This window comes from Zea mays, chromosome 6 (assembly GCF_902167145.1).
Source record: "Zea mays cultivar B73 chromosome 6, Zm-B73-REFERENCE-NAM-5.0, whole genome shotgun sequence".
In the NCBI taxonomy this organism is placed as follows: Eukaryota; Viridiplantae; Streptophyta; class Magnoliopsida; order Poales; family Poaceae; genus Zea; species Zea mays.
In genome coordinates, this window is record NC_050101.1 from 141,064,771 (window position 1) to 141,208,949 (window position 144,179).

Genomic DNA, 144,179 nt, shown 5'->3' on the forward strand with positions numbered 1-144,179 from the left:
AGCCTCAACACTCTAGAATGTTTCTTAGCTCACACACAACTCAAATGACCGATTCAGGTGGTATATATATATATATATATATATATATATATATATATATATATATATTAAGAGCCCTGGGCTTCCAATAACTAGAGAAAGTCTAAGTCGGACGGTGCAATCCGGTCGAGCCGGACCACATCCGGACGTCTATAAAACAGGACCCGGAGTGCTAGGGTTTAGTTTTTTACACTCCACCCCGATTCATTAGCGACGACGCGTGTGACGACGGCGGTTGCCCCAGAGCGTGCGCGGCGGCGAACCCCCAGTCGGTGGCCGTAACTCTATGACCTCGACGTGCGGTGGCGGAGGTTCCTCGATCCGGAGTAGTGGCGGCGGCTCCCCGATCCAGAGAACGAGCGACAGCGGGGCCCTTGTGCGGGCAAGCGGCGGCGTCTTCGAGGCCCCGAGGAGGCGGCACTTCCAAGGCCGGCGAGCAAGTGACGCCCGTCGACGTGCGAGTAGCGACGGCGATGTATGAGGGGCGATGTTCGAGCGAGCGGCGTCACGGAAGGCGCGAGATGCACGCAGCGATGATCGCGCGTGACATCCTCCGATCCGGCGCAGTTTTCTTTTCGATTATTGTGTTTTATGCCTACCACATGTATTATTTAAGCTAAAAACTGTACGATTTTATGCTTCAACACGGAGTTCGTATATCAGTTTACCGCATGCACATTGAAAAGGCAATTCCTTGATTTATGTTGTTCGTAATTTGCGCGCATGCAATGGAAACTCCCAAAAATTTGCCATAATTTTTGGATCTGTATAAAAATAGAAACCGCATGAATGCGGTTGCCATATTTTTTTGGATGTGTCATAAAAATAGGATCGTAATAACAACCTACTAGAGCTATCAACCTTTCACATTGACTCGGTATTTACGCTTGTAATTAAGGGATTTTATGCTCAAAACTTAAGGTTTTTACGCTCCACCCGGAGATGTGTCCACCAGTGAACAACATGCCAAATTTTTTACGCAGTGTAAGGAATTGCATAAATACCTACACCGTGTAGTATAATTTGTTTTAGTATATATTATAAACTAGTTCTAATGCGTTTAGCTCCATGGTTGTTGCAGAGATCCTATATTTATGAAGGAAATAAAACATTAAATACGATTTTTTGTTTTTATGCATGCAATTCATTTCCTTTCATTGCATATTCTTTCCATCGTAAATTCGTGTGCATGTAGCTGCTAACAAATTTTTACGCAGTATACCGAATTGCATAATTATCTACACAGTGTAACATATTTAGTATCAGTATATATCATAAAATGGTCATTATGAGTCTAGCTGCATGGTTGTTGCAGCGATCCTAAATTTATGGAGGAAATAAAGCATTTAAAATAGAAACCGCCACACATATCTGTCGGGGACCATAATTAGGGTACCCTCAAGGCTCCTAATTCTCAGCTGGTAACCCCCATCAGCACGAAGCTACAAAGGCCTGATGGGTGCGATTAAGTCAGGGATCGGTCCATTCAAGGGACTCGATCACGCCTCACCCGAGCCTAGCCTCGGACAAGGGCAGCCGACCCCGTAGGATTTCCGTCTCGCCCGAGGCCCCCCTTCAGCGGCGAACATATTTCCGGCTCGCCCGAGGTCCTGTCTTCGCTAAGAAGCAACCCTGACCAAATCGCTGCACCAACCGACCAAGTCGCAGGAGCATTTAATGCAAAGGTGGCCTGACACCTTTATCCTGACGCGCGCCCCCTAGCCGGCAGAGCCGAAGTGACCGCCGTCACTTCGTCGCTCCACTGACCGGCCTGACAGAAGGACAGCGCCGCCTGCGCCACTCCGACTGCGGTGCCACTAGACAGAATGAGACTGACATGCAGTCAGGCCCGGCCAAAGGCACCATAGGAAGCTCCGCTCCGCCCGACCCAGGGCTCGGACTCGGGCTAAGTCCCGGAAGACGGCAAACTCCGCCCGACCCAGGGCTCGGACTCGGGCTAAGTCCCGGAAGACGGCAAACTCCGCCCGACCCAGGGCTCGGACTCGGGCTAAGTCCCGGAAGACGGCGAACTCCGCCCGACCCAGGGCTCGGACTCTGGCTAAGACCCGGAAGACGACAAACTCCGCTCGACCTAGGGCTCGGACTCAGGCTAAGTCCCGGAAGACGGCGAACTCCGCCCGACCCAGGGCTCGGGCTCGGGCTAAGTCCCGGAAGACGACGACCTCCGCCTCGCTCGACCCAGGGCTCGGACTTGGGCTCGGCCCCAGAAGACGACGAACTCCGCTTCGCCCGACCCTAGGGTTCGGACTCCGCCCCGGCACCAGCCGGCGATCTCCGCCTCGCCCGAACCTGGGGCTCGGACCCGACCTCGGCCACGGAAGACAGACTCGACCTCGGCTTCGGAGGAGCTTCCACATCGCCCAACCTAGGGTGTAGACCAGCCACGTCAACAGGAGGCGCCATCATCACCCTACCCCGAGCTGACTCGGGCCGCAGGGAACAAGACCGGCGTCCCATCTGGCTCGCCCCGCCAGATAGGCAATGATGGCGCCCTGCATACTCTGTGACGACGGCGGCTCTCAGCCCCCTTACGGAAGCAAGAGGACGTCAGCAAGGATTCAACCGCTCCGACAGCTGTCTCTCCGCCAGGCTCCATCGCTCCTCCGACGGCCACGACATCACACCAGCTGGGTGCCAAAATCTCTCCGGCTGCCACAACGGCATGTACTTAGGGCGCTAGCTCTCCTCCGCTAGACACGTAGCACTCTGCTACACCCCCCATTGTACACCTGGATCCTCTCCTTACGCCTATAAAAGGAAGGACCAGGGCCCTCTTAGAGAGGGTTGGCCGCGCGGGGACGAGGACGAGAACAGGCGCTCGCTGGAGGCCGCTCGCTCCCTCTCCCGCGTGGACGCTTGTAACCCCCTACTGCAAGCGCACCCGACCTGGGCGCGGGACGAACACGAAGGTCGCGGGATTCCCACCTCTCTCACGGCGGTCTCCGGCCGCCTCGCTCTCCCCCCTTCGCGCTCGCCCTCGCGCTCGACCCATCTGGGCTGGGGCACGCGGCGACATTCACTCGTCGGCTTAGGGACCCCCCGGTCTCGGAACGCCGACAGTTGGCGCGCCAGGTAGGGGCCTGCTGCGTGTTGACGAACAGCTTCCCGTCAAGCTCCAGATGGGCAGTCTCCAGCAACCTCTCCAACCCGGGACGGTGCTCCGTTCCGGGAGTCTTGAGTTCATGTCCCTCAACAGCAGCTACGACATGATACTCCTTCCACCGCCGTGCGACAACGACAGTGGCGGCCGACAACCCGCCCGCCGGCGGCGGAATCGGCGACGTCTTCCCCGCATGGTGGAAGAACAACCTTCGAGCTCACCCCGTCCTCTCCCTCGCCGACGAAGGAGGAGGCGGGGCAACCAAGGCCAAGCAGGAGACAGCGCCTCGTCGGCTGTCGAGCGAGTCGGCGGCCCCAGCGCCCCAACGGGGGGCGCACCGAGCGTCGACCTCGCGTTTGAGACGAAGGCGAGCGCCGTCTCCCCGCAACACGCCAATCCAGAGCAAGCGGACGATGCCAGCACGCTCACGAAAAGCTTGCTGGACGTCACCCTCGTACCTGAGACGACGGCGCAGTCAGTCCCCGACGTGACCTCATCGCCGCCCGTCGACCAAAAGGTACCGACCGATTCCCATCCCAAGTCTTTCGGATCCAGCCTCAACTCGCCTAGCGACTTCGCTTTGGCGGGCGCTCTCGTAGAGGCAAGTCCAAACCCTCTGGGGTTTCGTATGCGGTCACCTTGGGACCGGCTGACGGACGTCTCGACCTACGGGCCCTCTGGGTCCGAGGAAGACGACGAGCCCAGTATCTGTTGGGATTTCTCTGGACTTGGCAACCCCAGTGCTATACGGGACTTCATGACCGCATGCGACTACTGCCTTTCCGACTGTTCCGACGGTAGCCGTAGCCTCGGCGACAAGGACTGCGGCCCAAGTCGTGAATGCTTCCACGTCGATCTAGGGGGTCCCCCCGAAGGCAACCATCTCGGCATGCCGGAGGACGGTGACCTCCCTAGACCGGTGCCTCGCGTTGACATCCCACGGGAGCTAGCTGTGGTCCCCGTTCAGGCGGGGGGCCATGACCCACAGCTCGAGCAAATCCGCGGGGTGCAGGCCAGGCTCGACGAGGGAGCAGAAGCGCTTGAGCCGATCCGTCGGGACGTCGGGCAGGCATGGGCGGGCCAACCTCCGGTCGGAGAAATACGTCATCTACCCCAGGGCTTCCAGCACCGGATCACCGACGACGTCAGGGTCAGGCCACCACCCGCATCCAGTGGGGTCGGCCAGAACCTGGCAGCAGCAGCAATGCTTCTTCGCGTGATGCCGGAGCCATCAACCACCGAGGGGCGGCGAATCCAGGGAGAGCTCAAGAATCTCCTGGAAGGCACCGCGGTCCGACGGGCCGAGAGCTCTGCCTCCCGAAGGCAGGGGTACCCCTCGGAACCTCATGCCGCGACTTTCCGATTCATGCGGGAAGCCTCGGTCTACACCGGGCGCACGCGCAACACCGCGCCTGCGGCCCTGGGTCGCCTCGGCAACGAGCACCATCACCGTGACCGTCGGGCCCACCTCGATGAAAGGGTGCGCCGAGGCTACCACCCCAGGCGTGGGGGACGCTACGACAGCGGGGAGGATCGGAGTCCCTCGCCCAAACCACCCGGTCTGCAAGCCTTCAGCCGAGCCATCCGACGGGCGCCGTTCCCGACCCGGTTCCGACCCCCGACTACTATCACAAAGTACTCGGGGGAAACGAGACCGGAACTGTGGCTCGCGGACTACCGTCTGGCCTGCCAACTAGGTGGAACGGACGATGACAACCTCATCATCCGCAACCTCCCCCTGTTCCTCTCCGACTCCGCTCGCGCCTGGTTGGAGCACCTGCCTCCGGGGCAGATCTCCAACTGGGACGACCTAGTCCAAGCTTTCGCCGGCAATTTCCAGGGCACGTATGTGCGCCCTGGGAATTCCTGGACCTTCGAAGCTGCCGACAGCAGCCGGGAGAATCTCTCCGGGACTACATCTGGCGATTCTCGAAGCAGCGCACCGAGCTGCCCAACGTCACCGACTCGGATGTCATCGGCGCGTTCCTCGCCGGCACCACCTGCCGCGACCTGGTGAGCAAGCTGGGTCGCAAAACCCCCACCAGGGCGAGCGAGCTGATGGACATCGCCACCAAGTTCGCCTCCAGCCAAGAGGCGGTCGAGGCTATCTTCCGAAAGGACAAGCAGCCCCAGGGTCGCCCATCGGAAGATACTCCCGAGGCGTCAACTCAGCGCGGCGCCAAGAAGAAGGGCAAGAAGAAGTCGCAAGCGAAACGCGACGCCGCCGACGCGGACCTTGTCGCCGCCGCCGAGTGCAAGAACCCTCGGAAGCCCCCCGGAGGTGCCAACCTCTTCGACAAGATGCTCAAGGAGTCGTGCCCCTATCACCAGGGGACCGTCAAGCACACCCTTGAGGAGTGCCTCACGCTTCGGCGCCACTTCCACAGGGCCGGGCCACCCGCGGAGGGTGGCAAGGCCCACGACGACGACAAGAAGGAAGATCACCAGGCAGGAGAGTTCCCCGAGGTCCGCAACTGCTTCATGATCTACGGTGGGCAGGCGGCGAATGCCTCGGCTCGGCACCGCAAGCAAGAGCGCCGGGAGGTCTATTCGGTGAAGGTGGCGGCGCCAGTCTACCTAGACTGGTCCGACAAGCCCATCACCTTTGACCAAGCCGACCACCCCGACCATGTGCCGAGCCCGGGGAAATACCCGCTCATCGTCGACCCCATCATCGGCGACGTCAGGCTCACCAAGGTCCTCATGGACGGAGGCAGCAACCTCAACATCATCTACGCCGAGACCCTCGGGCTCCTGCGTGTTGATCTGTCCTCTGTCCGGGCAGGCGCTGCGCCCTTCCATGGGATCATTCCCGAGAAGCGCGTCCAGCCCCTCGGACAGCTCGACCTTCCCGTCTGCTTCGGAACACCCTCCAACTTCCGAAGGGAGACCCTGACGTTCGAGGTGGTCGGGTTCCGAGGAACCTACCACGTGGTGCTGGGGAGGCCATGCTACGCGAAGTTCATGGCCGTCCCCAACTACACCTACCTGAAGCTCAAGATGTCGGGCCCCAACGGGGTCATCACCATCGGCCCCACGTACAAGCACGCGTTCGAATGCGACGTGGAGTGCGTGGAATATGCCGAGGCCCTCGCCGAGTCCGAGGCCCTCATCGCCGACCTGGAGAGCCTCTCTAAGGAGGTGCCAGACGTGAAGCGTCACACCGGCAACTTTGAACCAGCGGAGACGGTTAAGTCCGTCCCCCTCGACCCCAGCGGCGACGCCTCCAAGCAGATCCGGATCGGCTCCGGGCTCGATCCCAAATAGGAAGCAGTGCTCGTCGACTTTCTCCGCGCGAACGCCGACGTCTTCGCGTGGAGTCCCTCGGACATGCCCGGCATACCGAGGGATGTCGCCGAGCACTCGCTGGACATCCGAGCCAGAGCCCGACCCGTCAAGCAGCCACTGCGCCGATTCGACGAGGAGAAGCGCAGAGCCATAGGCGAGGAGATCCACAAGCTAATGGCGGCAGGGTTCATCAAAGAGGTATTCCATCACGAATGGCTTGCCAATCCTGTGCTTGTGAGAAAGAAAGGGGGGAAATGGCGGATGTGTGTAAACTACACTGGTCTCAACAAAGCATGTTCGAAGGTTCCCTACCCTCTGCCTCGCATCGACCAAATCATGGATTCCACTGCTGGGTGCGAAACCCTGTCTTTCCTCGATGCCTACTCAGGGTATCATCAAATCAGGATGAAAGAGTCCGACCAGCTCGCGACTTCTTTCATCACACCCTTCGGCATGTACTGCTATGTCACAATGTCGTTCGGCTTGAGGAATGCGGGCGCGACGTACCAGCGGTGCATGAACCATGTGTTCGGCGAACACATTGGCCGCACGGTCGAGGCCTACGTTGATGACATCGTAGTCAAGACGAGGAAACCTCCGACCTCCTTTCCGACCTTGAAGCGACATTCCGATGTATCAAGGCGAAAGGCGTCAAGCTCAATCCCGAAAAGTGTGTTTTCGGAGTACCCCGAGGCATGCTCTTGGGGTTCATCGTCTCCGAGCGGGGCATCGAAGCCAACCCGGAGAAGATCGCAGCTATCACCAGCATGGGGCCCATCAAGGACTTGAAAGGCGTACAGAGGGTCATGGGATGCCTCGCGGCTCTGAGCCGCTTCATCTCACGCCTCGGCGAAAGAGGTCTACCTCTGTACCGCCTCTTAAGGAAGGTCGAGTGCTTCACTTGGACCCCTGAGGCCGAGGAAGCCCTCGGGAACCTGAAGGCGCTCCTCACAAAGGCGCCTATCTTAGTGCCCCCAGCTGCCGGAGAAGCCCTCCTGGTCTACGTCGCCGCGACCACTCAGGTGGTTAGCGCCGCGATTGTGGTCGAGAGGCAAGAAGAGGGGCATGCGTTGCCCGTTCAGAGGCCATTCTACTTCGTCAGCGAGGTACTGTCCGAAACCAAGATCCGCTACCCACAAGTTCAGAAGCTGCTGTACGCGGTGATCCTAACGCGGCGGAAGCTGCGACACTACTTCGAGTCTCATCCGGTGACTGTGGTGTCATCCTTCCCCCTGGGGGAGATCATCCAGTGCCGAGAGGCCTCGAGTAGGATTGCAAAGTGGGCGGTGGAAATCATGGGCGAGACAATCTCGTTCGCTCCTCAGAAGGCCATCAAGTCCCAGGTCTTGGCGGACTTCGTAGCTGAATGGGTCGACACCCAGCTACCGACGGCTCCGATCCAACCAGAGCTCTGGACCATGTTCTTCGATGGGTCGCTGATGAAGACAGGAGCCGGCGCAGGCCTACTCTTCATCTCGCCCCTCGGGAAGCACCTACGCTACGTGCTACGCCTCCATTTCCCGGCATCCAACAATGTGGCTGAGTACGAAGCTCTGGTAAACGGGTTGCGGATCGCCATCGAGCTAGGGGTCCGACGCCTCGATGCTCGCGGTGACTCACAGCTCGTCATCGACCAAGTCATGAAGAACTCCCACTGCCGCGACCCAAAGATGGAGGCCTACTGCGATGAGGTTCGGCGCCTGGAAGACAAGTTCTACGGGCTCGAGCTCAACCACATCGCTCGGCGCTACAACGAGACTGCGGACGAGCTGGCTAAAATAGCCTCGGGGCGAACGACGGTTCCCTCGGACGTCTTCTCCCGGGATCTGCATCAACCCTCCGTCAAGGTCGACGACACGACCGAGCCCGAGGCACCCTCGGCCCAGCCCGAGGTACCCTCGGATCATTCCGAGGCACCCTCGGCTCGGCCTGAGGTATCCTCGGTTCAACCCGAGGTACCCTCGGCCCCCGAGGGCGAGACGCTGCACGTCGAGGGGGAGCAAAGTGGGGTCACGCCTGATCAAAACTGGCAGACCCCGTACCTGCAATACCTCCACTGACGAGAGCTACCCTGCGACCGAGCCGAGGCTCGGCGAGTGGCGCGGCGCGCCAAGTCGTTCGTCTTGCTGGGAGATGAGAAGGAGCTCTACCACCGGAGCCCCTCTGGCATCCTCCAGCGATGCATCTCCATCGCTGAAGGTCAGGAACTCCTGCGAGAGATACACTCGGGGGCTTGCGGCCATCACGCAGCGCCTCGAGCCCTTGTCAGGAATGCTTTTCGGCAAGGCTTCTACTGGCTGACGGCGGTGACCGACGCCACTAGAATTGTCCGCACCTGCGAAGGGTGTCAGTTCTACGCAAGGCAGACCCACCTGCCCGCTCAGGCTCTACAGACGATACCCATCACCTGGCCTTTTGCTGTGTGGGGTCTGGACCTCGTCGGCCCCTTGCAGAAGGCACCCGGGGGCTACACGCACCTGTTGGTCGCCATCGACAAATTCTCCAAAAGGATCGAGGTCCGACCCCTAAACAGCATCAGGTCCGAGCAGGCGGTGGCGTTCTTCACCAACATCATCCATCGCTTCGGGGTCCCGAACTCCATCATCACCGACAACGGCACCCAGTTCACTGGCAGAAAGTTCCTGGACTTCTGCGAGGATCATCACATCCGGGTGGACTGGGCCGCCGTGGCTCACCCCATGTCAAATGGGCAAGTAGAGCGTGCCAACGGCATGATTCTACAAGGGCTCAAGCCTCGGATCTACAACGACCTCAACAAGTTCGGCAAGCGATGGATGAAGGAACTCCCCTCGGTGGTCTGGAGTCTGAGGACAACGCCAAGCCGAGCCACGGGCTTCACGTTGTTCTTCCTAGTCTATGGGGCTGAGGCTGTCTTGCCCACAGACCTGGAACACGGCTCCCCGAGGGCGAGGGCCTACACCGACCAAAGCAACCAAGCTAGCCGAGAAGACTCGCTGGACCAGCTGGAGGAGGCTCGGGACAAGGCCTTACTACACTCGGCGCGATACCAGCAGTCCCTGCGACGCTACCACGCCCGAGGGGTCCGGTCCCGAGACCTCCAGGTGGGCGACCTGGTGCTTCGGCTGCGACAAGACGCCCGAGGGCGGCACAAGCTCACGCCTCCCTGGGAGGGGTCGTTCGTCATCGCCAAAGTTCTAAAGCCCGGAACGTACAAGCTGGCCAACAGTCAAGGCGAGGTCTACGGCTACGCTTGGAACATCCAACAGCTACGTCGCTTCTACCCTTAAGATGTTTTCAAGTTGTTCATATACTTCACGCCCAGCAAAAGTTTAGTCGTCAAGGAAGGGTCGGCCTCGCCTCGGCAAAGCCCGACCCTCCCTCGGGGGCTAAAAGGGGGGGGGAACCCCCTCTGTGTCGAAATTTTCCTCGAAAAAAGATCTTTTCTGCCAGAAGGTCTTTCGGGCTGTTTGACTACTTCGAAAGTGGATCCTGAAAACAACCAGGTTTTCTTTTCAAGCCGACTCTGCCTCTGTTCATGTTGACGCCGCTACCCCTGGCCTCGGCTCATCGAAGAGCGGCCGAGGGGTTCCTTTAATTAAGCTAGAGAAGCCTCGGACAACAAGGCTGACCGAGCCGAGGGACTCCTACGCCTCCGGGATACGGATACCTCACTCGTCACCTTTGCACGGGGCGACTCACGCTTGGTGAAGCGGTTTAGACAACCAACAGGCGAGTCTTAGTGCTCGGAAATGAGGAAAAAATACGGCTCCGTGCCGAAAATACATGCATGTTCAGGCCCCGACAGCCACAATGAACAAAAACGCTGGCATTCAAAGTGCCATTACAAACGGAACTCTGGTTCCGTCCCCGCGGGTACGAACACCCTCGGGCCTACGGGGCGACGAACACCAGGGGACCCGCCAGCGACCTCTGCAGCAGCAGCCATGGTCCCAGGACGGACGCGGCCGCCGGAGGGCTCTCGTTCGCGTTCCCGCTCAAGGGACGCGAACCAGCTATTAAAGCCAAAGAGCGGGCCGCTCCCAAGCGCGCCGGCAGGTCCTCGCTGTCGTCCTTGCCTCGAATGCAAGGAAGAGGGCGGAATGTTGCATCCTAGCTGGGCAGCAACAGTACGCCTTCCCCGGCATGGCTGGAGGACGTCTCCTCCGCAGAACTGGAGGGTGTTTGCCACCACCAGAAGCTGGGAGAAGAGGTGGCCTGCCGGCCCGCGCGGGAGGTAGAGCCCCGGCTCGCCTCGCTCCCCGCCCCAGCGAGGATGACGAACACCCTCGAGGCTGAGGGCGGGTCCAAGATCGCAGCCCGGCTTGCCTCTCCCCGTCCAGGGGCTGGAGGTCACCGTCTTGGGTGACCACCAGCGGAGAGGTGCAACCGGGCTGTGTGATGAAAATCCTTGAAGCCGAACGATGGCTGAAAGGTGCCAACTCCCACGGAGTTGTGTTCCCCCAACGACGAGGCGGAAAGACGGCGGATCTCCCCCATCCGGGGGCTTGGAAGGTGGAAAGACACGATGCATAAGGGAGCGTGAAGACATGGTCGCCTTCCAAGGGGGTCACCCTCCTTTTAAAGGCGGTTCTCCCTACTTGCGTCCCCAGCCGTCATGGGCTGAGTCTTCTCCAACACACTCCAAGGTCCTCCCCTACGGCGCGGGGGCTGGGTCCAACGCGTCATGCAAGCCGGCTCAGAGCAGAAGAGGCCAAACCGCCGTGCGCGGTGCGTACAACCGCCCAGCGGTTACAAGCGACTCTCCGCTTTTGCCCAGACCAACGGGCGAAAGGGCGGGCAGCCGTGCAGGCGGCATGCAACCACGCCAAGTGGGCGCACTTCTCCGACTCCCAACACGCCCGGCATGGAGGCCCAGGCCCACGCGTCATGCAACCGGTGCGCCGGTTGCTACGTGTGAGTAACTGCACCGCCACCTGCGCCACCACCGCGCCTCCTCGACTGCGGAACCAATACCGCGACTCGAGGCCACCCAGCGTACGACCCAGCGGCTCCAGCCTGGCGCGACGGTCAATACGGCCAAAGACGGGCCAGCAGTAATGGCGGTGGTAGGCGGGCAGGTGCAGCGGTCACGTCGTCAGCCAAGCTTACGTCCCATCCGGGGGCAGCGAGAGAACCCTCTCTCACGGCGTGAAGACAACGCGCCCGTGACCCGTTCCTCGAACGGCTCACGCACGCGCAACGGCTACCCTGCGAACTACTCGCCCCGTCGCATCAACTCCGCGGCGGGACACGCGGCGCCTCTAGCAGGAGAAGCGAGCGACGCTTCGCCTTCGCCGTAATGACCGCGTCAAAAAAAGGTACGCCGCATCGTTCGATTTCGTATCCTTTTCCGTTTTTCCTCTTTCTCTCTCTTGCAACAGGGACCGGGAAAGGGGGATACCCCGAAAAGGATCCTTCCCCGAGAAGGAACCAGGCTCCGAGCCCCCCTACTGATCAGAGGTTCGAAGGCTGGCCCCCAGAAGGGTTCGACAGCCGCCTCAGATCGCGTGGGCCCTACACCCACTACTGGTCAGAGGTTCGAAGGCCGGCCCCTCGAAAGGGTTCCACGGCCGCCTCAGGCTACTCGGGCTCCGCGCCCATTACTGATCAGGGGTTCGAAGGCTGGCCCCCGAAGGGTTCACAGCCGCCTCAGACGCCGAGCGAGGGATGACCATGGGTACGTTCGATACATAACCAAGGCTCGGGCTGCGCTCCCGAGGTACCCTAGGACATTTCCGAGACCAGCGAGAACGATCTTGTAACAGAATCCCATCAGAGGGAGGCATCGAGCCCTCGGACCCCGTCACCAGGGGACCGGGTCTGGCAGATCACCCGCGGGTACTTTTGGGCGTGCCTCTGGGCCCCTAGCCGACCTCTAACGAACGGGGCACGGACGTCCACTCGGATTACTCGCTTGCAGCTCATCGGAGACACCATGTTCGGCGCCCATCGAGGGCAACAAGGCGCTTTCCCCCCCCCCCCCCTCCTCCTTGCGGAAAGGCGACGTAGGGGCGTATGTAAAAAAGTTGAGTCTGTCCCTGATCGCCCTCTCGCCCTGAGCAGAGGCTCGGGGGCTGCTCTCGCAAACCCGGCTCCGGCCGAACCGTTGACAGCGTCAACATACCAGCCCGAGAACTTGGGACCCGACCGTACACCTGGGCTACGGCCAGCTCGCATGAGGGAACGACCAGACCAGCCGAAGCACTACGCAAGGCATTAAGACCTCGAAGGAGTGAAACCACTCCTCCGAGGCCTCGGGGGCTACACCCGGCGGGTGCGCTCGCGCGCACCCACCGGAACAAAACGCAACCGAGGAAGGCTGGTCCCCTTGCAAAAAAGTGCGACGAAAGCCTCCAAGCGAGTGCAAACACTCCCTTCGAGGCTCGGGGGCTACTGTCGGGGACTATAATTAGGGGTACCCTCAAGGCTCCTAATTCTCAGCTGGTAACCCCCATCAGCACGAAGCTGCAAAGGCCTGATGGGTGCGATTAAGTCAGGGATCGGTCCATTCAAGGGACTCGATCATGCCTCACCCGAGCCTAGCCTCGGACAAGGGCAGCTGACCCCGGAGGATTTCCGTCTCGCCCGAGGCCCCCCTTCAGCGGCGAACATATTTCCGGCTCGCCCGAGGTCCTATCTTCGCTAAGAAGCAACCCTGACCAAATCGCTGCACCAACCGACCAAGTCGCAGGAGCATTTAATGCAAAGGTGGCCTGACACCTTTATCCTGACGCGCGCCCCCCAGCTGGCAGAGCCGAAGTGACCGCCGTCACTTCGTCGCTCCACTGACCGGCCTGACAGAAGGACAGCGCCGCCTGCGCCACTCAGACTGTGGTGCCACTTGACAGAATGAGACTGACAGGCAGTCAGGCCCGGCCAAAGGCACCATAGGAAGCTCCGCTCCGCCCGACCCAGGGCTCGGACTCGGGCTAAGTCCCGGAAGACGGCGAACTCCGCCCGACCCAGGGCTCGGACTCGGGCTAAGTCCCGGAAGACGGCGAACTCCGCCCGACCCAGGGCTCAGACTCGGGCTTAGTCCCGGAAGACGGCGAACTCCGCCCGACCCAGGGCTCGGACTCGGGCAAAGACCCGGAAGACGGCGAACTCCGCCCGACCCAAGGCTCGGACTCGGGCTAAGTCCCGGAAGACGACGAACTCCGCCCGACCCAGGGCTCGGGCTCGGGCTAAGTCCCGGAAGACGACGACCTCCGCCTCGCCCGACCCAGGGCTCGGACTTGGGCTCGGCCCCAGAAGACGACGAACTCCGCTTCGCCCGACCCCAGGGTTCGGACTCCGCCCCGGCACCAGCCGGCGATCTCCGCCTCGCCCGAACCTGGGGCTCGGACCCGACCTCGGCCACGGAAGACAGACTCGACCTCGGCTTCGGAGGAGCTTCCACATCGCCCAACCTAGGGCGTAGACCAGCCACGTCAACAGGAGGCGCCATCATCACCCTACCCCGAGCTGACTCGGGCCGCAGGGAACAAGACCGGCGTCCCATCTGGCTCGCCTCGCCAGATAGGCAATGATGGCGCCCTGCATACTCTGTGACGACGGCGGCTCTCAGCCCCCTTACGGAAGCAAGAGGACGTCAGCAAGGATTCAACCGCTCCGACAGCTGTCTCTCCGCCAGGCTCCATCGCTCCTCCGACGGCCACGACATCACACCAGCTGGGTGCCAAAATCTCTCCGGCTGCCACAACGGCATGTACTTAGGGCGCTAGCTCTCCTCCGCTAGACATGTAGCACTCTGCTACACCCCCCATTGTACACCTGGATCCTCTCCTTACGCCTATAAAAGGAAGGACCATGGCCCTCTTAGAGAGGGTTGGCCGCGCGGGGACAAGGACAAGAACAGGCGCTCGCTGGAGGCCGCTCGCTCCCTCTCCCGCGTGGACGCTTGTAACCCCCTACTGCAAGCGCACCCGACCTGGGCGCGGGACGAACACGAAGGCCGCGGGATTCCCACCTCTCTCACGCCGGTCTCCGGCCGCCTCGCTCTCCCCCCTTCGTGCTCGCCCTCGCGCTCGACCCATCTGGGCTGGGGCACGCGGCGACATTCACTCGTCGGCTCAGGGACCCCCCGGTCTCGGAACGCCGACAATATCTTTCCTAAATTTACGCGCATGCAAGGGAACGTGTTTGACTCATGCATGTATTTTGCCATAATTTTTAGATCTGTATAAAAATAGAAACCGCATTCATGCAGCCGCCATGTTTTCTAGATCTGCCATAAAAATAGGATCATAATAACAACCTACTAGAGCTATCAACCTCTCACATTGGCTCGGTATTTACGCTTATAATTGAGGGATTTTATGCTCAAAACTTAAACTTTTTACGCTCCAACCTGGAGATGTGTTCACCAGTGAACAACATGCCAGATTTTTTACGCAGTGTACCGAATTACATAAATAACTACACCGTGTAGTATAATTTATATCAGTATATATCATAAACTAGTTCTAATGTGTTTAGTTACATGGCTGTTGGATGGATCATATATTTATGAAGGAAATAAAACATTAAATACGATTTTTTGTTTCTATGCGTGCAATTCATTTCCTTTCATTGCACATTCTTTCAATTATAAATTCGTGCGCATGCAGTTGGTAACAGATTTTTATGCAGTATACCGAATTGCATAATTATCTACACAGTGTAACATATTTAGTATCAGTATATGTCATAAAATGGTCCTTACGAGTCTAGCTGCATGGCTGTTACAGCGATCCTAAATTTATGGAGGAAATAAAGCATTTAAAAATAGAAACCGTCACGCATATCTTTACTAAATTTACGCGCATGCAAGGGAACGTGTTTGACTCATGCATGCATTCCTTTTTTGCGAGCATGGGGCAGATGGCGCACCCAACAGCCTGGTTGAGTCGGCGCGTTGGGTTGAACCACGTTGCAGGGTAGTCGGCCTAGACTTCCTTTAACTATTGGAAGCCCAGGACTCCCGTTATACCTGCCCTATATATATATATATATATATATATATATATATATATATATATATATATATATATATATATATATATATATATATATATATATATATATATATATATATATATATATATATATATATATATATATCAAGTCCAAAACTAAGAGTTGAAAGCAAAGCAGAAATTCTTCATACTAACTAGACATTTCGATGCACCCACTAGCTACGTCCTATGTGTGTCCACATCAGCTAGCAATTGGAACTAGTTGTTGCCGACCATTTGAGTACGAGTATCTGGTGCGATCATTGGTATTACTCCAAACATGTCTGGTGCATTATAGTTTGCCTCGGGTTGCTTTGCAACATCTCTACGCACCCTATATGATGGGGTATTCGGTGCATCACCAGACATGTCTGGTGCTTTATAAATGTCCCTAGCTACTTTGTAGACCTCTTTAATGTCCTGTTTGTATACGCCAACTAGACTTTAATCTCTATCACACCGAATGTTTGGATGCTAGATAAAGTATTAAATGCACTCTAATTATAAAATTAATTACATAGATGAGAATGAAATTATAAGACGAAAATATTAAGCCTAATTAGCCCATGGTTCGCCTAAGTGATGCTACAGTAAACATTTGCTATTCATAGATTAGTTAAGATTAATAAATCTATTTTCATTTATTCTTCATCTGTATAATTAATTTAATAATTAGACTATATTTAATACTCATAATTGGTAATTAAACATCTGATGTGACACGTTCTAAATTTTAGTCGGGAAAACCAAACACCCTTTGTGTCGTATCTGGTGCTCGATCCAACGAGACGTCCGATGCACACTTGCATGCTCGGTGTACTCTGATCTTCACCCCCCCCCCCCTTTCACTATAGGGATTACATGTATTCGATCCTGCACCGGATACGTTCATTGCTGTTGAGCATATTGTTTTTTTGTTTCCTCATGTCTCTTCATTTGTGGTTCTTCTGTCTTGTGTCTTAGACCCTTGCATGATGTTTGTAAACCTTCAGTGATTCCTCTAATGTTTTTCATGAAACAGGAAGGGAACTAGCCCCTACTAAAAATATATTAAAGCCGAAAGAGTTTCAACTATTACAAAAGCCTATTACATATAATTATGGTAAATGACTTCTCCATTGCTCAACAGCTGTGAAACATTTCTTCTGCTGCATTCTATGTAAGAGGAAATCAAATAGCTCCTTGAAATCCATGTAATAGGTTTGAATGGATGGGTCTGAGCAACTAAATAGTCATTCATTCATTTGCTTCCAAATTGCTAGGACATAAGAATGATAATATCCATGGCAAAGGACACCTCTATTTTGGCTTTGATATTGCAACTACTACCATATTAGTATTTATAAACCCGAACATGGTAACTTTGATGCCTGATGTGCCTAAGGCCGACTCAACCCCAACCAACTGAAGTCGTAGCTTGTCACCAAAAGACTTTAGATGACCTAGAGATTAATGTTGTCTAGGATGTTCAGGGATAACACATTGAGAAATCATGTCCTAGCCTTGAGCCAGTAGTCGGCGTGATACCTATAGGTGGGGACCAATCTCAAGGCGCCTTGATGATAGAACAACCAGTGTTTAACCGCTTGGCTCTCCTGCAACAAGTGTTAGACAATGTGGGAAGAGATCCAGGCCCAAGTTGTTTCAGTCAATGCAGGTGCCTCTAATGTCGCTTCAATTGTTGTATGTTCCTATGCTGTCAATCTAAGTTTACCCAGCATATTTGAGAAACCTTCTAGCTTGCTACTCTAGGGTGCAGATCTCCAAATGGTCCTGACTCCTTCTAATTTTAGTCCACTCTCTGTTTTTGAAGATGCTCATCCATTGCCACTTATGCCTTGAACGACAGGTTCTAAATTTTGCAATTTACTATACAAGACTTGTTGAAGCAGGGTTCCTGTTGGGTGCCTTCTCCTACTGAAACTCCTCAAAATAGTAATACATCAATGGTTTTCAAGTATGTTTCAGGTCATTCAAAGCAGTGATGAAGCTAGCCTTCATTCGACAGCCTTTGGTTAAACAATGTACACACGAAGGTTAAGCTAGGAAGTTTTGACCCATGGTCTGAGCATGCAACGGCAAGAAACGAAGGAGAAAGCTTGGAGACTTGGTAAGCACATGTGTATAGGAAAAGACGTTAGTGCCCCTAGAGGATCATGTAGTCCCCATGTATAGGGTCTGAGGACATGTTTGTAATTTTATACGAAGTTATACTCTGGCTCACCACTATAAATAGAGGTACAATGCCATGTAGACGGGCACCTTTTTTGGAGGAGAAATCTAACTTTCCTATAGTTGCTTGAGCTTCTGAAGGTACACTTGTAATCATTTGTAATCAAGAGAAAATGATAAATGAAATATAGCAGTCATGATCCCCTTTGAGTATTTTCTATTTCATTACTCGAAGGTCTATAATTATGGTAACCTTCTTCCTTTGGTATATCCATTAGATAGACCAAGGGAATGAAGGTCTGTTGTTTCTAATTGTGTTGTCCTGTGTTTGGCCTATTTTTGGAATCAAGGCATGTGATCAACATTGCCTAGGTCCGTGAGAAGATTGCACCATTACTTGTGTTTGATGTGGCTACCCTTCATTAGCGGCTGACTGAGTTAGAGAAGACTCGCGCTACAGAAGCTAGCAATAAATGGAGAATTAACTTGTCTTGGATCTTCCTTTGTTTGATTCTAATGGTAATGATTTTAGAGCTACTTTTGAGAGAATTTCTAAGCTGGAAAACACTATCTCGTGATGCCAAAGTGAATACCATAGTGCAATATTTGAGCGCGACAAGGCCTAGGATGATGTTGTCAGTCTGCAGAAGAGACTCGATCTTGAGAAGAACCATAAGGTAACTCGACGACAAACACAACTTGCATATTCTCTACTCACAGATGCCTATAAGTTGCACCGGTCTATAGGACAAAGCACTGTGGCACACAGAATGATGCTCCCAGTTGTCAGATGGAATCTAGAGGCTGAAGAAATCTTGTGAGGACTTGGATAAGTCATTTTGTGATGTAGTCAGTACTCTAAGACTCTTTAGAGTAGGCATAAGCTGACTATGGAGGATCTTTAGAAGAAGACTACCGAGTTGACCAGTATTGAAAAAAAGAGGAAGCTTGAGCAGTTGCTAAACTCCACAAAAGAAACTCTCAAGGAGTCACATCAAGTGTCAAAGGAACAACTGGAAGAGCAAGAACTCGGGAAGCGTAACTGTGAGGTTGCTAAGAGGAATTGTGAAAAAAATAAGAGCTCTTATGAGCAAGCGAGGGACGACATGATGAAGTCCTTGGTTGTTGGGGCCCTCTTTAGCCGAAGGTCCTTAAAACATTAACTAATCAGTTACTTTTCATCCTTTTTAAGTGTAGCAGGACAGACATCAAAGGACACCTTCATTCAGGAATGATGTACAACCATCATATCTCCAGAGATGAAGTTAAGAGCTCTGGATTATTGACACATACACATCGTGTAACACCCTCATCCACTCTCGGATTGGTAGTACTTATTCATGGTAGTCCTCTAGAACCATAGACCATCCCCACAGACCAACACGAGTCTTTTGTGCGCACTTTGTCCTCACTCATGCGCACCTAAGAAATTCCCGGTCGGTCACCCATCCCAAATTGCTACAAGCCAAGAACGCCTAACTTGGAGGTTTTTTCGAGATAGACTTCCGAAAAAGAAGGTGCACCTTGTTGGTATGAGTACTCTATTAATTCTATTAAGCCTTGGGCCAGAATATCACCATCCATTAGGGCTAGGATATCATAATCCACCCCCTTAGAAGACTGATGTCCTCGTCGGTCAACCCCAATCCAGGAACCTCCCCTCTTGGCCACGTCTATATGTCTAGTGTTGTCATATGCCATGCCATGTGACCACTCTGGGCCCACATGAACCATGCGCCATATACCTAAACCCCTAGCCCACACACGCCCGTGAAACCGTGAGGGTAGGCTCTGATACCATCTGTAACACCCCGTCCACTCTTGGACTGGTAGTACTTACTCATGGCAGCCCTCTAGAACCATAGACCATCGCCACAGAACAACACGAGTCTTTTGTGCGCACTTTCTCCTCACTCATGCACAACCGAGAAAACTTCCCGGTCGGTCACCCATCCCAAATTGCTACAAGCCAATCACACTTAATTTGGAGGTTTTTGTGAGATAGACTTCCGAAAAAGAAGATGCACCTTGTTGGTATGAGTATTCTAGCAATTCTATTAAGACTTGGGCCAGGATATCACACATGTTGAAGAAGCTGGCTAGAGTAAGATGAGGTTATCATGACTTATACAATAAGGATACAAGAAGAAAAGACAACATTACCCTTAGCTTACTCATTAGACAAATGTATAGGCTCAAGGGCATACTTGTAATTCTACCAAAGTTGTACCTCGCGATTATAAATAAAGGAATAGTGCCATGCATTGGACACATTTTTTGGCTAGAGAAAGTAGATTTGCTCTGCCTATGAAGTTGTATTTCCTTTACCTTAATCTTGTAGTTCTAAGGAATTGAAGGTATACATGTAATCTTTTGTTAAGTAATAATAAGAGAGGAAACAATATCTTATGGGTTGAATTATGTGCTTTATCTTCTTTATTATGCATAAATTTGTCCTTAATGTACTTTACTTTCTCTATTTATTTCTTATATATTCATCCTTTAATCAATCCCTTTTCTAAGAGGGGCAAACTAAAGGATAAAGATGAAGCTCGATTTAATTGTGTTGCCTTGTTTTTTGATATTGAAAGTGCATTCATCCCTTTTGTGAGTTTTGGTGATTTGGATAACAACACATTTAAAGGTCTAACAAGTTTGCTAAGTGTTGAACAGGAAATTCAGTATGATGAACATACTTGAATAGTGTATAATGATCAGTGAACAAGGTTCAACACAAGGTGAAATAACCAGTGAGACAATGCAAATGGATATAATATGGTCTCTATATTGGTTTGAATATATGGACAAGTCCTGAGAAATCACTATGCATAAATATGATCATAATAGAGGTTGAAGTGATTAAGAGGATTGGTCAAGCCAAAGTGAATAAGATATGAGGAATCGTGAATTGGCTTGACCATATTACTATTAGTCCATATATGAATATATGAGAATCAAACTAAAGCTTGATTAATCTTAATAGTTATATCTAGAAGACATTCAAGCAAGGTTCACAATATTGAAGAAATGATTCTCTTAATGGATGCTCAATAGGATGTGACTCAAGAATGGCTTGATAGGGTGAAGATAGCAAGGAAAGGGCTTTGAGGAACTAAGCGAAGGTGAAGGCCAAGCGACGGCTTGTAGACCAAGGTACCATGGCTAAGGTGAAGAAGAGAGTACTTGCACTAAGTCGATGAACTAATCAGCTATGAAGAGTTACAACATGTTGATGCATCAGTAAGGTGACTTGAAGCCATGATTTGAACTCATATAAGGTGATATGGTACAAGTCACAGGGTTTGATTTGAGTTTGCTTCAAAAGGTGAGACAAAGATGTTTGTGATCCTTATGAAGCAATGCCATGGAGAAATCACACATGAGACACCAATGACTCAAGGAGTTTACTTCATTTTATTTTATTTAACTTGAGTATAGGAATCGTCGTACTATAAAGGGGGATCCAAAAAGAAGGTTGGTGTTTGCCAAAGCTCAAACCTCTCTATTCAAAAGCTATTTATGAAAAGCAAAAATCTCTTTATCGTTCTATGGTTGACCATGGTTAGGTTTGAGAAACCTAGAGTGTTCTTGCTGAAAAGCAGCTGAACTTGTTCAGCTGCAGCTGAGCTTTTCAGCTGAGCTGGACTTCAGCTGAGCTGAGCTCCTTCAGCTGCAGCTGAGCTTTTCAGCTGAGCTGGACTTCAGCTGAGCTGAGCTTCTTCAGCTACAGCTGAGCTGGACTTCAGCTGAGCTGAGCTTCTTCAGCTACAGCTGAGCTTTTCAGCTGAGCTGAACTTCAGCTGAGTTGAGCTTCTTCAGCTGCAGCTGAGCTTTTCAGCTGGGCTGAACTTCAGCTGAACTCAACTTCAGCTGTGAACCTCTTTGACCATACACCAGCTGAACTTGTCTCTGGGCAGTTGAGCTGGGGTTTTCTCTCCTTAACTCTCTGGTCAAGACCGGTTGAACTGGTCCTGAGGGGCAGTTCAGCTGGTCTCTGACCCCTCTGACCTCTGATCTGCAGTCTGCCAGTCAGACTGGCAAACAGGTCGCCAGGAGCTGTCAGGGGCGGTTCAACCGCCCCCCTGGGCGGTTCAACTGGTTTTGGTCAACTTTGACCAGTCTGCGGTCAGTCTGCGCGTCAGTCTGCCAGTCAGACTGGCAGACAGGCTGCCAGGCCTGCCAGGGGAGGTTCAACCGCCCTAGGGGGAGGTTCAACCGCCCTCAAACAGAAAAATCGGCCCCAACGGCTAGTTTTGAGCTCCAACTATATATACTCACTCCTACCTCTCACCCCATAGCAGGGAGCACGATTTGAACTCCATTTCTAACCCAAGAAACACCTCCCTCTCTCTCACACACATCTCTTGCCTCTCCCATTTCAAATCTTTGGAGAGAAATCTTTGAGTGAGCTTGAGAGCTGTGGTTTTGTGCTTCATCTCTAAATCTCTCTTGCTCTTCTTCTTCATTCGAGCTTTGGTACTACATCGAGTTCTTTGTGGATTCATAACTCTTGGAGCTTCTAGCTCCTAGACGACTAGGTGTCTCTTGTGAGTCTCCAAATCTTGTGGAAGACCACAAGAAAGTTTGTATTACTCGCTCGTTTGAGCAAAGATTATTGTGTGGGCTTGACCTTTGTGGTCGGCAAAGGGAGGATTAGGGTTGAAAGAGACCCGGCTCTTTGTGGGCGCCTCAACGAGGAAGTAGGGCACCTTTTGTGGTGTGACCGAACCTCGGGATAAATCTTGTGTCTCTTGTGTTCTTGCTCATTGTGTTTGTTCATGTTCTTCGTTCTCTCACCATTCCGTGGAAGATTGTTTATATCTTTTTGGTGTGTGGATTTTGAGAAGTGCCCTTCTCAGATCTACTACATTGAACCCTGTGGATCATTTAGAACATCTCATTTCCAAAGTTAACTGAGTGAATTTCGAGATCAATTCAGTTTTACCCAGTTCGCTTCTAGTTTTTGTTGAAAAAGTTTTAACTTGCCTATTCACCCCCCCTCTAGGCAACTTTCAATTGGTATCAGAGCCTAATCCTCGTTCTAACGCTTAACCGCGTGAGGAAAGATCATGTCGGGGGGACTAAGAAACGAAAGTGCTTCTAAGCTTGAAAAAGTTGAGGTTGCCTCGACTTTATCTTTTGGTGCAGATGTTGATCCTAGGGCAATAGATCTTGCCATGAGAATCGCCGAAAGGATGTTCCTCAAAATGAAGGAAGATGAGGCGAAGAACATTATTGAAGAAGAAGAAAATGATCGATGGAGACCAAATGATGAATCCACCTCTTCACAAGGTTCGTCTTTCAAATCCACTTCTCATATGTGCTTTGTTGCTAATGAGAGTGACAGTGAAAGCGAAAGTGAGGATGAGGAGGAGCACGAAAGTGATAGTGAAGATGAGGATGATCTTCAAAAATTCTTCGCTCAACTAAGTAAGAAGAACCGGATGAGCTTGCTCAAACTTATGAAAAGAGCGGAAGAACAAAAGGAAATGCTTCATAAGCAAGAAGATATCCTCATCGAAAAAATCAAAGACTTGGAGAAGTTGACCAAAGAGCATGAGAAGCTAAAGTGCTCTCATGATGATTTGGTCCAAAGGTATGAAAAGATTTCAATTGAGCAAACTAGTACTTCAAATGCTTTATCTTGCGTTGCTCAATTAGAAAAAGAAAATACCATGCTCAAGAACACGATAGAAAGGCTAAATATTGAAAATCTAGCTTTGCAAGAAAAACATGATATGCTTGTGTGCTCTCATAATAAATTTATGGATTCACATATCATGTTAGAAATGGCTCATGAGGTTGTGTTAACTAATTTGAAATCATACCAACCTCACATATGCACATGTACTCAAGTAGAAACTATATTATCATGTGCTAACAAATGTTGCTCTCAAGAAAGCCAATCTTCCATTGAGCTAGAAATTTCAGGAATTAGTGATATTTCTATCACACAAGAAAATAAAGAGCTCAAGGAAGAAGTTGGAATGCTAAGAAGGAGCTTAACTCGTTTGAAGGGAAAGTGTCATGCTCAACCTTCTCAAGATAACCGTGATAATATGGTGAAAAAGCTTGAGAAGGGGACAACCGTAGCATGCACAAAACCCCTTCAAAAGAAAACCAAGCTTTCCAAGAAGGGCATGAGAAAAATCTATGGTGAGAAAATTAATGCTCATATGATTTGCTCTAACAATGTACCTATGTGCTTCAACAAAGAAAGATCAAAGAGAAGCGATAGGAGGTGCTATGGATGCAAGGAGAAGGGCCATGAAATTGATTCATGCCCCCACATGAAGAATCAAGACCTTGCACGATCAAGAAAGATGACCATCAAAAAGGATGAAAGCAAAAGGCAAATGCATTGCAAGGACAAGCATCGCATTTGCTACAATTGCCGTGAAAAAGGTCATCTATTCAAGGTTTGTCCAAAGGGTAAAACTCCTAAGCCTAACTTGTCAATACATTCAAATATGCTTAGGAGACCCAAATTTGACTCTTGTGCTAGAATGGTGATGAGTTCACCACATTCTAGGACCAAGGCTATTTGGGTGCCTAAGTCCTTATTGGCTAACCTTGATGGACCCATCCAAAGATGGGTACCAAAATGTACTTGATAAGTTTTGCAGGTACCCACAGATGATATGAAGCTTTGGGGTGCTTGAGCGGTTTAACTCAATTCTTATCTCAAGCTATCAATCTTACATTGTATATCCTTTAAGATTGACCCAAAGATGAATTGAGTTGTTATATCACTAACTTCATATTCATCTCTACCAAGAACTTGTGTTGTAGGGAATAAGGATTAACCTTTGTGGGAATCAAGCAAAAGGCCTACAACCAAGTGATATCCAAAGGATGGTAACAATTAATTCTTAAGTGCACATTGCTTTTAATTAGTATATTCCTTTGTGTCTTTTGTAGCCACATAGGAAAAATGAAGCACTTGAGAATGAACTTAAAAGATTTTACCTTGCTTTGGAAAGGATCTAATTATATGGTAGATTGCAAGTTCATATTTTTATATTATGACAATCTACATGCTTTAAATTGGTTGTATGTATCTTGTGGCATATTTCAAATTGATTATCGTATTATTGCCATGACCTAGACATAAAGAGGATTATCCCATGTTCTTAAATGAATAGAGTGCTAAGTAAGAAATTCAAATTCTTAAAGCACTTACCAAAAGGGAAATTCTCTATATGACTAGAGTTGTGAGACTAATGTTTTTATCTAAGTGATTTATGTAGTTTCACAACATGAGAATGTGTTTCCCAAATGGAGTGTGACATTCAACGTTCAAAGAAGATCTAACCAATACTATGTGATGTATTCATTCTCATTTAAATTGGTTTTGAGTCTTCTACATTGATCACTCACCATGCTATGAATTAAACTTGCCATGTAAACTTAATTAAATAATCATGTTTTTTTACCTTGTTTAATTTTGGTGTTATGCATGATGCATGTAAGGGCAATTTAGTTCATATCATGAAGTTTCCTTATTTTAGTAACCTTCTTGTCATTCATATACTAGAGGTTTCTAAATAGGAAACTATTGTTTGTGTTTCTAATGCAATCTCTTTTAAGCCATTTCATGGAAATTCATAAGTAGAGATTGTGCTCTTTCATTTGGTAAAATCACAAGCATTAAAGGTTAATCTTCAAACAAAGAAAGATTAGGAATGCTCAAGGCAAAGGTATGGAACTAGTTGTTTCATTTGGTATGTGACCAATAATAGTTCCTTTCAAGTGGCATCCTTTCAATTGGTAATAATCTATTTTATGGAAAGAAATGCCAATATGAAGGTTAAATTCCTTTTGGCTTAAATTTGTAAATTGGTGCATATTATTAATTCACTCATCCATGTGCATTAATTTAAAAGGAATTTAATTTATGCCTTTATGCCTCATAAATGATGATTTGTTTGCCATTCATATATAGTTATCATCATTCATTAAATACTTCCTTGTACTACTAATACCTCTTTTCAAAGTGTTTTTATCGACTAGTTTTAAAAAGAAAAGAGATAACAAAGAAGGAAGTCTCCACAAATGATGAAAAGAAGAATACTAAGGTGACACCACCACAGATAGTAAGATCTGTCAAATTGGTATAAAAAAATGGTACATTCTATTTGGTGGTAAGTACTCTTAGGCATAAGTTAATTCATTGCAAATTTGTCATGCCTTGACCATGATATGTAATAAACTCCTCATGAGACTCTTAACTAAATTGAAAGTGCATGTGGCAAGTCATTCAAATACTTGATGCACATATCTAGTGGGAGAACATTATATATCTTGTGTCATAGAGAATAAGTTTTACTTGAGTAAGCTATACTAAGACAATCCAAAATGGTAAATTTGTATCTCATTCATATGGATTGTAATCTTTGTTTTCTAAATAGCTACTCTTGATGCAGTTTAAAATTCCCTTATAGTTAAATCTAAAAATGCATAAGAACCTTTTTGTTGATATTCATCTCATACTTATGCACTAACATGGATATGATTTTTAAACTTTAAAAGGTACAATTAGTGATCCATACTCTTTAAATTTTGGAAACCCATATTTTGATATCTTAGAAATCTACTTCAATCGGTATCCATATGCTTCACATTGAATTGGATCACTAAGTTGTAAATTCCATGCATAACTTGTCTTCATGATATGAATGCTTGTGCGACTAACCATGATAAGCTAGGTGCACCCAAGGTCAAGCTAGGTTCATCATCAAGAAGGCAACACAATGATGTATCAAGAAAAGGAGAAAAGGCTCCTATTCTCAACTCTAGCTTTTATCTATGTGATTAAATATTGACTTGAAACCATGTGAGATGGTTGTCAAGTATATGTGGGTGCCTACACAAAGAGAAAGGCCACAATAAGAAATGTGTGGGTACCCAAGGCTCTTACTACTAATCTCAAAGGACCCAATTCAAATTGGGTACCAAAATACGAAGCTTAAATTTGTTTTGCAGGATCACTCCTTAAATGGATCAAGCTAGGTGTTCGATAATGGATGTATAAATCATATTTGGAGATAGTAGCAAGGGTGGTAACAACTGAATCTCAAGTGCAAATTATTTTCAAATCTTATCTCTTTTGTGACTTGTGTAGCCACTAAGGGAAAAGAAGCACTTGAGGATATACATCAGTTGTTGATTATGAAATAAAGGTCTAATTGGAAGATGAATGAATATTATCATATGGTGAACAATCCAAAATTATGTGACGTATTTTCTATCTAGTTAATTTGGATTTGATTCTTCTTTATTAGACACTTACCATAATATGGATTAAGTCAGCCCTTTTAGACTTCATTGAACAACCATGCATATTATCCATGTCATTCAAAATATATTGTGCATGAGGGTTCAAGGAAATTTAGTCCATATTATGAGGTTTCTCTATTTTAGCAACTCGCTTGCCTTCCACATATAAAGGGTTGCTAAATAGGAAACTAGTGCTTGTGCTACTAATTCCATCTCTTGTGTTGAGTTTATCCATAGAAAATCTATGTTAAGAGATGGTGCTTGTTTTAAATTGGATAAATCACAAGCTTAAAGGATATTATTCAACTAAAGTAAGATGAAGTTGATAAGAGGCCAAGGTATGAAAACTTCCTCTCCTTCAGTTGTTTTAGTATTCTATCCTTAGTGGGATGTACCATAGTATAGGTTAATTTCCTTGCAATATAAAATGTTCAACAGTGCATATAACTTTGAGATCAACTATATGTGTGCACTAGTTTAAAGGAATTTAATCTATCCTTTTGGGTTTCAAGAATGATGATTCATTCTCCATCCACATATAAGGATTATCATTTGTGAAACCCTCCCTTGTTTTTCTAATGCTCTCTTTTCTAAGTGTTTCAATAAGGTCCTTCCAAGTGTTTTCAAGATGGATTTAAAATCTACGGATATAAGAGTCTTGGTTGTTTCAATCATTGAGTTTCAATTGATCTCATATCAAGTATGATCGAATCAAGAAAAGATGAAAGAAGTTCAAGATCACTTGGTTGGATGAAATCGTAAAGAGAAAAGAGATCACAGTGATTCAAGAAGGGAGTTATTTTTTTGTCAACCAAATAATGAAGATGTAGTGACATATTTATATGATATCCTTCATTATGAGGTTTGAGGTTTATATCAGCATGCTTTACCTTTTAGGATTTCAATTGATATACTTTTAGTTCTTAAATCTTCAATTGGTTTAATTTTCATCATCTATATAAAGCATGTTATGTTAAGCTAAGATATAGTACAAACATCTCCTTTAACCTCACATTGTTAATGTGCATAAGTGTACTTTGTGTACTCTTGCTTGCACAAATTGAGGGAGAGTTTAGCCTATATCTTGTGAGGCTAATGATTTCTTCAAGTTCATGTTTTGTAGTCTCACACCTTGGAGAACATCAAATGAGGATGAGTGGTTCCAAGGAAATGATCAAATATTTACCACATGTCACCCCATGGATTAGTTCTATTGGGGAATGATATGTGTTCTCTAGCATAAATTCAATTGTTTCATATATATTATGCCTTGACCAAGATATATGATGAACTCCTCTAAGAATCTTAATTGAATCAAGTGCATGTTACAAGTAATTCGAGTACTTGATGCATACATTTAGGGGGAGCTCATTCTATATCTTGTGTCCTTAAAGACTAACATTTTCTTTTAGTGAATTTGTGTAGTTCTTTGAAGAGAATGAGTTTCTCTTGATCGTTTAAAGAGGATAAGTTTCTCTTTGAAATGTCAAGCCTATCAAAAGCTAAGATAGAAATTCATGATTATAATGAAGACCATATGGCATGGAACAAAGGTGTGTCACTCCATGAACTACTGTATTACATTTGTGTATTTAGGCTCTTACAAGTTAGTGTATGCATGTATATGCAATATCTTAAGTCACATCATAAGGTTGCACTTGTGGTGACGATTAAAGAATCTCTAGATATTTGATTAATACCTCTTGTGGTGATGTCATAAGTTTGTCTTAAGTCATCTTAGTGAGGTATGAGTCAAACATGCTAACTTCTCAAGAATCTTGGCTTAAAATATTGCATATCATGTCTATTAGTATACCGTTTGATTATGAGTAACTCCTTAAATTGGTGCAATTTCATATTTTCATACTTTATTTGTACCAAGGTTCAAATTGTAGAACTTAATCCCCTGGCCTCACAAGTCCAAGTGCATAAGCTAAACAAGTATTCATCACTTGTATGCACACATTTAGGGGGAGAATAGTCTATAATTTGAATCTTTGAGACTAACTTCATTTCCAAGTCTATTATGTGTGTAGTCTCGAATTAGAAAGGAATCTTCGGGCAAAGACAATCGCTTCCACTGCAAATTTTGATGGGTATCAAAGATTCTTTGCTCCAATAAATGTATCTTCTATACATTTCATAAGAGAATGAGTTTCTCCTGTATATGCTACTCCAACGTCATCTAAAATTGGTAAATATGTATCACATCTTTTTTGATTACAAATATCTGAAGTAGCATAACTTATAGATTCTCCTGTCTAGAACTTAATTGATTAAATAGTGCACATGTTTCTTATGTTGTATGATTATGTTCAATTGATACTCCTTTTATGCTAATGGTACTTTAAGTTGCAAATAAGTACTCTCAACAGATATCAATTGAATTCATATATATATGTGTGCACTAAAACTTGAGGAGAACTTAGTGTAATATGCTATTAGTGATCTATTTATCTATCAAATTGTATCAATTGGTGTTTTTCAATTGATATTTTTCATACATGATCACTAGTTGCATAATCCATACTTGTGCAATTATCATGTTGCCTCTTGTTGTGATAAGAAAATGCTAGGTGACATCTAGACTCCAGGTATCAAGATTTATCTTTCAGTTAGTATGCCAATCTTCATTTGATATCTTGGACCTATGTCAAAATTATGCCAACAAGAGCTTGCAAATGAATTCTAAATCCAACACAAGTTTGGAACACCCCCTTGAAAAGGTAAAACGCAAAGGTACATCACTTCATGTCACTTCTACATTACTTTTTTGTCATCTAAGGATCTTTTTCATGATAGTGTGTTCACATCTTGCTTAAATCATAATTTCTACCCTTTATATTCTTTGTATCCTTTTTGGAGATTTATGACAAAGGGGGAGAAATTTTGCATTAAAGCTTATCTTTATTTTAGAAAAGGGAGAAATAATTAACAAAAGGGGGAATCATAAGAAAAACATAAGATGAAGAAAGTTGATAAGTGCATTCCATGTCATGAGCATCACGTTTATTTTATGACACACTGCACCCTATGAATAGTATGATATAAGTTGTCTATACTTTGACCTAAATATGTGCTTTTGGCATTTGAGTACAAAAGTGTTATTTTCTGAAATGCACATGTTTAGGGGGAGGAAACTATATCATAGGATTCAAAATCTTATTTATCAAATCTTATGTAAGCTTTAAATGTGTTGTCATCAATCACCAAAAAGGGGGAGATTGAAAGTGCATTCATCCCTTTTGTGAGTTTTGGTGATTTGGATAACAACACATTTAAAGGTCTAACAAGTTTGCTAAGTGTTGAACAGGAAATTCAGTATGATGAACATACTTGAATAGTGTATAATGATCAGTGAACAAGGTTCAACACAAGGTGAAATAACCAGTGAGACAATGCAAATGGATATAATATGGTCTCTATATTGGTTTGAATATATGGACAAGTCCTGAGAAATCACTATGCATAAATATGATCATAATAGAGGTTGAAGTGATTAAGAGGATTGGTCAAGCCAAAGTGAATAAGATATGAGGAATCGTGAATTGGCTTGACCATATTACTATTAGTCCATATATGAATATATGAGAATCAAACTAAAGCTTGATTAATCTTAATAGTTATATCTAGAAGACATTCAAGCAAGGTTCACAATATTGAAGAAATGATTCTCTTAATGGATGCTCAATAGGATGTGACTCAAGAATGGCTTGATAGGGTGAAGATAGCAAGGAAAGGGCTTCGAGGAACTAAGCGAAGGTGAAGGCCAAGCGACGGCTTGTAGACCAAGGTACCATGGCTAAGGTGAAGAAGAGAGTACTTGCACTAAGTCGATGAACTAATCAGCTATGAAGAGTTACAACATGTTGATGCATCAGTAAGGTGACTTGAAGCCATGATTTGAACTCATATAAGGTGATATGGTACAAGTCACAGGGTTTGATTTGAGTTTGCTTCAAAAGGTGAGACAAAGATGTTTGTGATCCTTATGAAGCAATGCCATGGAGAAATCACACATGAGACACCAATGACTCAAGGAGTTTACTTCATTTTATTTTATTTAACTTGAGTATAGGAATCGTCGTACTATAAAGGGGGATCCAAAAAGAAGGTTGGTGTTTGCCAAAGCTCAAACCTCTCTATTCAAAAGCTATTTATGAAAAGCAAAAATCTCTTTATCGTTCTATGGTTGACCATGGTTAGGTTTGAGAAACCTAGAGTGTTCTTGCTGAAAAGCAGCTGAACTTGTTCAGCTGCAGCTGAGCTTTTCAGCTGAGCTGGACTTCAGCTGAGCTGAGCTCCTTCAGCTGCAGCTGAGCTTTTCAGCTGAGCTGGACTTCAGCTGAGCTGAGCTTCTTCAGCTACAGCTGAGCTGGACTTCAGCTGAGCTGAGCTTCTTCAGCTACAGCTGAGCTTTTCAGCTGAGCTGAACTTCAGCTGAGTTGAGCTTCTTCAGCTGCAGCTGAGCTTTTCAGCTGGGCTGAACTTCAGCTGAACTCAACTTCAGCTGTGAACCTCTTTGACCATACACCAGCTGAACTTGTCTCTGGGCAGTTGAGCTGGGGTTTTCTCTCCTAAACTCTCTGGTCAAGACCGGTTGAACTGGTCCTGAGGGGCAGTTCAGCTGGTCTCTGACCCCTCTGACCTCTGATCTGCAGTCTGCCAGTCAGACTGGCAAACAGGTCGCCAGGAGCTGTCAGGGGCGGTTCAACCGCCCCCCTGGGCGGTTCAACTGGTTTTGGTCAACTTTGACCAGTCTGCGGTCAGTCTGCGCGTCAGTCTGCCAGTCAGACTGGCAGACAGGCTGCCAGGCCTGCCAGGGGAGGTTCAACCGCCCTAGGGGGAGGTTCAACCGCCCTCAAACAGAAAAATCGGCCCCAACGGCTAGTTTTGAGCTCCAACTATATATACTCACTCCTACCTCTCACCCCATAGCAGGGAGCACGATTTGAACTCCATTTCTAACCCAAGAAACACCTCCCTCTCTCTCACACACATCTCTTGCCTCTCCCATTTCAAATCTTTGGAGAGAAATCTTTGAGTGAGCTTGAGAGCTGTGGTTTTGTGCTTCATCTCTAAATCTCTCTTGCTCTTCTTCTTCATTCGAGCTTTGGTACTACATCGAGTTCTTTGTGGATTCATAACTCTTGGAGCTTCTAGCTCCTAGACGACTAGGTGTCTCTTGTGAGTCTCCAAATCTTGTGGAAGACCACAAGAAAGTTTGTATTACTCGCTCGTTTGAGCAAAGATTATTGTGTGGGCTTGACCTTTGTGGTCGGCAAAGGGAGGATTAGGGTTGAAAGAGACCCGGCTCTTTGTGGGCGCCTCAACGAGGAAGTAGGGCACCTTTTGTGGTGTGACCGAACCTCGGGATAAATCTTGTGTCTCTTGTGTTCTTGCTCATTGTGTTTGTTCATGTTCTTCGTTCTCTCACCATTCCGTGGAAGATTGTTTATATCTTTTTGGTGTGTGGATTTTGAGAAGTGCCCTTCTCAGATCTACTACATTGAACCCTGTGGATCATTTAGAACATCTCATTTCCAAAGTTAACTGAGTGAATTTCGAGATCAATTCAGTTTTACCCAGTTCGCTTCTAGTTTTTGTTGAAAAAGTTTTAACTTGCCTATTCACCCCCCCTCTAGGCAACTTTCAGATATCTCGAAGGTATCAAAACGAGTGACCAACATTGGCGCCCACCTCTAGTGAACACACAACAACCACAAGGAGCTTCATCATGCCTTCGAAGAAGACCACATCGGTTAGTTCTGTTCTTACTCTGTTTAATCAGAAGCAAGGCAAAAACACACTTCTCCAAGAGGCACGAAACGAGAAGAGTAAGGTCACTGCCACCCACCACAAGATGATGAACTCGATCAGTAGATCTGTAACCTCGAGACTATCCATTAGTAAATTGAGAACACAAATAAAAAATGCTTCAACTTTCTCAACCCCAGAAGCAAATTGATGAAGCATCTGAGCAAATGCATAATAATACGCAACACATCAATCAGTTAGACCACCAATACCATCAAAGGATATTTGGCATGAAGGCCATAACCATGATGATCTTCGGCAACGGGGCCACAACCAAGACGATATTCAGCACGAGGACTACTCATGTGATGACTTTCTATATGATGATGCTTCTCCATTAGCTATATATAGGCCATGCCATGGGCACCGTTGTACAAACCACCCCAGCTACAAATGTACGATGGTTATTCAGATCCGAAGCAATTTCTAATGAGTTATATGGCCACAATATCATCATATGGTGACAACACATCATTAATGGCGAAAAATAGGTATTTCGACTACCTCCGCTTCCACCCATTTTCCTTGTCCTGCATTAGAAATAAAATTATTACAAAACTCTTCAAGGAAAACTTGTTTAAGTCATCAAGAAATCAAGTAGTAGCTACCTTCATCGGGCTAGAAGAGCCGATCTTCAGCTCAGTAACTGACGCAGGCCTGATGATAATCTTCTTAGTAGAAGTAGTGGCCATAGGAAACCTTGGTTCAATTAAATCCACCCTCTCTTCATAGTAAGCCTTTGGCCGATTTGCTGAAATCTTTACTCTTTTTTGCTTCAGAGCAGCTACGGGCGACTTCAAAGAGCTTTTTCTTTTCTTTCCCTCACCTTGTGACGATAGGGTATAGTCTAGGTAAACGAAGTGGATAGCGTCGAAAACCCGATTTAATCTTCTCTTGCCTCAGGCTCCGAAGGCAGTCGTTAAGGCTTTGTCTTCCTTTTTCAAAAAGTTACCCAAAATCTTGTTGCACTTCGACTCAATGGCTTCTAGCCAATCATCATCCGGCTCACCAAACTGGTTTCTGTACTTGTACGTATACTTTAGATGCATCAGACCACCCTTCTCTGCATCTTGCTTAGTTGGACTATCTTCTTTTGTTTCTAGCATCTCCCAGTGACTCGCGAGTGGCCGCACTTTGAAGGCTAGGTGCTCTTGCACTAAATCCCTTGTACCAATATAGCTGCACACGGCACTAAAAGCCACAAGAGCAACTTGAGCTTCATCAGTCATGACAATAGCTGCCCTCTTTATGTCGAAGTGTGATTTTATAGGCCTTTGGATGATTTCTTTTATGTCTTCTCTCTCCTCCAAGTCATTATTTAGTAAAACTATTTCTTCATCCAAGAAGCTGGTCATTTGCTTCAGTATGCCAGGGCAAGGTACCGAGCATCTTTCCAATATGTGAAGTTGTAGCAGTCGAAGTTATTATGAAGATGCTCCTTTTTAGTCGTCTTTGTATTGTAATGAAGCTCATGAATATTGCAAAAGCAATCAACATTTGGCTCCACACCTTGGCTCCTCACTGTCCAAATAAAGATTAATAGCCTCACCAAGTCATTAGGAGTCAGGTGATGAAGGTAAATATCAAACTTCTTCAGAGCCTCCACTAGCATTTATGAAGTGGGAATTGAAGTCCAGCTTTCAAAAAGCTTTGGAATACCACCACCTCATATTTTTTCAGGACATGGGATAGTATCCTCTCCACCAAGCCTGACAATAGACATGTCATGAAAATAATTGTTCTTCATCACCTCGATATGCCCCTTTTCATGGTCGATTTGCAAAGGACAACATGACTCGGCTTCAAGGGTCAATCTTCAGTATCACCAGTATCTTCTTCAAATCAAAATCTTTACTATTATTAGAGTCATCTGATAAGCTATCCATGATTTCTTTAGTAATCTTTTCGACATTGGCCCTCTCTACGACATCGTAATATGCAACAGGTGTAAGCTCATTGCTCTTCCCCTCTTCATCCACTTGAGAAATCCTAAAAAAGAAGTCGCACAACGAACGAATTCTTCGAAGTAAGCTTCAGAGTTTGAGCAAATAACTTGAAGCCCCGACAATTGCGCAAGGTGCGATGCATTTCCTTGTGGTAGGGGCATGATCTGTCAAAGATTTCGTCCAGCGTTCGCGTGTTGTTGCCATGCGGAGCGTCACGTTGGCGCGTGGGCGGTGGACCGATGGTGTTGACTTCTTCATGTGGTCTCTTGTCCCAGCAACGTTCCTACCACTAGGCAGCTTCATGCTTCTCGTTCTTGCATCCATGTTGCTCAATGAGGTTGTGGCCCGTTCATCTGTAGTGATGTAGTTGTCGACGTCGTGGAAGAGTCGCTCCAAGGTGGTTGGAGCTTTGTGTAGGATGGACCTTAGAAAGGACTCATCACATGACCCTCGATAGAAGTGCTCTATGATGGTTGCTTCGTTAATGTCGGGGATGCAGTTTCGCATTGACTGGAAATGCTTGAGGAAGGAGTGGAGAGTTTCGTCGTCCTTTCTATTGATGGATTTGAGATTCCATGGACACATCGTCTTGATGGAGAGCAACTAGAAGTTGGCGACAAACCGATCGCAGGTGTAGAGCCCAAAATTTGTAGAAGAAAAAAATAATAAAATAAATAAATAGGGAAATAAAATAGTAAATTCAGATATCTCAAATTTATACTTGAGCTTTGAATTTTGAGAACTGAATTTCGAAACCAAGAATTAATAATAGAAAGGTTTTCTATTCAACCAAGTGATTATTCATTTCATTAAATAATATACTATAAGCATTTATTTAAATGAGTATTGAAAGATAAAGGTAGTATTAAATTTTGATGACTCAAATCTAGACTAGACCTTTCAAATTCAAAACATAATTTTGAAATTTAAAAAAAATAAAAAAAGAAAGATTTCCTATTTATTTGAATGAGTATTTTTTTCAACAATAATATATTTAGAGGCATTTATTAAAGTAAGTAATAAATAAAGAAGTAAACGAAACTTTACATCCATGTCGAGAGTTTGATTTGTAAATTTAACTAGTACTTGATTTCAAAGCAAACTTAAATTTGAAGATTAGAAACTTGAAATCAAAAGGGAAAATGGAAAACAGGAAATAGAGAAGCGTAAAACCCATTTTGGGCCGAATCCGTCCCTGGCCCAATTACTGACAGTCCGCCACCAGGCCAATACCACGCGCGCCTACACTGAGAAATCGACACTGATTAGTGGGTCCCGTTGGTTAGTACCTCTCTGTCCCCGTCGTCAACAACGGACCGAGTCTTGCGGCGAAGGAACTCCATGGATCTCGCGTGGTCGGTGTGCTAGGCCCGGCCGCGGACTCCGTGTCGTGGGAGTACAAGTATCGCCCCTGCGCCCCTTTTTCCTGTCACTTTCGCCTCCATTGCTTGACACCTCGACCACGATTCACCCTGCCGCTGCGGCTGAATCGTGGGAGGCACTGTAAACGGCGCGCCGCCGCGACTGTCCACTGCCGTCCACCTTCCAGCCGCGCTGTGCTTCGGCCATTACCTGGGGAGCTCTAGGTGCTCTCGGACCAGGAGAACTGCCGCCCGAAAGACCGGAATTCCTCACCGTACCTGGAGCTCCGCCGCGGATCCGCACCACGCCGTGGACAGCTTCAGCGGCTCCGCCATTCCTGGTAAGCGACCCCTGACCAGTTTTGCCTCTCGTTGTACATCGCGTAGGTCTAGACTCGTTTGGTTTGGATCAGTAGGGCGCGAGGATCTCCGGGGCCGGTCATGGCGCCGTCGCATTGCTCTGAGCGCCGCCCGGTTCGGGTTTGTGAGGAGAAGGTGGCCTCCTCGCCGTTGGATCATCCCCTACGGTGGAGATTAGACGACTGTGTACCGATTCGCGAGATTAGATCCGTGGCGTCGATTCAGTAATGAACGGTCTAGGTCAGATCGGGGCAGGAGCGTCCTTCATCCGTTGATCTAGGATCCGACGATCGGGGGTGAGCACGGATGAGTAACTGTCTAAATCTAATCTGGTGCGTCTGCTGTGGATCGGAGGGCTAAAAATTGCTCATACCCCTTCACCGCGGTCACTTTCTTAAAGAGCCCCTCGAGTTTCGATGAATTAACCCGCCGTCCACCGCGGGTTGAATCTGAGTCTGGGATATTTTTATTCATTAGTCCCTGTGTTTCTCTGTTATTGGCGCCCAATCCAGAGATCAGAAAGAATTAGAAAAAATAATTATAGAAATCGATTTTTAATACAAAACAATTTTAGAAACTTATATAATTCATATTTAATTCATTCTAACTCCAAATTCATCCATTCCAGTTGCATTAAATTCGTATTAATATTGTTTATCACCTAGTACCTTTGTTAACCATGAAACTTGAATTAAGATTGCCCAATTAAATTAATCTATTCTAGGTGCTAAATAATTTTAGAAATTCATAACTCAATATTCGTAACTCCGTTTTAATCCATTCTAGTTGCATTAGTCTCACAATAATATTTATTATCATCTAGTAACTTTGTTTTGTAATGAAAAATAGGGTAAAATGTTGCACTTAGTCTATTCTATATTTAACCACGTGGATCTTCGGAAATTCATAACTCGGTAACCATAGCTCCGAATTTAGTGGTTCTTGTTTCTACGATCTCGTAGCGATGCGTAGATTATTATCACGCAGTTTATTCTTATGTTTGGTGTGATGTTAATTTTGTCTATACCATGTTTGTATGTATTGCTACGTTTAGCAGTGAGGTCACGAGGATCTGAAGAATCATCCTGGTACCTGGAATCTCAAGTCTCAGGCAAGTTGTGCCCTTGATCACTTCTTTTTACCCACTCATGTTCTAATTAATCATAATGATCTGCATAGGTTAATTTTGATGGGACCTAATAGGTTACCCTAGTTTGTCTATCTTTATGCCTTGTTTACCACTGAATTTCTGGGTAGTACTTGCTAGTGCTTTACGTGGATTTGGGCATTGAGATATTCATGATTATACTTTTATTATCAGTTGTTATTTACTGTTCATGATAAGATCATTATGTTAATTGGAACATGGAGAACCACGCGGGAAAACAGTGCTACCACAAGGGTTTAATGGGACGCCCTTGGCTGACTAACTAGGAAAGCTAGTGGAAGACTACCTTACCCGAAAGGGGCAAGGGCAGTAGGGGAGTGGTCAGTGTAGGGAGGCCCTTGAGATGATTTTGCTGCGATGGCGGTCATGCGAGGGATTCCTGCATTCGAGCTTCCTATAAACTGTAGCGGGTTTTCTGAAGCTAGCAGAACTTTGTAAAGGCCTCGTAGTGTTACCCTGCCTCGTCTCCTCGGTAGAGGTGTATGGGATTGGTCGTCTCTTGGCAGATGGGTAACACGACTTGTGGGTAAAGATGCGCAACCTCTGCAGAGTGTAAAACTGATATACTAGCCATGCTCACGGTCAAGAGCAGCTCGGACACTCACATGATTAATTTATGGAACTAAATTCAATTTGTCATATGCATTGCATCGTAGGTTGTCTGGGACCATAATTAGGGGTACCCTCAAGACTCCTAAATCTCAGCTGGTAACCCCCATCAGCACAAAGCTGCAAAGGCCTGATGGGTGCGATTGAGTCAAGGATCGGTCCATTCAAGGGACGCGATCGTGCCTCGCCCGAGCCCAGCCTCGGGCAAGGGCAGCCGACCCCGGATGTAAAGCCCTAAAATTTATATAATAATAAAATAAATAAATACATATATTTATATAAAAGCGTTTTGGGGATCATGGAACCTTTATAGACTATCTAGTTTCGTTTCTTTGTGCATATTCAATCAATGAAAATATATTGATCAAATAACAAATAAATAAATATGATCTGCATCTCATGCTGAGTTCTTTGAATGTGCATATGAATTTGACCAAAACCAGATTTGAGTTTAGATATTTGAACTAAAATAAAATACAAAATACAAAATAGAAATGAAAATATAAATAAGAAAAAAATGAAGAGAACTTGCTGGACGACCCATCATACTATATAGAGCCAGCCCATGTCTCTTTCCATTTTTTAATATTTCTTGCCGCGTGTGATATCAGCGTTACACAAGCATGACATCAAGCAAGCAAATCACGTCGTTCTGTTCACAATGCATGGGGCTGGCATATGGGATTCAGTATTCAGCTATCCTTCACAGGAGAGTTCACCACGTGAACTTAGTCGCTATCAGTGGATCCTCTCTGTTAGTCATTGTTTTAGGCATTTGCACGAGCTCTTTATTTTTTTTGTCGCTGGTTAGTTGCCCCGGCCGGACGATCTCCACGGAGCATGGGCTCCACCGTATACGAGCCGTAGCTTTGGGTCAACTCCGCGCAAACACACGCGTATGATGGCACTGATGAGTGGGTCCCTTGCCAGCTGACCTCGCTACAGTCTTCTAGAAGCAAGCCATGCGCATCTATAACAAACTTGCAACTGCTTCCGTCGTTCGCGGGAGTCACTAGATTTTCCTGGCCTTGTATAAAGAGAGGAGAGAAGAACGTCCACAGGGAGCCGCCTAGTCATCACCGGCCTGCACCATCGCCCGAGCGCTGCAAGGAACTTGGTTGCGCAGGAACTCGCGTTGTGGTCTTGCTACACCAGAGAGGCACCCTGATGGCCGGAAAATCATTCACGGCAAGGAGTGCATAGTCGGATTGTTGTGCCGTGGCCGAGTTCCTCTACGTATTGGCGCCGGTAAATTTTCTATCCATAGATTCGTCGTTCCTATTTCCTGTATACTCCCTAGACATGCCAGTAGGAACCACCAGGATGATAGATCACCTACCACGGCAATAGCGCAACCATCATGGTTTTCCCCTCGCAACCACTGGTATGGCGCCATGCCCTAATTTGTTATTCCCTCGGCAATACGATTCTAGTAGTGGCGGTACAATTCGAGCGCTGGGTTGGGGAGTCATGTTCTCACCGGTGTTTGTGGGTCTGCTGGGTGTGTCTATGGCACCGGCGGCTGGAGGAGGTAGACGGTACCTGGTGCCGTTGAACTGCGGGGTGACGGCTACAGAGGCGTGGCCGCGAGATCCGAAATGATCGGCTCCTCATCAGATCCTTGGGTTTACCAGTTCGTGGGTTTAATCTGAGCCGTCAATTCGAGGATGTGCGACTGCGATTATAACGGCGGCAGTAATTCGGTCGAGTGTGGCGGGGATCGTTCGATTCAGACCGTGCGGTCGAGGATCAGTTTAGGGCATTTAAATCTTGAGCGTTCATTTCAGATCGTTCGGCCCTCGGCTGATACTGGTTCGGTGAGCTGAGATCTAATCTCAACCGTAGGATCTAGATCCTGTGGATGATGTTGCGTACTGATTCATCATCCCACTCATCTAATCTTGCGCGTTCAAACTGAATCGGGCGGTGCAGATCATCCCGTACCCCTTCGGTTTAACCATTTTGCAAAAGAAACCCCAGGATTCCAAAAAATCAACCCGCCGTCCGCGTTCACTGTGTTCTGAGTCTCGGGAAAACTTACGCGTTAGCCCCTGGACTTTCTGGAAAATAAGGCCCAGTCCAGAGACGTTTAAAAACAGAGAAATAATATTAGAAATTCATTTTTCATACAAAAACAAATCTAGAAACTTGTAAAATTCATAGAAACCCCATTTTTGATCCAAATCGAACCATTCCAATTTCTAAAATTTTGTAATAATATTCTCTATCATTTAGTATCTCTGTTTTGGCATAAAAAACAGTAAGAACATTAATTTAACATTTAATCCTATTTTAATCACATTAAACCTTAGGAAATTCATAACTTGAATTCTATAACTCCAAATTTAGTGATTCCAGTTCCTATGATTTCATTTTAATGTGTAGATTTTTACTGTATATTTTATTTACATGTTTGGTGTGATGTTGATTTTGGCTATACTATGTATGTATTGTGTTGATGCGAATAGACGAGCAAGCCACTGTGGAAACTGAGGTTCAACGAGTAGAAGTAGCTGAGCAGGAGCTCATTGAAGGCAAGTTGTGCCCTTGATCACTTACTTTCCCAGCCATGTTCTTATTAATTTTAATGATCTGCATAGGTTAATTTTGATGGGATCCTTTATGTTACCCCAGTTTTGATTACCTCTATACCTTGTTCACCCCTGAAATATTTTTGGGTAGTACTTGCTATTGCTTTATGTGGATTGGGTATGGAGTTACACTACACATGATTATCCTGTTATTATCTTGTTATTATTACTGTTCATGTTAAGATCATTAAATTAATGAGAACATGGAGCGACCACCCGGGAAAACAGTGCTACCACAAGGGTTTAATGGGACGCCCTTGGCTGATTAACTAAGAAAGCTAGTGGAGGTCTTCCTTACCCGAAAGGGGCAAGGGCAGTAGGGGAGTGGTCAGTGTAGGGAGGTCCTTGGTTGATTTTGCTGCGATGGCGGTCAGGCAAGAACCCTGCACTGGAGCTTCCTATAAACTGTAGCGGGATTTCTGAAGCTAGTGGAACTTTGTAAAGGCCTCGTAGTGTTACCCTGCCTCGCCTCCTCGGTAGAGGTGTATGGGATTGGTCGTCTCTTGGCAGATGGGTAACATGACTTGTGGGTAAAGATGCGCAACCTCTGCAGAGTGTAAAACTAGTATACTAGCCGTGCTCACGGTCATGAGCGGCTCAGACCCTCACATGATTAATTTATGGAACTTAAATTTAATTTGACATTTGCATCACATTTGGGATTATTTTACTATTACTGTTCTTTATTATTATTAAGGTTTGGTATTTACTTACACCTAGTAATTGCTAATAAAAGTTGGACCAACTTATAAAAGCAATGCTCAGCTCCAGCCTTATTTCATTGATCAGCCTTACACTACATGAACTCCCACCTTTGGTGAGTTCATGCCACATTATTCCCCACGACTTGTTGAGCTATGAACGTATGTGAGCTCACTCTTGCCGTCTCACCCCCCCCCCACAGGAGAAGAACAGGTGGTCGAAGAGGAGCCGCCTAACACTGAGGCATTTGACTTGATATAGGTGGCGTTTCTCAGTTGACATTGGCGCCGACGATCCTTAGTTCGTTTTATATTTATTCTTTTATTTTGTAATAAGTCTTCCGCTATGTAATAAATACTCTGATGTTTTGTGACATTTATCTCTATACACTCTGTTATTATATATGTTGTCTTCTTTGGCGCATGTATGAGATGCACCCGGATTTGTCCCTTAAACCCGGGTGTTACACCGGAGGATCTACGTCTCGCCCGAGGACCCCCTCTAGCAACGGACACACTATCGGCTCGCCCGAGGCCCAGTCTTCACCGAGAAGCAACCTTGGCCATATCGCCACGCCAACCGACCAAATCGTAGGGGCATTTAATGCAAAGGTGGCCTGACACCTTTATCCTGACGCACGCCCCCCAGTCGACAGAGCCGAAGTGACCGAAGTCACTTCGCCGCTCTACTGACCGGTCTGACAAGAGGACAGCGCCGCCTGCGCCGCTCCGACTGCTGAGCCACCCGACAGAGTGAGGCTGACAGCAGCCAAGACCGGCCTCGGGCGTCATAGGAAACTCTGCCTCGCCCGACCCCAGGGCTCGGACACGGGCTCAGCCCCGGAAGACGACGAACTCCGCTTCGCCCGACCCCAGGGCTCGGACACTGGCTCAGCCCCGGAAGACGACGAACTCCGCCTCGCCCGACCCCAGGGCTCGGACACGGGCTCAGCCCCGGAAGACGACGAACTCCGCATCGCCCGACCCCAGGGCTCGGACACGGGCTCAGCCCCGAAAGACGACGAACTCCGCTTCGCCCGACCCCAGGGCTCGAACTCGGACTTAGCCCTGGCCTCAGCCGACGGTCTCCGCCTCGTCCGACCCGGGGGGTCGGACTCGACCTCGACCTTGGAAGACAGACTCGACCTCGACCTCGACCTCGGAGGAGCCTCCACCTCGCCCAACCTAGGGCACGGACCGACCACGTCAACAGGAAGTGCCATCATTACCCTACCCCGAGCTGACTCAGGCTACGAGGGACAAGACCGGCGTCCCATCTGGCTCGCTCTACTATACGAGTAATGATGGCGCCCTGCATGCCCTGTGACGACGGTGGCTCTCAGCCCCCTTACGGAAGCAAAAGGACGTCAGCAAGGACGCGACAGCCCCGACAGCTGTCCTTCCGCCAGGCTCCAGCGCTCCTCCGACGGCCACGACACCACGCGAACTGGGTGCCAAGACCTCTCCGGCTGCCACGATGACATGTACTTAGGGCGCTAGCTCTCCACCGCTAGACACGTTAGCACATTGCTACACTCCCCATTGTACACCTGGATCCTCTCCTTACGCCTATAAAAGGGAGGACCAGGGCCCTCTTACAGGAGGTTGGCCACGCGGGGAATGACGGGACGGCGCTCGCGCAAGGCCACTCGCTCCCTCCCGCGTGGACGCTTGTAACCCCCTACTGCAAGCGCACCCGACCTAGGCGCGGGGCTAACACGAAGGCCGCGGGTTCCACGCTCCCACGCTTGTCTCCCTCCGGCCGCTTTCTCCCCCCTTCGCGTTCCGCCTCACGCCGACCCATCTGGGCTGGGGCACGCGGCGACGATTTACTCGTCGGTCCAGGGACCCCCCGAGTTTCGAAACACCGACACAGGTGATGTTGTTATTTTTGTTCTACTACTTAATTAGGTTTGGTATTTACTTATAATTAGTAATTGCTAATAAAATTTTGACCAACTTTAAAAGCAATGCTCAGCTCTAACCATCCTCTTTGGTAAGCCTTACACTTCACGTGAGCTCCCACCTTTGGCGAGTTCATGCACATTATTCCCCACAACTTGTTGAGCTATGAACGTATGTGAGCTCACTCTTGCTGTCTCACACCCCCCCTCAGGTCAAGAACAGGTACCACAGGATGAGGCGCATGGAGGATGCTGTGACGAGTTCGTAAGAGGTCTAGGCCGTCGTCTCCCAGTCAACTTCGGGTTGCTAGACCGTTGTCTCCTTATAATGTAATTATTTATTTTGTATAGAACTCCTGTTATATAGTAAAGATGTGACATTCGATCCTGTGCCATGATTCATCATGTGTGAGACTTGGTCCCAGCACCTAGTGATTGTTCGCGCCCGGGTCTTGGTGCCCCGAAATCCGGGTGTGACAGCAGGTCACTCCAGTTGTCCATGCAGATGTCCCAGAGGTGCTAGAGCCACTAGAGCGCGTCCTGCCCCAACACGATCGGTAGGTAGGCTGTTGTCATGTCCTCGCTTGCTCTAGTGGCGTGGGGCGATGGTGAAGTGGATAGCTAGCTAGCTACTCGGGTCCTGCTTGGTTTCATACTTGTCGATGTTGGAGACCTTGAAGTTTGGCGGTCATTCAACCATTCAGAGTCAGTTGGTGGAGGCAGAGACCCCCAAATACATTTTGAGGGGCCTGCGCACCGCCTCGAACATGTTTAGGGCATTCTCGATGTTGTTGCGGTGGTGATGGTGATCGTGGACTAAGCATGAGTTCCTGAGACTGTTCGTTGAGGCTGCGATAGAATGATTTCTAGTGGTGGCGCCCCGCTTTGGGACGCCATGGTTCTGGTCGTACTCCTCTCGATGCCTTAGCTCTTCATCATGTCGTTGCGCACGTGAATCCTTGATGTGATGTCATGCATCACGGTGGTGGTTGATGTCGTTTCGTGCGTCCCCTGGTGCTGGAGCAATGGGGGTTGTCAACAGGAGATGCTTTGTTGCCTTGGTGAGGATCTATCGATATATGTCTCCATCGAGTGAGTCGGGGAGGCCATTCGCGATCTAGGCAAGCATGCCACCGGCTTGGCTTGGAGTCTGCATGAGCCTGGTGAACTCCAGCAGCAGGTTGCGCGGGATGGGAGATAAACCACGCAGAGGTGCATGATCGTGTTGATGGCGAGGATCTCGGGGAAGTGGATGGATAGGTCTGATGTCATGGCATCGTCGATCGCAGGTGAGAAGTTCTTCTAGGTCTACGTGATAGCCCGTTAACCTCGTGTTTCCTCCACCACGTCGTAGATGCGGTGCAAGTCGTCGTTCTGATCGACGATCGACGAGATAGATCCAAAGTGGAACATATCGCTGGTGATTGACTTGATGTTGTTAACAAAAATGATTGCCATGGTGCTAACTGATATCGATATCATCTCCCCTACCTGTTGCGCCAGAGGTTGATGTTTGGTACCAACATCACTTCACGGGATACGTCATGATGTGCTTTTGGTGGTTGGTGAGGTTAAATGTAGCTCGATGGTTCGTGTAGATCACGACATGACAGAAGAATTATATAGGTTCAGGTCGCTAGAGCATAAAACCATATATCATGTGTGCGTTGAGGTTGTATTGCCTGAGCTTGAGGTTACAATGATGTGCTACTAACTAGGAGTTTGGCTATGAGATTGGATCTCGTTTCTGGGATCACATGATCCGTAGGGGTCCATAACCCACCTAAATATGCTGACGGATTTAGGGTTACAAGTTTGTTATATGCTGACGGATTCTAAGATCAGATGCTCTCGGAAATTTGTTCCTAAGTTTGCTACGAGTCAGCGCTCTTTCTCAATAGAAAGATTCACCGCTCAACCTTGGTCTTCAAGTCTTCCTACTATTTTTGGGGCATGAGATGGTCGGTCGGCCCATGAAATCAGTCGCCTAGTCTATCAGACCCATCAGTGGCCCATCTACAAAACCCAATCCATGAGGACCCAATGATATCTATCCTCCCACTGTCCCTAAACGTAATGATAAAACCATGGTTTCTCCTGAACCTAGTTCCATTTCAACATTGTCAATATTCCTCCTCAAGCAACATCTGCATGCGAACAATACACACAATCGTGTACGAGTACAAGTCTATAACTTGACTTAAAATCAATTCATACATCACCATTATCTCGAGTGTGTTACATCTATACCACTATATAATCCACCAGTTTAAACTTTGTAAACCCCACTCAACCAAATCATCCCACACCCATAACCTCTACTAAACCCACCAAACAGATTGCATTTAGACTTAACACACCATCAAAACCAACGGTTCAGATCGCTGGATAGTCCTCTTTCCCTTACTCAAATCCAACAGACAATATTATTTAGATCATCCCTTACCTCTCTCCCGCGACCTCGCCGCCCCTCCCCCCGTCCCCGCCACCCCTCCATCGTTGACCCCTCTCATCCCCTCCACGTGATCGTAGCATTAGCACAAATTATATGCTAGTTAATATCAAAACCACACATCAGCATACATGCATATTACCCTATATTACACTAATCACTTTGCAAAACCAATTTCAATCTAAATCAATGTTTCATTACACATGATTTCACATAGTTGACACTGGTATCCTTAATGCCACAACAAAAAATGCGATGCAGTAAAGGATCCATCTAATCTCAGATATACCAATTAGCAGGTACTAGAGAGCTCATGGCTGAAAATCATGAACAAATGCTTGACTTACCTATTTAAAACAATTTATGCTAAGGTTAAGGAACTTTGTTTGCAGAATGTATAATTTCCTGCTATGAAGCCCGAACTGCCAAAGCTCTGGTTGTATTCTAGGATACATAGGCCGCAACGTTATCTAACAATGTTGCAAGTGCTGATATAAACGATACAGAGCAATTCATTATGCACCCAAGAGACATAAAAGAATTGTTGTCACACCCGTTTCCAAAGGGGCAGAGCGGGGTGCTCGCATATGTGTGCCAGGATCTATTTCCACACATATGTTGACATCACAAGTGTAATATATCAAAAGAACAATGCATAAAAGCGTAAATAACGATTATATTAACATATTACACTTCGAACAGACATAATGTCTTAACCTTTATTCATCAAAGTACAGCGAAACATGGACATCCATCCACAGGAAGATGACCGGGGGTATCACTAGACTAGCATCCATGGAGTTCAGCATCATATCTTCATCTGCAAACTTCTAATCAAAATTAAGCAAGGGTGAGCTCACTTATGGTCGGGGCTCAGCAAGTGGGGGAAAAACTAATGCAAGGTAACAAGGTGAGGCTAAGGTTGAGCAGTAAGCATTTTAGTTGGTCAACTTTTATTAACAACACCTGTCTTACTAATAAGTGTGAATCCCAAGTATTCCCATTAAACAAAGGTATAAGAGTATATATAAAAAACACTTAAGTGAAAACCACTTAAGAAAACCATTGGTAGATCATCGGATCTCGATTTATTTCCATCTTCAAGTTCAATTATCATGTGAGAAGTCCAGGCTGCTCATAACCGTGAGCACGGCTGATATATCAGTTTTACACTCTGCAGAGGTGGCGCATCTTTACCCATGAGTCGCGATTCCCTTCTAGCCCGGGTTAGCTAGACCCGTATTCACTTCCAAGGTGAATGGCCAGGGTTTCACTACGAGGCTTCTCCCTAGAGTCCTCATTACGCAAATGCTGGAAATGGTCAAACTGCATAAGGCACACCTACCGTAACCAACTTATAGTCCAGACTACAGGGTAAAGCTTTGGGAACTATGCCCGTATCCAATCTGCCTGAGCCGGAACTATAAGAGCTTGCCAGATGCCCCCGTTCCTGTCGACCACGACCAGCACCCAACATAAGACTTCCCTAGTTATTTAGCCAAGACCAGAGCCATGATAGTTCTCATGGTAGCACTGTTTTCCCGGGTGGTCACTCCATGTTCCAATTAATATGCAATAATCTTGTTTAACCATCGGGTTAACAACAATAATGTAAACTTACCATTTTGGAACATTAATATCATAAGCGGGAGTGACTGCATAAAGTTAAGTTGTAGCAATAGCATAGCTACTTGATTAAATCATAATCCCAGGTTAAACAAAGAGTAAGGTTGGAAAGGTTATCTAAATAGGTAACCCGTCAAGTTATGCATATATATCCAAAAGAGTAAACTTTATTAAATGTATTGTTTGGGATCAAACAGAGTATGCAGAGGGAGAAGTCCACTTGCCTTGCTTATTGAAAACTTGAGGTTCTTCCACGGATAAGAATAGATCTTGATTCTTAACTACTATATCAACCACTGAATATCACACAAACAAACAAGAAGAACAAACACCACTCAATAACATACCACATTCAACATACGTAAAGCTAAAAGAAAACCTAACGAAAAGAGCGTTCGCTTTTCAAAAACGTTACACGCAAGGGTTATAATAAGAAGGTATTCTTTTCAAAAATGTGTGATCTATACTTTATGAAACAAGACATGAGCTTCAAAATATCTTAATTAAAATATACAAATATTAGGTTCACCAAATTAATCTTTTATAAAACGTCATATGTGATATGTCTAAGATTAAGGGTTTATAAGATGATAAAACATGGTATAACACTATTAAACCTTTTTAACCTTTTTAGAAAAGATATATGTTATATATCTAAGGTTAATGGGCTACGAAACACGTTATTAATTTTAGAAGCATTATGGAACATATTATAAATCATTGTTAAACCTTCACTTATGATAATTTAAGATATAAGTCTAAATAGGTTTTATGTGAAAAGATCATTATTATTAAACACCTATTTTATGACGAGTTAGTTTATGGGCCTTAAGTGGATTTTCATGCAAAAGATAATAAACAAATAACTATCTTTTATTATAAAGTACATGGCCTATATTCTTTATTAAGAAAGTTATAATCAAGGTCAATATATGAAGTAATATTTTAGTTATGAAAGAACTTAAACTCTTATTACTTTATTTTATCCTTTAGGAAAAGCTAAGTGATTCGTATGTAATGTGGACTAAATTTTATGAAATCATTAATCATGCCATAAATCTAGTTAAGAATAAATTGACTATAGGTTTGATTAATAAATTATGATAAAGGATAAATAATCTATTAATTATCTTTAATTCTATTATAGGAACAAATGATCTAATTCATTAGAAAGGAAATTATATAAAGTATCATTTTTATAAAACTCTAGGCAATGTACTTATATATATCTAACTTGAACATGAAACTATTTTATGAACAAAGATATCTAACTAAATAAATGACTATATTATATTTTCCTGATAAAAACATACATGCTACCTTTTAAATTTCTTGTTAACAAAAACATAACTCCAATTTAAATTACGAAAATACGAAAACCAGTGTGAATAGCGATTGAAACTGTTAATCACATAATTATGAAATTAATCCAACTGTTTCTAAATTGTTTAGATTCCAAATAATCAAAATTACGTAATTAAATCCAGAGTAGGGCTATCTTCTATTTATCTATAACCAGCTAGGGATAGCGGATACATTTACATTTTTGTATACATGTCATTATAAATAATTATCTCTTGTTTTGTTTGTTATAAAACATAAGGCTATAAATCTTTTTAATTTCTCAATTTGAAAACTACATATTACAACAAACATAATACAAATTAATTTACAAAAACAAGTAAATCATTGCAACTATCAATTCAAATTGATCCGCACACTAACACATAGCTATCTAAATACTATTTAATTTATTTGGATATTGAATACACATAAATCGATTATAGCAAACATAATTCAAATTTATTTGTGAAAACATGTAAATTATTGGAAACATTGATTTCAAATGTTTAGCATAAATTTACGAAATTAACAAATTAATATTTAATTTTTTTTAGTCTCACATGCGCATTTTTAAAAGAGAAAATTATTGCAGTGGTTAGCTCAAAATTAAACGCAGACGATAGGAGGTAGCGTGTAAAAAATGGACCTTTCTTCTACCTCACGTCGAGAAATAGCAGGAGTTGGACATCACGTCACGGCACTGGGATCCGGTACATAGAACTTGGCAAGGCGGCGATGTGACGATGAAGAACGGCGATGCGACGATGAAGAACGGCGACAGCGAGGGCACGAGCTCCAACATCGTCGAACGGCGACAACAGAGCCTCGCAGACAATAGGGCCTCAGCAAGGTGAGGAAACAGCCCTCGACGATGTCGTGGCATGGACAACGGGGCACCGGGAATGAGACAGTGTTGTAGCGGCGGTCGGAGACATCTGGAGCGAGCACAGGTCACTGGGCGTGACGACGACGACTCCGATGCGGGGTAGCAGCGCACCGGCGAGGCCTCGATGACGTCAAATGATCGCAACGACGTCGACGAGCGGACGAGCAGGAGCAAGGCGACCTCGACGATGCGACAGGGATGTAGGGAAGCTCCGGTGCGACTTCAGCACCATGAGGACGGGCAACTGGCCAATAGGAGGCACCAGCAAGGCGGCTAAGGACTCCGGCGAAGGAAGCACAACGTTCGACGGCGAGCAGACGTGGCGCAAGTCAGAGCAGGAAAAACAGAGGTCTGTGCAAGTGTGTGCGGGGAGGAGATGAAATAGGAGTAGGAGCGAAACCATTTATAGGGGAAGAGCGAGGAGAATTAAGTCAGATTCCAGGCCATTGAATCGCCAATTGTTGTGCCTAATGAATGTGCAGAACGAAACGTCACCATTGATGAAGTAATGGAGGTCTCTAATTGGGGAAGAAATGGCTAGGAAAGAAACCGTCACGACTGGGTGTGGGCATGCGAGGCTAGGCATGGCGACGATGGTGGTCTCCACTGGGAACGCGGACGGGCAGGCAGGCAATTGGGAGCTTGAGCGACGGGGCTGAATGGTGGCGTTCGAGCAGAGGCAGGCAGCGGCGTCGCTACAACTGGCGAAGCGGGAGAAGAACAAGAGGATTAAGGAGAAGGAATTTAGGTGCTGACGCGTGGGGCTGTGTGGGTAGAGACTAGAGACTGACGGAGAAGAGAGCAGTTAGGAAGCGATTGGTCGAGTGACGGACATAAGCAGGTGCAGCCTGCAACGTCGCAACAGAGAGCCATCAACCGGTTAGGGAATAAAGAGATGTCGTGTGGGGTCCATGAGTAAGAGAGAAGAAGAAATGGTGTTGGAAAGAGGAGGACCTACTACCGTATGGGATGGCTGGGCGAGCGTTCAATTGGTTTTGGATTTTCTTTTTTTTTTAAATTTTTTTTACGTGAAATACATATATAAACATGTAAATATTCTGTAAATTATAATAAACCTAAAAATAAAATTCATATAATAAAATATTTATTTTCCAAATAAATAAGTAAATCATGTTAGGACAATTTCAATAATTAAATAAAGTGGGCTTAAAACATAAATTAATAAAATGAAATCCTTTCAATATCACAATACATAGTCTAATAATATTTCAGCAAATCATTTATAAAACGAGATCTTCCTCACACAACAAAATCCAAGAATTAGATTTGAAATTCAAATCAAAAAAAATATATGCTTTGGCATGAGTGCATCAAACACTTGTAAAATTTTATCTTCTAAGAGATTGATCGATTTATTCATAACACCATTTTATTATTTGTAAACATAAATATTTTCCTTTCTACGAGAAATTAATAATATAATCTAGGTTACCTTAATTGATGGATTTAGGGTGTTACAAAATTTACCCCCCTTAAAAAGAATCTCGTCCTCGAGATTAGGGAAGGCTAGCAAGAAAACAATGGTGATATATGGTTACTCGTAGGTTCTTGGTTCACACTTTAACTCTTCTAAATATAATGAACTTATCGTTTCTTCATTCTGCAATATATACTAATCATCGTACTTATAAACCGGTTGATCTTCTGGATTATTGCTTGGGTCATGCTTGGCAGCTTTCTTCTTTAGTCGGTCTAGACGCTTCTTGGGGCATTCGCGAATAATATGTTCTTCATTTTTGCAGTAGAAGCAAGCATCTCTTGCTTTGTGTTCTTTGCGAGTCAACTTTGCTTGACCAACAGGGGATGAGGGTTGATTGAGTGTCTGTATCTCATATAGCTGAGTCTGGCTTGTTTCTTCTGTTTGGGTATCCATGTGTTTCGGGGCTTTTGCTTGTGGTTGAGGTGGAGTACTCATGTATCCAAACATTTTCCTATTCCTTTTTTTGTTCTTCACGATGTTGATAGAAGTTTCTGTACATTTTTGTTCATATTCCATGTCTGGAGACTGAGATAGCTTTATCTCGGAGGTATCCGGTAGTGAACTCTTCTCAGGACAGTTACGGAAGTAATGACCTTCATGTCCACATTGATAGCAAGACTTTCTTGAAGTTATTTCTTGACTTTTTCCATGTTTCCATTTTTTTTCTTGGAACTGATGCGACGACGAGGCTGAAACTGTGTGCAGGTGATAGTCCATCCATCAATGTAACATTTATGTGCTTCTTTTTGGAGCTGGGCACCCTTATGATGTTTCCTTTCTGGAATGCCTGACAATTCATCTTCTGATAGTGCATCTGCTTTTAGTTGTTCTTGGGGAGACCATTGGCTTTTTATACCAGAAAATAAAATCTGGTTCTTCTGTTTAGTAGTTTCACTTTCGTTTGTACTAATCTGGCGACAAGGAATTCCATATTACTCACAACAACAACATGTTCCAAGATCATTTGTCTGTTGGTGTGCATCCTTTTGTGTTTGTTCATTAGTTGTTTCATTTCTAGTGACGTTTCGACTTGCCAACACTTGTTGGTATGAGGAGGTGAGTTGAGATACTTTCTGTATTATCAGAGCTTGTGCCTGTAACAGCTTTTCTAAGTCAACTATCGAGGGTGATGTTGATGTCATATGGTTACCGGTAGTCTGCTCAAGTGCTATAAATTCTGCTAAATCAACGTGTTGGAGTCTAGCTACCACTTGAGATGTTGCTTGCAGAAAGTGTGCATGCGCCTTCTTGAACTGTTCCATCTGATACTTAGCTAGAGGAGTTGCCAACACAATGTGTTCTTTGCACTTAGTGACATCACTTGTAGTTGACATTCCAAGGTCTGACATCTGTATGGATATAGTAAGGAAAGAAGGGACGAAAAGATTGAGATAGGACAGACTATACAGAGTAGAGGGAACCCAACTATCTAAGGTTTAACCTAGCTAACTGTTGTCATTGTGGACAAAAGTCACACAATACAACAACAATCATTACAAAGAAGCAAATCAAACATAGTCACTAAGATAACTAACATGAACTCAAACATATCAGCACAACATAACTCGATGTTATTCATTCAATCAAAAGGCAATATTGCCTAGGGAAAACAATTTCTTATAGTTTTTTAAAGGTGGCACAAGGTTAGGAATAAGAAGGATATTATAAAGTCAAGAAGTCAGGTAAGAAATAGCAAGGAGTTAGACAAGACCAAAACATTATTGTTAATGGCCAATAATGAAATAAGATAACCACTAACTGGTGAAGCGAGGATAAATTATACAACCAAGGATATGAGAAAGTTTTTTTCCTTTTTTAAGGATACAAAATACAAGGGCATTATCAAGTAGAGAGACAAAGGGTTCAATACCTCGAGGTAGATATTGTCCAAGGATGACAATACAATGGCAAGAAAATAAAAGTATAAGAATTCAAGGGTTTTATAGCAATATTATGGATTAGAAAACCACTATAATATAATGTCGTCTTTACCGATCTAGTCGAAAATCTTAATACTAAAGAACAATCCTATCAACCTAGCCAAGAAGTCAAATAATAGATCCAGGGGATCCATAACAAAACTTCTTGCAGAGTGGGGATAAGATAGAGAATAGGGCATCGTCAATAGCTTCGAGAGGGTTTCTTCTGGCAAACTTCGCTTCAAGTTCCGCAATCCTAGCTTGATCATCTTGCAATGCTTCTCATTAGAACCTTCTGATAGACCAAAAATCAGACAAGAAGGGTTGAAGATAAAAGAGACGAGTTTTGTATAAAGTAAGTTTTTATGGAGACAATTAAGTCAAATTTTGAATGACTGACTGGGCTTTCCATTTCTACCTAATCTAGCGACCTACGGTCACATTGCTTTGATACCACTTCTGTCACACCCGTCTCCGAGGGGCAGAGCGGAGTGCTCGCATATGTGTGCCAGGATCTATTTCCACACATATGTTGACATCACAAGTGTAATATATCAAAAGAACAATGCATAAAAGCGTAAATAACGATTATATTAACATATTACACTTCGAACAGACATAATGTCTTAACCTTTATTCATCAAAGTACAGCGAAACATGGACATCCATCCACAGGAAGATGACCGGGGGTATCACTAGACTAGCATCCATGGAGTTCAGCATCATATCTTCATCTGCAAACTTCTAATCAAAATTAAGCAAGGGTGAGCTCACTTATGGTCGGGGCTCAGCAAGTGGGGGAAAAACTAATGCAAGGTAACAAGGTGAGGCTAAGGTTGAGCAGTAAGCATTTTAGTTGGTCAACTTTTATTAACAACACCTGTCTTACTAATAAGTGTGAATCCCAAGTATTCCCATTAAACAAAGGTATAAGAGTATATATAAAAAACACTTAAGTGAAAACCACTTAAGAAAACCATTAGTAGATCATCGGATCTCGATTTATTTCCATCTTCAAGTTCAATTATCATGTGAGGAGTCCAGGCTGCTCATAACCGTGAGCACGGCTGATATATCAGTTTTACACTCTGCAGAGGTGGCGCATCTTTACCCATGAGTCGCGATTCCCTTCTAGCCCGGGTTAGCTAGACCCGTATTCACTTCCAAGGTGAATGGCCAGGGTTTCACTACGAGGCTTCTCCCTAGAGTCCTCATTACGCAAATGCTGGAAATGGTCAAACTGCATAAGGCACACCTACCGTAACCAACTTATAGTCCAGACTACAGGGTAAAGCTTTGGGAACTATGCCCGTATCCAATCTGCCTGAGCCGGAACTATAAGAGCTTGCCAGATGCCCCCGTTCCTGTCGACCACGACCAGCACCCAACATAAGACTTCCCTAGTTATTTAGCCAAGACCAGAGCCATGATAGTTCTCATGGTAGCACTGTTTTCCCGGGTGGTCACTCCATGTTCCAATTAATATGCAATAATCTTGTTTAACCATCGGGTTAACAACAATAATGTAAACTTACCATTTTGGAACATTAATATCATAAGCGGGAGTGACTGCATAAAGTTAAGTTGTAGCAATAGCATAGCTACTTGATTAAATCATAATCCCAGGTTAAACAAGGAGTAAGGTTGGAAAGGTTATCTAAATAGGTAACCCGTCAAGTTATGCATATATATCCAAAAGAGTAAACTTTATTAAATGTATTGTTTGGGATCAAACAGAGTATGCAGAGGGAGAAGTCCACTTGCCTTGCTTATTGAAAACTTGAGGTTCTTCCACGGATAAGAATAGATCTTGATTCTTAACTACTATATCAACCACTGAATATCACACAAACAAACAAGAAGAACAAACACCACTCAATAACATACCACATTCAACATACGTAAAGCTAAAAGAAAACCTAACGAAAAGAGCGTTCGCTTTTCAAAAACGTTACACGCAAGGGTTATAATAAGAAGGTATTCTTTTCAAAAATGTGTGATCTATACTTTATGAAACAAGACATGAGCTTCAAAATATCTTAATTAAAATATACAAATATTAGGTTCACCAAATTAATCTTTTATAAAACGTCATATGTGATATGTCTAAGATTAAGGGTTTATAAGATGATAAAACATGGTATAACACTATTAAACCTTTTTAACCTTTTTAGAAAAGATATATGTTATATATCTAAGGTTAATGGGCTACGAAACACGTTATTAATTTTAGAAGCATTATGGAACATATTATAAATCATTGTTAAACCTTCACTTATGATAATTTAAGATATAAGTCTAAATAGGTTTTATGTGAAAAGATCATTATTATTAAACACCTATTTTATGACGAGTTAGTTTATGGGCCTTAAGTGGATTTTCATGCAAAAGATAATAAACAAATAACTATCTTTTATTATAAAGTACATGGCCTATATTCTTTATTAAGAAAGTTATAATCAAGGTCAATATATGAAGTAATATTTTAGTTATGAAAGAACTTAAACTCTTATTACTTTATTTTATCCTTTAGGAAAAGCTAAGTGATTCGTATGTAATGTGGACTAAATTTTATGAAATCATTAATCATGCCATAAATCTAGTTAAGAATAAATTGACTATAGGTTTGATTAATAAATTATGATAAAGGATAAATAATCTATTAATTATCTTTAATTCTATTATAGGAACAAATGATCTAATTCATTAGAAAGGAAATTATATAAAGTATCATTTTTATAAAACTCTAGGCAATGTACTTATATATATCTAACTTGAACATGAAACTATTTTATGAACAAAGATATCTAACTAAATAAATGACTATATTATATTTTCCTGATAAAAACATACATGCTACCTTTTAAATTTCTTGTTAACAAAAACATAACTCCAATTTAAATTACGAAAATACGAAAACCAGTGTGAATAGCGATTGAAACTGTTAATCACATAATTATGAAATTAATCCAACTGTTTCTAAATTGTTTAGATTCCAAATAATCAAAATTACGTAATTAAATCCAGAGTAGGGCTATCTTCTATTTATCTATAACCAGCTAGGGATAGCGGATACATTTACATTTTTGTATACATGTCATTATAAATAATTATCTCTTGTTTTGTTTGTTATAAAACATAAGGCTATAAATCTTTTTAATTTCTCAATTTGAAAACTACATATTACAACAAACATAATACAAATTAATTTACAAAAACAAGTAAATCATTGCAACTATCAATTCAAATTGATCCGCACACTAACACATAGCTATCTAAATACTATTTAATTTATTTGGATATTGAATACACATAAATCGATTATAGCAAACATAATTCAAATTTATTTGTGAAAACATGTAAATTATTGGAAACATTGATTTCAAATGTTTAGCATAAATTTACGAAATTAACAAATTAATATTTAATTTTTTTTAGTCTCACATGCGCATTTTTAAAAGAGAAAATTATTGCAGTGGTTAGCTCAAAATTAAACGCAGACGATAGGAGGTAGCGTGTAAAAAATGGACCTTTCTTCTACCTCACGTCGAGAAATAGCAGGAGTTGGACATCACGTCACGGCACTGGGATCCGGTACATAGAACTTGGCAAGGCGGCGATGTGACGATGAAGAACGGCGATGCGACGATGAAGAACGGCGACAGCGAGGGCACGAGCTCCAACATCGTCGAACGGCGACAACAGAGCCTCGCAGACAATAGGGCCTCAGCAAGGTGAGGAAACAGCCCTCGACGATGTCGTGGCATGGACAACGGGGCACCGGGAATGAGACAGTGTTGTAGCGGCGGTCGGAGACATCTGGAGCGAGCACAGGTCACTGGGCGTGACGACGACGACTCCGATGCGGGGTAGCAGCGCACCGGCGAGGCCTCGATGACGTCAAATGATCGCAACGACGTCGACGAGCGGACGAGCAGGAGCAAGGCGACCTCGACGATGCGACAGGGATGTAGGGAAGCTCCGGTGCGACTTCAGCACCATGAAGACGGGCAACTGGCCAATAGGAGGCACCAGCAAGGCGGCTAAGGACTCCGGCGAAGGAAGCACAACGTTCGACGGCGAGCAGACGTGGCGCAAGTCAGAGCAGGAAAAACAGAGGTCTGTGCAAGTGTGTGCGGGGAGGAGATGAAATAGGAGTAGGAGCGAAACCATTTATAGGGGAAGAGCGAGGAGAATTAAGTCAGATTCCAGGCCATTGAATCGCCAATTGTTGTGCCTAATGAATGTGCAGAACGAAACGTCACCATTGATGAAGTAATGGAGGTCTCTAATTGGGGAAGAAATGGCTAGGAAAGAAACCGTCACGACTGGGTGTGGGCATGCGAGGCTAGGCATGGCGACGATGGTGGTCTCCACTGGGAACGCGGACGGGCAGGCAGGCAATTGGGAGCTTGAGCGACGGGGCTGAATGGTGGCGTTCGAGCAGAGGCAGGCAGCGGCGTCGCTACAACTGGCGAAGCGGGAGAAGAACAAGAGGATTAAGGAGAAGGAATTTAGGTGCTGACGCGTGGGGCTGTGTGGGTAGAGACTAGAGACTGACGGAGAAGAGAGCAGTTAGGAAGCGATTGGTCGAGTGACGGACATAAGCAGGTGCAGCCTGCAACGTCGCAACAGAGAGCCATCAACCGGTTAGGGAATAAAGAGATGTCGTGTGGGGTCCATGAGTAAGAGAGAAGAAGAAATGGTGTTGGAAAGAGGAGGACCTACTACCGTATGGGATGGCTGGGCGAGCGTTCAATTGGTTTTGGATTTTCTTTTTTTTTTAAATTTTTTTTACGTGAAATACATATATAAACATGTAAATATTCTGTAAATTATAATAAACCTAAAAATAAAATTCATATAATAAAATATTTATTTTCCAAATAAATAAGTAAATCATGTTAGGACAATTTCAATAATTAAATAAAGTGGGCTTAAAACATAAATTAATAAAATGAAATCCTTTCAATATCACAATACATAGTCTAATAATATTTCAGCAAATCATTTATAAAACGAGATCTTCCTCACACAACAAAATCCAAGAATTAGATTTGAAATTCAAATCAAAAAAAATATATGCTTTGGCATGAGTGCATCAAACACTTGTAAAATTTTATCTTCTAAGAGATTGATCGATTTATTCATAACACCATTTTATTATTTGTAAACATAAATATTTTCCTTTCTACGAGAAATTAATAATATAATCTAGGTTACCTTAATTGATGGATTTAGGGTGTTACAAAATTTACCCCCCTTAAAAAGAATCTCGTCCTCGAGATTAGGGAAGGCTAGCAAGAAAACAATGGTGATATATGGTTACTCGTAGGTTCTTGGTTCACACTTTAACTCTTCTAAATATAATGAACTTATCGTTTCTTCATTCTGCAATATATACTAATCATCGTACTTATAAACCGGTTGATCTTCTGGATTATTGCTTGGGTCATGCTTGGCAGCTTTCTTCTTTAGTCGGTCTAGACGCTTCTTGGGGCATTCGCGAATAATATGTTCTTCATTTTTGCAGTAGAAGCAAGCATCTCTTGCTTTGTGTTCTTTGCGAGTCAACTTTGCTTGACCAACAGGGGATGAGGGTTGATTGAGTGTCTGTATCTCATATAGCTGAGTCTGGCTTGTTTCTTCTGTTTGGGTATCCATGTGTTTCGGGGCTTTTGCTTGTGGTTGAGGTGGAGTACTCATGTATCCAAACATTTTCCTATTCCTTTTTTTGTTCTTCACGATGTTGATAGAAGTTTCTGTACATTTTTGTTCATATTCCATGTCTGGAGACTGAGATAGCTTTATCTCGGAGGTATCCGGTAGTGAACTCTTCTCAGGACAGTTACGGAAGTAATGACCTTCATGTCCACATTGATAGCAAGACTTTCTTGAAGTTATTTCTTGACTTTTTCCATGTTTCCATTTTTTTTCTTGGAACTGATGCGACGACGAGGCTGAAACTGTGTGCAGGTGATAGTCCATCCATCAATGTAACATTTATGTGCTTCTTTTTGGAGCTGGGCACCCTTATGATGTTTCCTTTCTGGAATGCCTGACAATTCATCTTCTGATAGTGCATCTGCTTTTAGTTGTTCTTGGGGAGACCATTGGCTTTTTATACCAGAAAATAAAATCTGGTTCTTCTGTTTAGTAGTTTCACTTTCGTTTGTACTAATCTGGCGACAAGGAATTCCATATTACTCACAACAACAACATGTTCCAAGATCATTTGTCTGTTGGTGTGCATCCTTTTGTGTTTGTTCATTAGTTGTTTCATTTCTAGTGACGTTTCGACTTGCCAACACTTGTTGGTATGAGGAGGTGAGTTGAGATACTTTCTGTATTATCAGAGCTTGTGCCTGTAACAGCTTTTCTAAGTCAACTATCGAGGGTGATGTTGATGTCATATGGTTACCGGTAGTCTGCTCAAGTGCTATAAATTCTGCTAAATCAACGTGTTGGAGTCTAGCTACCACTTGAGATGTTGCTTGCAGAAAGTGTGCATGCGCCTTCTTGAACTGTTCCATCTGATACTTAGCTAGAGGAGTTGCCAACACAATGTGTTCTTTGCACTTAGTGACATCACTTGTAGTTGACATTCCAAGGTCTGACATCTGTATGGATATAGTAAGGAAAGAAGGGACGAAAAGATTGAGATAGGACAGACTATACAGAGTAGAGGGAACCCAACTATCTAAGGTTTAACCTAGCTAACTGTTGTCATTGTGGACAAAAGTCACACAATACAACAACAATCATTACAAAGAAGCAAATCAAACATAGTCACTAAGATAACTAACATGAACTCAAACATATCAGCACAACATAACTCGATGTTATTCATTCAATCAAAAGGCAATATTGCCTAGGGAAAACAATTTCTTATAGTTTTTTAAAGGTGGCACAAGGTTAGGAATAAGAAGGATATTATAAAGTCAAGAAGTCAGGTAAGAAATAGCAAGGAGTTAGACAAGACCAAAACATTATTGTTAATGGCCAATAATGAAATAAGATAACCACTAACTGGTGAAGCGAGGATAAATTATACAACCAAGGATATGAGAAAGTTTTTTTCCTTTTTTAAGGATACAAAATACAAGGGCATTATCAAGTAGAGAGACAAAGGGTTCAATACCTCGAGGTAGATATTGTCCAAGGATGACAATACAATGGCAAGAAAATAAAAGTATAAGAATTCAAGGGTTTTATAGCAATATTATGGATTAGAAAACCACTATAATATAATGTCGTCTTTACCGATCTAGTCGAAAATCTTAATACTAAAGAACAATCCTATCAACCTAGCCAAGAAGTCAAATAATAGATCCAGGGGATCCATAACAAAACTTCTTGCAGAGTGGGGATAAGATAGAGAATAGGGCATCGTCAATAGCTTCGAGAGGGTTTCTTCTGGCAAACTTCGCTTCAAGTTCCGCAATCCTAGCTTGATCATCTTGCAATGCTTCTCATTAGAACCTTCTGATAGACCAAAAATCAGACAAGAAGGGTTGAAGATAAAAGAGACGAGTTTTGTATAAAGTAAGTTTTTATGGAGACAATTAAGTCAAATTTTGAATGACTGACTGGGCTTTCCATTTCTACCTAATCTAGCGACCTACGGTCACATTGCTTTGATACCACTTCTGTCACACCCGTCTCCGAGGGGCAGAGCGGGGTGCTCGCATATGTGTGCCAGGATCTATTTCCACACATATGTTGACATCACAAGTGTAATATATCAAAAGAACAATGCATAAAAGCGTAAATAACGATTATATTAACATATTACACTTCGAACAGACATAATGTCTTAACCTTTATTCATCAAAGTACAGCGAAACATGGACATCCATCCACAGGAAGATGACCGGGGGTATCACTAGACTAGCATCCATGGAGTTCAGCATCATATCTTCATCTGCAAACTTCTAATCAAAATTAAGCAAGGGTGAGCTCACTTATGGTCGGGGCTCAGCAAGTGGGGGAAAAACTAATGCAAGGTAACAAGGTGAGGCTAAGGTTGAGCAGTAAGCATTTTAGTTGGTCAACTTTTATTAACAACACCTGTCTTACTAATAAGTGTGAATCCCAAGTATTCCCATTAAACAAAGGTATAAGAGTATATATAAAAAACACTTAAGTGAAAACCACTTAAGAAAACCATTAGTAGATCATCGGATCTCGATTTATTTCCATCTTCAAGTTCAATTATCATGTGAGGAGTCCAGGCTGCTCATAACCGTGAGCACGGCTGATATATCAGTTTTACACTCTGCAGAGGTGGCGCATCTTTACCCATGAGTCGCGATTCCCTTCTAGCCCGGGTTAGCTAGACCCGTATTCACTTCCAAGGTGAATGGCCAGGGTTTCACTACGAGGCTTCTCCCTAGAGTCCTCATTACGCAAATGCTGGAAATGGTCAAACTGCATAAGGCACACCTACCGTAACCAACTTATAGTCCAGACTACAGGGTAAAGCTTTGGGAACTATGCCCGTATCCAATCTGCCTGAGCCGGAACTATAAGAGCTTGCCAGATGCCCCCGTTCCTGTCGACCACGACCAGCACCCAACATAAGACTTCCCTAGTTATTTAGCCAAGACCAGAGCCATGATAGTTCTCATGGTAGCACTGTTTTCCCGGGTGGTCACTCCATGTTCCAATTAATATGCAATAATCTTGTTTAACCATCGGGTTAACAACAATAATGTAAACTTACCATTTTGGAACATTAATATCATAAGCGGGAGTGACTGCATAAAGTTAAGTTGTAGCAATAGCATAGCTACTTGATTAAATCATAATCCCAGGTTAAACAAGGAGTAAGGTTGGAAAGGTTATCTAAATAGGTAACCCGTCAAGTTATGCATATATATCCAAAAGAGTAAACTTTATTAAATGTATTGTTTGGGATCAAACAGAGTATGCAGAGGGAGAAGTCCACTTGCCTTGCTTATTGAAAACTTGAGGTTCTTCCACGGATAAGAATAGATCTTGATTCTTAACTACTATATCAACCACTGAATATCACACAAACAAACAAGAAGAACAAACACCACTCAATAACATACCACATTCAACATACGTAAAGCTAAAAGAAAACCTAACGAAAAGAGCGTTCGCTTTTCAAAAACGTTACACGCAAGGGTTATAATAAGATGGTATTCTTTTCAAAAATGTGTGATCTATACTTTATGAAACAAGACATGAGCTTCAAAATATCTTAATTAAAATATACAAATATTAGGTTCACCAAATTAATCTTTTATAAAACGTCATATGTGATATGTCTAAGATTAAGGGTTTATAAGATGATAAAACATGGTATAACACTATTAAACCTTTTTAACCTTTTTAGAAAAGATATATGTTATATATCTAAGGTTAATGGGCTACGAAACACGTTATTAATTTTAGAAGCATTATGGAACATATTATAAATCATTGTTAAACCTTCACTTATGATAATTTAAGATATAAGTCTAAATAGGTTTTATGTGAAAAGATCATTATTATTAAACACCTATTTTATGACGAGTTAGTTTATGGGCCTTAAGTGGATTTTCATGCAAAAGATAATAAACAAATAACTATCTTTTATTATAAAGTACATGGCCTATATTCTTTATTAAGAAAGTTATAATCAAGGTCAATATATGAAGTAATATTTTAGTTATGAAAGAACTTAAACTCTTATTACTTTATTTTATCCTTTAGGAAAAGCTAAGTGATTCGTATGTAATGTGGACTAAATTTTATGAAATCATTAATCATGCCATAAATCTAGTTAAGAATAAATTGACTATAGGTTTGATTAATAAATTATGATAAAGGATAAATAATCTATTAATTATCTTTAATTCTATTATAGGAACAAATGATCTAATTCATTAGAAAGGAAATTATATAAAGTATCATTTTTATAAAACTCTAGGCAATGTACTTATATATATCTAACTTGAACATGAAACTATTTTATGAACAAAGATATTTAACTAAATAAATGACTATATTATATTTTCCTGATAAAAACATACATGCTACCTTTTAAATTTCTTGTTAACAAAAACATAACTCCAATTTAAATTACGAAAATACGAAAACCAGTGTGAATAGCGATTGAAACTGTTAATCACATAATTATGAAATTAATCCAACTGTTTCTAAATTGTTTAGATTCCAAATAATCAAAATTACGTAATTAAATCCAGAGTAGGGCTATCTTCTATTTATCTATAACCAGCTAGGGATAGCGGATACATTTACATTTTTGTATACATGTCATTATAAATAATTATCTCTTGTTTTGTTTGTTATAAAACATAAGGCTATAAATCTTTTTAATTTCTCAATTTGAAAACTACATATTACAACAAACATAATACAAATTAATTTACAAAAACAAGTAAATCATTGCAACTATCAATTCAAATTGATCCGCACACTAACACATAGCTATCTAAATACTATTTAATTTATTTGGATATTGAATACACATAAATCGATTATAGCAAACATAATTCAAATTTATTTGTGAAAACATGTAAATTATTGGAAACATTGATTTCAAATGTTTAGCATAAATTTACGAAATTAACAAATTAATATTTAATTTTTTTTAGTCTCACATGCGCATTTTTAAAAGAGAAAATTATTGCAGTGGTTAGCTCAAAATTAAACGCAGACGATAGGAGGTAGCGTGTAAAAAATGGACCTTTCTTCTACCTCACGTCGAGAAATAGCAGGAGTTGGACATCACGTCACGGCACTGGGATCCGGTACATAGAACTTGGCAAGGCGGCGATGTGACGATGAAGAACGGCGATGCGACGATGAAGAACGGCGACAGCGAGGGCACGAGCTCCAACATCGTCGAACGGCGACAACAGAGCCTCGCAGACAATAGGGCCTCAGCAAGGTGAGGAAACAGCCCTCGACGATGTCGTGGCATGGACAACGGGGCACCGGGAATGAGACAGTGTTGTAGCGGCGGTCGGAGACATCTGGAGCGAGCACAGGTCACTGGGCGTGACGACGACGACTCCGATGCGGGGTAGCAGCGCACCGGCGAGGCCTCGATGACGTCAAATGATCGCAACGACGTCGACGAGCGGACGAGCAGGAGCAAGGCGACCTCGACGATGCGACAGGGATGTAGGGAAGCTCCGGTGCGACTTCAGCACCATGAGGACGGGCAACTGGCCAATAGGAGGCACCAGCAAGGCGGCTAAGGACTCCGGCGAAGGAAGCACAACGTTCGACGGCGAGCAGACGTGGCGCAAGTCAGAGCAGGAAAAACAGAGGTCTGTGCAAGTGTGTGCGGGGAGGAGATGAAATAGGAGTAGGAGCGAAACCATTTATAGGGGAAGAGCGAGGAGAATTAAGTCAGATTCCAGGCCATTGAATCGCCAATTGTTGTGCCTAATGAATGTGCAGAACGAAACGTCACCATTGATGAAGTAATGGAGGTCTCTAATTGGGGAAGAAATGGCTAGGAAAGAAACCGTCACGACTGGGTGTGGGCATGCGAGGCTAGGCATGGCGACGATGGTGGTCTCCACTGGGAACGCGGACGGGCAGGCAGGCAATTGGGAGCTTGAGCGACGGGGCTGAATGGTGGCGTTCGAGCAGAGGCAGGCAGCGGCGTCGCTACAACTGGCGAAGCGGGAGAAGAACAAGAGGATTAAGGAGAAGGAATTTAGGTGCTGACGCGTGGGGCTGTGTGGGTAGAGACTAGAGACTGACGGAGAAGAGAGCAGTTAGGAAGCGATTGGTCGAGTGACGGACATAAGCAGGTGCAGCCTGCAACGTCGCAACAGAGAGCCATCAACCGGTTAGGGAATAAAGAGATGTCGTGTGGGGTCCATGAGTAAGAGAGAAGAAGAAATGGTGTTGGAAAGAGGAGGACCTACTACCGTATGGGATGGCTGGGCGAGCGTTCAATTGGTTTTGGATTTTCTTTTTTTTTTAAATTTTTTTTACGTGAAATACATATATAAACATGTAAATATTCTGTAAATTATAATAAACCTAAAAATAAAATTCATATAATAAAATATTTATTTTCCAAATAAATAAGTAAATCATGTTAGGACAATTTCAATAATTAAATAAAGTGGGCTTAAAACATAAATTAATAAAATGAAATCCTTTCAATATCACAATACATAGTCTAATAATATTTCAGCAAATCATTTATAAAACGAGATCTTCCTCACACAACAAAATCCAAGAATTAGATTTGAAATTCAAATCAAAAAAAATATATGCTTTGGCATGAGTGCATCAAACACTTGTAAAATTTTATCTTCTAAGAGATTGATCGATTTATTCATAACACCATTTTATTATTTGTAAACATAAATATTTTCCTTTCTACGAGAAATTAATAATATAATCTAGGTTACCTTAATTGATGGATTTAGGGTGTTACAATTGTCTTGTGTTTGCCATTGAAATGTGCCATTTTATGGTACACATGACGAGCCCAGGTAGTAGGAGTTGGTATTAAAGGTAAGTAAACTACACCCTATACGCAATGGTACAAAAAAATAAAGTATTGACAACTTATATTCCAGTAACATCTCCTATAACTCCCCCCATCAAGAACTGGCAGAAATATACATCCAGGCAGAGGGGTCAGTAGCAGATGACTCCTATATCAGTGTCGGAAGGATGCCGATCTTCTTGATGACATGGAACCTGACCTTGATGTGATCAGCGCATCAGCAAATTTATGGATCTCAACATCCTCAGGTATGGCCTTGCTACTATCAAGGCCAATGCTGGGACCGAATGCATTTACCTTTTCCTCTCTAGAAGATACACTCTTCACCACAGAATGGTCACTTCTTTCACCTACAATTTCTGTGCCAAGAGGACTAGATTTTGCGCTGTCCAAAGAAGAATGTGTACCAAAGCCATGATCACCATGCCGTCGACTATCAGGCATGTTTGGTTCTGCCATGAACGAAGAATAGCTATCATGTGAATCCCTTCCAGTGAAGTCATCGAAGGAACAACTTGAAATAGACACTCTCCTCTCCAGAGTAGAAATTTCACGGTTCTCTTTCCCTTTTCCCAGCACCAGTTTCCGAAGCTTAGAGAAGAACTTCTTCTTTTTGGGGTTTTTATTAGTATGCTTTGTCATGGAAGCAATATCAATTGACACATCATCCGGTTCACCTGACGAAGCCCGTGAGGAAGAGCACTCTGAACCGAATTCGACATGCCCCAAGTGACTGTCCTCCGCACCCACATTGGCATATTCCATTATCAGCTGTTTGGCCTTCAATTCAGACTTGGGGCTCAGGGTCTTGCTAAGATCTCGTGCAACAGTCTTCCCTGATGGGGCATCCTTGTTTCTCAGCTCATACCGTAGGCAGGCATTTATCCATTTCAGATATACCAATTCTTCGACATCTGCAAACCTGCCACTCTGAAGTTGTTCAACCTCTTTAGCCAACCTATCAGTTTCTTGCTTCAACCGATCAGCCTCCTCCAATGCTTTTACCTGAAATCATCATTAGTTATTCAATTCCCGATGAAACAACAAACTATCAAGAACACAATGAAATTAAACTAACAAATTTTAAAAATATTTTTGTGATATAGTTGTGTGTTTCTTCTCATTGACAAAAGAGATGTTGAGACCACCATGTCATTTTAGAAATGATCACTCCAAGAGATGATTAAAATTGATTTAGTAAGTGCCAGCTACAATACAATCCAAGAACGGTAAAGAATCACCTCCATACTAGTTTTGGGCTTGGGTACAGGGGGTAGGCGTGTAACCTCCAGTCGCCTAATAAGATGTGCATTCTCCTGCTGCAGCCTTGAATTTGCCGCTCTTAGCTCTGTTGCCTCTTTTTCCAGCTCCTCTAGTCTCTTCAGTTTATTTTCAAACTCAATAAATTTTTTCTCCTCATCAGTCTGTTTGTTCTGCAATGAGTCGACCATTTTCTGAAGAGAAATGATTTGCTCCTTTGCCTGTTCTGCATCCGATATAAACTTCTTCTTCAGAAACTTGCATTTTGTTCTTGTCGCCTCAAGCTCAGAGAATATTTTTGAGTTCTCTGAGAGCTGTGTTTGCAGCCTCTGGTTTTCAGTCTGTAAAGATTCAATCTTCAGCAAGTACAACTTTGATTCAACGTTGTTAATCTTCAGCTGATTCTCAAGCTCCCTCACCGCAGCATCTTGCTCCTGCAAACCGTAACACTCCAGAAGCTGTAGCTCCAGAGTCTTCTCCCTTTCTTGCAGTGATCTCACCAAATCTCTAAGTTTGTGGACTTCATGGTCATTCGATACATCTTCCCTTACTCTCGCTGCAGGTGTGGATGGAATGCTATCTATATCTTGGCCAAATTCTCTGAGAACCATGTCATTGAACTCCGGAAGGAGATAGCCTTCATCATCAGCAAGGCTTCTGCATTTAGGGGCCAATGGTACTAATGCGGTGGTGGTAATTGTCGTAGTGGTAGTGGTCGTGTGCACAGAGTTCCCACTGATAATTTTTGCCTTGGTATCCTCCTTCACAAACAAAAACCGAAGTGTACATGCCAATATGGGTATTTTTGTATCATATATTCTTTTCAATAAATGGGGCAGTTCTCGGAGAAGTATATATGCAGTACAAAGAAGAAACTCATTGTCAAGAAAATTTTATTTCTTCAGGGAAGAACTGTAAGATAAACTGCCCTTGATCTTTAAAGTAGGGGGAGAAAAATATTCATGCGTGCAGTACTATAAAATTGAAAGTTAACAGGGTCTAGATAAGGATTTTAATCCCTCAAGAAGACAACATCACTATTCTTAAAACAAAAACAAAAAAAAATAGCACCAGTCAACTCTTGTCAACCGCCTTTTGGATCTTACTGTTCTGAATGAAAAGCTCTCTATGGTCACTCTCACCGTCGCCCCCGACGTCAGACACTACGCAATCTCCAAAAAACATGGGAATCTCCGAACTGGCCTCCTGTACAAGTTACTAAAAACCAAAGCAAGGAATTTTCCCTCATGTCCACCTTCATCCGGAAGAACAACGCTCCCCCGAGAGTCCAGTTTTTTGCTTGGCTAGCGTCATAGGATAGGTTACTAACTCGAGTGAACCACAAAAAGAAAGGCATCATGGAGGATGGTATCTGCGAGATCTGCCGCACTGCGCCAGAAACAACCACACACATACTATTCAACTGACTTTGGAGCGACCTTCTGGACGGTGCTCGGTGTTCAAATCCTGGAGGAAGCTGACTGCAAAAGGCTCCATCTCCTACCCCACCCCTCGAGCCTGCACGGTCAAAATTCCACCGCTCTCGTCGTTCTATGTTACTAGCACCTCTGGAAGAGAAGGAATGACAGGGTCTTCAGGGAGAGAGCCATTGGCAATTTTGCCACTATCATTTGTGGGCTTCGCCAGTATGCCATCGGACCCACAAATCATAGACACAGATGGTCCCACCAGTCATAGACACCGGATGGCATAATAACAGGCAGCCAAATTTGAGAGTGGCAAAATAGCAAATTTCTCTCAGGGAGAAGCTGACTTCGCTCCAACGTACTCTGGCCGCCTGTAGAACCGATGCCCAAGCCCGCCTTTGGGCGCACCGCCTCCACCCGAGCAAATGCCACCTAGCTGATCTTTGGTGTAATATTCTAGCCCCGTGTAGTTCCCTTTTTCTCCTTGTGTTCCCCTCTCTTCCTATCGCTACCTATCTTCCTTCTCTGCGTTTTGAGATGTAACACCCCTCCAATGTAATTTGTCGTTCACACGACTTATGCAATGGAAATCAGGTTAGGGATCCTCCCCCTTGACTGTACAAAAAATAGCACTAAAAATGCAGAGTTTCAATCGTAGACCACAAATAGTACGCATGGACATCTACTCCGTACAAATAAAACACGAAATTGAATTACGTAGAACCAAAATCCTTACATTTTTTAGGATCCTAAGCTCCTTGAGCCCTGTTCTGGCCTTCATGCTGCAAGCATCATCCGACTCTACAATCACACACGACAAACCATCATAAAATTTCATCTAGCACGGCACAGAGCGAAATTGACAATCAATGCGCCATGTTAACAGGAACTGCACATCTGCTCATGGCTGGTACCCGAGGGAGGACGCGGCGGCGGCGGCAGGAGCTGCCGGGGCGGCCGCTGGCGCCGCGAGAAGAGCAGACCGGCTACGGAGAGCGTGACGGCCGCGCCCACTCTGAGGAAAAGTTGGGGCAAGTCCTTGGCGTCCCCGGCGCTCGGCCCACCAACGCCGCTGCTGCTGCAATCACCAGGTTTGGGCATCTGACGCTGTCTACCTCGCCAAGAACAACAGAAGCCAATCGACAACCACGGAGGTGATGAGAATCCAACCTTGTCGTCGGTCACAAAAAGGCGTCCATTTGCGCCACGAGAGGAGCCCGGAGCCGTGCCAAATTCAAATAATTTGGGACTCTAACGAGACCACAAGGTAGTGGCGAAGAATCTGTTCTTGGAGGGATAAATTTTTTGCAGAAAACCAGAAAGCGCGTCAGGGAACGCGAGCTCCGGTACCTGCAAGTGGCCGGCTATACCGCCATGGCGTGGAACCGAACAGACTGGGCGGGAGAACCCAGCCTAGCAAGCAACCGATTCTGCCCCTCAAGAAATTTGTTCCGGGGGTGATCTCCGGGTGAGCTAAAATTAGGCCGACGTGCTCCGAATTGAGCTCACAGCCAACAAAAGAAGGTCAAGGGAGACAGGCAGGATGAAGACGACGAAGAAAACGAGCAAGACAAAATTGGGGGTGGGAGCGTCTCTGCTCACCTTTTCAGCTCGCTAGCTTGTTGTTTACCGGAAGACACGACAGGACAACTCCAAACGACGCTGGAATCCGAAAACTAGTTGGCCCGCCCCCGCGGCCTCCTTGAGCGAGAGCAACGGAGAGACGACGCAACATCCGCTTGCGCCACAGTGCCAGCCACCTGTCGCACCTTCCTTTATTCGGGGTTCTTGGCCTGGCCTCTCTGCATTGCCCTCTCCCGTCACTTTCTCGCTGATTCCACAAACGGCTCATCTCCCTCCACGGCAAAGCGAAGTGGCCTGCTCATCTCCCTCCACGGCACGGCAGCGAGACATCGCCGTTAAACGTCGACTTCGCGTTTAATTCCGCACGCAAGTGGACGGTGGGATTCATGGCGAGGAGGAGACGAACGTGAAGAAGGCTGATGGCCGCTGGGATGATTCACTGTTGGTGTTGGGGGGTTCCAGGCGATTCCGTCCGCTGCCACACACTGTGCTATGAGCGAGGCCGCGTGTTTTGTCGGAACACGGGAAAAGAATAAGTGGCGGTCCATATTTAAAGGATGGGTATTCAAAATTAATTGAATGGTAAGTAGATTTCTACTCATGATTTTCTGGCCACCAAATGAGACCTAAGTGACAAAAAATGATATATACATATATAATGCCTTATAAAGTCTAGCTATTTATTAGTATGCAGTGTGATATATTACATATTTATATAGCAACAGTTTTATAGTATACACATACTATATATATTAAATAAGATAAAATCTTAGATGGGCATAAGTTTGATACAAAATAATTTTATTCAATACCAGTGATAAGAGCTAACATTTGAAATATATCTAGATGTAGCCAGGCACTGCGGCTACACGCGTGGCAGCTGCCAGAAGTCCGATGGCAACAGCTGCTATTACTACTTTGCTAGGACATGGAGTCACGTGCTTGTCTTCTTCGGGCGACCGCACGAAGCTAAATGTTAAGTCGTTAACTTCGAGAGACCGAGATAACTAAGATGGACATGGTAGACTGCTCCACTGCTGCTGGATTCTTGAATGATAAAACTTTTTTATTTTATTTTTTTGCAAATACATGAGTTTTTAATTATATGCATTTATTATTTGTATAAAAATCTTGGGTAGACCCGCTCCTAACAGACATAATTGAGTTTTAGATGCGTAACGTACGACCTTATTTAATATGTTATCCTGATGGGTCTATAAAGATTAATTTAAAGAAGTACAAGAGATCGATTCTTTGTGAAAATTTTGTCTCTACATAATTCTTTATATATATTGTCTTTTAAGTATATTTATATTTAGGACTTAGATTATATCATAAAGTCTCTTAGTTGTCTATTATATTTAGAAAAAAAATCTACAGTCTTAAAATTGTATATGCCCTAAATACGATCTATGTGTCTGCTGCTTTGTTTGCTTCGTCATTGTAATCCGCGTGTCCGCTGCTACCGTCACCACCACCATCATCTCCTCCTCTCTCATGTCAGCTAACATGTTGGCCCTGCTATGATATGAGGTCTTAATTTTGAGGAGCATTTCTAAAAATCTATCTTTGTGAATAACCCAGCTGTCATAAGAATCTTCTAGTTAGAGTAAGTCAATGTCTGTGCGTTGCAACGAAAATATATATCACAATAATTGAACTATATTGTCGATGTTATATCATGAATCACAAATGATCCATGGACCAATATACAAATAGGTACTAAGAGTCGTGAGCATCGCTTTTCATCACGCTCATCTCACAAATGCCTTACGGCATGAGGTAACGCTAATGGTCCATTCTCTAGTGAGTATGATAGTGATAGTAGTAATAATGATGAAAACCCCTTTGTACATGCCGAAAAAATTTTAGGAGGTTTGCACTAAACAGAAAACTCAACTAAAACTACTCAAATTCAAATTGGTTAGCTCTCAAAATGATTAAAAGAAATTTACTAGAAAAATTTGAATGTTGTGCTAGCAACTAAAATTGAGCAATTAAAATCTAATGCACCACCCTCAGCTATAGCTACCGATAACCCTAAGTTAGCTTGCTCTGAAAATGCTATTGGTAACCTGCTAAATAAAATAGAAGTTCTTAGCATACATAACAATAAACTAACTACAAAACTAGAAAGCATCGGTAGCATCTCAGAAGCAACAAAAATTGGAACTCCTAAAATTATCAAAAAAGATGCTTCTATTTATTACTTGGACTTAATTGATACTAAACCTAACCCCTGCAAAACAAGTCTTTGATGAGAGTATTGTTAATGAAACATGCTCGGATAAGATTGTAAGGGAAATAAGAAATTATGACAAGAAGTGGTCAGCCTCCTTCAAATCCACGGGTTTCTCTCCTCCGTGGGTCTACATACGCATACGTATACACGCTCTGTTAAAAACGTCCTCTTTTTTACACACTCGCATTCACCATGTGAAGGCCTACTATGTGCATACGCATCCGTCTTCTGATACAGATAGCCACCACAAAGTTAAGAAGGTGTTTGGCCGTGAAACGACCTCGTTGGAAATAATTGGCGTATAATAGTTCCAACCAATGATTCTGATAAAAACAACTATATTCCTCATATTTGAATTAGTGGTTAGTTTGTGTGTAATGTCGTAATGAGATGGTAATGAAGCAACTAATCCCATATCATAAACAAAAGAAAAAGAGGCGAGAAATGACAAGATGCTTTTGGACGCTAAGGTTCTTCAAACCAAACACGCGAAATGGATAGTAATGGCGTATCGTGATTAAATCTAGATTTGTCCCGCAGTTCAATTGGATAGATCATATACCAGTTTGTAATCTTCAACAACTTATACTATGTGTTTGGTTGGCCACATTTTCTATGATGTTTGGATAAAAGTCACGTAGAGGCAAGGTGAACACCGAAACAATTTTTGGTGGCGACGTGGTCCTAAAAAATCAGGCAGATGGTGACGTCCCAACCTCATCCTACTTTGACGCTAAATCAAACACATCAACATCCATTGCCCTAAAAAACAGAATTACACTGTCACTACTAAAAAATAATAATAAGCTTTTAGGCCCTGTTCGGTTTCACCGGAATAGACCAGGATTTATTCCAGCTCATCAAAATCTATATAAATTAGAGAAGTAATCCGGCTAGGAATCAATCCGGGGCTCCAATCCCTAATAACCGAACAGAGCCTTAGGGTGTTTGGTTTGAGAATTAAGCTAGTCCATCATCTTCTCATTTCTCTCTTTTTTGTTTATAGAATAGAATGAGTTGATCTGTTACCACTTCATTCATCATAGTTATTTAGCTAGTACTAATATAACATATGAAGAATGTGATCATTCCATCAAATTTAAGGAATAAACTCATAATGCATCATTTTATTTTGAATAGAGGTGAACACATGCATAAACAATCTTTCTGGACAAAAACATGCCAACCAAGTACCTGATCTATACATACAAAAATAGTAACACCAATTTTTTCCCAAAAAATCCTAACAAATACAACAACGGCATGCCAAAAACTGGTATTTATACATAAAAAACTAACATGAGACTTGTTTTTTGAAAAAAAAAAACTATTTCAACGATCAGACCTTAAACACTAAAACTGGACTGGACAGCTGGTTTTGAAAACTTCTTGTTACTTTGATAAATATCTAAATGAAAATATTCTTTCTCAAAAAATGGCCCAATATCTACAAAAATGGAATAAAATATTTTAATCTTAAACCCCAAATTAACCAAATTCAAACATTACCTGCTTATTCAAAACCCCTACTGGGGTAACAGTAAAGTCGGTCACAGGCCAAAATATCCTCGCTGTCCAAATTACTATATCATGTGCTCTTAGCACAGCGAACATAAGTTTTTTTTAAGCAAGAACTATAACAATAGAGAAGCAGGGATCATCACGGGAACATATGGCAACCAGATCTTGAATAAAACATCAGCACGTTAACATTTGTCTTAATCTTAACAGAGGGGAAAAAAGCTCTATTTGATGCCTCACCCGTTTCCCAGCTCAACATCAATGCAAAAGACAAAGCTTTAAACAAAAGAAGTATATATGTTTTCCACCATCTCTTTGAGATTACCTTGGGTAATCTATAATTCTATGGTGTCTAAATCCTAAATCCTACAACGAATCGGTCAACTAATTAAACCCGTTTCCTATGTACAAGGAAAACAAAGCTGGGTGAGTGACTGGACAAAAGGTTGACCATGCACTGTAAGTCATTAAGTCTATATAGGCAGGCAATTACCAGCATCTACTTTGTACATGCTTCCCCTGACTGGGCGGACAAAGAACAGACTAACTCCATAGCCTTCCTTTTATCAACTCCCACAAAAACTTGAGTTGCATTAAGCTCTCCTCATGAGAACTCCTGTAAATCGAAATGCTTTCACTGCCAAAATATTGTTGGGTCATTGCTATAAACTGCACGATCCTGGATCTCCAAGATAGATACATGCCAATCAACAAGCCTTGCTTGAATGCACTTGCATAGAACAAGTCCTATAGGGAATAGCGACCAGCTGGTTTCCTCCCTGCCAAGAGTTTCGAGGTTAAGGTTTCAGGTAAAAGATATGGCAGACCAGCGGCATCCAGGTAGCAGGGAGGGAATAGACACTTACCCACCAAAACTCCACGGCTGCATGCTTGGATGTTTTTTGCTTGATGACTTGTAATGCAGAAATCCACATACAAAAGCCACAACCTGCGAGTGATAGAGCAATTGTACGTAAAAACCATAAAACATGATTCCTGTATCTACAGTGAAGAAAGTCAGTAATGACCCTTCATGTGAAAAAATGTACAGCATGTGCAAGTATGTAAATGGAAAATCAGGAAAAGTTCAAAACAAAACCAGCCAGATCACATTTCAACCTGACAAACCACTGAGAAAAACAGCGCTGCAATGAGTATTACATGATACAAATCTGGGGGTAGGAATAAGGTTCCAGCATTCAGCCTCTATCGATGCCCATGCTTGAACTCTTAATGGCAATATTGAATCCCCAACAAATGCTCAAGCAAACAGCAATGATTACAACTCCCTATGAATCTGAACTTGGCAACCTAATGAACTTGTTAGAGCAAAATCCAGGTACAGACAATGATGGAGGAGTACTTACAACATTAACCAGTGATGTAATATTCCACAAGGCATAGACACGAGCAAGACCAGCTGACCGCCGCTGTTCATGACTAAAAAGAGCATTTATCCCAGCTGGAAATGGTGCTAGTATCCCAAGAGGAAGAATGAACAAGACTAACAGAACATCGACCATAGAATATGAATATAGTTGGAGGAAAGTAAGCAAGACTAAGCTGAAATCTGCAAGAAGCAGTATTGAGATGACTAAGCCGACAAGGTCCTGCAGTTGAAAGCAAAAGAACCATGGTGACTTCAAAACGCAGAAAATCCTGTTATGTGCACACTGCAGCTATGTTACTATAGCTGTGAAAATGGTAAAGTCACCTGATGTCCAACTGGTTTTGTATTGTGCAAGATAAGAGAGAGAAGGTAAAAGAAACCTCTCCTGCCACCAAGCATCCTTAAGTTGTCAACATTGAGAATGGTGCCAGTTATCCTTTTACGCAGAACATCATTGGTCCTTGAGTGGCCCATTTGAGAGTCAGTGCATGTATTCTGGTTTCTGTTAAGGAAGTGATTAGGGAGATATGACGACCAGGGGCAGAATACAAATGCCCAGGTAAGTATGAAATGACTCACACTGAATGCTGATCGGTTTTACTTGTACAGCCATCCTGGAGTTCAGCAGCCACCACTCCCCCGACAGCATGAAGGACAAGACCAAACTGAAGGTAACCTAATGCTGTAGTTTGAAACCATGCAAGGTCAACACGCACACGGTACGTGTTCAATTCAGGATTTGCATGACTTTCTAGCCATTTGAGCACAGGGAGAAGTGATGTGTTTAGATTTCCACGGCGAACCAAACGCAACTGGGCATTCAATCCAGCTACAAGACGATGCCATATAGATGATGGCACAGCCTATAAAAGAGAGTAATAAGTTGAGAGAATAATTGGTTTAATTCAGCAATTTCAGTACAATCTGAAATGATGAAGAATCAACCTGACTTATAAGAGTTGTGACCACTCTGTCGCTATGAAGTGAAAATGGAGCCATATAGCTTCCATCACCTCCAAAGATCAGGGACATTGGAAACCTTTGATGAAGCCGAGGAGGAAGATCAGTCCTTTTCTCATCCCCACCAAGGAAGAAATCTAAATAACCCAGCATTAAATCTGGAGTAGCAGCTACCTATTAATTTGGAAATCAGAAACCATCAATCCTATATATGACAAGACAATTCACCTGTAAACAATTGCAAGAGTAACGCAACCTATGCTTTCCGATACTACAAAAGTTACAGGTAATGATCAGCCACATACATTTGCCTTGCATATTCATGGATACTACATACCGACTTTGCCCCAGATAATCCAACCATGAAACTGAAATATCAAAAAAGAGCTGCAAATAAAGCAGGAAACAAAAGATACATACCTTTAGCCCCTCGTAAAGTGCACGCGAACGGCAGGACCGTAAACATGAATGATCATATTCAGAACGAACAAATTCACGTAGTTTTTGTAATTTCTTTCTCCTGCGCCACTGTTGCCACGACCATGCCAGGGGAAATGAAAGTATACATAGGATGCTAAAAACTGAACCTTCCCACCACTGATAGGCTGCAAGAGCATTGATCTCATCAACAAATTTGTTAAATGCATCTTCGTACCTGAAAAAGGATAGAGACAGGAGGACATTCAAGGATCAGGAAAATTTTGGAGACAAAAAAAAATAATAAATAATGGACATACAAACAACAAAGGATGGGAGTACATACACAATCTCTGAAATCTGCTCTGGCGGGGTGTGTGGGAGATGCCAAGGTTCACTGAAGGTGTTTGGGCCCATGAAATACATCCTGTGCACATGACAGTGAGATTCTTCTGCCCTGTTTGTTTCCAATACCTGCCACAATAGCAGAAATTTCAGTAACATTAGAAATGACCACACCACGGCTTATTAAGGGAATCAGCACAACAGAATGGATTTCACCTCATTCAGTGATTCAAGGAAGGGAAAAGAGTGATCAATTTGGGAGCTCTGTTGAGTTGGTGCTGGTCCAGGCAACTCATCAGTACCAACAAACTTCATCCGAGCAATACTCAAAACAAGAGCTAATAAAACAAGAAGGCCAGACAGAAGCAGACCAAACAACCAAGGTCCACCAAACGTGTATATCAGCTCTTCAAGGGCAGTAAAACAGTGAGGCATGCTATATCTATCAGACACGCATTTGTATGGGCATGGGGGTTCAGCAACACCTCCTGCCAAAAAACATAATGTTAAGTTTATAACATCAGGCAAACTGAAAAACGTTACATAGTTAACAAAGAACTTTCAGAAACAGCAAAAATTGAAATGGAGTTAAATAACCAAAGAACCTACACACAAAAAACAAAATATATATAAGTGTGATACGGACTAATGCCACTACGGTATTATACTACTTCTGGTTCCAAATGTGGGTTGTTTGACTTTTTCAACTTTTTTCCAAATGAAGATCAATTTAGATCTTATATATGTTCTTTGCGCTACATATAATGCTACCATTCTCACAAATTAATGAGTCGTCTTTCCAAATACATAATAAATGACAGGCACTAAAGTCAACATTTGGATCGGAGGTAGTATATTCTAACATGACTTAAGAAAGGTAGACAACACTATTCAAACATTTCTTTGTAGACAAAGGAGTTAATATCATTCTGTTCTGCTACTGCATAGGCTCGGTCTGGAGTTTAATTAATGTTTGTCACACAAGAAGAGACCACATCAAGAACTACCTCGGACGCTTATGTATACAGCACGGCGAGGTAGCTCATTTGGAGGGCATGGTGAGCACATGGACTTAGATGATCCAGTAATATTCTTGTATGTTCCTGAGGGACATTCCTGCGTTTAGCCACAGAAAGCATTGCAACATTGTCAACACTGTAGAAGTAGCAATAGCCAGTCAAACTAAAAACTAGAGGCATGCTTTAAGGCTTTTCTAGTCTAGGTTCATGAGTATATATCTGTGTTTATGTCATGTGATTGTACGAATAGAGACAGTAAACTACAAGGCTTTTTAGTCAACTAGACCATTTGGAGTAGAGATGAAACCCAACAAGAGTCATAGAAAGAAAAAGTAAAAACAGAGAGGTATTACTGATAATAATAACTCTAACCTATTAAGCTACCAAAATATCTCAATGCTAAACTGTGGTGGTGTGGCTATCCACAAAGTTAGCTACTACATTGAATTGTGTCCCTGGTACACAACAAAATTAAAAAGGGAACCAATCCTATGAATGTAACACATTATGTGATGTGGCCAAAAAGAGTTAAAGGCAGCACATCTGATGTCTCACAAGTTACCTTGCAAAATGTTCCATAAAGACCTTTTGGGCAATCCTTTCCTGTGATGGTTCCATTCTCACCAGAGAAACCTTGCCCTTCACTGACTCCTCCTCTGTACCAGAAACAAATGTGATCAGCTCAGCGATTTAGCAATCTCTGAGGCATTGACACCCCACCCCCACCCCTAAAGAATAAGGTTTGAAAGCACCAAGGCATATTGCATCATCCAACAACAAAAACAATGGAAGTACAGGTTCAAAAAAATGAACATTGGGAGAAAACATCTCAATGGCTCTCTTAACATAGGGGAGAACCAAATCCTTTAGGTAAGTACTCACGTGACCTACAAACACCCAGTTCAAGCCCAAGCAGGCAACCTCACAAGAGTCAATGAAACCAGAGACTCAAAAAGTTCATAGAACCCAGATGTTCAAAACAGAAATAATAAGGCAATTAGTAAAATGAAAGGGTGAAAAGGACATTAACAGGAAAAAGCAACTGGTAGTAACAAATCAAAGGTGACCAAAAATTATGTCAGAAGTGAATCATATTAGCTCATGATCATATAAATATTGAAACCATACTAAAAGTGCCATACATATGAAAGGTGCCACGCGCCAGTACTGCTCCAACCTGAATGTTGCCATGTAGAATTAAACTAAACAATCATGTGCAGACAAAACGCACACCAAAAACAGGCCTTTAACATAATTTAAAAATTGTAAAACAAAAGGAGAAGGGTTGACTGACAGGAAGCATCAGAATTAAAACAAACCTTGCAAGTATTGTTCCTTTAATGGTTGCAAAAGGAATATAATCATCTCCAGTGGGAATATCAAACCAGTGGAAGTGAATCCGACCCCCTCCACCTCCACCACTGCCATTGCCACCAACTCCCCCAACACTAGAAAGTACAGAGTCCTTCTTCAAGAGTAATGTCCGCACAAAAAGAAGAATTGTACCACCAGAACCGCCACCAGGTCCTCCAATTGTGGCATGAGACATCAAACCAGTAAAATTACCACCATTTGCCTCAATCGAGCCAGAAAGGGAGAGGTTCGGCAGAGATTGTTCCAAAGAACCCATCACTAAAAATTTGCACAAAGACAATGCTGTTAAAGAGGTATAATGACTGAACAGAGGGCAACATCGATACATATACAATATTTGATACCTATTATACCACCACCAGCAGTTGAAGATCCACTGACATTACCGCTGCCACTGCCAAGTTCACATGGTAAATCAGCATGACCATACGCAGATCCACCCTCTACATGACCACCATTATAAATGCCATCACCGCCTTTACCACCATGCCCACCCCCACCACTAAACCCACTGCTTAACATTTTTCCTCTTCCAATGCCACCTCGGCAGCCTGCAAATAGAAGAGACTTAAAAATTCTACAATAGCTAGCAAAAGTTGTATCAATAGTAAAGAAAGACTCCAAAAAAAAGTACATGTATGGATTAAATTCCAATAAATCAACAGTATGATTTCAAAAGCATGTGATTGTTTAATCTGGTGAAGGGTCTCTAGCTAAGTTGGTTAAGTGGTCTGAATAGCACTCCTCAAGTCCGAGTTTGACTCACCATGGGAGCGATATTTAGGCTACGGTTATAAAAATCTCATCATATGTCCCACGCCAAAGCACATGTCTAAGGCTCGACCCCCATCGTGGTCGTTCTCACATGGACTACAATGCCACTGTGTATAGGTGGGGCATGGGGTTTGAGGATTTTCTCGACCTGCATGAGAAGGTCTTCTTAATGTAATGCCGTGGGGGCTTCTTACCCCCCGCAAGTCGAGTTTTTATTGTGATTGTTCAATCTAGATTATTTATTCATTCTATAAAAATATATTTTCAACATACCCCTCACAGCCAGCTAACATAGAACTAAGCCAGCTTGCCTTTGATCACACAGCCACAAATCAAGGTTTGGGGTTTAGGGTTTATGGTTTAGGGTTTTGGGTTTTAGGGTTTTGGGTCCAAATCCAAACCTGCTAGAGTTGGACAACCCCACACCGAAACGCCTGTGTTTTTGACGGCCTTTCTCCCTGCCTTAATGAAGCCATCAAGAGAACCGAGGAGGAAAGGGACCTGTGGGTGTTAGGAGGGGCTACAAACTTAGATCTCTTAACAGCCCCAATCCCGGGTCTTTAGGTCAAAGTAGTTTCTGGTTCCTTTTATTTATGGATGTATTTTTGTTTCTTTGTTTTCGACACCGTAATGGGGGTCTTCTTGTACTGATCCATTTTGGATCATTTTCTCTTCCTTCTTAATGAAAAGATGTGCATGTCTCTTGCGCGTTCGAGAAAAAAAATGCTATAAATTATCTGCCCTCGGATAAATCTCCTGGACCGGATGGGTTTACTGGCAGATTCTATAAGACTTGTTGGTCCATTATTAAAGATGAGCTTATGGCTGCGGTGATGGCGGATTGGAATGGAAGATTTGATAATTTTCACAAGCTAAATTCTGCTTTCATCACTTAAATTCCAAAGAAAGATGGAGCTGATCAGGTCAAAGATTTTAGACCTATCAGTCTTGTTCACAGCTTTTTTTACACTAAACATTTGGAACATTTTATAAGATTTATTTGATGCTACAACATTATCGTCCCAGATTCCAACTAGCTATGGCTCTTCCGTCTCCCGCCCTTCTGTCTCCCTTCCCCTCCCGGCGCCAACCCCTCCATCAGCCTCACGCCGGCGTCCACCCCATACCCGGCAGCCAACCCTTCGTCTTCCATCCCTCTGGCATCGGGCCACCTTGCTCCTTCCCGCCAGTTTCCCTGGTGGGACAGTCCAAATCCTAGAGATGGTCTGAATCAAGCCCTGTCTCCTCGCCTAGTGGTGCCCGCCCGCCCCACCGCTCCTACAAAGAGGCGGTCCTCTCCAGTTCGAAGCAAGCCTCTCCGCTTTCTCCTTCAGCACAAACCCCATCTTCAGCCTCTACAAGGATTGTGCTTGCTTCTTTGCTTGAGGTGCTTAACAGGTCGGTTGTCCGTCCGAGTCAATACGATGGCGGCTGGCAGGAAGTCGTGAGGAGGAGGAAGTTTCGTCGTTCTCCACTTCCTCGTCGAGGATCCCAGGTGGACCTCCAGGGCAAGTGCTACAATTGTTTCTCCTCCCATCTCGCTGTTGCCTGTCGCTGTCCCCCCCCCCCAGGTGCTTCTCTTGCCTCGGGCTTGGGCACCGCGCTTCCCATTGCCCATCTTCCCTTGTGGCTTCGCAAGTGAATCGGGTGCCAGTTAGGCACCGTCGAGAGCGGCAGGAGGCTCGCCCTTCCGTGTGGGGGCGTCTGTCTAAGCAGTAGGATCCGGTGCCGACGAGTGACCAAGCTCGCCAACCGGTGCTGCAGCGTTTGTCAAGGCAGCAGTTTGTTGCTCGAGGACCAGCTACCGTGCGCAAGAAGTCGGTTTGGGTGAGGATTTCTCCTCCCTTACCAGACTCGAAGATGGACCCCAATGGCTTGGTGGATTCACAGAGATTTCTTCGGCTTAAGAAGAAGCGAAGAAGATCAAAAGGAGGCAAGACAGGAGTTGGCGCGTCTAGGATTGTTTCCCCCGGCTCAGCTGATGGTGTTGATGCTATTCTTCCTATGCCTCGGCTGGTCGAGCTTGGGGATAGTCGTCCACCCCTAGTTGAGTCTCGGGTATTGGCTTTCTATGATGAGCTGGCGCGAGAAGAAATCAAGTTACGTCGGGCCTTGTTCGTTACCATTGTGGAGACGAGGCCTGAGGTTCATGGATCGGATGTTCTGGAAGAGGTGGCTCGCAGTTTTGAAGTCAATGTGAGAGATATGTCAATTCATCAAGCGAATCCTGAAGATTTTCTACTATTTTTGCCTGGTGAAGATACGGCAACACGCGTGCTCAATGGTGGAAGATTTTTTGTTGACCCTCGTTTCAACTTGCTTTTCAAGAGCTGGTCGCGTTTCTCGCATGCTTCCTCATCGGTCATGTATCAATTGGTGGACGTCGTGGTCAGAGGTCTTCCGGAGCATGCATGGTTCCGCTCTACGGCGGAGGTCATTCTTGAAGACTCATGCTTCATTGAGGAGGTTCATTTGGATATAGTTCACAAAAGGGATTTCTCTTCCTTTGCTGTTAGGACTCGATGTTTTGATCCAGAGAGGTTGCAGCGGAATATGATTCTACATATCTCGGAGCCAGGGCCACAATCCAATGAAGCAAGGTTTTTGTCATACAATATTAGTGTTCAAGCTATCCCGGTAAATGCCAATGAAGCTTCAATGCGCCCTCCGGCTGATCCTTCGACGAGGACGGGTGGGGATGATCGGTCTAGTGCATCGAATGATGATGTCTCAGACCCTTCACCTTGACGTTCAAGCTCTGACCAATGGCGACGTTGGTCGATCCACCTCTGCCTGGGCCCACCGGTGCCGCCTGGGCGCGAAAGCGTTCGACATGTGCCTGGGGAATTGTTGATGATTGTGGCTGACGCCTTGGGCAATTCAAATCCGCATTTACTAGCCCGCCAGGATGTTGTGCAGAACCCCACGGAGATACGGGTCGAAGATTTGGAACTTTCGCTGGTTCCCGAGATGGATGGGTACGGCTCAAGGAAGATATACAGTTTGCCTGCTGAAGCTCTAGATGAAGGGGAATTCTGGTCATCTGGGCCGCTGATTCCTGCTGGGTCAGCTTCGCCCCAGTCCCCGGTGTAGAGAGTTGGTTTAGGGGAAAGCACCGCACACCCAATCAGGTGGGTGACTTCTCATATATATAGCCAAGTGGCCTGGTGTACAAGGATACAATCTCCTAAACTAGGAAGGCTGTCACCTATACAAGGTAAGGCTAAACTAGGAAGGCTGTCACCTATACAAGGTAAGACAGCCGGCTATAGATATATGCCTAATACCCGCCCACAGTCGCAGCGGGAGAGTCACGGACGCAAAGACTGGACCTAAACTCAGTAAACAACTGGACAGGTAAGCCTTTGGTCATGATGTCCGCGAATTGATGAGTGGAGGGGACATGGAGCACCCGAACTTGCCCCAGTGCCACCTTTTCGCGAACAAAGTGGATGTCGATCTCGATGTGCTTCGTGCGGCGATGATGAACGGGATTAGCTGCCATGTAGACAGCGCTCACGTTGTCGCAGAAGACGACCGTCGCAGAGGCAAGAGAGACCTGAAGGTCCTGAAGGAGCTGCCGCAGCCAACAGCACTCAGCAACAGCATGGGCCACAGCTCGGTATTCAGCCTCCGCGCTGGACCGAGAGACCGTGGTCTGTCGCTTGGAGGACCAAGAGACGAGGTTGTCGCCGAGGTAGACGCAGTAGCCTGAAGTGGAACGTCAAGAGTCGGGGCAGCCAGCCCAATCCGCATCGGAATACGCGGTGAGGGACTGGACAGGGCCGACTCCAAGGTGAAGGCCGGAGGAGAGAGTGCCCTTCAAATAGCGCAGGATCCGCTTGAGCAGCGCCAGGTGGGGCTCGCGCGGGTCGTGCATGAAGAGACACACCTGCTGAACGGCGTAGGCCAAGTCTGGTCGGGTCAGGGTGATGTACTGGAGGGCGCCGGCGATGCTCCTATATATGGATGGATCAGCAACGGGAGCACCATCAGTGGCGGAGAGCTTGGCGTGAGTGTCGACAGGGGTCGATGTAGAGTGACACTCAGCCATGCCAGCGCGCTGGAGAAGCTCAACGGCGTACTGTCGCTAAGACAGGAAGATCCCGTCGGAGGAGCGCGTGACGGAGATGTTGAGGAAGTGATGGAGGTCCCCAAGGTCTGTCATGGCGAACTCCGAGTGAAGAAGAGTGATGAAGCGCTGAAGAAGATCCGTCGAAGAGGCGGTGAGGATGATGTCGTCGACGTAGAGGAGCAAGTAGGCGAGACTCTCACCCTCTTTGTAGAGGGAGACGTCGGAGGAGGAGGCGGTGAACCCGAGCTGGCGTATGTACGTGGCGAACCGCTGGTACCATGCCCTGGGAGCCTGCTTTAAGCCATAAAGAGAGCGCTGCAGAAGACAAACATGGTCAGGAGCAGCGTGGTCGACGAAGTCGGGCGGCTGCTGGCAGTAGACGATCTCCTCGAGGTGGCCGTGAAGAAAAGCGTTCTTCACGTCCAGCTGGCGGATGGGCCACGAACGAGAGGCAGCGATGCTGAGGACAGTCCGGATGGTCGGGTGTTTGACCACCGGGCTGAACGTCTCATCGTAGTCGATGCCATGCTGCTGAGAGAAATCGCGCACCACCCAGCGTGCCTTGTGACGAGCAAGAGTGCCATCAGAGTGGTACTTATGCTTGAAGATCCATTTCCCGGAGACAACATTTGCGCCGGGGGGTCGGGGAACGAGGCGCCAGGTGCCGTTGTCGATGAGCGCCTGGTATTCCTCGGCCATGGCCGCGCGCCAGTTTGGATCAGCCAAACCGCTGCGGTAGTTCCCGGGGATCGGAGAGGCAGGCGTCGTCGCAGTCGCCGAGAGACCCACGTACCGCACCGGTTGGATGGCGCTAGACTGGGTGCGGGTGACCCGACGAGGCTCGGGAGGCCGCGGAGGTGGAGGTGGTGCCGGTGAAGATGAGGCGTTGTTGTCGACGACGTGGAGAGCCGGCTCAGCCACGTACTCGGGCAGAGCTGGTGTAGTCCGCGAGCGTCGAGCGTACACGCGCTGACGTTCGCGTGGTGCATCCGGAAGTGTAGTCTGCGGAGGCGGTGGCGCAGCTGACGAAGGAGGTGTCCTAGAGGCGAGCTCCTGGAGGACGGGGCCGCGCATGAGGATAGCAGGGTCTTCCTCAGGCACGACAGGCGACGGTCGTGGTCGCTCAACGTCACGTGGTGACGGAGCTGCCACGGGAACAGCTGCTGCAGGGTTAGGGGCAATCAAAAAATCCATATCCGTCACAGGGAGGAGTGTGGTGAAGGGAAAGGTTGTCTCGTCAAACACGACGTGACGGGAGATGATGACGTGTCTGGTGGTGAGGTTGAGACAGTGGTAGCCTTTATGGGAAGAAGGATATCCCAAGAAGACACAAGCTGTCGAGCGAGGAGCTAGCTTATGTGGTGTTGTGGCAGAGAGATTTGGATAGCAGATACACCCAAAAACACGAAGGTGACTGTATTCGGGGGTCTTGTTATATAGTATGGTGTAGGGAACGGCCTTGTTCACAGAGGAATAGGGCCGGCGGTTGAGGAGGTAGGTGGCGGTGACGAGCGCCTCAGCCCAGTAAGGTGGCGACATGTGGGCATGTATGAGGAGAGTGCGGCTGATGTTATTCAGCGTGCGAAGGATCTGTTCTACCTTGCCGTTTTGCTGGGATGTGTAAGGGCAGGAAAATCGGAAAAGAATGCCACGAGATGAAAATAGAGGTGAGGGTGTGGTTAGCAAATTCAGTGCCATTGTCAGCCTGGAAAGATTTTATTGTGACGCCAAATTGGGTTTGCACAAAGGCGCAGAAATCAGTGATGTGAGAGGCTACTTCAGATTTGCGAATAAGTGGAAAAGTCCAGCAAAAATGAGAGTAATCGTCCAACAAAACCAAATAGTACTGGCACCCTGATATGCTAGCCACGGGAGACGTCCAAACATCGCAATGAATTAAATCAAAGAGTGCAGAATTGCGTGTTTGAGAAGGAGTAAAAGGTAGTCTCACATGTTTGCCAAGCTGACAGGAATGACATAGAGGTGGTTCTACTTTATTACAAGAAATGGCGAAAGTATTTCTAAGAGTATTAATAGCAGTAGAAGACGGATGACCGAGCCGAGAGTGCCACAGGGAGGTGGTGATGGCAATGGAGGCGTGCGGTGAGGTGTGGGTGGCAGCTGGAATGGTGTAGAGGTCCCCATCACTATCGCAGCGAAGCATCACGCGACGACTCGCCATATCCTTAACAGAAAAACCAAGAGCATCAAATTCAATCGAACAATTGTTGTCACGAGTAAATTGACGTACCGAGAGGAGGTTACGAACGAGGGAGGGAACCACTAGGACATCACTCAGAGTAAAAGTGGATGAACTGGTAGGAAGGACAGAGGAACCGCGGCAGGTGATAGGTAGGTTGTGACCATTGCCGACAGTGATGGAAGTATAAGAGGGTGGGAGACGAGAGAGGAGTATACCATCCGTAGACGTCATGTGGCTGGAGGCGCCAGAGTCCATCACCCAGCTGCCCTGTCCCTGAAGGGCGAGCTGGTGCAAGGCGGCGATGAGGCCGGATTGGTCCCAGTTCGGCGTGGGGGACGACATCTGGAGCGGTGCAAAGGCGGTATGCGCCTGAGGTTGAGGTTGGGGAGCGACGCCCAGGACTCCTGCGCCAGGAGCACGCCACCCGCCCTGTCCGCCTGGGCCTCCCTGCGGCGCGCCATAGGGGGAGAAGCAGAACCAGGGGCCCGACGGCTGGCGGCCCGGCTGCTGCCACTGGTGAGTAGAAGCACCGGATTGTTTGTCGTAGTTGCCGCCCTTCTTCTTCTTGCTGCCGCCGCCGTGTCCGCCGCCGCCTTTGCCATAGCCTCCGCCGCCTGCCGGTGTCTGCTGGGGACCAGCAGAGGAGCGACAGCCGCCCGGGCCAGAGCAGGAGGAGGTGGCAGCGAGGAGAGCAATGGCGGCCGCCGTCTTGACCTCGTTGGCGAGGCGGAGCTCCTTGAGTTTTAGGAGATCAAGAGCAGAGGCGAAGTCGGGGAGGACGGTGGAGTTGGCGATGTCGTCTGCGGTGTTGCTGAAGCGGGGATTGACGCCGCGGAGAAGATTGAGGACGAGCTGCGAGTCCTCGACGGGATGGCCGACGTCCCGAAGATCGACGGCCTTCCGCTTCATGATCATTGCGTACTCGTCGATGGAGGAGTCGCCTTGGGTCATGGAATGGAAGTCGTGGAGGTGGAGAATTGCCCGCGGGGCCTTGTTGGCGCGGAACAGACCCTCGATGGCGACCCAAAGGTTGCGGGCGGTCTGGTTGTCACCGTCGACGGCGAGGCTGAGGATGGAGTCGTCGACGGAGCCGAAGATCCAGCTGCGAACGCAGCAGTCCGCTTGATCCCAGATCGGGTCTTGCGGGCGTGGGGGAGCAGAGCCGTCGATGTGGTGGCGAAGGAGGAACTTGCCACACATCGATTTGAAGAAGGATGCCCACCGGGGGTAGTTGGAGGCCTTCATCTCCAGCTTGGTCGGTACATGAGATTGAACCGAAACCGTGGCATACGAGGGCACCATGAGCTGCTGGATGGCGTCAAGGTCGGCGCTGGCGCCTAAGGTCGGCTCAGACATGGAGGAGAGGAGAGGAAGCAGAGGGCAGCGGAAGGAAGGCCTGGATCGAATTGATCCTGGTCCTCCGATACCATGTAGAGAGTTGGTTTAGGGGAAAGCACCGCACACCCAATCAGGTGGGTGACTTCTCATATATATAGCCAAGTGGCCTGGTGTACAAGGATACAATCTCCTAAACTAGGAAGGCTGTCACCTATACAAGGTAAGGCTAAACTAGGAAGGCTGTCACCTATACAAGGTAAGACAGACGGCTATAGATATATGCCTACAAGGTAAGACAGCCGGCTATAGATATATGCCTAATACCCGGCAACTGGGTCGCTGGATCCAGCTGGCGGGAATCGCCCCAGCCCTCTGATGCTTTACTGTTGGACCACCTTCCTGGGCCGCCGGAGACGGCCCGCCCTCATGTCGTCTCACCTCAGCCTGCTGGGTCGCTAGAAATGCATGAGTTGGGGCATGTCTCGCCCCAGTTGACACTTGTGCCCCTCCCTCCTGTCTCGCCTTGACCTGCTGCTAAGTCGCATGCGACAGTGAGAAGAGTGGAGAGCCTCCACCCCCCCACTCCCTGTCATGCAGACACACACCTCCATAACCAAAGTCTATACAAGAAGAAAACAGAACCCCCTTCAGGATCAAGATGTGGATGTTGGCTTGACAGGAGGAAGATGCAATGACTTGGGCAAGAATCTTAGCGTGGACTTTGCCCTGGATTCTCAAACTCATACCAATCAGGACCAAGCTTCAGACTGCTGCATCGATAGTGGCATTGATGCTTTTATCTGCAAGATCAGCAGGAAGACGGCAGGGCTTCTCCCAGCTCCCAAGCCTTCCCTGAAGACTGCATCATCTCAGGTGATTAATGCTCCCAGGCGCAGCAGAAGAGTTGCCGGCATTAGTGTGGAATTTGAAATGTATGATTGCAGAAGCAGGACTTCCAGAAAAGCTATGAGGGTCTTGCAAATCATCACAGAAAGTGAAGATATGAATAAGGAAGCCTTGCAGAAATATGGTGTTCTTTTTAACCACCCTCTTAACCAGATCTAGGTGGAGGCCCTCGCTGCCTTGTTTGGCTGGTCAATACCAGTAGATCTGTAGGAGCATTCCCCCTGTGGTTGTTTGTTGTTTTTGTTCTTCCTACGAATCCTTCAAAGATTCTTATTTGGAATGTTAGAGGGCTCATTTCTTCTGTTAGGAAGGATGTTGTCAGAGAAATGGAGGACACCTTTCAGGTGGATGTTGTATGCTGTCAGGAGACAAATATATAATATATTAGTAGAGGAGACATTTTATCTATGTTGGGAGTGGAGTTCTCTGGTTTTGTGTTCCTCCCCCTCTGCTGGAGCCAATGGAGGAATCCTGGCTGAAACAACTACAATCCTCCAAGAGCAGTACTAGAGCCAGCTAAAAAGGACAGGCCCCTTGCTCCAGCAACTTGCCATTTCTCCCTTTCCTCATGAACAGATTCCAGCAGCAGGGAGAGACTAGGTGTCACACCATCAAACACCACTCTATTTCTGAGTTTCCAAATCATCCAAGCCCCCAGAATAAACAAGGAGTCCAACCCTTTCCTATTCAAACCACTGTTTTTAAGGCGTCGCCTAGGCGTCGCCTAGGCGACGCCTAGGCGTCCGGGCAGTGGTCTGACGCCTAGGCGCCTTGCCCGCCTACCTCGCCTAGGCGTCGCCTAGGCGCCGCCTAGGCGTCTAGGCGGTGGTCCAACGCCTTGGAGCGCCTTACCGCTTTAAAAACCATGATTCAAACCGAACACAATGGTAGAAAAAATTGCCGACAGGCTTCCCAGCTGGAAGGCTGATCTTCTAAACAGGGCAGGAAGAAGAATATTGGTCCGGCATGTGCTAACTGGGATGGTTGTATACACTGCTATGGCTATTGATTTTCCAAAATGAGCCATTGATGAAATTGATAAGATAAGGAACGGTTTCCTATGAAGAGGGAGAAAGGAAGCAAGGGGAGGTCATTGCCTAGTTGCTTGGAAAAAAGTTTGCACGCCACAGAATTTGGGGGTCTAGGAATCTCTAGTTTCCCTGAGCTCTGTTGGGCCCTCAGAATGAGATGGTTATGGCTGAAAAAGACTGACCCCACCAGACCTTGGAGTGATCTTCCTATTCAAGTTCCAAGTAAGGCCAGGTCCTTTTCTGTTGTGCTGGTCACTGAGGTTGGAAATGGTTCTAATACTCTTTTTTGGACTGATAAGTGGACTAATGGAAAGAGAGTTTCTGATATTGCCCCAAGATTATTCAGTTTAATACCAAAGCGAATTGCTGCTAAAAGAACTGTTCAGGATGCTCTGCCTAATAGAGGATGGATTGCTGACATTAGAGGGACCTTGACTGTGGGTGCACTAACTGACTATCCTCACCTCTGGAATTCTCTTTCTTGTATAGTACTGCATCCAAACAATGAGGACCATCATATTTTTCTCTGCTGCAACTGATGGGAACTATTCTACACGCTCAGCTTATAAGGGTCTATTTACTTGTTCAATTCCTTTTGATCACCATAAAAGAATCTGGAAATTTTGGGCTCCACCCAAATGCAAATTATTTTTATGGCTGGTGGCGCAAGAGAGATGTTGGACTGCTGACAGATTGGAGAGAAGAGGCTTGATTCACCCTCCCAGGTGCCCTCTTTGTGATCAAGAGCCATAGACCATTAACCACTTGCTGGTGTCTTATGTCTTTTCTAGGGTGGGCTGATATAACATCCTTCGGAAGTTTGGTATTCACAGCTTATTGCCTATCCAGAGTGACAAAAATTATATGCTGTGGTGGAAAAGAGTTTCTACCATTGTGTCCGGTTTGAATAGGAAAGGGTTGGACTCCTTGTTTATTCTGGGGGCTTGGATGATTTGGAAACTCAGAAATAGAGTGGTGTTTGATGATGTGACACCTAGTCTCTCCCTGCTGCTGGAATCTGTTCATGAGGAAAGGGAGAAATGGCAAGTTGCTGGAGCAAGGGGCCTGTCTTTTTTAGCTGGCTCTAGTACTGCTCTTGGAGGATTGTAGTTGTTTTAGCAGTGTGTTTATGGATCGTTTTATGTATGCGTGTCTCTGGCCTCCGTAAGGAGTGCTTTGTATCTGGGTCCTCTTGGGCCCCTCCCATCCTTTCTTAATATAATGGGGTGTAGTTCTCCTGCGCTTTTCGAGAAAAAAACAAACAGATCATGATTATCACTAAAGAGAATGCTCTAACAGAGCAGTGGTGTAAGGTAGGTAGGTAGCTATCATGGAAGATCTACTACATAGATTTTTTAAAAGAAATGGGTATACACATTAAGGAGTAATTTCCTCTTCCCATTAGAGTCCTTCCCTATTCCTAGTGTCGCTATGTATTTTCCCCATGGAGTTACCTTTCAATGCAGTCACTACTCATAACAATATAATCAGCAAGTCTCACCAAATACCTTCAAAGCTACAAGGTTAGCGAAGACAAACACGCTAACAAAAAGAAAAGGGAAATTTTCTGAGATTTTGAGTGTACGACACGAAGAAACTTTTAGAATGTCCAATAGACACTGTGAAAGGCAGGCTGGGTGCAATGGTAAGAGTTGTCTCACTGTGAAAGGCGGGTTCAAACTAGACTCTTCATATTTGCAGAGGAAAGCTTGCCTCAATTTATCTCTTTTCTAGACCCCATTCATGTAGGAGCCTCCGGCAATGGGTCTGTCCTACAGACACACTATAGACTATTCATCTAAACAGTCATTCATCCCATTTTAGCACCATTTAATCGAACCATTTATCCCGTTTAAATGGTTGTTTAGCCCAAATAATGTCTAAGTGTTCCTATGAACTGCAAAAATCACTGGATTTTAATAGTGCCCTGTATACGAACTGCAAAAAACAAGCCCCCTCCAACCCCCCCCCCCCAAAGTATACAATTCAATACAGCTGTTATTCATAACAATAAATTTTTTTTTCGAAAACGCAGGAGAGCTGCGTATCATTATATTAAGAAGAAAAGGGGAAACCTCTTACAATTCCGCACAAACCCACACACACTATATGATAGTTAAAAATACAACAATAGTATGAACAGCTAGACCCATGACCATGGAAACCCAAAAACAAAAGGTCACCGATTAGTGCGCTGGAGCGAAAAGGATGCTAGCTAATCCACAGGCTCCAGCACTACACTAGAGGTGAGACTCCTCCTTGACCCACTTGATGACCATGCTAGAACAAGGTTGCACACCACTGAATACACAACGGTTGCGGTGATTCCAGATGGCCCAAGCTCCAAGTATGATCAAAGAATTGAGGCCCTTATACAGCCCCTTATATGCTGGATCACCCGGGACCGCAACAACTCCTTCCCACCAATTCTCAAAGGAAGAGGTCTCATGGCTAGGAGCAAGGTGCTGCAATCGGACATATTTCAGAATCTGAAACCAAACTTCTCGCGAGAAAACGCAGGATACTAACAAATGGTTTAGGGTCTCCTCCTCCTGATCACACAACGGACAAAGAGGAGGGTGAGGCAGCCCCTTCTTTGCCAGATGGTCAGCTGTCCAGCAGCGACCGTGAGCCATAAGCCACATGAAAAATTTGCATTTTCCAGGTGCCCAAGCTTTCCAAATCCTCTCCCAAGGCTTAAATGTTGTTGCTCCAAAAAAGAAACCAGCATATGCCGATTTGGTGGAATAAAAACCTGAGCTTGAGAGCAGCCAGATGTGCTTATCCTCATGGTCCGGATGTAAGGCCCAGTCTGCAGTGAGGTTCCAAACTTTGAGAAAATCAGACAGAACACTTAGGGTGATAGCACCTCGAATGTCATGCACCCAGTTCCTTGTTGTGAGAGCATCGTGGACACTCCTCTTTTTAGCCCTAGAAGAGAACGACTTGACCAGATGAGGGGCCAGCTGACTTAGACTCTGGCCATGAATCCCATAACAATAAATTTGTCTTAATGAAATCTTTAAAGCTTACAAGAATAGAAAAAACAAACACATTAACAAAGAAATCAGTGGAAATGTTACAGTGCATTGCTGTAAAAGTTGGATCATGCATACTTTGATACAAATATATGAAGTATTATCCAAATAACCAATATTCCATTCAGTAAACTGAAAGCAATACAAGCAAAAACAAAACACAGTTTCGTGCAGCCTTATTCTTAGATATTTTATTGGTCTAAAGTTTAAAAAGCCAGCCAATGTAGTTATTCAAAGTGCCTAATATAATTAGATATAGTATAACAAACTTCGAAGAGAATAGACATGCATCCTCCAATTCAAGGCACGTAAAAAATGATGATACCTAATCCTGTTGCACTTATGGTCCCAGATGTCTGAACAGTGACACTTCTTGCTCTGTTAAAATTAACTACAGTTCCTTGAACAAGGCCAGAAACATCAATATCTTCAACACGGCATATCTGCATTACAAGAGCGACCAGGTGTTACAAGTAGAATAAAAAAATACGCGAGGAAATAATATAAAGAGAAATCCTTAAACTTATCGCTGTCATCCAAGTCCCTAAACCACCTGTTTGGCAGAGCTTCAGCTCCAACAATTATTGAAGCTGGACTAGCTCCAAGATCCATGGAGCTTTAGCCCGCGAACATCGAGGGTGTTTGGGCAAACCATGTTTGTTTTCATTTAGATGTGTCATCGTGGATAGACACCGAGGTACATAGAGTACCGAAAAGAAAAGACTAGCAGTTTGTTGGACCTAGACACGACCGGGAACTAGCACGCGGCCAGTGTAGTGAGGTTCATGCCACAATGTAATACCCTACGATTACTACCAATGTTTTCAAGTCATCCGATTAATCACGATTAATCGTGCAAGTCGGTTTGGACCAATCGCGATTAATCGCCAAGTCGTCCGACTAATCGTGATTAATCGCTCAAGTTGGTCAACCAGAATGACCAGCAAGTCGTCCGACTTGAAAACACTGTCCACTTGCTACTCATCGATTGATGAACACAAAGATGGAGAAGATCACAAGCTCAAGAATCAATTGAGTGTCATGCCTTCCTAGCTCCCGCTTTTCACTTGGTATTGGTGGGAGTTCTAGTCTACTAGTCCTAATCCACTTTTATGCCTGCCCTTGGATGTCAAGTGTTCAATCTCCTATGTGTGAGTCGAGCCTTTGTGTGGGTATGTGTCAAAATCGAATGTGGCTAATCCAACCTGAGCAAGAGTTTCTAGATCCTAGCCCCCTAAATGTTACCCCGATCCCCCTTTTATAGAACAAGGAAAGAGAGAGGTTACAACAATTGGACAATTGGTTCGGTCAGCTAAGGATGAACAACCCTAATCTTATCTTGTTCGTGAAGACGTACACACAACCATGGCTTCGATCGTGACACAATGTTGGGGATGTCCTTCAGTGGCTGTCAGCCTGTCACACCTGTCATAGGGTCAGGTATGTTATTTCACATCCATGAACATAGGGCCATGTCGTTGGGTACGACATAGTTGGAACCCGATGTAGCATTATGTACTTGATAAAACAATGGTACAATGGCATGCGCACGCGTGGCTACAGGGTTGATGCATGTATCAAATGGTGGTCTTGAGTACCCTACTACCATAAGTCATGGTGATAGTGTGCCTGTCAAGCTGTAACATCGCACATCAGAAATTTAATGTGTTGTACGAGAGACTTATTTGAAATGTCTGCCAACATTATGGGCCTATTAGTAGGCCCCACACGTGGCATCCTTGTTATGAAGCCCTAATGCCCTTGGCGAGACCAGGCACATGTTAGAGTAGACGTACTAGCCAGTTCAACCCAAAAGCTTAAGTTGTTAGAAGGTAGGTAATCCACTAATACACTTCAAAACCCTCACTCACGTGCAGCCAGAGAAAAGGTGCAGACTTGGAAATAAAGGGGCGAAGGCACAAATAAAGCATCTACCAGGATTCGAACTCAAGACCTCTGGCTCTGATACCAAGTTAGAGTGGACTCACTAGCCAGTTCAACTCAAAAGCTTAAGCTATTAAAGAAGGATGGTAATCCACTTATACACTTCAACAACACAATCCTCTATCTTTTGGATAGGTTTACACTTAGTCATAGTAAGTCATTGATCCCACAAAAGGCTATTAATAGAAGGACGGTAATCCACTTATACACTTCAACAACACAATCATATATCTTGAGGATAGGTTTATACTTAGTCATAGTTGGCATGTTTGGTTGGCTTCGCTCTGTAGCCTAGCTGCATGAGCCAGGCCAGCGAGAGCCTGGCTACAGAGATGCGACCAATTTGCTCGCGCCTTCAGAGCCTGGCCCAGGGTGCTTTGAGAATCGTGCGAGCCTGGCTCTACATCTACACGCAGGTAACCAAACACACACCTCGCACGAGTAGAACCTGGTTGACAACAACCAAACACCAGCTCATTGCATCCCACAATGCAAGCACCAGCAAATACATGCAACCAAACACATGGAGTAAGTCCCTTGATAAAGGGCGAGTCTGGTGCAGCGGTAGGGCCTACCGTCTGTAACCGGAAGGTCCCGGGTTCGAGCCCCAGCCTCTGCATATTATGCGGGTAAGGCTTGGCGCTTAAAGATACCCTTCCCCAGACCCCGCACAGTGCGGGAAGCCTACGGCACTAGGTACGCCATATAGTAAGTCCCTTGATCCCACGAGAGGCTCTGAGCCCCGTTCATATTGCTCGAGGTCGAGGACCCTAGGGACCCAAGGCCGATAGAGGTCCTTGGGCAGCTAAGTGTCCCGCGAAATGGAAGACCCGGTCACATAAATCCTTCATGGGCGCCCCGAGGCACAAGAGGACCCAGGGGCTTAAATCCTTCCTGAGTGCCCCAGGACACGAGGGGCCCTAGGGACTTAGATTGTTCTAGATGATAACATCCCAAGGCCCCGGGCCTTAATCCATCCTTACATACTGGCACTAAATTAGGCTTTAAAATGCATGAGTCCCTAAACTTGTTAATGCACCACTCAAGGTCAAAATCTTCCTAATCCACATTAACTTGCTTATGTGGCACACTTAATAAGTTTAGAGACCTATAGGACACCATGAGACAAGTTGAAGTACTGCAAATGCATTTTATTTTGAAAGAAATAGATAGAACATAACATGGGAAACTTCTGCATGTACGAAACAAAGGGACATCGCAACACGGGAAAAATTAAAGGTTACGAGAATTAATAGTACACCTGTAAAGTAAAAGGCAATGAAGAGTTCAAGTTGCAATCCTCAGGTGGATGAAAGATTTCCATAGGGCAACTCTCATCTTCGCAATTCAGTTTTGGGGCCCTGGTGTTGCCACAAAATCTCATTAATCATTCACCAATGAGAAAACAATGAAAAAAGGAGTATTTAACACAAAATCTGAAGGTGGTAAGTTACATCTCATCACGACTTCCATTTATAAGTGGGCCCCTTAGAACAGCTCCAGGTCCAACCTAAAAAAATAATTACTTACAAATTACTACAATGTTCTTCGAAAGGCTAAAAAGTATCAGACGGCCTAACTGCAAGAATGAAATATTGAACTGGAGTAGTCAAAGACCTATCACAAAACATATTTCCTATGTTATGGTTGTACATGGGTGCAGCCTCAAAGGAAAGCAAGGAATAGAATTTTGATTGCTTCAGTTGTGGAAACCATCTAAATTCAACATCTTAACTTAGATATGTCAATACCATAGCAAAGAACACTATAAAATAAAAACAAACAGCCAAATCCTGTAAAAAAATGCCAACGAGTGAGCAAGTTCCAAATAATAACTTCGTAACAGGCCTAACTTTATTTGAGAATTTAAGATATAAAACGTTCCCCAACCTATTTGAAACCACTAGAAATGTACTAAGAAAGGTACAAAGGCATGCAACATGATACAGACATGTTAGACTCCTGTTAGGGTTTCTCTGTAATTACCCAATTACCACTATTGTAATGGGCTCAACCCACCTAACTCTTCTATATAGTATTCACCCAACACAGAATTAGGTTAGGGTTTTACTCATTCCAACATGGTATCAGAGCTATGTCTCTTTATCTCTCTTCCCTCCCTCCCACCCAAGCTGCCAGTATCGCCTCCTCCACTGGTCGTCGTCCCGTCTCCCACTAGGTCGGCCCCGCCACAAGCCATGCATCCCCGTCACGTCGCCTGGAGCCCGTGCGGCCACGTCGTGCCCCCTGCTCCCGCAGCGCCGCCGCAGCCTGAGGCTCGTAGCCTCAACGATGCGCGCCCGCACCGCCGGACACTGCCACCCCCTGCATCGCCGTCCCTGTGCCTAGAGCTCACGCGCATGCGCCCCTGCGGCTGACGCTCGCGCGCTCGTGTCCTTGCGCCGCTTTAGGGCTGCAACCTCCTCCGCAGACCTCCACCGCGCCATCTTCCGCCTCTGGCCAGCACCAGCGCCGGGTCACTTGTCGTTTCCCGCCATGGATCCGACCCCGGCGCATTCGGAGGCTCTGCTCTCCCCGACGTCGTCGCTGCAACTCTTCCCGAAGACCGCGTCGACCTCCCCTACAGCGGGCTTGGCCTCCTTGGCTTTCCTGTGGCCCCGAGCACGGACAGACCCACTGCTATTGGAACGCGCGGCCTTCTCGTCGCGCCCACCATCGTCCGCTCCCCACAGACCACCTTGCGAGCACCACTCCCCAGCTTCGTCGCTCCCCCACTGTCGGCTAGGGCCTCCTCGCTGGTTGCGGCTCTCACCACCATCCAGTCCGACATCGCTGCCGCTCGGGGTCATGAACAGATCGCGGCCCAAGCCTTGGAGCATGAGCGCACTGTCTACGCACTCTGACCGCTCAGATGGCCGAGGCTCAACGACTCTTCGGCCGCGTCGATTCGTCCACCCCGGTGGTCCACCCCACTCCCGGTCTCGACGTCGCCACCATCACTGCTCTTCACGCTCAGGCGGCCGAGGTTCACAATATACGGTCTCTGGTCCCCGTAGTGTTGGATCCGGCGTCACCCCACTTCGCCCGCTTGCGCGATGAGGTGCTCCTCACGCTCCAGCGCTACGCCCTCACCGACCACGTCATCGGCGAAGTCGTTGCTCCACTAGATCCAGATGGACAGCGTCGTTCTCTTGTGGCTCATTGATACCCTCACTGTCAAGCTTCAGAACATCATCCGCAAGCAGGGGGCACCACTCGCCAGGCCTAGGTCGCCCTCGAAGCTCAGTTCCTCGGTAACAGGGAGACCTAGGCTGTCCACCTCAACGTCGTGTTCCGCCTGTTCTCCCTAGGGGATCTCTCCGTCAGCGAGTATTGTCGACGTATAAGGGGATGGTCGATTCTCTTCGTGATTTTGGCGAGCCCATTCGCGATCGCACTCTCGTGTTGAACATTCTGCGTGGTCTTAGCCTTGCTACAACCACCTGAAGGATCTCAACAAGAGGACAGTGTCTTTTCCCTCCTTCGGCAACGTCCGCAACAAGCTTCTCCTCGAGAAGCTCACCATGGAGGCTGAGTCCTCCACCCCTGCCATGTCTCTCTACGCCTCCCCCCCCCCCACCGACGGGGACCCCTATGCGCCCTACGACCGCTTCCACCACTAGAGCCCCTGGCTATCGCCAGCTTCGCAAGGGTGGTCGTGGGGGCTCTGGCTCCACCCGGGGTGGGCCTTCCGAGCATGGCGGCGGCCCGACGTGGTCGTCGTCCTAGAATGGGACCATTTCCAAGTGGTCTGGTCCGCCCTCAATGCATCCTCCTTCGTCGGCCCTCCTGGCGACGCCAACCTACGGCGTCCCTCCACCACCTAAGGCTTCGGTTCCACCTCTTCTCTCGCCTCCGAGGAACCCTACTCCGACACCCTGGTCCCCGTTGGCTGGAGTGTGGGACCAGGCCTCCCTCGCTGCTGTTTTTGGTACCATGGCGCTGACGCCACCCTCCGCCGACTGGGTGGTCGACTCTGGCGCCTCCTACCACACCACCTCCATTGCAGGCACGTTATCTCGTTCTCATCCCCCTCCCCTCCCGCCCTTCCTCCATCGTTGTGGGGAACGGCTCCACTCTCCCAGTCACCTCAGTAGGTGACTCGGTTCCTCCAGGCCCGTTCCACCTCAACGATGTTTTAGTCGCTCCTCATATCATTCGTAACCGTCTTTCTGTTCATCGGTTCACCACCGACAACTCATGTTCCATTGAATTTGACCCGTTTGGTTTATCTATGAAGGATCTGGCCACCAGGACCCTCCTCGCCCGATGTGACAGCTTGAGACCCCTCTACACGCTCTAGCCGCCCACCTCCACCACTGGCACGTCCTCCCCGCGTGTCTTGGCCTCCATCACTTCCTCCACCACTTGACATCATCGTCTCGGCCATCCTAGACCCGACGTCATGACCAAGCTCGCCAGTAGTTCAGAAATTTCTTGTAGCAGGGGACATTTTTAGGGTATGTGTCATGCTTGTCAACTAGGCCGCCATACTCGTCTCCCTTTTGCTACCTCTTCTTCTAGAGCTAAGCAGGCTTTTAATCTTGTTTGTTGTGATTTATAGACATCTGTTGTACTCGGTCTCTCTGGTTATAAATACTACTTGGTGATTTTGTATGGGTTTTCTCATTTTCTCTTGACTTCTCTACGGTTGAAGTCCGACACTTCTCCCACCCTCACGCACTTCTTCGCCTGGGTCTCCACCCAGTTTTGTTATCTGGTTTGTGCCCTCTAGTGTGATAACGGTCACGAGTTCGACAACTCCACCTCTCGCTCCTTCCTCACCCATGGCGTTCAATCGTGCCCCTACACTTCTCAGAACAACCAGGCAGTACGGATTATTCGCACCACCACAAACATGATCCGCTGCCTCCTCTTTCATGCGTCTCTCCCTGCTAGCTATCAGGCAGAGGCCCTGAACGTTGCTACCCATATCCTCAACCGCCTTCTTTCCAAGGCGGTGAAACATCCCACCCACCCACCCTCCTCCCACTTCGCCATGTATGGTATAGCCCCCTTCTATGCCCACCTTCAGGTCTTTGGTTGTGCATGCTATCCCAACACCTCTGCCACTACCTCTCACAAACTCTCCCCACGCTCCACTCGTTGTCTCTTCCTCGGTTACTCCCCCAACCACAAGGGGTACAAGCTGCCTTGACCTCCTCACTCACCACATTATCATCTCTCCCCATGTCTCTTCGATGAGAATGGTTTTCCACTCGCTAGATCATCCATGCCTACCGACCTTGACACTCTCCTCGATTCTGACCCCCTACTTCCTCCACCACTCCCAACACCTCTTGTGCCTCGGGCGGCCCCATCGACACCGCATGCGCCACGCGCGGCCCCTTCAACCCCGTCGGCGTATCGCGCAGCCTCGTCGCTTTCGCCAGCGCCACATGCGGCCCCGTCGACCCCGCCCGCGCCACGCGTGGCCACGTCACCTCATCTTGCGCCATGTGTGGCACCCTCACTTGCGTCGCACTCGGCACACTTCGCTGACCCCGCCCTCGTTTACCACCGTCACAGGCGGACCGATCCCCCCCCCCCCCCCGCTCTGCCAGCTCGATCTCGCACCGAGCCGCTGGTGCACCATCCAATCACCATTCGTCGTGACCCCGATCATGTCCACCCAATGGTGACACGTCACTCGACCAAAGTTCTCCGTCCCGTCGATCGGCTGGTTCTCATAGCCGGCTCCGTCTCCGGACCCCTCCTCCATTTGCGTCACTCTCACTGATCCCCATTGGTGTCGCGTGATGCAGGAGTACGCGGCCCTGCTGGCTAACCACACTTGGAACCTGGTGTCGCGTCTACCATGCACCAACGTGCTTACTAGCAAGTGGATCTTCCGCCACAAAATCTCGACCGCAACAAGGCTCATTGGGTCCTTCGAAGCTTCACTCAACGTCCCGGAGTGAACTACGGCGAGACCTCCAGCCCCGTCATCAAGTTCGGGACCATTCATGTGTCCTCTCCCTCGCCCTCTCTCGTGGTTGGGCGGTCCGTCAGCTTGATGTCAAGGATGCCTTCCTCCACGGCACTCTGACAGAGACGATCTACTGCAGTCAGCCCACCGACTTTGTCGACTCCGCTCGCCCAAACCTGGTCTATCGGCTAAACCGCTCCTTCTATGGCCTCAAGCAGGCGCCATGGGCATGGTACAGTCGCTTCACCACCTACTTGGTCTCCCTCGGCTTCGACGAGACCAAATAGGACATGTCCATGTTCATCCATCGACACGGCGACGACATCGTCTACCTCCTCCTCTACGGCGACGACATCGTGCTCACGGCATCTAGCGGTGCCTTGCTTCAACGCACGATGGTCGCCCTTCAACGCGAGTTTGCGATGAAGAACCTAGGCCCTCTCCACCACTTCCTCAGACCACCCTGAAGCGATGGCCCCAGGACCTCTTCCTTCACCATCGCCAGTATGCCCTCGACATTCTGGAGCGGACTGGCATGATCGACTACAAGCCCTGCTCCACGCTTGTTGACACCTAGACGAAGCTCTCCGAGGACGACGGTCCTCCAGTCGTCGACACAACATCCTATCGGACCCTCACCGACGCTCTACAGTACCTGACTTTCTCTCGGCCTGACATCGCTTACGCCGTCCTGTAGGTGTGCCTTCACATGCACACCCCGCGAGAGCCCCACCTCACCGCTCTCAAGTGGATTCTCCGATACATCCGCTGCTCCATCGACTACGGACTTCTACTTCGACCCTCCCCGACTTTGGAGCTAGTGGTCTACACCGACACCGACTAGGTTGGCTACCCCGACACGCATCGTTCCACATCCGGCTACGTCGTGTTCCTACCTTCCTGGGCATCAACCTCGTCCCTTGGGCCTCAAAGCAAAAGCATGTCGTCTCCCGCTCCAGCGCTGAGGCCGAGTATCGCGTTGTGGCCAACGGTGTGACCGAGGCATCTTGGCTCCGCTAGCTCCTTCAGAGCTCCACAGCCCCTCAAGCGCTCCACCCTTGTCTGCTGCAACAATGTTAGCATGGTCTACCTCTCCAACCATGTGCAGCATCAGCACACGAAGCACGTGGAACTCGACCTTCACTTTGTCCGCGAGCGCGTCGCCGTCGGTGATGTTCGCGTTCTCCAAGTCCCGACCACCTCGCAATTCGTTGGCGTCTTCAACAAGGGGTTGTCGTCGAGTGTATTCATTGAGTTTCAATCCCGTCTCAACATCTGTACAGGATTGAGTTGAGACCGCGAGGGTGTTAGACTCCTGTTAGGGTTAGCCTTAGGGTTTCTCTGCAATTACCCAATTACCCCTATTGTGATGGCCTTGGCCCACCTAACTCTTCTATATAATATTCACCCAACCTAAGTTTAGGGTTAGGGTTTTACTCATTCCAACAAGACAATAAATTCAGAAACTATCAACAAACAAAACAGGAAAGCATTTGATGTACCAAAATGTTGTAAAACAGTGATAAAATAAGGCGTTGTGCCTCTATTGTATCTCCTTGACCAGATAAATTTAGAACTCCTTGACCATGAATCCCTAGATTAGCATTTGAATGTATGACAGATGCTTCCTGAAAAAGCATGTGAAAGAAATCACATACAGGAAAGGTAGACAAAAAAAGGATGCATCGTCCCTTACAATTGTCAACATACCTTCAGCACTATCAAATTGCTACCTTCTAGTAATGAAGTTCCCACACCTAGTTCTCGGCCACCATCAATAGTCATTCTTGAGTTCCACATAAGGAGCATCTTTACCGACATTCGTAAAGCGCCAAAGACCTGAATTTGAGTGAAAAATGGAGTGGTGTCCATCCAACATACAAAATGTTATATTGCCAAAAGTGCAGAAAATGACAGGAAAACAAAAAAAAGAACCTTGATTGTGGAATCACTCATAAGAAGTTCCTCAGCCAACAGCTCAAATTCTGAATATGGATAATGTGTCAGGCCAAAAGTTAGAGTAGCACCAGATAAAAGAATCTGTCCTTGAGCCTGAAATAGGAAGCATTTAAGAAAATGATAGTAGAATTGAGGAAACTTTTAGTGAAATAATATGTGTGTGAGTGTGTATGTATTTAGATCTGTCAATTGAAAAGGTATTTATATTATATATTTTGTAGAAAGCCTCAAGAAAGACTTTCAGTCTCGTTCTTTTCTTTTGTTCTAAACATATATTTCAGTAACAAACAATGGTCACAGTTAGGGGTTTTGCGGGACAATGTTCATGCCCAGCACACCAATTATTTGTGACTGAAGGATCTATGTATGCATATGGCATAAAATGTTACAAAAAGTACAGAAAAGCCATAGGACAACAGCACTCCCCCTATCTATGTAAGAAACACATAAAGACAAACAAAGCTAATATCTTCCTGAACAAACATGTTTGTGACTTTTCTGTGAGTTCATCTACGGTAAAGCAAAACATAAGTGCAATGCTTGAACCAAAATTGTATGGATGTACTATCAATAGAGATAATGCTTTCAGCCTCAAACCTGAATACGGCTCCACCGTAAGGGAAGAGAAACTTTGGCACAATTTCTGACAAAAACATTTGTCCAGAGTGGCTCATATGGGGGGTCTAGAAAAACTGTATCCGTTTGTGTGCTCAAGTTATTGTTGCTAACAGTAATACTCTTAGGTACTGCTTCATAAAGTGTTCCAGCTGCTCCCGCATTGTCCAAGCATCCTGAACTCTTCCCCCCTGTACACGAAGAACAGCAGCAACAACAAAGCCTATTAGTCCCAAAAAAACTTGGGATTGGCTACTAATGAAACCCAACAAGACTCACCAAAAAAGAGGATAAGAAAAGTAAGAGGGCATTATTGTAACCACAATAGCAGTAGTAGTAGATCAAGGGAAAAAATAAACACTCAAATTATTAGATCAAGAAGGTCGAACCGAACCTGTACTCTCCATCAATCAGCTATTATAGGTCTACTGAATTACAGATATTTAGAGCATAATCTCATCAATTAATAGGCAACAAAGCCTTTTAATCAGAAGCAAGTTGAGCAGGTGTATCGACTAACTAGTCGGGCGACTTGAAATCAATGTTCGTTTTAACGTTTAAATGTTAAAAAGGTGGTTCATAACTTTTTAATGTTTTACCGCTTTAATAACCATGTCGGTGAGTGACTTTTTTTAACTTCACCTTGAAATTCGCTCCCACTAGGAGTCAAATCCAAAACCTAAGGAGTGCTACTAGAGCAATCTAACCAACTCCGCTTTCCATGCACTCCTATTCAAGGTTAAATCTTTGGGTATTTAATTAATACGCATTATTAATAATAGATTAGAAGTAAGATTGTATAAGGTAAGGAGAGCAGTAGCAGATAAATTGGTCAATAACTTCACTACAATGAACTAAACATAGGTAGCATGTTTGAAAATATGCCGCCACTGATGCAAAAGAAAACAAAGTAAATTACCATGGACAAAAATTTGTGTGTCGTCATGCCTACTGAAAACATCGATGGAAACACGTCCTCCACCTCCACCAGCTAAACCATTGCCTCCACAAGCACTTATTTTGCCACCTCCTTGCCTGGTTGAAATAAGGTATAAAAAAGGAAGTGACTTAATTATGTACAATCTTTAGGCAAAAAAAATACCAAAAATAGATTCCTTATCAAGATACACGGGTGAATCACATATCATTTTAATAATAAGAACCAGAAAAGAAGTCTACATCACAGCTTAGAAACATTAGGCTGTGGAAGGACATGAGTTCAAATGTCAAATTGCAAATTTGTTAAGTGAAGAAGTGTCAAAAAAGGGATTGCACAAAACACTTCAAAATCTGCATCCATCATGAGCTGACTCAAATTATCATTCTATAGTATTCTACCTCTTTAATTTTGACCAGGCAAAAAAAATGTTGCTACACCATACCTGTTATACTGATACAAATGTATTGTGCTTCTACTTACTACCAACTATGTACTAGAAGATTAGGTTGTCAGCAGACTAGCTCACTGTTCTCTAGTGTGTCAATTGTTTCTGTTGAAATATAATATAAGTGAATTGGCCACCTCCTCCTATCAGCTTAAGCTTTTGGGTTGAACGGGTTGGTGTATGCAACTTAATATGGTATCAAAGTCAGATGTCACGATTTCGAATTCTGGATAGCGCAATTAAATAAAATAATTGTTGTTCGCTCTTATTCCACGTCTGAAACCCAAGAAAGGCTCGACGTGAGGGGAAGTGTTGGAATATAATATAAGTGAATTGCACACCTCCTCGTATCAGATTAAGCTTTTGGGTTGAACTGGTTGGTGCATGCAACTTAATAGTTTCATTCATGTCAAGCTACCTCTAATTTCTTAAAAAGAACTTAGGGTTAATATCAACTTAATCATGACCATGTCATGTTGCCAAATAAATACTCAAAAAGGTGGAACTAACTTCAGCACACCAAACAGTTCAACTGATGGGAGTACAGTGGATATTATTTATCTCATGATGGCAAACAAAGGGTGGTCCTCTTCACTCAGCACTACTTGTATAGCATCCATTGTCATCCATTGTTTTGAGTGCATGTTTAGTTCAAATCTGGCTCAAGTTTATGAATTATCAGCATTACATAACTGTGCCACTAGGAAAAAAACACAATGTGAGTTTGTTTATTTTCACTACAAAAACTTGATCTTCCATATGACATTTATGTTTATCGAAAAAGTGATGTAAGCAGCACATGAACTTCAAGTCTCAACCATCCAAAAACATCAAGCGAGTGCCATGTATGTATATGTACTAAGGGGCGGTTTAGTTTGTGGTCTAAGGCGCCACAACGTGCCTAACTTTTCTGGCTAAGCTTAGTTCTTCAATTCGAGCGACTAAGGTTAGGCAGCTTGTGGCGCCTTAGGTAGTAAACCATACAGACCCTAAATGACTACACTGCAAGCAATATATTATACAGCTTTACACAAACTGCGTCTGCTTGAAAACTTGATTGAGCCCAGAAAGGACAAACTGCATCTTCATTTTGACATTTCAATCTTCCATCAAATCAACTTTGCTCAAATGTCTAGTTAACAGACCAAAACGGAATAGGAACAAGTAGAAAGTAATATAAGAAGTGAGAAATATGCACGAAACCAAATAACCAATGAAATATACTCACATTGTTGAAGCCTTCAGATAGATGCTCCCCCCAGAGCCACCCCCACCCTTGGTGCCACCGTCTCCACCATCAGCAAGAACTGTTCCATTCATCACAATCTCTTCAGCGAACAACCACACGACACCGCCACCCCCACCACCATAGTCCTTCTCGACGGTAGTGGATCCCCCTTTGCTTCCATAGTTATTTGGGGTCTTCAGTGCAGACCAAGCGTAGGAATCACCACCCCATGAGTCCTCTTGTGCTTGCCCCTTCTTAACGAAGCAGCTGGCGCCACGGCCGCCATGTCCACCGCCATCCCCATACGTCCCAGTGGGTACACCACTGGTCTGGTCCGGCGGGTCACCGCCAAGCGCGGTGGTGTCAATAACAGCGTCCTCGCCGAGTGTGATGTTGGCCGCCGCGAGGGAAACCCACCCGGCCACGACGCGGGACCTGTTCCCGAGGAGGAGATCGCCGGAGAGGTTGGCAGAGACGACGCACCCAGGCCGCTCGCAGGTAACCGCGACGCCATCAAGGATTAGGAGGCTGCCGTTGCCACTGATGAACACCCCACCACCCAGCCTCACCGACTCATGGACCACGCACTGGGTGTCAAGGTCTCCCACGCCGTGGAGGTCCCCCGCGCAGGTCGCCGCCGGGGCCGCCGGTGGCGGCGGCAGAACGGGGGGCGGAGGCGGCGTGTAGTCGTGAAACGTAAGGATCGAATATGCGTCCGCGCCGGCCGCCTCTCCACGATCGAAACCTCCTAGGGTAGGGACTGAGGTCCCCGATGCGACGGGGAGGAGGGCAAGGAGAAGGAGGAAGCCAGTGGCGGGCGAGGGAAATGTGGAAGACCATGGGGTGGGAAGCATCAGAGCTCCAGCGCCGCGGTTTTATGATAAGGACAAGGCAGGGATTAGTGCGGCGGCGGCTGATCGCCTGCGGCGGCGACGGCGAGGTGGGCGGTCGGGGCTCGGGTTTGGTGATGGTTCGACCTCCGCTCCGCTGGGGCTTGTTTGTTTTCCACTCTTCGGTTAACGAATTGGGGATGGCAGCGGCAGCCGGCAGTTTTGCTTTAAGATTTGAGATAATAGGTGGGCCTTTGTTCTGTTGGTGGGACCACCGAGGCAGAGAGACATGCGCACGATGAGGGCGGCGTTTTGATTTATGGAATGGATTAGCTGGAGGAGACTGACTGTTTATGCTAAACTACTAAAGTCTATGTGCTCGTGTGTTGTCCCGATAGTTAAAAATTAGTAGAAAACATAGATACAGAACGACAAATATCACTATGATACACAAAATTCTATTTGAGTCAACGTATGCCTATGCGTTGACGCGGCACACAATTATTCAATAAAATATTAGAGCACAAGAATTGCATAAAAACGAACAACGTATATTATCATTGGCATCAATCTCTACAATAATTTATCCATGAGTATAGATGGATGGTAACACGCTACCGACTTTTCGTGGGGCAGAGAGAAGGGGACTGCTTGAGTCGTTCAACACATTGGATGAGTGACTTATTGAATGTGCTCTCACTATTATAAATCATGTTATATGAGACGGTTACTTTTTAGTTATTAAGAAACTTTTGAAGTGACTAAATTTGATATAGTTACAAAAGGTGTCTCATATTTAAAATAGTTTGTAAACCATCTTAAAAAGAATTATATAAAACATTTTTAAATTTATAACCATCTAAAATACATGGTTGTAAACAAAAGTAACTTTTTGGGGAAGGTGCTTGCAAATCATATGTTTATTTGTCCTTTTTCTTCTTGGCTCAGATCACTTTTTTTAAAAAACAAACTTAGATCACTTTTTTTAGTTATTCATGTTGTCTGCATTTTTTTCTTTTCCGTCTCTCCTAGACAGACCTGAACCTTTTTAGCCTTCATTTAGCCTTTTTATTTCTCAGAAAAACCTTTTTCTTTTCTTTATATAAATAAATATTAACCACATGGGGTTTTCCCTACTATTTTCGCTAAAATATGTGTAAAACATTTCTTTTTTATTTGTTGTATGGAGAAGGGTCATATATAGGTGGTGGCATCCTATGGGCTATGGCATTAGGAGCATGTCTGGACACATACGCACTTCCTAGGTAACAAGGCGTAAGCCTGTAGCTAGGGCCTTGTGATGCCTTGTGCCGTCAGGACTCAGGACCTTGGAGCACACATGAAGACCTAGTCGGCCCCTAAAAACAATGAAGATTCCAGTTTTTCATGTTAGTCAAACAAGGTATTATGGGATCTACATCGACTGATCCAATGAACCAACTATAATCTGCGAACTATAATCGATAGCCAATTTCATGGCATGCAGCAAATAATCAAATTAACCTGAGCATGTCACAGTGATTAACAGGAATATTATTAGGTAAAGAAGAGTGATCAAGGGCATAACTTGTCTAGACTTGAGATCCCAGGTACTTCACCAAATTAGTCTTCGTGTTTCTCGTGACCTCGCTGCTACTCGTAGCAATACATACAAATAGACAAAAAGTACATAAAAATAACATTACACCAAATATGAGAACAAACGACGTAGGAATATTCTACGCGCTGCTAAGAGATCGAAGGTTCGAGAACCACTAAAAACAGAGTTACGATTGAAAAAGATACATTTTTCTAAAGTTCTTAGGCGTTTAAACAATAAAACTACATTTCATGTTGATTAATATAACTTGTGTGAGAAAATATACTACTTACTTTAATAAATTTTATTTTCGGTTTATAACTAAATCATCTTTTAGTCAATTTAAAATGCCACATAAACATATATTAGAAGAGTCAATCTGATAAATAAATATTTAATTATTTTTGAAAACTGAGAGCACCTAGAGGGGGTGAATAGGTGATCCTGTAAAAAAATCAAGTCTAAACAACACAAATTTGATGTATTAAATGTTAGTGTGATTAAAACCAAGGTGATATAAATAGAGGTAGAGAGATAAGAACTCTTCACTTGATTGTTCCTTTAGGATATATATTGAACTTAGGAACAATAGCGCAAGTGAATATGTAAGAACTTTATGGAAAAAACAATCACAATAGAAAGATGCACAAGTGACACGGTGATTTTATCCCGTGTTTCGGCCAATGCCTACTCCACATTGTGGTGACCTCCTTCGGTCAAGGATTGCACTCAATCTCTCTCAAGTGATCCAAATATCAAACTTGAGTACCACGGTTTTCTTCCTTTTCTCAAGTACTCCCTTTGTGAGGAATCTCCACAATTTGGAGTCTCTCACCCTTACACAATTGGTCACAATTAAACCACAAGAGTAAGGGAGGGAATGGAACCACACACACGAGACAAACTTGCAGCGACTCACGCACACAAAACGAGAGAGAGGAGTACAAAGACAACACAGCGGAGTTACATCTCAACACAAGTGCCCAAATCTCAATCTACTAAAGCAAAGGCGTGAATTCGATGTATCGGTGTTGTTGGATGTTCAATGACTGCTTGGTGTTTTGCTCCATGCGCTTAGGGGTCCCTTTTATAGCCCCAAGACATCTAGGAGCCCTTGGAGCTCCATTTGGAAGACACTGGTTGTCTTCTGTTCGTGGGCGCACTGGACAGTCCGATGCACCACCGAACAGTGAACAGTACGCGATTTCCTTCCTTTTCTGACGAAGCCGACTGTTGCAGCCACTGGTCCCCGTGGCACAAAGCTTCCTCGGATTAAGAGTACAATTTTGCACATACTATTATTACCTTTATAATATTTATTTTTCATATACATTTTTCTTTTCTTTTCTAAATTCTAGAATTTCTTTTAAATTCCACTTTGGAATTTTAATATATTACTTGTCACATTAGTATTTTATTTTGCCACAATATGCACACAAAAGAAAATCCCGGCATGATGCATGATTTATTTGGGTGTTCTTTTGTCATTTATTTATTTGTTATATGTGGTGTTCACATGAAATAACAAATATAGATAACAACCATATATATAAAGGAATAAAATTTCTCTTTTTAGACTTTTCTTACAAAGTGAGTATTACAAATCCTATCCCCCTTAACAAGAATCTCGTCCTCGAGATTTAGGAAGGACTAGGGAAAAGATGGGGAAAATATATGCGAAGCTCTTGTTCTCTTTCCCACGTTACTTCATCTTCTCCATGGTGACTCCATTGTATTTTGCACATCTTTATCACCTTATTTCTTGTAATTCGAGTCAATGTGTCAAGAATCTTGACAGGATACTCCATGTAAGTCAAATCACTCTGAACACTGAGTTCTTCCATTGGTAACTGTTCCTCAGGGACACAGAGACACTTCTTAAGTTGAGATACGTGGAACACATTATGCACATCCGATAGATTATTAGGTAACTCGAGTTGGTATGCCATCTCTCCAACTCGCCTAAAGATTCTGAATGGTCCAATAAAGCGAGGGGACAATTTGCCCTTAACTTTAAATCTCCTCATTCCACGAAGTGGTGACACCTTGAGGTACACATAATCTCCTTCCTAAAATTCCAGTGGTCTAGCTCTTTTGCCTGGTTTGAGCTACCCTCAAATTCTCTCGAATGATACAGGCCCTGTTTGGCACAGCTTATTTTCAGCTTCTTCACAAATTTAAGCTGAAGTCCTGCCAAACAGGCAGCTTCTGCAGCAGCTTATCAGTTCAGTTGCTTCTCAAAATGAACTAAAAGCAGCCAACAAGCAGAAGCTGCTTTTTACCAGCTTATCAGATAAGCTGCTTTTTCAACAAGCAGCAGCTGTCCCAAACAGGGCCACAGACTTGTTCTTCTGCTTCTTGATTCAGTTCAGGCCAAAGAACTGTCTTTCTCCAGTCTGATCCCAATATAGAGGAGTCCTGCACTTCCTACCATACAAAGCCTCAAAAGGTGACATCTTCAGACTGGCCTGATAGCTATTATTATATGAGAATTCAACATATGGTAGACTTTTATCCCAACTTCCTCCATGTTGAAGGGCACAAGCTCTCAACATATCTTCCAATACTTTATTAGTCCTTTCAGTCTGTCCATCAGTCTGAGGGTGATAGGCTGTGCTAAAGTTCAACTTAGTATCCATATTCTCATGAAAGCTTCTCCAGAACCTTGAGGTAAATTGTGAACCTCGATCAGACACGATCTTCTTTGGTACTCCATGTAAGCACACAATCCGAGCCATATATAACTCTGCTAGCTGAGAACCTTTATAAGTAGTCTTGACATGAATGAAGTGTGCCACTTTGGTCAGTCTATCCACAATCACCCATATAGCATCATATCCTTTCTGGGTGCGAGGCAATCCAGTAATGAAATCCATACAAATCTCTTCCCACTTCCACTCGGGTATCTTAAGTGGGTGTAGTAGTCCAGCTGGCCTCTGGTGTTCAGCCTTAACTCTTTGGCACACATCGCACATGGCCACATGTGTAGCCACATCTCTCTTCAATCCATACCATGCAGAGGTGTGTGTGCGGGTGCTCACTCACCAACTCCTTGCCGAGCTCGACCACAGCGTCAACTCCCGTAGAACACACACATCGACATGAACCTATTGTTGGACCCCTTGCTAGCGTCATCGTTCTCCTCTGTCGCCCCTTTCATCGTATCGACGGTAGGCTTCTCGCTCTTGATGGCTCATCGACACTGGCGCTAGGAGAGGGAAGACGAGAGCCTTCTCCCTACAACCAACAGCATTGTGTCATCCTCTTACTTTCCCTCCTCCGGTGGTGGTGCTCGCCTTGGATCTAATCTTAGCTAGGGTTCGTGTCTTAGCGCACGATGCAGGGTTGTTACATAGAGCAAGTGCTGCGGGTGGTGAGATGTAGAGCTTGTGGCTGATGCGGAGGCAACGCTTATGATGGATAGATTTTATCTATGCGAGATAAGTTGGACTACAAGTTGATTTTGAAAATGCAATGGTTTTTTCTTTAAAGTGTTTACACAGGACGAGTGTCGAAATTGGTGCTTTATACGAGTAGAAAATAGATATAGCAATGGGAGCCAATCCCCGATTCTTCGTGGGGAATTCTTCCATTGGAGGATGGGGATGGGGAATTTTCGTCCCCATGGGATGTAAACGGGAAAAAATTCTCCCCTTGCGGATAAATGAGGACGAGGACGGGTAAGCATTCCCCATCCCCGCTCCTCACGGGGACCCATTAAACTTGTATGTGACGATGTTTTCATGTGATATTTAATGAAAAAATGAATAATTACCTTGTCAATAGATTACTCATTGTACAAATGTGTTCATTTTGATGTGCATGGGAGTTTTTACATCTAACAATGTGTATAAGTGACAACGTTTTGCATTAATAATAAAGGACATACATCCTAATTATAATTTAAGCGGGGACATGGATCCCTGTTAGGGATTTATCCCCGCGGGGAACAGAGATGGGGAAGAAATGTCCCCCACAGGGAATTTTTTTCATCGTTGGGACGAGGATGGGGAGCTATTCCTCAAAAAGGAATTCCCCGTTACCATACATAGTTTATGTGTGTACTAGTTGAAAGGTGCCTAGAGGGGGTGTTCGTGTTTTGAACTAGCACCAACGAGTAAATTTGTGTATGCGCGTTCCGGATCCGTATGATGTGCTCAGTGGGTGCAGGATTTATACCGCTTCGGGCAAAATGTCCCTACATCCAGTCTTCGGCGACTTGCGCTAACGACACCTTGTTGCTCAATGCTCACAGTAGGGGTTACAAGCAGGCGAGAGAGGGAAGAGTTCCCAAGTCTCTGTGCGTAGTGGATTCTAATGGATTACGTATAGGGTGTTCACTACCTAGCTAAGTCGTGAAGGTATCACCGCTCCGTCATGTGTGTCGTCCTCCTGGCATTTCTCCCTCTAGGCTGTTATTGACCCTCCTATTTGATAGACCAAGGAGGGGATTGGTTACCAGTGGCTTATCGTTGGAGGAGTTACTGTGTTGGGGTAGAACAGAGTGTTTTACCCCTGGTAGAAACGTGTCAGTTGGTAATCGCCTCGGTCGTCTGAGCTCTCTGGTCAGACTCTTTAAGTCTGGTTGCACATGGGCTGTGAAGGACTCAGGCGTCATCATTACTTTTCTTGTGTCGTCTCGACCCCTGGCCTTCGTAGCCTGAGCCTCGGTGCAACTCGTCACGTTGCGGGTCCTGTATTTTGCCAGGGGACTCAGACCTAGGCTTGGTAGGCCATAAGTGAGTTAAAGGCCTACGATCTCATATGTTATGAGTGTGGTTTTGGCCCAGGTTCGCATGTCTTGAGTGAAGGAGGAACGACTCCCTAACCATGGCTTGGTGCCAGACGTATTTATTATGGCCAGTCATTTATGATGGGGCAGTCCCAGACTGGGTGTGGAGTCCACTCGAGTGGCTTCCTCTTAGTTCACCCGACCCCCCTTCTGGCTCCGCCTCGCCCAACCCCCGATTCGGTGCCTCAGGGTTACTCGAGAGTGGGTCCTTCTGGGTCGGACTCTTCCTCCATCCTTCCACTGACTCATGGGCCTCAGGAGCCCAGGGATCTTATCCCCGATAGTAGCCCTCGAGGGAGAGTGTCTCCCCTTGGTGGCTTGCTTGAGTTAGGCGACGCTTGCCTTGAATTTTGGGTCATGTGTCTCATATTTGGGAGATTGGTAAGATTTGTGGGACCCATTTTCTTTCGCTATTCCGGGGAAGAGATCAGGCTTCGTATCGCACCCTTTCCTTGAGAGTGCAGATTGAGCTACATGCTGCTTTGCCTTCTTGCGTCTCCCTTTATAAACGAGAGTTTTTTGGTGTCGTCTTCTTCATTGGCTCTCTCTTGGTAGGAAGAGGGCATTCTCTTTCCTCTATTTTAGTCCTTCATGGATTCGGGCAATCGTTCTACGGACGACCGCTCCCTGGCTCTAAGGCCCTTACGACAACGCCTAGTCGAGTTTGGGCGCGAGCCCTTTAATCATTGCAGCTTTCCTTCTCTCTCTATCTCCTCATGTCACCACTTATTCTTCACACTCATGTCGTCTCTTTAGGGCAGTGATTTCAATGGGAGCTCTGAGGGATCTTGGGACATTTCTTCGTCAAGACTATAGGATTATAGGGAGGCTACGCTAGCGCAAAATAAAATTTTCGACCTCATAAAAACAAGATCTACTGTTGTTATAGGTCATGGAATTGCCACTAGATGCGGCCAGCGGAAGTTGTCTCAATGTAGAAGAATGCGTCGATCAGTGTCGTGCAGTCATCGGCGTCCTTCACGTTCTCGTGTGGTTCATCCTAGTGCTCCGGATGCAACACTCTGAGGTATCCACATGTATTAAGAGGAAGCGCCTCGTACTGAACTGCTAGGTTCGTGACGGCGGCTTGCCGAGGACGAGAGGGGCGCGACTGCTGGTTTGTTGGTAGTGAGTTTGGTTAATTCTAACCACTGCCATCCCTCATTATATAGGCTTTCTGGGAGCTTCTGACTTCGAGGCCCACCAGCAACCCTAAACCCAGTCTAATTTAGATCCTATCCGAGTTAGGCTTCCTTCCCATAAATTGTAACCCTATAGGTTCGCGTACACATAAACATGGCCCGAGTACTCTTGGCCCAATAATTAACAACAGGCACTAGCGAGACATGTCAACTCCTATGCACATGTAAAGATCATATCAGGCGAACCTTGCAACATTATGTACGTGTTGTTCCCTTCGTCTCACGATATTTAGTCTGGCTCTAAGCTAACCTCTCTTTCTCGATACTGTGAATTGGAATCTTTTCAAGGTTAACACTTAACACTAGCAAGGCCATGCATTTCTTGATCCAATCACTCAATGGGGCTGAAAGATATCTCTCTCGAGAAGAGAGAGACAAATTTCATCTTGACTGGCCATGCCTCAAACCATGCTCTCTAACAAACCCAAAACTATCTTTATCAGTACCTAGTTACGGCGTAGCATTTGATAGCCTCTAAGTAGGTCAATTCACATCTTGAGAACATGCGACAATCTCAAGTATAAGGACACCGTATACATGTTGCAAAAAGAGAACTATATTACAATATCTCGCGTTGGGTCTGTCCATCCTCATGTCATACATGCATCCACATTATTAGTTTGACATCTCCATGTCCATAAATTGTGAAACGTAGTCATGAACTAATACATGTGCTAGTCTTCGATTCTGACCAGGGACACCATTTAGAATAACCATACAAGTAAAGAATCTCACAAACAATGCACATAATTGCTAATCAATACAAGGTGTCTTTCATGAATATTCAATTAAGCAATATATATCATGGATACAAAGAAATATGCTCATCTCTATGATTATCTCTAGTGCATATTTCTAACGTGTACACCTTTAGTCGGGGAGACTTTAAGGTACACATGACCTCCCACTTCAAATTATAGGGGTTTTCTCCTCTTATCATGATAGCTCTTTTGTCTAGCCTAGGCGACTTCGAGATTCTTCTTGATGACCCTAACTTTTTCTTCAGTATCAATTACCAAATCAGGCCAAAAGACTTCCCTTTCTCCAGCTTGTGACCAACTTAGCGGGGTTCTACATCTCCTACCATACAAGGTTTCAAAAGGTGCCATCTTCATACTTGCCTGGTAAATGTTGTTATAGGAGAATTCTAGCAGAGAGAGACATTTATCCCAATTTTTATCATAGTGTATCACACAAACTCTCAGCATGTCTTCAATAATTTGATTGACTCTTTTAGTCTGGCCATCTGTCTGCGGATGGTAGGCAAAGCTTCTAATCAGGGTGGAACCAAGTGCTTCATGTAACTGCTCCCAAAATTGAGCATCTCTATATGAGACAATGGTTTTAGGTACCCCATGTAGGCAAACAATGTGATCAATGTATAACAATACATATTTACTGGCAGTAAGTAGTATGCACAGGTAGGAAATGAGCGTCTTTGATTAATCTGTCCACAATAACCCATATAGAGTAATGGTGCTGGGAATTATTGGGCAATCCAACAATAAATTCCATACTTATATCATCCCACTTCCACAATAGTGTAGGTAGTGGTTGCAAGGTACCAACTACCTTTAAGTGACTTGCCTTGATACGTTGATAGGTATCACACTCGAAGACATATTTTGCAATTCCCTCTTCATTCTGGTCAACCAATATAGTGATCAGAGATCTTGATACATCTTATTGCTTCTAGGATCAATTGAGAATTTGGACAAGTGTGCCTCATCCAAAATTTGTTTTCAGAGATCTGAATCCTTGGGAACAACAAGTCGAGCTTAGAACCACATAGTCCATTTTTTGTTTTGGCAAAAACACTTATACTTCTCCTCCTTTTGAGATAGCTTTTCTTTAATTATCTAGACCCCTTGTCACTAAGTTGATCCATGGTGATCTAATCTTGTAAGGTTGTATGTACAGAGATGTGATTCAGAGTGCCTAGGGGAACAATTTCCAGAGTCGATCTACTCAACTCATCACATATGGTGGTGGTACAGGATTCCTAACAATTACATTGAGCTTTGTGAGAGCACCTAGAGGGGGTGAATAAATGAGACTGCAAAACTTGCTTCAAACAACACAAACTTGGTCTAATAAATGATTTAGAGTTAATTAAAACCAAGTTCGGATGAGAAGAGAAGACAGAAGATAACTCTTTACTTGATTGTTCCTTAATATAAGTATTAAGCTAGGAGCAATATCACAAGTGAATATGAGCACTAAGAAAGACATGAGTTGAATAAAGTAAAGTGGACAAGATACATAGCGATTTTTCCCGTGGTTTTGCCAATGCCTACTCCATGTTGAGGTGACCGCCTTTGGTCAAGGGTTGCACTCAACCCCTCTCAAGTGATCCAAAGATCAAACTTGAGTGCCACATATGTCTTCCTTATATCTTGATCCCGTTTTTGAGGGATCCACAAGTTGGAGTCTCTCATGCCTTACACAAATGATCACAATCAAAACCGAAGTAAAGGGAGGGAGTAAGAACACGCACACAAGAGCACAATCACAACAACACACACACACAAGCAAAGAAGAGAGTGCAAGAACAAATCGATAGAGTGACAGCTCCGAAACGCGCTCAAATCTCTCTCAAACACTAGAACATCATGGTTACAGAGTCTTAGATTTGTATAGTGCTCTTAGAATGCTTGGTGTCCTGGTAGAGGCCCCTAGGGGCCTCTTTTATAGCCCCAAGGGGCTAAGGATTCGTTGCTCCTTCCTTTGGAAACTGAAGATTACCTACCCACTCTCTCCTATTTTGTGCAAAATTCCTTTAGCTTCTTTTGACTTGACTTGATATGATTCCTAGCACTTGTACAAACATAGTTAGCAACTAAAACAATTGACAAAGTGATAGAATCGTACATTTTTCTCATCTTTTCAAAAGGATTTGTAACATGTGCAAACTCAAGCCCAAAAAGTGCATTTCTCTACAAGATGTGTTAGAGCCCAAACATAAGTACTAGAAACATTATAGAGGACCTATGCAACATATTAAAAGTGCAAACCTCACACTTATACCATTATACCAAGGTTGCATATTTGTGTCCATGTTTGAGCTCTTTTGGACATGATGTCTTCAATTTGCTCTCTTCTACACCTCTGCTTATGCTCATACAAAGAGTGTTAGTCCAAAGTGGTGTGTTGAGCACTTAATCACCAAAACAACTAGAAATGGCCGAATGTCACATTTCCCTTTCCATCTCCCCCTTTTTGGTGATTTATGCCAACACACCTAAAGCAACTCAAAATACACTAACATAACCAAATATGAACCAACTTTTGCAAAATTGAAGTCAAACTAAATATCGATTGAATAAGTATAGGATTTGGCATGTTTTGATCATTTAGCTACCACTCGTTTTGAATTTTGCAATCAAACTCATTTTTCTCACTTCTAAGTCAAAACTCTTTAGTTTTGCAACTCAAACCATTTTTATAGACTAGTTTTGGTCAAATACCAAAATCTCCCCCTTTTCCCATAAGAAAGATTTCTCCCCCAAAACAGAATAGTTTTGCAATAAGAGAGCTCTTCTTTGCAGTCAAGATGGTTTTAATAAAAAAGACAAGTTTAGAACTCAAACTTTTAAAAACTCTAAGTGATGGTTGGTCCAATTGATTTGGCCTTAATTTCTCCCTCTTTGGCATTAAGCACCAAAACGGAGAAACTAGTGGCCTTTAACCTCATTGCCTCACCAAAAATAGCAAATTAAGAGCAAAAAGGCAATGAAACACTAAGGGCAACTTGGAACAATATACAATGATACCATTATGCAATGGAAGTCTTCTTCTTTGTCCATGTCCACCTTTTCCCTTTCAATCCACCTTTGAGACTACTTCAACACAACTCAAGCAAACATATTAGTTTCAAAGGGTCAATTTGTAGCATATTGTCGTGGTTTCTGGAACCGGGGACAATAAGATTTGTGCTCGGCGGGGCTGTTAGCGCGGACTCACTCTGAATGGTGAGCTACAGGGGGCTCGAGGATGGATCTGAGGCAAGTCGATTATACCGGTTCAGGCCAGAGCCCTAGTCCAGCGTAGTGTTGATCGTGGTATTGCTTGGAACGTGTTACAGCTGGGTGCTTGTGTGAAGTCGTAGAGATATGGGATGATGTTTGTATGGGGGTTGTCTTGCCCTTTTATAGCCCAAGGGTAGACGTTTACAATGAGGATGTCGGCGTTTCGGACCCGCGAGGTCCGTCAACCAACCAGTGAATTTGTTGCTGCGTGCCCCTGCCCAGATGGGTTGATGCAAGATGGAACACAAGAGGGAAATGAGGCTTATGTTATCCTGCACCGGGGTGCTTGTAGTAGGGGTTACAAGCGTCGCGAGAGGGCGAGGGCAAGAGCGAGAGAGAGAGTCCCTGCGTGCGTCCGTCTCTGCCTGTCTCGTCTGCCCCGCCTCCCGCTGTCCACGTGTGTCCACGTGAACGTGTCTGTGTGCCAACGTGAATCTCCACCTCTGTGTGTCAACGTCCCCCTCCCTTTGTGTCAACGTCCCCCCTTCCCTCCCTTTAGGAGGGCCCTGGACATCCCCTTTTATAGATACAAGGAGATGCCCAGCTATACAATGGGGGTGTAGCTATGTGCTAGCGTGGCTGGCGGAGGAGCGCCTTGAGCCCTGTACATGAGCTATCGTGGCCGTTGGAGAAGTGCCTTGAGCCCTGTAGAAGCATAGCTAGCGGTGCGGCATGGATCCTGCTGACTTTTGCTTGCTTCCGTAGGGGGTTTGAGAGCAACCGACGTCATGGGCGCACGCGGGGAACCATCATTACCTATTGCCGGAGTAACCTTAGATGGGACACCGGTCTTGTTCCTTCATAGCCTGAGGCAGGTAGCTAGGAGTAGGGTAATGATGTATCCCCTGTAGTGTAGTCGGTCCGAGGCTGAGGTCGGGCGTGGCGGAGTCTTCTCCTGAGGCCAAGGCCAAGGTCGGGCGAGGATGTGACTCCTCCCGAGGCCGAGGCTGAGGTCGAGGCCTGGGGTCGGGCGAGGCGGAGACCTTCTCCCGAGGCCGAGGCTGAGGCCGAGGCCTGAGGTCGGGCGAGGCGGAGACCTTCTCCCGAGGCTGAGGCTGAGGCCGAGGCCTGAGGTCGGGTGAGGCGGAGCTCCCCGTTGCGCCCGAGGCCAAACTCGTGGGAGATCGTGACTCAGTTTTACCCTGGTGGTTGGCACAGTAGCCGGAGCGGGGCGTATAGTGTTGTTTTCCTGTCAAAACGATCAGTAAAGGGGCGAAGTGACTGCGGTCACTTCGACCTTGCCGACTGAGGCACGCGTGTCAGGATAAGGTGTTAGGCGATCCCCGCATTAAATGCGCATGCGATACGGTCGGTTGGGAGGGCGATCCGGCCGAGGTCGCTGCACGACGAAGTCTGCTCAAGCTGGGCTTCAGGCGAGCTGAGGGTGCGCTCACTGCCTGAGGAGGCCCTCGAGCGAGGCGTGAATCCGCCCGGGACTACTGTTCCCGCCCGAGACCGAGGCTGGGCTCGGATGAGGTCGCGTCCCTTGGTAGACGAGGCCCTGACTTGAACCGCGCTTTATCAGTTGTTTATGGTTTGTTCTGAAGATGTTTTTCGGCCGCGTTTAGGAGTATTGGGGGTACCCCTAATTACGGTACCCGACAGTAGCCCTCGAGCCTCTAAGGGAGTGTGGGCACTCGCTTGGAGGTTCTGGCGGATTTTTGCAAGGGGACTGGCCTCTTCCAGTTATGTTTGGTTCCGAGGGGTGCACGCGAGCGCACCCGTCGGGTGTAGTCCCCGAGGCCTCGGAGGAGTGGTTTGACTCCTCTGAGGTCTTAATTCTTTTTGCGATGCCTCGGTCGGCCTTGTTGTTTCCTCATGCGGCCTGGTCGTAGCCCGGGTGCACGGTCAGGCTCCGAGTTTTCACTCTGGTTTGTTGACGTGGTCAACGGTTCGGCCGTAGCCTGGTGCGAGAGCAGCCCCCGAGCCTCTGCACGGAGCGAGAGGATGATCAAGGACTGTCTCGACTTTTATTGTATGCCCCTTCGTCGCCTTTCCGCAAGGAGGAAGGGGGGGAAGCGCCATGTTACCCTCGGAGGGCACCGAACATGGTGTTTCCAGTGAGTTGCTAGCGGGTGATCCGAGTGGACGCCCGAGCCCCGTTCGATAAGGGTCGGCTAGTGGCCCAGAGGCGCGCTCCAAAAGTACCTGCACGTGATTTGCCGGACCCGGACCCATTCGATTGGGTCCGAGGGCTCGATGCCTCCCTTCGGTGGGATTCCGTTACAAAATCGTTCCCGCTGGTCTCAGAAATATCCTAGGGTACCTCGGGAGCGTAGCCCGAGCCTCAGCCATGTAACGGACGTACCCAGGGTCATCCCTGACTCTGCGTGCTCTGGGCGGCTGTCGAACCCTTCCGGGGGGCCAGCCTTCGAACCCCTAATCAGTAATGGGCTCGGAGCCTGAGTGCTCTGGGGCGGTTGCCGAACCTCAGAGGGCGCAACCTTCGAACCCCTGATCAGTAGGAGGGCTCAGGGCCCGCTTCCTTCGCTGGGAAGGATCCTTTTCGGTCCCTGTGGCAAGAGAGAGAGAGGAAAAGGAAAAGGATATAAATTTAAATAATGTGGCGCACCTTTTTTGACGCGGCCATCATGATGGAGGTGAAGCGGCGCCCGCTTCTCCTGCCGGAGGTGTCGCTTGCCCTGCCAAGGAGTTAATGCGATGGGACGGGCGATTCGTGGGGCGTCTGTTGCGCGTGCACGAGCCGTTCGAGGAACGGAACACGGGCGCGTCGTCTTTACTCCGCGGGAGAGGACTCCCCTGCCGTTTCGGGAGAGGATGCGAGCCTGTAGGTGATTGGACTGCTGCTTCCGCCCGTCAGTTGCTGTAATTACTACTGGCCCGCCTCTGGTCATATCAATCGTCGTGCCTATTGAAGCGTCCCGATCCTTTGGGACTCAAATGTGAAACAATTACTAGTCCCAGGAGGCTAGTAAACACATTCCTTACTTCAAATAGCACAGAGTTTAGATGAATTTATTACAATACCGGGGTACAAGCTTGAGAGAGCCAAATAGAGAAGCGCAGTAGGAAAATACACTAGCCCAAGCCACAGGCAGAACTGGGTGCAGACACAACCCTCTTAATCAAGCATAGCAGAAAAGAAGTCCTCGGCTGCTGAAAAACATAAATACATCTGGGTGAATACACTAGGTATTCCGCAAGCCCACCCCGCTCCCGTAGAGAGAAAGAGACCTATGATATACATGCTCAATTTGGTGGAGTTGTGGTCACTCATCATTTTCTTAGAGAAAGGCAGTTGCTTGAAGGTTTTCCCATGGTCTTAAAAGTAACCAAAAACTCAACCACCATTGAGCTTCCCGCTCCCGTGGCCTTATTTTCTTTTTCAACACCCATTTAATCACACCTTTCCCTTGTCAAGAAACTCAGTGAAAAAGCTCTAATTGCCATACCATACCAGACTCATCCATACCAGTGGACACGGACTATTCGAATAGGTTTCAACTCTACGCAGAGGGGTACACTTTACCCACTAGTCCGGTTTCTGCGATCTCACCGTCGCGAGACCCGAATGCCGGATCTCTTTCCTTACTCGTACGTCCTAACCTTAACGGTTATCCGGAAGGAGTCAGGCCACCACCATGTCCAAACCGGACAAAACTTTCCCCCTCCTTATCCTCCCGGTGCTCCGTAGCCTTCTTAACCCTGGGGTTGGACCGCACGAGTTCGGATTGAGTGACTGCCCACACAGTCTCGAGTGGTTGTACGATAAAGGAGTATAGGTAGTGAAAATGACAAACCGGTCCTTATGTGAGGGGACAATCCTTCTGCTCACGCCTAAACCAGTTGAGCCAACACCTTAGGCCCTCCCCTAAACCAGGGAGTCCCTGATCATCCCACTCCCAGGGTGATGAGGGTGAGTACCCTTCATCGCAAAACTTTTCAAAAAGAGACTTTATTTGGAGGAACACATTGCCCTTCTATCCAAACCACATTTCGTATCCAGAAGGTATATGTTAATGCGGGCCATCTCTCACTCACAATGCAATATTCCCCCATAGTTCCCGGCCTAGGCAGTGGTAGAGAGAGTAGGTAATTTATGCATCAAGGGAAGGGTGGACTTGCCTTCGTTGAAGCTCTCTTGGCACAGAAGATCTACTTCCGGAAGTTCGGGCTCCGACCCTTCTTCCGGAGCTACGGGATCCGGATCTGCGGTTCCCGCTTCTTCTAGGAAACATACAGTAAAACAATACATCAACAGTAGTTCATCAATCATAGTGTGCCATTTTCTAACAACATTATTTTATGTGACCTTGGAAATCCTTTTTGATAATTTTTTGTGCATAAAGTATTGAGAAAACTATTTAAATGGGAAAAAGGGTGGAAAAGAAAAAGGAAAAGAGAATTCCTCTCTCCTGGGCCGGGGGCACGATTTTTGGCCCACCCCGGGCGCGAGCGCGCGCTGAGGCGCTTTTGGCCCAGCAGCGGCCCACGAGCGAGGGGGAAACGGCGCGGCCGCGAGGGTGACAGCGTCGCTTGAGGGCCCACTTGCCAGCGGGAGAGGGGGAAAGAGACGGCGTTGCGGCCAGACGGCGGGCGAACCGGCCGAGCGCGGGGAAAAACCGGCCGCCGGGGAAGCTTGACGGCGGCTTGCGCCGGTGGCCGGTTCCTGGTCCGAGGGAGGGTGTTTTAGCACGGGCGACAGTTGGTGATTCTCATGGTGGGTTCAATTTGGCCAGAGGGGGTCGGAAGGGGGCTGCCCACAGGGAGGGGGCGGAGCTCCGCGGCGGGGATCGCCGCCGGTGGGCTCTGGGTGGGGAACGGGGGCTGGAAGGTGGTGCTTTGGGTTCGTGGCTACGCGAGGGAGCTGCTCGGCTCACTCAATTCCTTGCCGGACCAACAGAGAAGGAGAGGGAGGAGGAGGAAAAGACTCACCGGAGAGGAAGACGACGCCGGCGCTTTGCGAATTGAGCTCGGGGGAGGGGAGGAGAGGGATAGCCGAAGCTGGTGTGAGGAAGAAGGGGCTCGGGGCGAGCTTTTTATAGGCGCGCGGGGAAGGGGGGGCGGTGGAGCTCCCTGACTCCGGCGAGCTTCCCAGTGCCGCCATAAATGGCGCACAGCGCCGCCGAGGGGACGCCACGGCGGGGCGGTACTGGCGAGGACGCTGGTCAAGGGGAGGAGGACGGAGCGGTGCCAAACTTCCCTGTGCGGCAGGATGGCAGAGGGGAGGACGGAGGCGACGACCGGAGGTGACTTCGGCGAGGGGACGACGGACGGACGACGAAGCAACTGACTCGTGGGGCCGCTTGGTCAGAGGGAGCGAGCGTGCGAGAGAGCGGGTGGCTGACGGGTGGGGACGCCTTGTCAGCGAGAGGGAGGGCGGGGTGTGGAGCGACTGTCGCGCGTGCGGAAGCAGGCCGAAGTTGGGCCGAAAGCGGAGGAGTGCGGGCGCGTGGGAAGGGGGGTTGCAGGTGTTGGGCCGAGATTTGGTCCAACAGGGAGAGGAGAGAGTTTTTCCCTTTTTCTTTTTACTTTTCAATTCCCATTTCCCATTTTGCCCCTTTTTCTTTTGAACAAAATATTTTGTGAATACTCTAAGTGTTTAGAAAATAGAATCTAAGTGAGGTGCTTTGTGGTCAAACAAAATGTATGCATATGATGAAAGAAAAACTTAGTGGAGAACTTAGAATTAGAGGATGAAGGGAGGGGAAAAAGGTGGATTAGGGTTTCAAACCTAGATTAGGATTTTTGGGATGCTACAAACCTACCCCACTTAAAGGAATCTCGCCCTCGAGATTCAGACGGGGCTCGAGAAAAGGTAAGGGTATTCCTTCCTCAGAGAGTCCTCACTTTCCCAGGTGGCTTCCTCTTCTCCATCTCTGCTCCACTGAACCTTACAGAGCTTTACTTCTGAATTGCGGGTCCTTCTGACTGCTGAGTCGAGTATCTTCACTGGCTTTTCCCGGTACTGGAGATCTTTTTGAATCTGAATTGTCTCTGCCTCGATACGGGTTTCTGGTACTTTTAGGCATTTGCGGAGTTGAGACACATGGAACACATTGTGAATATCTGACATGGATTCTGGTAGCTCAAGACGGTATGCCACGGGTCCTATTCGGGAAATGACAAGGTAAGGACCGACGAAACGGGGTGCTAGCTTTCCTCTCATCTGGAACCTTTTGACACCACGCATTGGGGAAACCTTGAGATAAACAAAATCTCCTTCCTCAAATCTGAGTTCCCTTCGCCTATTGTCTGTGTAACTCTTCTGTCGACTCTGAGCTTCAAGTAACCTTCTGCGGATCAAAGCAACTTTTTCTTCGGCTTCTTTAACAAAGTTGGGTCCTTCTAGTGTCCTTTCCCCTACATTGGACCACATTAGGGGAGTCTGGCATTTTCTTCCATACAGTGCTTCGAATGGTGACATTTTGATGCTGGCCTGATGGCTGTTGTTGTACGAGAATTCGGCGTACGGCAAACTGGACTCCCAATCTCTATCGAAGGCTAACACGCAGGCTCTGAGTAAATCTTCAAGGACCTTGTTGACTCTTTCGGTTTGACCATCTGACTGGGGGTGATAAGCAGTGCTGAAATCTAGCTTGGTGCCCATTGCTTGCTGAAGGCCCTTCCAAAATTTTGAAGTGAACTGCGTTCCTCTATCTGATACTATCTTCCGTGGAATGCCATGTAGCCTGACTATCTCTTTAAGGTATATTCGGGCAAGGGCTGCTTCTCCAAAAGTGGTATTTACTAGAATGAAATGGGCCACCTTGATGAGACGATCGATTATTACCCATATGGAATCATTTCCTCTTTGTGATCTGGGCAGTCCGGTTACGAAATCCATGCCTATTTCTTCCCACTTCCATTCGGGTATTGGGAGGGGTTGAAGTAGGCCTGCAGGCTTCTGATGTTCGGCCTTTGTTCGCTGACAGGTGTCACATCGGGCCACATACTGTGCTATTTCCCTCTTCATCCCTTTCCACCAATATCTGGCCTTAAGGTCTAGGTACATCTTGGTGGTCCCTGGGTGGATAGAGTAAGCTGAGTTGTGGGCTTCATCGAGCAGGGTTTCTCGTGCTTCTCCCACTGGCACGCACAGGCGGTCCTTGAACCAGAGGGCTCCTTGCTTATCTGTCCTGAGGTCCGGAAGTTGCTCCTTTCGTGCTCTTTCCATAAGCTTGGTTGTTTCTGCGTCCAGGCGTTGGGCCTTGCATATGAGATATTCTAGATTTGGCTTGACTTCCAGGCCACCGTTGTCTCCCAGACATGCATTTAGCTGAGCTGATTCTTTCTTCCAATCTTCCAGAAAGTTTGTTCCTTTAACCCCGAAAGGTTTTCGGCTGAGGGCGTCTGCTACCACGTTGGCCTTTCCGGGGTGGTAGTGGATTTCGAGGTCATAATCTTTGATTAATTCGAGCCACCTTCTTTGACGGAGGTTGAGGTCCGGTTGCGTGAAGATGTACTTTAGACTCTTGTGATCAGTGAAGATGTGGCATTTGTTCCCAATCAGATAATGCCTCCAAATTTTTAGGGCGTGCACTATGGCTGCCAATTCCAGATCGTGGGTAGGGTAGTTCTGTTCATGCGGCTTGAGTAATCAGGATGCATAAGCAATGACTTTCTCATTTTTCATTAAGACACACCCTATGCCTTGCTTGGAAGCATCACAGAAGATGACAAAATCCTGGTGTATGTCTGGCAGAGTCAGGACTGGTGCAGTTGTAAGTTTCTCCTTGATGATTTGGAAACTTCCTTCACATTTGGGAGTCCATACAAACTTATTGTCCTTTTTGAGAAGTTCGGTCATGGGCTTAGCTATGCTGGAGAATCCCTTGATAAAGCGGCGATAATACCCTGCCATTCCCAGAAAGCTTCGTACTTCACTGACGTTGGATGGTTGCTTCCAATTTGAAACAGCTTCTACCTTAGATGGGTCCACTTCTATCCCTTCTGCAATCAAGATATGCCCTAGGAAGGCTATCTTCTCTAACCAGAACTCACACTTGCTGAGTTTAGCATAAAGTTGATGTGCTCTGAGTCTTCCGAGGACGGTTCGAAGGTGATGCTCATGGTCCTTGCGACTCTTGGAATAGATGAGGATGTCGTCGATTAAAACCACGACAAACTTATCCAATTCTTCCATAAATACCTTATTCATGAGGTTCATGAAAAAGGCGGGTGCGTTGGTTAGTCCAAATGGCATCACTGTGAATTCATATTGCCCGTATCTGGTGACGAATGCAGTTTTCTGAATGTCTGCCTCCTTAATCCTGAGTTGGTGATACCCTGACCTGAGGTCTATCTTGGAGAAGTATTTGGCTCCTTGCAGTTGGTCGAAGAGGTCATCGATCCGAGGGAGAGGGTACTTATTCTTGATTGTAACTTCGTTCAAGGATCGATAATCAATACACATCCTCATACTCCCATCCTTTTTGGTAACGAAAAGAACGGGTGCTCCCCAGGGAGATGAACTGGGACGGACGTACCCTTTTTGTTGTAGTTCTGAGATCTGAAGTTTCAATTCTGCTAGCTCAGTGGGGGCCATGCGATATGGTCTCTTTGCAATGGGCGCAGTGCCGGGAATGAGATCTATATAGAACTCTACTCCTCTTTCCGGTGGCATCCCGGGCAACTCTTATGGAAATACATCTTCAAACTCCTTGATTACAGACATGCTTTCTACTGCCAGATTAAATATCATTGGATCATTTGCGGGCGGTTGGGCTTGACAGGAAACTGCCTTTCCTTGGCGATCTATGAGAAGAACAGTCTTGCTTGCGCAGCTGATAACACCCTTGTGCTTAGCTAGCCAATCCATTCCTAGGATTACATCAATTCCTTGAGATGGCAAGATGGTTAAGTCTGCCAGGAACAATACCCCACTTAAGAGAATTCTGACTTGGGAACACCTGAGTTTGCACAGGAGGTCTGATCCCGGGGTCCGGGTGACCAAAGGGATAGCTAGGGGTGTAGAGGGTATGCCATGCTTCTCCACAAACTTAGCGACTATAAAAGAATGGGATGCTCCCGAATCAAAAAGCACAGAAGCGGGAGTAAATTCAACAAGGAACTCACCGAGCACTACTCCCGGGGCTCGCTGGGCTTCCTGAGCGTTGACGTGGTTGACCCGGGCCCTGCCCTGGTACTGAGTCCTGCTCTGCTGGCTGTTGGAAGGAAGCGCCTTGGAGGTAGGTGCCGATGGAATCTTGGGGCCATTCACCGAGTTGGAGTAGGTTGGTCCTGGTGCCTTCAACTGAGGGCAGTTGTTCTTGAAGTGACTGGGGTCCCCGCAGTGCCAACAGGCGTTTGCTGGCGGCTGGTTGCTTGCAACGGAGGGTGCCTGATGGGAGCTCTGACTCTGCTGACTGTAGCGCGATGGAGAGGGTCCAGATTGCTTATTGAAGCTTGGACCCCTGGGTGGAAGCCCAAAGGGTCGAGCTCTTTGGTGACGTTCTTGCTGTTGCGCTCGGAGGACCTGGAATTTCCTCTTGATGTGCCCTTTTTCCTCCTCTTTTGCTCTTTCCACTTGAATAGCTTTGTTGGAAAGGTGAGAGAAGCTGTGGAAGTCTTGGCTGGCGAGGATGGTCTTAAGCTCGGGGTCTTAACCCTCTCAGAAAACGGGCCATTTTTCTGGCCTCGGTGCTGACATCCTCGGGCGCGTAGCGGGCCAGCTCTGTGAACTTGTGCACATATTCACTGACTGTTCTCCCGCCTTGAGTTAGCTCCCGGAACTCATCCTCCTTGAGTTGAACTATCCCCTGGGGTACGTGGTGCTCACGGAAGGCTGCTTCGAATTCTGCCCATGTAGCATCTCTGACGGCTTCACTGAAAGTGTCCCACCATGCTAAAGCCATTCCTGAAAGCTGATGAGCCGCGAGCTGAACACGCTGATTCTCAGGACAAGCGATGGCTTCCAACTTCCTCTTGATCGTGTGAAGCCAGTCATCTGCATCGAGGGGATTGCTGGACCCCGCGAATGTGGGCGGCTTGAGTCTCAAGAATTCTCCCATCCTGTCCTGGGGCCTTCCGCCGCCTGGGCGCTGGTTTTCCAGACTTCGAGTGAGGACTTCAATGAGTCTGGTTTGATTGGCCAGAACTTGGGCTAGGTCTAGTGGTAGTTCTGGAGGTGCGGGGAGGTGGGTCTCACCCCTTCTCCGCCAGCCTCTCCTTCAGCTCCTAGAGGAAGTCTTGCTCCAATCCCGGAGGCGGTAGGCGTGGTTCTATCCGAAGCCATCTGCCATAGGAAGAGAGTCACTATTATGCACATGCCATTTTTTAACTAGTTATTTTATTCACTACATCAAGCCATTACATTACATAGCATACTGCTACCACAAGCTCATCACACATGAGTGCTACCTAGGGTACCCCCGAACTCTTTCTCTAAAGTGTCCCCAAATTCCTTGAGAAGGTCATCAAGGCTGGCCAGGGACATGTCCTCGGTGTCGGACTGGTTTCTAGGAGGGTTCTCTTCCTTCTGCTCAGTCTGACATCCTTGGCTTTTGGTCTTCTTGCGGATTTTTCTTGCGGGGGCGAGCTTCTTCAGTTTCTTATCGTAGTCCATTTTGAGGGTGCGGTAAGCTTCACGGGTATTGGTCTCTTCGCCTTCAGCTATCGAGAGGCTCTCTTGAAGGGACACTTTTTCTTCTGAAAGTTCCCTGACTTTTTGCTCCAGGCTTTCCACCCGGGAGGTTAGGGAGGTGCAGTGAAGGGCGAGGTCATCATATTGGTTATCAAGGGTGTGAAGGTATCCAGCCATGTAGACAATGGTGGGATCATTCTCACTTCTAAGGTTGGAAATAGTAACATTGCAAACATCAAAATCTTTAGCCTTAGCAATTAGATTTTCATTTTCTACTCTAAGGCTAGCAAGAGAAATGTTCAATTCTTCAATCCTAGCAAGCAAATCATCATTATTATCTCTAGGATTGGGAATTGAAACATTACAAACATGTGAATCAACCTTAGCATTTAAACTAGCATTTTCATTCCTAAGGTTGTCAATCATCTCACGGCAAGTGCTTAGCTCACTAGATAGTTTTTGACATTTTTCTACTTCTAGAGCATAAGCATTTTTAACCTTAACATGTTTTTTATTTTCCTTGATTAGGAAGTCCTCTTGGGAGTCCAAGAGATCATCCTTCTCATGGATGGCACTAATCAGTTCATTTAATTTTTCCTTTTGTTCCATGTTAAGGTTAGCAAAAAGGGTACGCTAATTATCTTCCTCATCACTAACATTATCCTCATCACTAGATGTTTCATATTTAGTGGAGGATCTTGATTTTACCTTCTTTTTGCCGTCCTTTGCCATGAGGCATTTGTGGCCGACGTTGGGGAAGAGGAGACCCTTGGTGACGGCGATGTTGGCGGCGTCCTCGTCGTCGGAGGAGTCGCTAGAGCTTTCGTCGGAGTCCCACTCTCGACAGACATGGGCATCGCCGCCCCTTTTCTTGTAGTACTTCTTCTTTTCTCTCCTCTTGCCCTTCTTGTCGTTATCCCTGTCACTGTCACTTGATAATGGACATTTAGCAATAAAGTGACCGGGCTTACCACACTTGTAGCAAACCTTCTTGGAGCGGGACTTGTAGTCTTTCCCTCTCCTTTGCTTGAGGATTTGGCGGAAGCTCTTGATGACGAGCGCCATTTCCTCATTGTCGAGTTTGGAGGCGTCTATTGGTTGTCGACTTGGTGTAGATTCCTCCTTCTTTTCCTCCGTCGCCTTGAATGCGACGGGTTGAGCTTCAGATGTGGAGGGATCATCAAGCTCGTTGATTTTCCTCGAGCCTTCGATCATGCACTCAAAACTTACAAAATTCCCGATAACTTCCTCGGGGGTCATTTTAGTATATCTAGGATTACCATGAATTAATTGAACTTGAGTGGGGTTAAGGAAAATGAGAGATCTTAAAATAACCTTAACCATTTCGTGGTCGTCCCACTTCTTGCTCCCGAGGTTGCGCACTTGGTTCACCAAGGTCTTGAGCCGGTTGTACATGTTTTGTGGCTCCTCCCCTTTGCGAAGCCGGAACCGACCGAGCTCCCCCTCGATCGTTTCCCGCTTGGTGATCTTTGTGAGCTCATCTCCCTCGTGCGCGGTTTTGAGCACATCCCAAACCTCTTTGGCGCTCTTCAACCCTTGAACTTTGTTATACTCCTCTCTACTTAAAGAGGCGAGGAGTATTGTTGTAGCTTGAGAGTTGAAGTGCACGATTTGAGCCACCTCATCCTCATCATAGTCTTCATCCCCTACGGACGGTACCTGTGCACCAAACTCAACAACATCCCATATACTTTTGTGGAGTGAGGTTAGATGAAATCGCATTAAATCACTCCACCTAGCGTAATCTTCACCATCAAAAGTTGGTGGTTTGCCTAATGGGACGGAAAGTAAAGGTGTATGTTTAGAAATGCGAGGGTAGCGTAGGGGGATCTTACTATACTTCTTGCGCTCTTGGCGCTTAGAAGTGACGGATGCCGCGTCGGAGCCGGAGGTAGATGTTGATGAAGTGTCGGTCTCGTAATAGACCACTTTCCTCATCCTCTTGTGCTTGTCCCCACTCCGATGTGGCTTGTGAGAAGAAGATTTCTCCTTCTTCTCTTTGTGGTGAGAAGAAGATTTCTTCTCCTTCCCTTTGTTGGAGGAGCTTTTCTTCTTCTCCTTCCTCTTAGTGCGGGACTCTTCTGATGAAGTGCTCCTGTGGCTTGTAGTGGGCTTTTCGCCGGTCTCCATCTCCTTCTTGGCGTGATCTCCTGACATCACTTCGAGCGGTTAGGCTCTAATGAAGCACCAGGCTCTGATACCAATTGAAAGTCGCCTAGAGGGGGGGTGAATAGGGCGAAACTGAAATTCTCAAAAATAATCACAACTACAAGCCGGGTTAGCGTTAGAAATATAAACGAGTCCGAGAGAGAGGGAGCAAAACAAATCGCAAGCAAATGATGAGTGTGACACGCGGATTTGTTTTACCGAGGTTCGGTTCTTACGAACCTACTCCCCGTTGAGGAGGCCACAAAGGCCGGGTCTCTTTCAACCCTTCCCTCTCTCAAACGGTCCCACGGACCGAGTGAGCTTCTCTTCTCAAATCACTTGGGAATCAAACTTCCCGCAAGGGCCACCACACAATTGGTGCCTCTTGCCTCAATTACAAGTGAGTGTTTGATCACAAGAAAGAATCAAGAAAGAAGGAAGCAATCCAAGCGCAAGAGCTCGAAAGAACACAAGCAAATCTCTCTCTCTAGTCACTAGAGCGTTGTGTGGAATATGGAGAGGATTTGATCTCTTTGGTGTGTCTAGAATTGAATGCTAGAGCTCTTGTAGTAGTTGGGAAGTGGAAAACTTGGACACAATGAATGGTGGGGTGGTTGGGGTATTTATAGCCCCAACCACCAAAAGTGGTCGTTGGGAGGCTGTCTGTTCGATGGCGCACCGGACAGTCCGGTGCACACCGGACATGTCCGGTGCCCCCGCCACGTCATCACTGCCGTTGGATTCTGACCGTTGGAGCTTCTGACTTGTGGGCCCGCCTGGATGTCCGGTGCACACCGGACATGCACTGTTCCTTGTCCGGTGCGCCAGTATGGGCGCGCCTGACTTCTGCGCGCGCTGCGCATGCATTAATTACGCCTGCAGGTGACCGTTGGCGTGAAGTATCCGTTGCTCCGGAGTTGCACCGGACAGTCCGGTGCACACCGGACATGTCCGGTGAATTATAGCGGACTAGCCGTTGGAGATTCCCGAAGCTGGCGAGTTCCTGAGGCCGCTCTTCCTTGTCGCACCGGTCACTGTCCGGTGTACACCGGACAGTCCGGTGAATTATAGCGCGAGTGCCTCTGGAAATTCCCGAAGGTGGCGAGTTCGAGTTGGAGTCCTCTGGTGCACCGGACATGTCCGGTGGTGCACCGGACAGTCCGGTGTGCCAGACCAGAGGTGCCTTCGGTTGGCCCTTTGCTCTTTTGTTAAACCCAACTCTTGGTCTTTTTATTGGCTAAGTGTGAACCTTTAGCACCTGTATAACTTATACACTAGAACAAACTAGTTAGTCCAATTATTTGTGTTGGGCAATTCAACCACCAAAATTATTTAGGAACTAGGTGTAAGCCTAATTCCCTTTCAGAAGGGCATCCTCCAGCCCTGCGGAGGGGACATCCTCCAGCCATGCAGGGGAAGGCGAACTGCTGCCGCCTGGTCAGGGTGCAGCTGTCCGTCCTCCACCTGGGCGACGGTCGTGCCGTGCGCAGATGGCTGCTGTCGCCGGTGCTGAAGTGGTGGTGGCCGCCGCTGGTGAGGCTTCCCACCGCAGTGGTTGTTGCTTCCGCTGACGAGACCGTTAGTGCCACCTGCGGTCCGGACCTCCGGCTCTTTGGCTTTAATGGTTGGTTCTCGTCCCTCGTGAGGGGACGTGAACGAGGGCCTTTAAGCAGTAGTGTTTGCCCTAAGGCCATCGCTGCTGTTGTCTAGCCGCCCGAGACAGAGGTCGTTGTCGCGCTGCTGGTGCAGTGGTCGCTGGCGAGCCACCTGGAGTTTGTTATCCCGCAAGCCTTCTGGTGTGGAGGTTGTTCATTCCTGTGGGAATGGACCCGGAGTCCCGTTTGTAATGGTACCCTCTTGAGAGCGAGATGTAATAGCTTTAAGTACTAAGACATCTGCTGTAGGTCGGGACAACCGCCGAGGGCGTTGCCGACATCTAAGTCTAGGTACCATTGTTACCCCAAGTACGTGTGTTTGTTCTTTGTGGCTGCTGAGGCCTGGACGTTTGGGTATAAAGCCGTGTTTCTTTCCTCTTGTTTTGAGCATTAGGACTTGTTCGTCAGTAGCAGAATCACTTATCCGAGCATGAGCTACCTTCGCGGAAGGTGACGAGTGAGGTATCCGTATCCCGGAGGCGTAGGAGTCCCTCGGCTTGGTCGGCCTTGCCGTTCAAGGTCTCTCTCGCTCGTCATTAGGATTCCGCTATCGACGCAATCGAAAGGCACAAAAGTCGTTTTAGCAGAAAACTTTTCCGAGGAAAGATTTCAGCGCAGAGGGGGCTTCCTCCTTTCTAGACCCGAGGCGACCGCTCGGGCCGGGACCCTTGCGGAGGGTCTGGCCGTGGTCGTCGGGTCTGCCCAGTCTGCCCGAGCCATGGCCTCACAGCAGCGTGACCGGGCCGAAGGTATGTTTTGCCCGCTCTGTGACTTTGTTTATGTCTCCATTCTTCTTCTTGCGTCTGAAGAATGTTGTCCGGCTGTCTGTAGGGTTCGAGACGGCTCTTAGCGAGTCCGTCAAGAACTGCAAGGCGCTTGCCGAGGCGGCTGAGCAGAAGGAGGCCGACCGTGTGGCCATGTCCGAGGCTATCTCGGCCTTTTGCCAGGCCTTCGGCCTCGACGGCGTCTCCTCGGGTAGCTCCCCCCAGAGTCATCTGTGGGCCTTGGGCGGCCATGTGCGCAACAGACTCCACGGGGCGCTGCACCACAGCGTTAGGCGGGCCTTCGCCTGCTCGCTTCTGTAACGCCCCGAATTTTGCAGTTGAATTTTTTCTTTTCTTTACTCGCCAAAATTCGGGCGTTACCTTTTCCTTTTCTTTTTCCCCTCGCTAAACCTTGACCTTTTTCAAAGTTTAGCGGGATTCGGTTTGGAATTCCCGTATGTATAAAAACCCTAAATACTTTATGTTGTTTGATGCACCATGCCGCCCTTGCATTTTTGGTTGTTTGAAAGTGCAATCGCATTCATCTAAAAGATCGGATTTCGAGAACAAGCGGAAAATCTTTTATCTTTCTTTCTCTCTCTTTCTCTCTCCCCTTTCTCTCTCTCTCCCGCGCCCTGGGCCGACCCCGGCCGGCCCAGCCGCCCCCTGGCGCCCCCCCCTTGGGCCCAATTGGCCCAAGCCGCCCCCCACCCCCTCTATTTTCCCCAATTCTCTCTCCCTCCCTCTCATTTTCTCTCATTTTCTCTCCCTCACCCTAAGCCGCCGCCGCCCCTGCCCCCTACCCTAGGCCGCCGCGCCGCCCCCTGCCGCCGGCCGCCCCTCGCCGTCGATCCCCGCCGGTGAGCCCCCTCCCCCTCCTCCCTCTCCTCCCTCCCCTCTTCTCTCCCCACCCCCGCGCGCCCCCTGGCCGCGCCGGCAGCCGCCCCAGCCCCGCCGTGGCCCCTGGCCGCCGCTGGCCCGCCCCGGCCGCTCCCCTGGCCGCCCTGGCCCGGCCGCTGGCCGCCCCCAGCCGCGCCCCGCCCGGCCGCCAGCCGCCCCTAGCCCGCGCCCCGGCCGCCTGGCCCCCTGGCCGCGCCCCCCTGTCCCGGGCCGGTTCAGCCGGCCTCGGCCCCGGCTCAGCCGCCCCCGGCCCCAGCTCGGCCGCCCCCCGCGCTCGGCCGCCCCAGCTCGGCCGCCTGCCCCCGGGCCGGTTCAACCGCCCCTAGGGCCGGTTCAACCGCCCCCCCCTCTGTTTTTTTTTTATTTTTTTTTATTTTATTTTATTTACTTTCTGTGATCATAATTACTGTATTTTAAGTAGGCTAATCACTGTTCATGCTATGGGAAAATAGGAAGTTTAATTTAAAATTCCGTTATGCTATTGATTCACGTAGTTAATTGTTTACCCTGTGCAATGTTGATCAACTAAAAGTGATTAGGTTTCCATTAGTATATATAAATATATATAACAGAATTATTTTGTTAAAAACCAATTGTGTCATTAGTGCATAAGATTTAACCCCCTGCGAGACCTTTCCCGTTTCTTTCTAACCATAACAAATGCGTTATCGAATGTCATACTTGGTGCATATTCACTTTATTTGTTATCTTGTATGGTGTACTGTTCTTTTGTATTAAATATGCGGATGGATGTATGTATGTTTGCGCTCGCATAGAGAACGATCCGGTCGAAGAGCCCGAGGAATTCGCAGGAGAAGCCCCTGAGCAGCAGTCGGTTGGTGGAGGCAAGTGTCCTTTGACCTATCTCTGTCCTATTCATTATTTAATTCACCTCCCGCATTACACATTTATACCTAAGGATTGACTAGCTTTTGTTATCCGTGTCCTTGTTTACCTATTTGGGTCGGATTATTACTACTTAGTCTGATGCTATTGCTCAACTCTAATCAATGAACATGATGTGATTATCTATGATACGCTGTTTTCCCGTTCTTCTTTATGATCATACTTGTGGTTTTCAAGGGGACTCGAGCGGTTTCTCGAGTGCCTCTCCGTAAGGACCTGTTCTATGGATGACCGCCCGGGAAAACAGTGCAACCATGAGGGTGGAATGGGGTGCCCTTAGCTGAATAATTAGAGGATCCGGGATGTAGTTCACTTAGCCGTCGTGCCGTCAATGGGGCTCGGTGTATGCGGCTCGCTCTGCCAAGTTTGGGTTCGCCCCTTGGGGAGGAGTGCGGTGCATTTAGGAAACCTAACGGGTGGCTACAGCCCCGGGGAATCTTTGTAAAGGCTACGTAGTGAAACCCTGCCTATTCACCTTGGTAGTGTTTAAGGGTTTGATCGGCCCGAGGCAAGAGGGAATCACGGCTTGTGGGTAAAGTGCACAACCTCTACAGAGTGTTATGAAACTGATATATCAGCCGTGCTCACGGTTATGAGCGGCCAAGGGAGCTCCAGAGATTAGTGATACTTGATCAGAGATATTTTGGTACAGGTGGCAATGAGATTGATGGTTCTGGTTATGATTATGGTATTGGTAAGTGGTATTCTTTCCGTTTGGAAAGGATACATTGGGTTAATAACTTGGGTTAATGTTAAAACCTGGCTTTCTACTAGTAAGTAATAACCTGACCAACTAAAAGCAACTGCTTGACTTATCCCCACATAAAGCTAGTCCACTACAGCCAAACAGGATACTTGCTGAGTATGTTGATGTGTACTCACCCTTGCTCTACACACCAAACCCCCCCCCCAGGTTGTCAGCATTGCAACCACTGCTCAGGAGAAGATGAAGCTGTGGAAGGAGACTTCCAGGAGTTCCAAGACTACGACGAGTTCTAGGTGTGGGTTAGCGGCAACCCCCAGTCGGCTGCCTGTGAAGGCCGTGTTATCTACGTTTCGTTTTCGCACTTTGATTTATTGTAAGAACTATATGGACGTCTCAGACGTATGATGTAATCGACTATTTCCCTTATTAATACTATTTTGAGCACTGTGTGATGATGTCCATATTATGTAACTGCTGTGTACGTGAATAACTGATCCTGGCACGTACATGGTTCGCATTCGGTTTGCCTTCTAAAACCGGGTGTGACATAAGTGGTATCAAAGCCGTGCTGACTGTAGGACCGCTAACCTAGAGTAGGATGGTCGTTTTAAGGATTATAGACCTCTGTCCCTGCCTTGACTTTGATATCTCTTCAAAAGTTGGTCATACCGACCAAACCTATGTTCTACTATATATTATACCTTGCTGAAAATCATGTTTTATTCTAATCCTTCATCTATTTATGATTCATTATTTGCTGGTCATATTAATTCTGTTCTCACCCTTTTGCTTGCGATGTCTTTTGTAGATGGCTCGACTTAGACACACTGCACGAAAGTCAGTCATCCCCTTCTTACCCTCCCGCCTTGCTGAGCGTCCGCTTCGCCGTCCTGTGGCCGGACAGTCCAGCCACTTGGAGAGACTACACCACCGCCTGCGTGAGGAGCAGGAGCGTCGACGACAGGAGCAGCAGAGCTCTTCCTTCTCGCTCCACCAGGAGATAGAGTCTGTGAGGAGCTGCTCTCCTGTGCTTCCTCTGGAGGCGCCCCCTGCACCACCACTGGGCGTCCCAGCTTCTGGAGTAGCTGCTGGAGGAGACCCAGACGACGGAGATGGCGACGACAGCTCGAGCCACGACACCGACTTCTCTGCTAACCTTGAGCCGGAAGGATGGGTTGCTCGACCCATCACTCGCGACGCCGCTCGCGGGTGTCACTTCCACGATGCGCTCGACACCCTGCTACGTCGGGCATTTGACCGGCATACTTGGTCCGTCGAGTATCGCTGTGTGGTCTACCAGCACAGTCGCGGGGTCTACCCGGATCGCTGGGAGGCAACTTGCTTGGTGCGCTGCCCGGAGAACAGTCTCCAGGGAGCGGAGGCTTGCTCAGAGCACTATTCTATCTCTGAACGGGACTCAGCTGAGGCAGCCATGCAAGATGCTGCACGGCGTGCGCTTTCGCACTACTGCTCGGTTTTCGGTGGGGCAGCTGACGGTCTTGACCTGAAGTATTACCCCCGCCGTCCATCTGGCAGCACAGGAGGCGTGATTGTCTCACCTGTCGGTGAGGGCAATCCTAGGTTGAGCAGCACAGTCAACCTAGCCGCCGTGCTAAACACGGAGCTGGACCATGCATTAGACGAGCTGAGTAGGGCTCGTGCTGAGATCGCCCTGCTGCGGGCTGAGCGCGCGGAACGTCGTCACCTGGACGGTGGTTCCCCCGCTCCCGTCGGGACTCAGCACCCGTACCGCTCACCTCAGCGTGGACACCAGTCTTATGGCAATCCCGCCTGCAAGACCAAGATAACTCTAGAGCCATAGATCGTTAGAGTTGGACCTTGTAATTAATACGAAATAAATATATACATGGAAGCTTCAGTCTTAGCGTTAGTCTCGGTCTTAGTTAGTTTTAGTTAGACAGGGTAGTTTGCTATATCCTGTGCATTTATGTTTGTCATGATGAACTATGTTTGGTTTGGATCTTTGTAATGATTGTCACCAGAGTGTGGGTATCCCCTGCATTTTGGTTTACCTATTATGTTAATAAAGTTAGTTATATAGTTGGGAAAACCTTTATTCTACTTTCCTCTTTATCTGAGAAGCTGTGTGGTCTGTGTTGGAGATCAGTGAAGATGCTCATCTGTTCAGTGCTGTTGGAGAATTCTATACTCTTTTCTTATGCTGCAAGATTTGCCAGATCAGTTCTGATGTGTGGTTGCGTTCTGCAGATGTCAGAGAACAGGCGCAGAGGAGGAAGGCGTGCTCAGCAGGAGCAAGCCGGTCAGCAAGATGAGGCGCCCCAGCAGCAGCAGCTGCCGCCCCCGCCCCCGATGTCGATTGAGCAGATGTTTCTGATGCAGACTCAGGCAGTTCAAGCCATCGGTCAGACTCTGGCCGCCATTCAGCAGCAGCAGCAGCAGCAGGCTCCACCCCAGCCTCAGATGCCTCAGATGCCTAGAGATAAGCGTGCTGAATTCATGAGAGGTCATCCACCAACGTTCGCTCACTCTTCTGACCCCATGGATGCTGAAGATTGGCTGCGCACTGTGGAGCGAGAGTTGCATACCGCTCAGTGTGATGACAGGGAGAAAGTCTTGTATGGTCCCCGTCTGTTGAGAGGAGCAGCCCAATCATGGTGGGAGTCTTACCTCGCCACCCATGCCAACCCCGACACCATCACCTGGGAAGAGTTCAGAGGTAGCTTTCGTCAGTACCATGTGCCTGCAGGTCTGATGACAGTGAAGAAGGAGGAGTTCCTGGCCCTTAAGCAAGGGTCATCGTCCGTCAGTGAGTATCGGGACAGGTTTCTGCAGTTGTCTCGCTACGCTCCCGAAGATGTCAACACCGACGCCAAGCGACAATACCGTTTTCTGAGAGGCTTGGTTGACCCTCTGCAGTATCAGCTGATGAATCACACCTTCCCGACATTCCAGCACCTGATTGACAGAGCAATCATGACAGAAAGGAAGCGTAAGGAGATGGAGGATCGTAAGCGCAAGATCAGTGGACCCCAGCCTGGAAGCAGCAGCCGACCCCGTTTCTCAGGCAATCAACCTCAGCAGTTCAGGCAGAACCAGCGTCCACCTCAGCAGCATCAGCAGCGTCAGCAGTATCAGCAGTTCCAAAGGCAGTATCCTCAGCATCAGTACCAGAATCGTCAGAGCAATCAGTCAGGAGGAGGTCAGTTTCAGAAGCAGAATCAGCAAGCACCTCGTCTTCCTGCCCCAGCAAATCAGCAGAACAGTCAGGCAGCGCCAGCTCAGGTTGGAAACAGGGCATGTTTCCACTGTGGAGAGCAAGGCCATTGGGTGATGCAATGTCCGAAGAAGGCAGCCCAGCAGCAGTCAGGCCCCAATGCCCCAGCAAAGCAGAATGTGTCTCAGCCTGGAGCAGGCAACCGCTCTCAGCAGCGCTATAATCATGGAAGACTGAACCACTTGGAGGCCGAAGCAGTTCAGGAGACCCCCAACATGATAGTAGGTATGTTCCCAGTCGACTCCCATATTGCAGAAGTGTTATTTGATACTGGAGCAACACATTCTTTCATTACTGCATCATGGGTAGAAGCACATAATCTTCCAATTACTACCATGTCAACCCCTATTCAAATTGACTCAGCTCGTGGTAGAATTCGAGCTGATAGCATTTGTTTAAATGTAAGTGTGGAAATAAGGGGGATAGCGTTTCCCGCCAACCTTATAGTAATGGGTACTCAGGGAATAGATGTCATCCTAGGGATGAATTGGTTAGATAAGTATCAGGCAGTTATCAGTTGTGATAAAAGGACAATCAAGTTGGTGTCCCCACTAGGAGAGGAAGTGGTGACCGAGTTAGTCCCGCCTGAGCCAAAGAAAGGAAGTTGTTATCAGATGGCTGTCGATAGCAGTGAAGCAGACCCAATTGAGAGTATCAAGGTTGTGTCTGAATTCCCAGATGTGTTTCCAAAGGATTTACCGGGTATGCCACCAGAGCGGAAAGTTGAATTTGCTATAGAGCTTCTTCCTGGAACCGCCCCCATCTCTAAGAGAGCTTACAGAATATCTGGACCAGAGTTGGTTGAGCTTAAGAAGCAGATTGATGAGCTGTCAGAGAAAGGTTACATCCGGCCAAGCACCTCGCCTTGGGCCGCCCCTGTCTTGTTTGTGGAGAAGAAAGATGGCACCAAGAGGATGTGTATCGATTATCGAGCTTTGAATGAAGTCACGATCAAGAACAAGTATCCTTTGCCCAGAATAGAAGATCTGTTCGACCAGTTGAGGGGAGCCAGTGTGTTCTCTAAGATTGATCTGAGGTCAGGTTATCATCAGCTCAGGATCCGACCTTCGGACATTCCGAAGACGGCATTCATTTCCAAGTATGGGTTGTATGAGTTCACAGTGATGTCTTTTGGTTTGACCAATGCGCCAGCGTTCTTTATGAACTTGATGAACAGTGTATTCATGGATTACCTTGATAAGTTTGTGGTGGTATTCATTGATGACATTCTAGTTTACTCTCATAGCGAAGAAAAGCATGTAGATCATTTGAGGATGGTATTGCAGAGATTGCGAGAGCACCAGTTGTATGCAAAGTTGAGCAAGTGTGAGTTCTGGATCAGTGAAGTCCTGTTCTTGGGTCACATAATCAACAAAGAAGGATTGGCTGTGGATCCGAAGAAAGTGGCAGACATTCTAAACTGGAAAGCGCCAACGGATGCTCGAGGAATCAAGAGCTTCATTGGAATGGCCGGATATTATCGGCGATTCATTGAAGGGTTTTCGAAGATTGCGAAACCAATGACAGCGTTGCTAGGCAACAAGGTTGAGTTCAAGTGGACCCAGAAATGCCAAGAGGCCTTTGAAGCACTGAAAGAGAAGTTGACAACAGCGCCTGTCCTAGTCTTGCCCGATGTGCACAAGCCCTTCTCGGTGTATTGCGATGCTTGTTACACAGGTTTGGGATGTGTGTTGATGCAAGAGGGAAGAGTTGTGGCTTACTCGTCCCGACAGCTGAAGGTTCATGAGAAGAACTACCCAATCCATGATCTAGAGTTGGCAGCAGTGGTTCACGCACTGAAGACATGGAGGCACTATCTGTATGGACAGAAATGCGATGTTTACACAGACCACAAGAGTCTGAAGTACATATTCACTCAGTCAGAATTGAACATGAGGCAACGAAGATGGTTAGAATTGATCAAAGACTATGAGTTGGAGATTCATTACCATCCAGGAAAAGCGAACGTAGTGGCAGATGCTTTGAGCAGAAAGAGTCAAGTCAATCTGATGGTCGCTCGTCCGATGCCTTATGAGTTGGCCAAAGAGTTTGACAGGTTGAGTCTCGGGTTTCTGAACAATTCGCGAGGAGTCACAGTTGAATTGGAACCTACCTTGGAGCGCGAAATCAAAGAAGCGCAGAAAAATGATGAGAAGATCAGTGAGATTCGGCGATTGATTCTAGATGGCAGAGGCAAAGATTTTCGAGAAGATGCTGAAGGAGTGGTATGGTTCAAAGACCGCTTGTGTGTTCCCAATGTCCAGTCTATTCGGGAGTTGATTCTTAAGGAAGCTCATGAGACAGCTTATTCGATTCACCCTGGCAGTGAGAAGATGTATCAGGATCTGAAGAAGAAATTCTGGTGGTACGGAATGAAAAGAGAAATCGCAGAGCATGTGGCTATGTGCGATAGTTGTCGAAGAATTAAGGCAGAACACCAGAGACCAGCTGGATTGTTGCAACCGTTGCAGATCCCTCAGTGGAAATGGGATGAAATTGGTATGGATTTCATAGTCGGATTGCCTCGCACTCGAACCGGCTACGATTCCATTTGGGTAGTAGTGGACCGTTTGACCAAGTCAGCCCACTTCATACCTGTCAAGACCAACTACAACAGTGCAGTATTGGCAGAATTGTATATGTCTCGGATCGTTTGTCTTCATGGTGTGCCAAAGAAGATAGTGTCAGACAGAGGAACGCAGTTCACCTCTCATTTCTGGCAGCAGTTGCATGAAGCCTTGGGCACGCATCTGAATTTCAGTTCAGCTTATCACCCGCAGACAGATGGTCAGACTGAAAGAACCAATCAAATTCTTGAAGATATGTTGAGAGCCTGTGCGTTGCAAGATCAGTCCGGATGGGACAAGCGATTGCCTTATGCAGAGTTTTCCTATAACAACAGTTACCAGGCCAGTTTGAAGATGTCACCGTTTCAAGCGCTGTATGGAAGGAGTTGCAGAACTCCGTTGCAATGGGATCAGCCTGGAGAGAAGCAGGTGTTTGGGCCAGACATTTTGCTTGAAGCCGAAGAGAACATCAAGATGGTCCGAGAGAATCTGAAGATAGCGCAATCAAGGCAGCGAAGCTATGCAGACACAAGAAGAAGAGAGCTGAGCTTTGAAGTCGGAGACTTTGTCTATCTGAAAGTGTCACCGATCAGAGGAGTCAGAAGATTCGGAGTGAAAGGCAAGCTAGCACCCCGCTACATTGGTCCGTATCAAATTCTCTCAAAGCGTGGAGAAGTGGCTTATCAGCTCAGCCTGCCAGAGAATTTGTCTGCTGTGCATGATGTCTTTCATGTGTCTCAGTTGAAGAAGTGTTTGCGTGTGCCAGAAGAGCAGTTGCCAGTGGAAGGTCTTGAAGTCCAGGAGGACTTGACCTATATTGAGAAGCCAGCTCAGATCCTTGAGGTTGCAGATAGAGTCACCCGAAGGAAGACCGTCAGAATGTGCAAAGTCAGATGGAGTCACCACTCTGAGGAAGAAGCAACCTGGGAGCGTGAAGATGATCTGATGGCCAAGTACCCGGAGCTCTTTGCTAGCCAGCCCTGAATCTCGAGGGCGAGATTCTTTTAAGGGGGATAGGTTTGTAACGCCCCGAATTTTGCAGTTGAATTTTTTCTTTTCTTTACTCGCCAAAATTCGGGCGTTACCTTTTCCTTTTCTTTTTCCCCTCGCTAAACCTTGACCTTTTTCAAAGTTTAGCGGGATTCGGTTTGGAATTCCCGTATGTATAAAAACCCTAAATACTTTATGTTGTTTGATGCACCATGCCGCCCTTGCATTTTTGGTTGTTTGAAAGTGCAATCGCATTCATCTAAAAGATCGGATTTCGAGAACAAGCGGAAAATCTTTTATCTTTCTTTCTCTCTCTTTCTCTCTCCCCTTTCTCTCTCTCTCCCGCGCCCTGGGCCGACCCCGGCCGGCCCAGCCGCCCCCTGGTGCCCCCCCTTGGGCCCAATTGGCCCAAGCCGCCCCCCCCACCCCCTCTATTTTTCCCAATTCTCTCTCCCTCCCTCTCATTTTCTCTCATTTTCTCTCCCTCACCCTAAGCCGCCGCCGCCCCTGCCCCCTACCCTAGGCCGCCGCGCCGCCCCCTGCCGCCGGCCGCCCCTCGCCGTCGATCCCCGCCGGTGAGCCCCCTCCCCCTCCTCCCTCTCCTCCCTCCCCTCTTCTCTCCCCACCCCCGCGCGCCCCCTGGCCGCGCCGGCAGCCGCCCCAGCCCCGCCGTGGCCCCTGGCCGCCGCTGGCCGGCCCTCGGCCGCGCCCAGCCGGCCCCGGCCGCCGCTGGCCCGCCCCGGCCGCTCCCCTGGCCGCCCTGGCCCGGCCGCTGGCCGCCCCCAGCCGCGCCCCGCCCGGCCGCCAGCCGCCCCTAGCCCGCGCCCCGGCCGCCTGGCCCCCTGGCCGCGCCCCCCTGTCCCGGGCCGGTTCAGCCGGCCTCGGCCCCGGCTCAGCCGCCCCCGGCCCCAGCTCGGCCGCCCCCCGCGCTCGGCCGCCCCAGCTCGACCGCCTGCCCCCGGGCCGGTTCAACCGCCCCTAGGGCTGGTTCAACCGCCCCCCCTCTGTTTTTTTTATTTTTTTTATTTTATTTTATTTACTTTCTGTGATCATAATTACTGTATTTTAAGTAGGCTAATCACTGTTCATGCTATGGGAAAATAGGAAGTTTAATTTAAAATTCCGTTATGCTATTGATTCACGTAGTTAATTGTTTACCCTGTGCAATGTTGATCAACTAAAAGTGATTAGGTTTCCATTAGTATATATAAATATATATAACAGAATTATTTTGTTAAAAACCAATTGTGTCATTAGTGCATAAGATTTAACCCCCTGCGAGACCTTTCCCGTTTCTTTCTAACCATAACAAATGTGTTATCGAATGTCATACTTGGTGCATATTCACTTTATTTGTTATCTTGTATGGTGTACTGTTCTTTTGTATTAAATATGTGGATGGATGTATGTATGTTTGCGCTCGCATAGAGAACGATCCGGTCGAAGAGCCCGAGGAATTCGCAGGAGAAGCCCCTGAGCAGCAGTCGGTTGGTGGAGGCAAGTGTCCTTTGACCTATCTCTGTCCTATTCATTATTTAATTCACCTCCCGCATTACACATTTATACCTAAGGATTGACTAGCTTTTGTTATCCGTGTCCTTGTTTACCTATTTGGGTCGGATTATTACTACTTAGTCTGATGCTATTGCTCAACTCTAATCAATGAACATGATGTGATTATCTATGATACGCTGTTTTCCCGTTCTTCTTTATGATCATACTTGTGGTTTTCAAGGGGACTCGAGCGGT

The 144,179-nt window shown here is 46.3% G+C and overlaps 2 protein-coding genes across 16 annotated transcripts; both read right to left on the reverse strand.

Moving 5' to 3' along the window:
* Positions 1-65,457: 65,457 nt before the first annotated feature.
* LOC103630113 (protein CHUP1, chloroplastic) lies at positions 65,458-70,053 on the reverse strand. 9 transcript variants are annotated; one of them, XM_035960173.1, is made up of 6 exons: positions 69,866-70,006; positions 69,434-69,545; positions 69,178-69,338; positions 69,000-69,064; positions 66,818-67,597; positions 65,458-66,581 (listed from the first exon to the last, which is right to left on the reverse strand). In XM_035960173.1, exons 4-6 carry the CDS (start codon positions 69,042-69,044, stop codon positions 65,730-65,732), a joined length of 1,677 nt encoding a protein of 558 aa, XP_035816066.1. In that variant the 5' UTR covers positions 69,045-69,064; positions 69,178-69,338; positions 69,434-69,545; positions 69,866-70,006; the 3' UTR covers positions 65,458-65,729. The 9 variants fall into 9 exon arrangements, with proteins under 9 accessions (XP_035816066.1, XP_020395091.1, XP_035816064.1 ...); XM_020539502.2 differs by having other exon boundaries at positions 69,178-69,341; XM_035960171.1 differs by having other exon boundaries at positions 69,614-70,006.
* A 3,707-nt stretch (positions 70,054-73,760) lies between these two features.
* LOC103630114 (uncharacterized) lies at positions 73,761-106,618 on the reverse strand. Of its 7 annotated transcripts, none has more exons than XR_002748583.2 (23): positions 105,541-106,571; positions 103,847-103,962; positions 102,910-103,118; positions 102,289-102,405; positions 102,064-102,192; positions 101,856-101,981; positions 95,879-95,934; positions 95,686-95,785; positions 92,806-92,923; positions 92,198-92,470; positions 79,460-79,666; positions 79,061-79,373; positions 78,304-78,397; positions 77,730-77,838; positions 76,939-77,210; positions 76,724-76,851; positions 76,381-76,615; positions 75,946-76,134; positions 75,580-75,863; positions 75,325-75,502; positions 74,772-75,220; positions 74,477-74,559; positions 73,761-74,389 (listed from the first exon to the last, which is right to left on the reverse strand). XR_002748583.2 is itself a non-coding variant. In XM_023300374.2 (23 exons), the coding sequence occupies exons 1-23, from the start codon at positions 106,392-106,394 to the stop codon at positions 74,245-74,247; spliced, it is 4,362 nt and encodes a 1,453-aa protein (XP_023156142.1). In that variant the 5' UTR covers positions 106,395-106,571; the 3' UTR covers positions 73,761-74,244. The 7 variants fall into 7 exon arrangements, 4 of the variants coding, with proteins under 4 accessions (XP_023156142.1, XP_023156141.1, XP_020395092.1 ...); XM_023300374.2 differs by having other exon boundaries at positions 74,978-75,220; positions 92,198-92,254; XM_023300373.2 differs by having other exon boundaries at positions 74,978-75,220.
* Between the last annotated feature and the right edge of the window lie 37,561 nt (positions 106,619-144,179).

Coding starts and splice junctions, on each gene's coding strand:
- LOC103630113 (XM_008651202.3), bottom strand. CDS start 69,364: ATGCCCAAACCTGGTGATTGCAGCAGCAGCGGCGTTGGTGGGCCGAGC. Junction 69,065..69,177: donor GCCGCCGCGTCCTCCCTCGG/GTACCAGCCATG, acceptor GTGTGATTGTAG/AGTCGGATGATGCTTGCAGC. Junction 67,598..68,999: donor AGCTTAGGATCCTAAAAAAT/GTAAGGATTTTG, acceptor TTGTTTGTGAAG/GAGGATACCAAGGCAAAAAT.
- LOC103630114 (XM_023300373.2), bottom strand. CDS start 106,394: ATGCTTCCCACCCCATGGTCTTCCACATTTCCCTCGCCCGCCACTGGC. Junction 102,406..102,909: donor TACGGTGGAGCCGTATTCAG/GTTTGAGGCTGA, acceptor TTCCTATTTCAG/GCTCAAGGACAGATTCTTTT. Junction 92,924..95,685: donor CATTGCCTTTTACTTTACAG/GTGTACTATTAA, acceptor CTTGTAATGCAG/ATATGCCGTGTTGAAGATAT.